The following is a 144,179-nucleotide window of genomic DNA, read 5'->3' as shown; positions in this document are numbered from 1 at the left end:
TGTGTGTGTGTGTGTGTGTGTGTGTGTGTGTGTGTGTGTGTGTGTGTGTGTGTGTGTGTGTGTGTGTGTGTGTGTGAGAGAGAGAGACTCAATGGAGATTCTAGGAACAGAGAAAGAGGATTGTGTGCGTGTGTGTGTGTGTGTGTGTGTGTGTGTGTGTGTGTGTGTGTGTGTGTGTGTGTGTGTGTGTGTGTGTGTGTGTGTGTGTGTGTGTGTGTGTGTGAGAGACTCTCAATGGAGATTCTAGGAACAGAGAAAGAGGATTGTGTGTGTGTGTGTGTGTGTGTGTGTGTGTGTGTGTGTGTGTGTGTGTGTGTGTGTGTGTGTGTGTGTGTGTGTGTGTGTGTGTGTGAGAGACTCTCAATGAAGATTCTAGGAACAGAAGAAGATGAATTGTGTGTGTGTGTGTGTGTGTGTGTGTGTGTGTGTGTGTGTGTGTGTGTGTGTGTGTGTGTGTGTGTGTGCGCGCGCGCGCGCGTGCGCGCACATGATTTCAGCCCTTATCTGCACAAAAGGTACAACCAACCTTCTAATTTCTATGTAGGGCAGAAGTGAGTTCACAGATTCACTTCTTCAGAAATCTCTCTAAATACACCTTCAAGATGGTTTTGAAGATGATTCATAAATCCATGATAACCTCCATGTCATGTTGCGGGTGTGGGCGTCAGTTTCTTTCAAATTAGGAATTTTTCAGCAACAACTGTTCTCCTCTTTGGTTTTGTGCTCAAAGGGAAACGCTTGTTTAAAGGAAGTTTGTTTGGTAGTTTCAGTTCATGATGGGGTTTTGGTAAATCATAATGTCAAGAAGAATGATACACAACCTCAGATTTGTCATCTTTGTTATAAATATATATTAAAACTGTATTTATTTTGTGTTGGAAAAACTAAGACAAAGTCATTACAATACATATTAACGTTGAGTAATAGTTATTACTTCTTTCCTTCATGTTTTGGGGGGTCATTTTCATTTGGTAAGGGGCTATTGAAGTTTGGTTATGTGTGCACCTTCTCATGCTTCCTCCAAACTAATGATGGTAAATTGTTGGATTTGGCAGAAAATGCTATTGCATAGTTGCGTTAATGTTGAAATAGGCGGTGCATGTTTCTGGAATCTGTGAAGCTCAGGAGAACACAACACTTCTGCTTTATACTTCTCATAATGCAGAGACGCAGCCGCATTCTAATCCTTTGCTTTGATAAGAAATCATGTAATTCTTAAAATGTAATGTGCATTAAAAATATACAGTATTAACAACTCTCTTTTCAAAAATGCAATTAGTACATATATTAGTGTTAAAGTTTACTGAGTAAATACATATACTGGACTAAAATGTGTTTGACACCCCTTGCATTAGAGATTAAATTGCAAGACTTGAACATATAGGAGATAGCAATTAAGCAGAACAGATATTTGTTGATTAGGTTGAGAGGATTATTGTGCAAAAAAACCCAAAAAACTGCAGGGACCTCTGGGTGCAGGGAATTCATCAATGTATGAATTTTAAAAAATCACGTGTATTAGTTTTATTCAGTGTCTTCCGTGAAGTGTGTGATTCGAACATAGAGATATAATTGATACCGGAAAAAAAAAAAAAAAAAAAAAGTGTTTTCGACCTTTTGGATGCCAGAACCTTGAGCAATTAACAGAAAGAAATGTTCTGGATGGAGGTCGCCAGGTGGCGCCGTGTGATTTAGTGCTGAGTAAAGACCTATACCCAAAGCTCCACCCACAGAACGTCTGCTAAGCCTTATAAAGGGAGCGTTTCGGAAACGGAGCACAGAATACAGTCAGGCGTGAGCGAGAGTAGACAAAAGAGCTCCCTGGAGTTGGTTCACCTCCTCTGCGGCGGATTATCCAACATTCCCGCATAATCTCTTTTTTTTTTTTAACCACAAGTGCGCAAAATCTGGAATTGATTTCACTTCTTTATCTTTCTTTACTGTTATTTTTTGTTTGTTTGTTTACTCCTGGGAGGTAATTCTTTATTACATTGGACCTGTGGATCTTACCGACCCTCGCATTGATATTTCTTTTTGAAATAGCCAAATTGAGCTGTTGTGGGAGCGCACGGTGATGACCCGTCTCTGACATGCAGCGTCCGTCCAGGTGAGTTTGGACACGGTGAGCGGCGGTGTGCTTGTTGCTTTTATTATCTTAACAATTGGGATACTTCATACGCAAATAAAACGCAGTTTCGCCGCGTCGCGTCTCCCGGCATGTGCGCAGCCACGCCGCAAACCACCGCACTTATAGCTGTGCATTGTTTATTGATATCATCAATAAACAATGCACATATATCATAAGTATCCACTAGTGTTCACTTTTTAATGGCATGATCAATCAGTGTAAGTCACTAAAAAAGATGGATCCGTGCGTAATTTAAATAAAACCTCCGAATTACTCATTATTATTGTGATTCCGAGTTTTAAAGCCTAATTTCCCTGTTGAAATTGTTCGTCTTTTATCCGAGTTTGGATGAATTTCAAAGTGCGCTTTGCAGCGATCCTCGCACTTCGCCGCCGGTGTATTTGACACCGCGGCCAATGTGGCGCTTCAGGTGAGAGCGGATCGTGTATCTCCCGGGAGGAAAAGTTGTGTTTGCTGTAAATCACAACATGTGATTTGTCTTACTGTCGAAGTTGCAGAGGACAACCTGCGTTTTATTTGACTGAATAGACTTTACAGCTTCCCGAATAGAAAAACAACCTAATCTTTGAGTGAATGACACATTTTATTAAACTAAATGCTGAGATATTTTTCATAAACTAATCGCCTTGTTGTGATCGAGGTCACGGAGTTCATTCGTGTTGTTAGATGTCAGTTTAATAGTTGGGGGGGGGGGGGGGGGGGGGGGGGGATTTACGACTCCGAAGTTATTCCACTTGTTATAAACACTTACTGTAATGAGCAATTACCGCGCAGTAAAGGACAATCTCGTCTTCATCGCGGAGACCCTAGAGATGTAAACGTGCACGCTGCCCTGCGGGAGGCGCACGCGCACCACTTGGTTATGAAGGCGAAAGCTACAAATATAGAATACAATCCAAGAGGCACGCATCTTCCAAGTGACAGCTGCTGAACTATTTTAATACTTTTCTTAAAGTGAAACCCTATCGAACTGCTGCGTCTCGTTTTCACGTGACGGGGAATCTGTCCTGCTGTGTCCCACTTAGACACAGAAATCTATAAACTCAGTGCGGGGAAAGTTAAGTCTGCCGGATTTTGTGAAACACTTAACACCGCGACACCTCAACAGAAGCAGTGTTTTGTTTATTTTGGCATCAGCGTTGCGCGTTTCCTTTCTTTCGCTCCTGCTGCTTTTCCGTCCTGGCGCGGCGGCTGCCCGCCTCCCTGTGTGTCGTTTGTCATTTTTGCATGTCTCTTTTCACGACACGGGGAAAGCTGCTGCAGTGGACTGTCATCGCATCCACTTCTCTCGCGGTTGTTGTCCTTGTGCGTAAAAATGCGTAAAAATCAAACACGGTGATGAATACAAGCCACTAAAGTAGCGTGAACTTGAATTTGTCTCCAAGAAGACGCTTCGCACAGACTTTTATGATGTTTTGGCACCGGGTCGAGTAATTACCGCTGGGAATCCGTGCGCTGGGGAAGCTGTACTTTAGTCTGGACAAACAGGAAGCGCAGCGACAAAGTTTGGTTTTGATGATTAAAATGCAAACGTGTTCCGAGTTTGACTTTCCATGCAATCATTTCGGTTAAATAAAGCATACTCATACAATTTTACCGGACTTAAGTTCATGAAATCCAAAATATTTAAATGTGCCAGATAAAAACGAGGTCATTGCAGTGACAATACGCGACTCACCGACTGTTTGTGTGTGACGCAGTTAAACTTACTCCAGTCGCTTCCTACGTGCCGGATTATGTTTTTTCCTATAAATCAAACGCAAATCTGCAGCACTCAGCAATTTCTGTCAAACAATGGAGACGCACCAGGCGGCCAGCTTGGACAGGAAACCCGGGCTGCCGCCTCAACAGGAACACATTGAGCGCACATAAACTCCTCCACTATCGCCACATCTCTGGATATAGGTCACTGGGTGAACCAAACTGAGATGAAATTGCATCTTTTAAATGGCAGTTATTGGCACAGGTTTGATAAAATAAAGTTGATCAATGTGAAACGATGTAAATCCCAAAACTTGTAATGAAAATTAGAAGCCGGGTCTTGACGCAGCGTTGGGTACCGCACGTGCGCCTCAGAGAGATGAAAGCCCGAGCTGACGGTGCCGCTCTGTTCATCCAACAGACGACAGAACCCGTCCGATCATGGCTCGTCCGCAGTGAAGGAGACAGAGGGCAGCGAAAGAGATCCACAACCCGTTGGTGCCGCTGGAGCGTCCGCGCAAACGTCCCGTACAAACAACGGCGGCAAACCCGTCTCCACCGGAGGCGGAGGAGGAGGAGAAGGAGGAGGAGGAGGAGGAGAAGAGCCAGCCTCGCGGCCGTGGTGCAGCAACACCCATGCCATCCTAAACGTGCATCAGAAGAGATCAAAATTGCACTCCTCCCGTCGCGCCTCCAGTGGATATATCTCCGACTACGACTCTCTGCCGAGCTCCCCGCGCTCCCCGACGCTCTTCACGGCTGACAAGGCCACGCAGACCCCGAGTCTCACCGGACAGGTGATGACACACGCCCTGCAGAGCATAGCGCAGGCGGAGGAGCAGGCGCAGGGCGGAGGACCCGGGACGCACCAGCAGCACGGTGAGCACATGCAGCCACTTTGCATACACAACCGGGTGGTTACGCACGGGTGCTTTGCGTGCAGAACAAGCAGGTGGAAAACGTTTCAAATACTTTATCCGGTGATACATTAACAGTACTGATAAAGTGTGCAAACAAATCAATGAAAGACTTACCTTTGCATCAGGAAATAATGACTTTATATGTTCATTTCATGTAGGCTGCTAATCTGAGACTGCATATGTAGTGCAAAGATAAGGATTGATTTCAATACTCCCGTCCAATTTAAGGTACCAGGAACTGATTATCAGCACAGAGTTCATCACAACTTAAACTCATACATATCTTCAGTCACACCAAAATTGGAGACACCAGTTAACTTAAAATTGTGGGAGTCCGACCAGAATACACAGAGAAACAGGGAGAGCTCCAAGATATGCTCACTGTGTGGCAAGAGGCAAGTGGCTAACCACTCCACCACCAGGCACCCCTTCCTAATCATGATGCCAGCAAAAACATCCCCTCTGCTAGTTTCCATCATTGAGGAGTGACGGTTTCAAGTAGTTCTCACACTTAAGTCTCCAGACTGAATGAATGCACACAAACAGAATTAATGCTTTTAAAGTAATGTGGCTGTGTTGTGTGAGAGTTATTGCCCTGACTCAGCCAATACAAGCTACTCTGGATGTTTTCACTATGAAACTGGGCTGCTGCTGCTGCTGCTGCTGCTGCTGCTGCTGCTGCTGCTGCTGCTGCTTCTGCTGTGTGGGCGTGCAGGAAAACATGAAACCAGATAGGAGTCTAACACAATCTCCCTGAAGCTCCCGTTATCAAAGAATGGTGTGTTTGGGCTGGAGGTGTTGTTGAGTGTTAATAATAGTAAAAACTGAACAAAACACACCGCGGATGTTGTTTGGGTTGTTGTTGGTTTTTTTGCCCCCTCTTTTTTTCTCCCTTCACATAGTTCTCACTACTACTGTTTATTCTGAAGTGGCAGCTATTCACCCAGATGAGTAAGATGTTATCATGCTTGTTTTCACATTATTTATGTGACTAACACTTCTGCACATTGCTGCATCAACCACTGGAAGGAAGTCCAGCCAATTCAGCCAAAAATCTGAAACAAACTCTTTTTCTCTGATCTATTTCTGTAGATTTTCTTTCTTTTTTTCTTATCGATTACTCCACTTCCCTGTTGAGTAACTTTTATCATTCCTGTCAAAAGTGTCACGGGATGAATTAAAACATTACATGCGAAAAACCCTGTTAACAACGCAGTATTGATGAAATGGAGTAGAAATGATCACTTTTGGTGAAAAATCGAGACAATCTCACAGCCATCGATCAACTTCTAGAGGTAAAGACAATTGTGTGATGTGTGGTTATAGTTCTGCATCTCGTACTATGTCATTACAGGGCTGAACTCGGGGGTTTGTGGGACTTATTAGATTTGATGGTGTTGGATCGTGTCCTTCAGGTCACAGCTTAAGAAATCCTGCTGAGTCAAGTTAACAGGAAGGAAGGCCTGTGTTGACTTCCTCTTGACTTCTGGCTACACCAATCGGAGCCAAGAATCACTGTTGTGTGTGTGTGTGTGTGTGTGTGTGTGTGTGTGTGTGTGTGTAGTTGCAGGTGGGAAAAAAAGGAGAAGAACCTAATTTTGTGTTTACAATTAAGTTTTGAAGTTTATCCCCCAAAATGGTTGGCAGATAAATCTTGTAAAAGGTTATATTAGTTAACTGAAAGTGCTTTGTGAAGTCATCGTATTTGAAAAACAGGAGTCCCTAATCACAAGCTCACAGCTGAAAAATTGTAGAAAGAAAGAAATCCCTTTATTTATCACGTGTACACAACAGAGCAATGAGATCTGCCCTTTGCATTTAACCCATTCAGCGGTAGGCAGGTGGGACATGCAGAAAACTTCACTTTATATTCTTGGAATCTGCTGCAATTTCAAGGATTTGAACGGACAATCTTCCATTTACTAGATAGTTTCACTATCTCCTTTAATTGATTGCAATAAATCATGCAAATTCAAAAAAGTTATGACATTTTTTTTCCCGCAGAAGCACACATTGTTCCACATTGGGTTTTTAAAAATTTGAAGCAGAAAATGAGTTTTCAGTTTTATTACAAGTGATTGCATGAGTATTTTTTGAGAGGAAGTAGCATTAAAACAGACTTGTTGGCCGTGGCTCTACCCATAAAAGTCATATAAAGGCCCCGATGACCTCAACAATCACACAAAAGAATTGGTTGTGACATCTTGCAGCAACTGAGTCGCTCCATTAATCTGCTTCTTCTTGTGCAAACTGAAAGGCAAACTGACAAATTAAAACACGATGAGTTGAAGTTGTGGTGAAGAAGAAGCCGGGCCGTGGAGAGAAGGCCTCTGTTTCTCGGTTTCAGGACCAGCTGGAGAGATTATATCGCTGGGTTGGTATGGCTGTGGTTGCCCCAGAGAAGTTGGGGCGGGGGGGGGGGGGGCTGTTTGTAGTACACAAGGATGTTTGGGCTTCTCTAATCTCCAAATTGCCACCATAAGTGGATTTAAAGTGAGTTCAGGTGGTTTGAAATGGAGGTTCAGTTTAACACCCCACACATTAACCACTATAAACTGCTTTTACGCCTTTAGTGCCCAGGCCACAAATCAGTTTAAAGCCATGATACAAACTCTGTGACCTGACCTTTGACCCCAGATGAATTCCAAAGACTGGTTTTCACATTTCATGGCACAGCAAATTAAATCTGAGTTCAACATCACCTTTATCTATATCTATATCTATGTCTATATCTATATCTATGTATGTAATGATGTAATGATTTTTAATAACCTGGGCCACACTTTTGACAATTCGAGTTGTTTTTAAATGTGCTATATAAATATACTTTGATTTGAAGTGAAAACGTTCCCAAAACTGCTTTTTATTGCAGCACTTCAAGTGATTTTGGCCTCGATTAACAAGTACACCAACTAACCATGAAATCTTAGAAAAGCATTTATTTATGGACGTTTTATTGAAACAGTATTTTGTGTTTGGGAAACCTCATGAATGCAAATACATGAAGTATATGAGTTTAGTTTGACGTGTCTGCCTCTGGATTTTGACTCATGCCGAGTTGTCATGTTGCAGGTCTGTGACACAAGCGATGTGTGTTGTTTTATTATTATGTTATTACATATTCTCTTGTGTTGTAAGCGATTTGAACTGCAGATTTAAAAAGAATGAACGATTTTACAGTTGAACCTAAATCATTTAAACATGTAACTCCATCACTGACTTGTACTAACATGTTATTGGAACACAAATTCAGCTTCCTCCTTGAAACACGGGGTCTCGGACATAAGTGAACTAAGTTAGCGGCTGACGTTTCAGTGGAGGCTTCGGGTTTGTTACGATCTCGAGCTGCTCCCACCAAACAACCCTCAATCAAGTGACATCTCATGAGACAATGGGTCAGGTTTCACTCAGGCCTCTCAGAGACCACAATGGGTGTTATATAACCATATGTTACACAAATATCCATGACTGATTGAGTAACTTAAGAGTCCAGCCATACGTGGGCGTTTCAAGTAGTCCTTTTTTTTTAGGTTGCATGTTCTCTCAATCCAATGCCTTTTGTTTTTCACCCACTGTTGGTTGGCTACACTCGAGCCCCCTGCAACCCTGTTCTGGATGAAGTGGCTATTTAACTGGGATGAATGTCAGCTGAGAAGCTCGAGAAGATAGCTGCTGTTCTGCCACTTTACACGTTACAGCAAGCGTTAAGTGCTCAGTGCATGCTTGATGATGGAGCCACTAAAGTGTTTTCTGGGGTTTCATCAGCTCTTGTAGCCTGAGTCCGTATTTTTTATTTTTGGGTTTTTCCTGTTTATTTTTAATACAGAACAACAGGAAAGTGTTTCACCTCCAGCAACTGTGACCTAAAATAGTGCTCCAGTGGGCTTCTTAACCTCAGCACTTCTTAAAGAATAAACACTCTTTCTTTCGGCTGCGACGCTGTCGGCTAAAGTTGCCTATCCTGTTGCTCGGTAACAAACTAAACTGTGCCACGAGGTGGAAATCTGGCAGCCAGAACAACAACTAGCATGGTAAATCCCCTCTCAGTGTTTGGCAAGACGGGCTTCAAAGAACATCCACTATCTAATAATACAGTTTTCAGGTGCAGTAACACAGAGCGGTGCATGTTACCACTCTGTGGGTATTTTCAAATCCGACCCTGTCAACTCTCTGCCTTCAACCACAAACAAAGTTGTGTTTTTGTGAGTGAAATAGTCATCGCAGGAAAACATCCGTAAGTCTCGGCACAGTGTAAGCTCTAAATGAAGGGCTCGGCTTTTTATAATAGCAGTGATTAACCTCACTGATTGCCTTGTGTCTCTTTTATTCTGTTCCACTGAACGCAGACAGACAAGATAGGAGTCAAAACAGACCAACACACACGTGCGTGTGTGTGTACGTGTGCGTGTGTGTGTGTGTGTGTCTGTCATTCATTAAGTGCAGCAATGGTGTGTGTGTGTTTGTGTGTCCCAGTCAAAATAGGCCAGCAGGCCTTTTGTATCATGCAGACAGAAACTCTTTGCTCTATCTCACTGATTGAGATGCAGAGGGGAGATAAAGACACACACACACACACACACACACACACACACACACACACACACACACACACACACACACACACACACACACACACACACACACACACACACACACACACACACACATTCAATGTGTCTTCACCTCAAAAATACATTAGTTTTCCTCATGGGTTGATGAGCGAGTGTGTATTCAGGTTGATATCGACCCAGTAGGGTAAAAAAAACAAAACACAAACACTATAACATGTCATACATTGTCCCGAATGTAACAAAAAAAAACTGTCTCAGGTTAGGTTTCAGGATTTGTTATCTGTTGGACAGCATGATGGAGGTTTAAGGAGCTTCATTTTATTGTCCCGTCGCTGATGTTTATCTCCTTCTTCCTCCTGCTGCAGCAGAAACATCTCACTCCCAGTGGCATTACATTTCCCCAACTTCACATTACTTCACATTACTTCACATTACTTTGATGCACTTTTTTTCCCTCTGTTTAATTATGATCAAACCCCGGGGCTGCTTGCACAAAGATAGATTCTGCCTGAGGTTATTATCCAACAAATACACTGTGGACTTGAATCCATGCCGTACAGAGCAGTTTGAATTGATTCATTATGTATATGAGATAAACTCCCAATTCTTTTGAGCCAGGATGTGACTGTTTCCCAACCACAAACGGTGTCAGGTGACAACTCATGCGGCAGGTTCTCATCATTATGTCACCCACTTACACAATGAAAACTGTGTATATGATCATGTAATGTACCACCACCTGTTTTCTTTGAGGTCATTTTCAAAAAGCCACCGCTCTTATGGAAATAACCCATGTGCATGTCCGTGACCCTGCATTCAACTTCCTCTATATCTTAAGTGTCCATTATTTTACATGCAAAATGGAAAAAAAGAGAGAGAGAGAGAAAATCAGAAGAAGCCAACTACCACGTCGCACAAAGCAAATTTAAATGTGACAAAAATCCAGATGTTGTGCGCAGTAGCATCATTGCAGGCCGATTGCTGTATCGATCTCCTCGATATCAGAGGATATGAGAAACATGAGGTCTGGGTTTCATAACGCCGTGCGTGACTCATAAGCGAGGATCCATATTAGGCCAGAGCCTTTCATAGTCATACTATAGTTCAGACTGAAAATTCAACAGATTAACCACGAGAGCACACACTCACAGACACACACTGACATGTACAGTGTTTGCTCTTGCAATCAGCTGGTAGTCAGCAACTTCTGTCACGATTATGTCACACTTTGTTTTTTAAACAGTCATTCCTTAAATATTTCTGCCCTCGAGCAAACGTTCACAATTCAACCATGAGCATGACTTTGTAGTTTTTGCTGTTTTTCTCCACTGTTACTTTGAATAATTGGTGTGCTTTGCATCACTTGTGTGGATTGTTGTTCTCTCATTGTGACTTTTTATAAGAATGAAAAGACCCGTGAATCCGATGGTTTTTTGGGGGGATTTGTCTTCTGGGTTTTTGGTGATCTGTCGATGTGTTTTTAGCCGACAATGCATCCAGTGTTCAGCTCTAATGCACATGAAAGTGTGAGCCGAGTGAATAGAACACAGGTGACGGTTTGCTTTTGTCACATGTATTCATTGTTTGCCTTAACGTCTCAGTTGAATATCTTTTTTTGTGGTCTACAAAGTAGGTTTCAAAAACAGCTGAGGTTAACATGAATGTTCCAGAAATATATGCAGCATTTTATGTGGTTTTACTTCACATTAACAGTCATAAGCTGAATTTCGAGCAGCTCAGATTTCAATGCGTTTAACTTTAAAACCACATCTGCACAGAAAGCGGCACGTCCTGGTTTAATGGATCAGCAATATGATGTGCTACAGATCGTAGGTGTTCATCTGATCATGCTCACCAGGTCGATGTGTTGTTCATTTCCTTTTCGTTGCAGGGCACGCTCCAAACCCTCCTAGCACGCGGCGGGGAAACGGAGCGGCGGACATGCAGGCGCAGCAACTGGGACGAGAGCTTCGGCTTATTGGGGACGACTTCAATCGACTTCTGTTGTTCAGGGTCAGTGACACTCAACAGGCTGTGTGTGGATGAGTTTTCATTGGTTTTACGGGACTGTTATCTCATTTTAAAGTGCATTCACATCTCTTAGTGCAGATTAATATGTATGGATGTTGCTCGTTCACGTCTACTTTTGGTGCTTCAGTCCAATTGCATGTTTCCATGACGACATGGGAAGCATGTTAATATGGCTAGGTATGGTTGAGTCCATGCAAAGTCTCGATCAGGCATGAAGAATCACAGTGTGCGTGCATGTGAGTGAAAGTACAGCTACTAATGTCAGTGCATTTAATCGTCCAGCCTTGTTCGAGGGCTTTTATCCTGACTAACCAGATATCATTACGAGTGACATGGTGGTGGATTTCACTTCAGTCTGAATGAATGAATCATAATGTGTTCATGTCCTTTGGTGGCCCTTGTACAACAATACCAGCTTCACCAGAGAAATCAGTAGTGAGGTGTGATACCACTAACCCCCTTTCTGCTTCTGCACTATGTAAAAAAAAGCCTAATTTGTGAAGTTAACCCAAAATGTATGTGGTGAGTAGAAGGAATTGTAAGTATTAGCTATTAAAACGACAGGAGGTCTCGTGACTGCGTCAGCCGTCGCTTTGCATCGTTACACATCTTGCACCGTCGCATCCATATCAGCATCACAGATCACACATGCAAGAAGAATTACTGCAGTCATGCAAACTATCGACTTTGATGAGAAAACACACATTTACTCATAAATGAAAACTACACTGTAAGACATGAGAATTAAAAAACAAATCATCTTTAGGACCACTCATCCCCATTTTAATCAGAAAAGAAAGTCTAAAGCTGCAGAAAATTAAGATGCCACTTTAACCACTGTTGTTTATGAACACTAAAAAAACATGAAAAAGAAAAAAGGATGGAGCAAAAGATGGTTTTATTTAGCCTGGAGGAGAGAAGGCGGGAGCTCTTTACACTCGGCAAAGCTTTTCTACAGATTCCACCAAGTGAAAAGAAACAAAAACAAAACTTAGTGGTACAAATTAGGATTTTAACTGTGGTGACAAAGTGAATCTGGTTGATCGTATATTTGCTCGGCCTTTTAAGCAACCATTTAACTGCCTGTTACTGGTGGGGGTGGTGATATTTCAATATTTTCTTCACTTCTATCGCTGTTTCGAACCTTTTTGTCCCCCTTGTATGCTCGTCAAATCCTGAATGAAGAGTGAGTCATCCAGCTTTGGTTCCCTCTATGTAAAATTGCCGTCAGACTTTTCACTAAAGAGACGGGCTGTGAAGTTATTTAGCCGCAGTAAGACTTTATTTCCTTTCGGCTTTTTTTTTTTAAATTTTTTTTTTTAATCCTTGGCAACATTTCTGCATGTTGCATCATCCTCGCTTTATTTACTCCTCTATCAAAGAGCTGACTGGAGCTTTGGGAAGGCGGAGAGGAAGAGGGGAGGAAATATGTGCTAGTTTGAATTCGCTTTAATCACAGCAGACAAACGGGCTGGAAAAGACGTGAAGAAAAGGCATGACGGGGGTATTAGGGCCCAGTGAAGAGTGTAAAACGCTCTCTCGCTGTCAGGAACCTGACTATAAGCAGTTCAGTGCATCAGAAATGTGCTCCTCCGTTTTATGCACACAGACAGAAAGGTAAACCAGAGCCCTTTTTGTTTTTAAATTGTCTTTGTTGCAGATGCATCTTTTCCCCACAGGCCTTCAATTGTGTTTGGAATGTTTGAGAAATTCTGTCAGGGTGCATTTGTAAAAACATGCATAATACAACAGCTTTGGAGAAGTTTTGTTTTGGAGACGTTCCACTTTATTTTCCACCTGAAGGCATCACTAAAATTGGCTTTATGTTAAAATTCTAGTTATTTTCTAGAGTAATTGTTTGATTTTTGCAAATATATACAATTTTTTATCAGGTATACTCTGCACCACAACAAAGAAAAGCTTTTAAGCTGAAATTTTAAAGGTTATCATGGAACTATTTTACCAGTTGGGCCCTTTCAAGATGCCATTGGCCTGTACGAGACCTAAAATATGTGTTGTTGACTGGTCTGAAATATCTTTTAGGATATTACTGAAGCAACACTAACATGCTCATGCTACAGCTTTTCTTTCAAATCATGCACAAGACCTTCATCTTTGACGTCGTTGGAGAAAATGCAGTTTTACCAAAGCTTTACACCCGGTGCTGTATAGCTGTGCCACTGTCACAGTATTGTAATTGGAACAATCTACTTCCTCATTGTGGTTATTTCTTGAATAAACATTGGCTGTCACTCACAATTTAGCATCAATCTCGCACTGATCATGTGTCAAGTTTCTCCACAAGGTTTTAGAACACCTTTCTTGGCGTGTGAATGTGTGCACCGCTCAATGAGACGCTTTAAAAATAAGCTGTATAAGTAAAAACTTCTTGAAAATTCTTCCCATTTCAACAATGACAGATATCGTACCATATCATGACTTATGGGGACTGACTTCCCTCTTGCTTTCAGAGATAAGCATTAGAAAAAAAACTGAAGCATTTTTAAGAGTTTAGAAATAGTTGTTTTCGACGTACCAGGGAATTCAATGCCTAACTGGAAGTTGAGCCGCTGCACTCGTGTGCTTTGACCAAACATGTTGCCGGCATGAAGGTTTTACTAAGCTAGATACAGGAGGCTTACTAGATCACAGCATTACTACCCGGTGCACTGACATCAGAGGGAATTTTATTCATTCCTTATGTGAAAAAACAAAAAAACAAAAAAACCCTCTCACGAGGAGGATTTAATACGTGATAAGAGTCATACATGGCGAGGCTCCTACAGGAGTGATTCAGAGGAGATCACAGCGAGACCGGATCAGAAGGAAACGACTTGAGTCTGTGACTCAGTGCCTTGTCACAGACAGAAAGAGAAATAAAACTGGATTTGTGCGTCTCTGTGGCAAACTTTCTGCAAACATGGTTGCAGCATTAGTCAAAAATGTGCTTGTTTTTTTTTTTTATTCCTGCTGAACAATAAGGAGGCAGAGAAAAGAGGAACACAGAGACTTGTTCCCTGTTCTCGAGGCCAGGTGTGTGTGTGTGTGTGTGTGCGTGTGTGTGCGTGCGTGTCGCTGTGAAAGAGTGCACAGCAGCACGTGGCCTCAGAACCGCAGCAACGAGACATTATCAGGGTTTTTTTTTTAGCTCTTAATCGAGAATCTAATCAAATGTGTGTGAGGCACACAGAGGACTAAATACATGAATGAATGAATTTTAATCCCAATATTCTCATACGATGAACATCAGTGCACCTTACAGGGCATTAAAAACACAACTGCTCCCAGCAGAAATATTCTATTTTGTAAACACAGGTGACTAAAATGAGTTATTAACAATTACATTATATGTTGTGATATATTATAGTGAGGGTTGAATGTCACTAAAGTGAACTGGAAATATATATTCTACATTCCATTTATTTAAACAAATTTGAAAACACTTTTTAGAGTAATTTCATTAAAAAAGGGGTAAGAATTAAGAAAAACGACCCGACGTGTCATCTCTTCCATGTTTGTTTCTAATTGCATCATGACCGTGAACTGAACGGTTCAGGATTCTGAATCAGTTCTGCTTGGAAGTGGTGAACCAAACTACATGGGTCACTTCACCACGAAGCACCCAGCTATGACCAGAAGCCCTAAAGCCAGGTCTGACTGTTGTGGCTGTGGACTTGAGCCGTCGTATCGCCTTTCTGTGAAACTCCTGCTCCGGCTGAATCACGCTGAATGATTCATCATCCAACTCTCATCTGGTGAGCTGAAATCCTCAAGAGACTCTGAGTGAAAGGAAATTTCAAGTAGTTTTCAAGAATGCTAAAAGTTCATTAACAAGGCCCACAACGTGGTGGGTGAATCATATCTGGCTCTGTACAGTTTGGAAAGATTGAAATCTTCTGCAGATGTGCAATTTTTTTATCAAGTTTACTACCTTCTGAATCGTGGCTATAGGAACCGTGAGTTTGAATGCAGGAAACCTTTAACTTTGGAAATGTACAACATTTTTTCTCTTTTTTTTTTTTTTTTTAACTTCACGGGAAGCTTCAGACTTTTGCTTTCCTTTTCCTTCTCAGTGACGTCACAGTTTTCATTTACAGTTAGAAACCCCACCTTGGAAATTGATGCACAATTGAGTCATTCGCTGACTATGACAACAGGTAGTTATGTAAATGCACTATAAGATATGAAAAAACAGAGCAACGAGACAATTTCAGAATAGAGGAAACGTGCTTGTCAGAAAGCTGAATTAGCCCAGAATGTGTTTTTATGCACAGTTTAATGTTTAAATATTCATACATTGAAATGACGTATTGTTAGGACATTTGTTTCCTCCCTGGCTGCTGCTTCTAACTTCACTAGATCGCGGACATTTCTTGCTTTAATCTCTCAAAAATTAACATTTGGATGACATTCATGTTCATGAAATTGTTTGTAAAAATGTACCTAAAAGAAAAGCAAAGAGCAAATCATTGCAAGGCAATAAAATAGAGGCTGTTTTAATGAGCCTCATAACAGTTAAACACCAGAGATGCAATTTATTGAGAACTTTTATGAGGCTCTACAATGATTTGGAGGTACACTGTCAGAATATTACCAGAACTGTTAACTTGGCAAATGTCGAGGGAAACACTGTTTCACTGAATTACCTAATGGCTAAGAGTGAAGTTGCATCACTTCAGGCTGTAAATGCCTTAAAATGATTCACATCACCAAAAAAAAATAAATAATAAAAATACGTTGATGTTTCCTCTTGATTCACTTCATTTTATTGCTCAAAGGTTTACCAAAGCACATGTGAAGAATCCTCTTATACACAATTTATTCTTGATCGCTCAAACATGTTGGAGAGTCAGTGTGATATTGAGTAATTATTTGTTTTTCCATCTCTCTCTCTCTCTCTCTCTCTCTCTCTCTCTCTCTCTCTCTCTCTCTCTCTCTCTCTCTCTCTCTCTCTCTCTCTGTTAAACATTCATGATAATGTGTGCTTGTTTGTTATAAAACATCTGTGTGTGCATGTGTGTGTGTGTGTGTGTTGTTTACAAATTCACATTCTCTCACAAACAGCAAGTCTTTATAAAGTTAGACTAAGTTTAGGATTAGTGCTATGATTAGGTAATTAGTTATTTTTTGTGATTGAGGAAATTAATTCATAAAAAGCCAGTGTGTCTGTTCAAGCATGTGTCTTCCTGTTCTCTATACTTGTGGGGACATTGGGAGATTGTTAAGATTCTCATGAGGAAAATCAATGTTTATTTAAAGAAATGAGAGCATGCTTTGAGGTTAAAGTAAGGTAAAGGGTTAGGTTTCTCACTGTTCTACCTGAATTTAACGCTCAGTCTGCAGGAAATAAATGTAACGCAATGCAACGTCCTCAGAAAACCCGAAAACGCAGCCGTGTGTGTGTGTGTGTGTGTGTGTGTGTGTGTGTGTGTGTGTGTGTGTGCGGCAGGACGACCCAGTGTCCGTGACAGCGCAGATTCATTATGTCTCCAACCTGTGGTTAAAGAACTCTCAGGGAGCAGAGCACAGGGTCTAATTATCCCGCCAAACCACACACACACACACACACACACACACACACACACACACACACACACACACACACACACACACACACACACACACACCAGCAGACAACTGCACAAACTGCAGCGCACACGCTGTCATCTTTCAAGCTTTTTGTCCTGAATACAGAAATAACTCAAGAGGAGCGTCGTCGAGCTGCTTGTAGTTTTGTTTGTGTGACTCCGAGTGTCTCTTGTCCTCTTTTGTTTTCACCGCCTAACTCAGACCGAGGTGTCGCTACCTTGTGGCCTTCACATGTTAGCACTGATTTGTTGGGTTGTTGGCGTGTTTAAAGCCATGTTTGTTAGATGTCAGCGTTGGAGACGAGGGCTTTATCTGTCATTTAAGTGTATACAGTAGATCTGCAGAGAACTGTAACAGGAGGAACTTTGATGCTCTTGTTCAAAGTCACCGAGACACCATTCACAGAGTGAGGGAAGTAATTTTAGCATCTGTACAGTTTTGTTTTTCCTTTATGACGGCTGCACAAATGAAACTGCTGTGCACCTTTTAAGCTTTGCTCATAAAACATCACCAAGATTTTCTCGTTTTAGTGTTTCAGGGTAGATTGATCATAGATTTGGTGGTATGCATGAAGACTGTACTTAGAAATTCAACAAATACAGATTGTGCATTAAGGTAATGACTTGACCTCTTGCTCAGACATTTTGTGCATTCACTACTTGAAACAAAAATTAGTTTTATCAGGACAAAAGTCATTCACAAGTATATGAAATTAAACATTTTAAGGTTTCTGTCCCTCCAAAAAGGACTTGAGAATGGGTTTGGGTTGTTGGGCTGGAAGGAGAAGAGAGGGACAGAGAAGTAATACAACAAAGCACGAGTTCCTGTGTGTGTGTGTGTGTGTGTGTGTGTGTGTGTGTGTGTGTGTGTGTGTGTGTGTGTGTGTGTGTGTGTGTGTGTGTGTGTGTGTGTGTGTGTGTGTGTGTGTGTGTGTGTGTGTGTGTGTGTGTAGCCTTGTTTTGAGAGCTATTTTTGAGCAGCAGCATAGTAAGTTGTGGTAACCAAATAAAATCACGAGCTTTTTGGAAGTGACTGACTCAATGTTTCCACTGTGAAAAGAGAGAGGAGAGAGAGAGAGAGAGAGGAGAGAGAGAGAGAGAGAGAGAGAGAGAGAGAGAGAGAGAGAGAGAGAGAGAGAGAGAGAGAGAGAGAGAGAGAGAGAGAGAGAGAGAGAGAGAGAGAGAGAGAGATGAGAGAGAGAGAGAGAGGAGAGAGAGAGAGAGAGAGAGAGAGAGAGAAGAGCAAGTAAGAAAGATGAGAAACTCAAAGTCGCTCCATCCCAACATGATCTCCAGAGCTAAACGTTGAGTCAAAGACGTAACCAGAAAAAATATACAAGATGTAATTCATTTAACCTGTTTTGTATCTTACTTGATACGAGTCTCACATTTGGAGACTGAACAGTGTCCTCTCTGGACTGCAAACACAAGAGTTTTAGTCTGCGTTCACCAGGATTTTGTATTTCTTCTTTTTTCTCAGCACATGCATAGACTTTAGATTTAAAAGATATTCATCCAGATTGAATGGATATATTTGAACTTACTTGTTGATACTTGTTAACCTTTAGTTCTAATATAAATGGTGCACTCATGTGGTGCACTTGATTGGGAAGTTTGAGAAAAAACTGTCAAGTTATCTTTACTTGCACTGAAAAGCGTCGGCAGGCCAACAATCTGGTTTTAATTGTTCGACTTCCTCCAATTGGCTCATTGCCCGTTTAGTATGTTTATCATATCGTGGAAGTTTTTTTTTCTCGTTTGATCGCAGCATACTGTTACTGCTGGGTTCATTCATGTGCAGATCTGGAAACGTACTGCGTTCACGCCTGCCGAGCTGCAGCGACGGCAGCAAAATGATTTGTGGCTGCAGGTTTTCAAATCTTAGAGGTTAGAAACGAGTTACATGAGGCGAGAGCTCAAACGAGGAAGCTGTTAGAGAATTACAAGACGGTTGTCCGGTTGTCTGTGTGTCAGCTGAGCTGAGCATCTGCTTCTGATTGCCGAGGAAATCAAACCTCTCATCCTGACTGTGAAACACGACCAATCATCTAAATAACACGTCAGCTCTCTTGTCCACAAGGTGTTTTTAATCTAAGGTAATTATTTGTATTCCCACATCTCGTCATTTACGGTAACTTTAGACTAAAGCGAGAAACAACATGTTTATTTGAGAGCTGCAGAGGCGGTGGTGGATGTATTTTTTAACCGTTTATGATGAGAAGAGTCAATAGCATGCAGAATGAAGTTTCTAAATGAAGGAATGAATGTAGTATTTTTTGAGTGCTGAAAATCATAAAAACTCAAGAAACATTTCAAACTGCAATCTAATAATAATAGATGTTGTCTTGCAGCGAATGTGCAGAAATATTTCTTCTGATCGGGGCTTTCAGATACAATATGTATGCACCATATATAAGTACCTGTGCGAATTTAAAAAAGAAAAAAAAAACCAACACACATAAAATCTTAATTCCTGCCAGGTACACCACATCGTCCTGACAGTTTTTCATCTATCGTTCGCGACAGTGCAGCGTCTATGAATATTAACAGCTCATGTTGGTGAGAAATCAGGAGCAATGCTTACAACTAGTTTCTTCATGATAAAGAAAGATACCACTATTTTCTGTTATGTTTATTTCAGAATAAGAGACATTTTTCAAGTTGAGTGTAATGTAAATGTACTGAAGACAGATTCATGCTATTAAACTATAGTCAACAACCATAAGTGTAACAGGTATGACAGTGACAGGACGATATACAAAGATAAACCCACCTGACACCTGATAGTGATTTTTAATGTCTTGTGGATCCAAACAGCCATTCACAGTTTGTGATCTTGGATTATTACAACATGAGTTTTGCACTCGATGCATGGAATTCGGCAGCCCAACCTGACTTGGATTATCAAATACATTTATTGTGTGCATTTTGTTTGGGCTGCTTATGAAGCGACTTTGACCAGTGTTAAGAGAAGATTATTTCTCCATGGAATTAATAAAAAAATTGTTATGCATTGACCAGAAGGTATAAAATTGGCTTTATGTTGAGATTGTAGTCATTTTCAATAGTAATTGTTTGGCTTGTGAAAAAAAATCTATCTTTTCATCACATTAACTCTACACCACAACATATAAAAATATAAAAATGTCAATTTAAAGGTTATTATGGCACCATCTTACCAGTCCAGCCCATTCAAAATGTGTTTGAAACCCCTGGGTTAAATTGTCCCCATCCTCACCTCCTTTATTTGAAAACTTCCTCTCATGTTCTGTAAATCCTAATTATGCTATTGTTAAAACAAATTGTTTTAGCAGATGACTACAATATTTCAGGAATTACTTTTAGCGGAATACTCCCCAGTGATGTCTGGACGTCAATAAATCATCGATTCAGACGAGCAATACTGAAACAGTCTTTCAGTGCGATTGCTTTGTCTCGTGGGAATCGTAGATCTGCCAGCGCACTCCCTCCCTCCCTCGCCGTGCAGACCAGAGTACATCTTGACAGGGGAATCATGGGAGGCTGGTGAGGTGAGGAAAGAACACAGCAACTCTGCCAACTTACCAACCACAACTTGTCTCGGTCTCCCAAAGCTGTTTTGAGAAGAGATGAGCGTCTAATGTGCTTTTAGCAGTTTCCCATTAACAATCACGTCTGTGTTTCCACAACAAGAAGCTGGAATAACGTCTCCGAAAGCCAAAAAAGATGCAACCTAAGAAAATAAATCAGTGGGGGGGGGATAAGTGGTGCTCTTTATTGCCGTCGTATTCTTAAATTGAAGAAGAAACTAATGTGTGAGGTCAGGTGCCAAAGTTTGGGGCATGTTTGCTGCCAATCGTCGGCAGGCTTGATATATGGCGATGGCAGACGTTCAGTTTGCAGAGGTGAAGCCAAAGCGCCCCCAAAAAAAACCAAAAAGCCAACATGTAGACAGTTTGCTCCTCGCTTCACTGCCAAATGCAACAGTGCCTGGACGACACTGAGCTCAGCTTGAGCTGCAGAGAAATCATTTACCCTTAATCTGTTACAGCCTCCGTCCACGCTCAGCTGCTTCCTACATGGCTGTCTCCTCAAATGATCATAACGTGATGACTGGCGATGGGGAAAATAAAAATCCAGGTATCACATGTCCTGTGAGGGTCAAGTGGTTCTCCAGATGTGCCTTATGGAGATTTCTGCAGATTATCGTTGAGAAAATTAAAACAAAACAAAACAACGAAGATGCTCACTTTTACTTTAATCATGTATCTTTAATGCACTGAGTTTTACAGATATTGTAGCACCGTTGTATGTATGGAGTTTTTCCTAGAAAACACTGCCAATGATTAATTTCTATTTACCTTTGTGACTTCAAGGCTCAGATGAACTTGATCTTTGAAAACAAAACAAGCGGCTCAGCAAAATTGACACCGAGAAACATTCTATCTTCCTTTTATATTTTAGAATTTATTGCATTAAAGACACAATCGTGTTTTCCATATAATTACTGTATAAATAACGTATTGTTGTTTTAGCTGTTAAGTAATTAATGAATGCATGAATAAAGTAAAAGCCTCGGCACGAGAGAGTCAACAAGGGCACAGCAGTTTGATTTGCCCCTTAACTTCAAGCCCACAGTTCAAACAAATCGAGAAATATATAGATAGATTCGGAGGATTTTACACAGTCTCATGCACAATGTATAATTTAGATTATGACACTCCTGGTGTAGCGTATTATATCATGCAAACCCTTATATGTGATATTTTTTGTTCATTTTGCATTAAAGTTGGGGTCTAAATAAATTTCTTATTTTTGGGGGGTAGATTAAAAAAGACCACAAAAAAACCCCAGTAATGTTCATCGTCCAGATCATTTTTCTCATTCCTGCATGAAGCTGCACCTTCTTGCAATCATTCCAGTCTTGATTAATGTGTGAAGTTGTCTCCAGGTTATTTGGTGGTTTCCTCCACAACAAATGATATCCTGCCGTTGTTCGATTGTTTGAGTCATATCAGGTCAGTCTGAGTGAAACGTCTTCAGTTACTGTTGATTATAACTGTCGATCTGCCGTCTCCACCACGGGCTTCCCACTCTACCACTCTTTATGAATCTGCCATGCGCGCTGAAGTGGTGCCTGTGTTTTGATTAGTATTCTGGCAACGCTGTGGTCGTCTGTTTGACGTGCTCCGGGTAGAAAGCAAAATTAGAAGCAGACTGTGATTCATTTCAGGGTTAACTACTTTTCCCCTCACCTGTTTCCTCCGCTGGCATTTGGGGTTTCTGTGGTTTCTGGCTTGTTATTCGAATAAAAAAAAAACAAAAAAAAAAAAAAACCCACACAGCTTTGATATACCCCTCTCACTCTCATCCGTAAAAGATCCTGTTTTTCACAGAGCGGTCTTGCCCCGGGGCAGAAAGCTGCGCCAGTCGACGTGCGGATGGTATTGTGCAGTCCATCCGGCCAGGCTGTATTTGAAGGGCTTAACGCCAAAACCGAACGTCCGTCTTCCAGCGGAAAAAGAAAATTTATTCCTACTCTTGTAAAAACCTTGTTATTGTGAACGCTTCAGTCTGATCAAGTTTTACTTTTTGGAGGAACAGCAGCTGAGAATGTTTTATTTTTTGTTTCACCTGCAGAGCAACCGTGACCCTTAATGTTTCTCACCAGGGTCAATTTGGTGATTTCAACCATATGTTTATATAAAACACATGCAAAGGCCTCATTAGAGAAACTTTGGCCTGCAACATGAAGCTTGTCATTTCTGGGTTGTGTTTTCTTTGTGGTCAGTCTCTCGCTCTCTCTCTCTCTTGTGCATGCAAACTCATCTGTGTTGACCAAGTGGGTTTCTTTGTGGGTAAAACTGCTGCTGCAGTGATGGGCGAAGGCCAGCACGGAGCTGTCGAGTGAAGAAAAGACAAACACCTGTTTCAGTGTGCAGGCAGCCAAACGAACGGCGGCAGAGTGAAGGATTGAAAAAGAAAAAGATGAGAAAAACTGTTGAGATGAGCTTGATAACTCAATTACCAAACAAATCACACTTATTATTTTTACTTTTAGTTTTGAATGATTCCCTTCCAGACTGGGAAAATATGGTTTTAATGTGATTGTGGAACAGTTGGATCATATTTTTTGTTGGTGTGTGTGGCTGTGATGTATACCTTTTGATTTTAGAATCAGGATTGTGTTCATATCAGCTTGAGATTTCAGAAACCCAAATAGAAAATCAGTACTGTTGACTTACATTAAGTATTCCCTGCATCCATGAATCTTCCACTGGGTTCAGTGGAGCTTATCCTGACTGATTCTAGGAAATTGACAGGTTGCATGTGGAAAGGCTGTCACCTCAGCAGTAGACGAACACCAATTACCTTAAAATCATATCTTTAAATTAACATAAGAACTTAGTTTCCATCCCAGGAAAATAAAGTCCACACAGGGAGAAAGAAACAACTCTACACCCAGGGTGTCAAACATGTCTGGATCCTCTTTCTCAGGGCCAAGATCATTAACCACGGCTCCAATTTGTGGACTGAAACATGCCACTGAGTTGCACTAAAACAAATGGTTTTGTATATAAATCTTGACTTTGGGTCATCTCCGACTGAGTTGTGGTTTGTCTTGCCGTCAATTCCCTTCTCGCCCTCACTTTTCCCTGTGTTGAGACGTCTTTGTGCAAGAGACTGAACTTAATGGTGTCCGAGCGCCATGCACGGTGACATCATGATGGATCATGTAAGCAAATAGAGACACCCTTGAAATTTACTTTAGAACCGTGACGTCAGCATTTCTGAATTGAATCTTTCACTTTATGCAGAATAAAATCTTTCCATTACTCAAGTGCTTTACTACATTTTTTGCACTGTGCACGTTCACATAGGATCGACTATCAGTGTGCACATGCACAGCATTAGTTTGAAATGTTGAGCTTTTTGCATAGCGTCTATATATGCCATTCTTATATGCAGTATAAATCCTTTTCTTTTTTTTCTCTTTTTTTGGTACATTAACGAACAACTCACTCATGTGTTTCACCAACGTTTCCTGTGGTCTAATATGTGATATCATGTTATCCTGAGTAACGAAGGTCAAAATGACACACTGGTGTTAATTATACAGCATCTATATGTATATTAAGAATACATTAAATGAAATTAAAGGTAAAAGGTAGCTGTAAAACTTCAGAAGACCGACCAAAAGTATAAGGAAAGGCCCAACGCATATGTAGAAACATGCATTCAAACGTCCCCTCTCACCTGGAGGCGGGGAGAGTAAAAAGAGAACGCTGACAGGATGCTGAGAGCTATACTTAAGAGCTTCCTGTGGATGTAAACATACAGTATGCGTTTCTCCCTTTGATTTGAGGACATCAAGCATTTCTGGGGTGTTTACACGAACACTTGATGTATGTCACATGTTCACAACCATTTTTGCCGCGGCAAACTAATCGTATGGGCCGGAATGAGGACGTCTCAGAGTTTTTCAATAATGTTATGTTTGCAGCCTGACTTTATTGTTCCCAGGAGTGTAACATCTGATCTTCCTGTGTTTTCCAGAGAGCGGCTGTCGGACGCAGACCGGCGGGGTTTCCTCTGAACCTGCTGCCACACATCCACCAGGAGCCCGTGGCCCTGCTCTGCGTGAGCCTCCTGCTCCTCGTTATTGGGCGGATAATGTACTTGCAGGGCGGCACCAACGGCCCGGACCACTCTCAGGTTTAGACTTTGGGGGGAAAAAAAACCAGCAGACAGCAAATGTAGCAGCATTTCTCTTTGGCGCGTGTGATCAGACGTGTTGGAGAAAAATGTGTTTTTTGGTTGTTGTTTTTTTTTTTTTTTTTTTTTTTTTTATGGGAACCTAATTGTTTTTTTTGGTTTTAAATTTTTTTATGTTATCCTGTTTCCTCCACTTTTTGAATCAATGAAAGAGGCCATGTTTCGTCTTAGAAAGGAACTCTAACTTTCTTGGATTTTTTTTGTGTTTGCACCACTGTTTTTCCTTTTTATGGCTCCTGAGTCTTCGTGATACAACCAAAGAGGCGAAGTTTTGCACTCCTTTTTCTAGTGCAGGGGCTGCTGTATCACCTGAGCACGCCTCTGCAAAATGACGCCTGTGGAAAATCAAATGTGCCTTGTACAGTTGCTCTTTTACCTTCTTCTTTTTTTCTTTTTTTTTAAATCTTCTTTGGGGTTTTTGAATGTACAGAGATTATGAATCGTCCAGGTGAGCAACTCCAGAGACCCAGGGTTGTTAAAGTACGTGGGTCCAGCCTGTAGGATACTTCACTGTCTTTGATGGCGTCACATTGCAATATCACTCGTCTCACGTGAGGAAATCCAGCGTTCAACAGACTCAAGACCCATGTGGAAAACAGCTGGACCAAAGTTTCAATCTTATTCAACAGGTTTATGACAGATTCCTCTACTACTGTACCATTCGATATTTAGTTTTGCATTGGAAATAACTTCCAGCTCGACAACAGGAGCGAATCACGTGCGGAAAGTTTGGATACTAATCAACGAAAGAAATATTGTACAACTAAGTTCTGGAATAATAGTCCAAGCCAATCTGTTAAATCTCATCCATGACAATATTCTGGATTTTTATCCCTTCATAGGTACTTCAGAATAGATGCACTGAGACTGCAGGGCTTTCTTTTTTTTTTTCGAGCGGGCAAAAATATTCTGCCTAATATTTTATGACTAATTAGTGAGCAATTTCTGGAATATCTCACCTGAACTTGAATCGAGAGGACTGACTCTTATAAAGGGCTTATTGATGTGTGTTTGTGGAGTCATTACGTTCTCAATATTTCTAAGTCTCGCCATGAAGGCAACCAAACTTTTCTCTTTTGTCCAAACTCATGAAATATTTTGAATGAGAAACAAAATGTTTTCAAAACGTCAAGCAAATCAAACCTGCTGTATTAACATGAAGCTTCCTGCGGGATTTGTGATTAATTGGTTTTTACCAGTAAATACTCTATGTAAACATGGATACATACATAGTTAGAATTACATTTTTTATTTTTAAAAGCATTAACAGGGTTTGCCTGTGTTCAGCATTAAAACAATTATTTTGCACATTGAAAGCCCAAAAGCTGGAGCTGAGTATTCCACTACTCCTGAATAAGGATAAAACTTGAGTAGTTGTTACTTAGACGCCCAGTTATCCAAGTTACCCCTCATGAACAAAATCCAGAATCATGTCGAACTCGGTAATCGTGTCAATCTTTATTGTCTTGTTGAGTCACTTCGTTTAATCTCCAAACCGTTTGATGGTGAAGTTCAAAGCAGTTTTCTGACCAAACATTACTTCCGCCGTTCGCTGTGCCACCCTCTGGTTTTATCGTCAGCAGTCGGAGTGGATGGGGACGTCGAGTATCGGTTTGTTGACGAGGTCATGTAATCCGTTTATTAGCACAGCGATTCAGACGCAGCCAAGTCTCGTCTTGGTCTGCCAAGTCATCAAGAAACCACGAGGGAGATTTCTGGACCGTGACCAAACCCAGAATAACGCAGTCAAAGATGGTTTTGTTACCGGATGGTTAGCCAACATTAACAAAGCAAACGGTGGTGATTACGGGCTTCAGATTAGGTACTTTTGTTTTGTCATTGGACTCGTCTTATTCGTTAAACATTAGTTCATTTTTGATGCGGGAAACCACCAGAAAGTAAGCTTTAACCTCTTGGTTTTACCATTCCCAAAGCACGTTACTACTTCTTACCAATACATACTAGATCAATTAGTGTCAACAAGTGTCTTCAACAAAGTGTTTCATGCACATATTCTTTATTTCTTTTGGACAAATATTTGGAATTCTGGAAAATCTGTCAGTTGATTGTGTTGCTTTGGAACAACGTTTGTTTAAATCAGCTGTGATAAATGATCAGGTTTCTTGTTTTTTTGGACTTTGCAACCAGTTTGGCTGCAATCAAGATAAGTTTGTCTTGTTATTACATAACTTAGGTTCAATCCCCCAAAACAAAAGGAGTTTCATCACACTTTGCATGCTCCACGTGAAGCTAACCAGACAAGAACAACAAACACAAGTTTGTGGTAACACAATCAATAAGCGTGTGTGTGCTGGTTTGCGTGGATGTTTGCACAGTTGAGTCAACACCACGGCTCCGTGGCATTCATCGCCCCCAGATAAGCGTTCATCCACTCTGTCGTCTGTGTGATCTCGTGTTTTAATTGCGTCGAATCGAGCCGCAAAGTTTCATTTTCATGATGGGATGTTTTAGTGTCAGACTGTCTATTCAGCCTGCTTGACGTTAGTCATTGCAGGTGATGTAAACATGCCATTGAAACCTTGCCATAAAAAAAACATCCACTTTTGAAAACAGTGTCATGGAGATCATGCAAGATGGTTTAAAAGTAGACCAATAGCCCTCGGAAACCCATCACAGTCCGTTTAACCTATACCTTTGTTATTTCCATGAAACTTTGTGTCCTGCTTTTGTAAAGATGACGCTCAAGCACATCAATTATTGTAAATTTTTAGTTTTTAACCACACCGCATCACACTACTTTCAGTTTCTAATCAAGCTTGCTTACACTTCTTTCCAGTTACCTGCAGATGCTCAGAATTCCTAATTTATTATGTGGCCATTTCCTTGGAAATAACCGGTTGTGCCGTTCCAGTTGATCATAGACACAGCCAGTAAATGTTGTTTTTGCACTATGTCTGCATGGGTATAAAATCAAACGACAATGTGTTTCCGCCGCAAGAACAGTGGAGCTTCATAATGCCCAAAACGTTATGCAATAACACAACAATATGTAGTGGAGGGCTTCCAAGCTGCTACCAGTTATTCCAGGAATACAGGCCTGAGTGAGGCAGGACTTTTCTGATGTCTGAGGCAACTCAAGCTTCATTATCCCGGTCCTGATCTGCCGTCGTGAACCTTCAGCGTCTTCCTCGCCGCTTTGCTTTCCCGCCGCCGTGACACTGAGAGCGCTGTGACTGCACGTTGATTCCTCATATTGTGCCATGTGAAACACACAACCTCATCATGAAGTACTGTATTACAGCTGGATGTGCGAGAGGAGAGCACGGCAGAGGAGAAACCGAAAGATGAATTGCCACCGTATGAAAAGTGATATGGAAACAATCTTAGCCTGTCGTTGGGAGGTGTGAGCACAGAAATTGTCCGTGTGACTTTCAGGGGTTTTAAAGACTCTCAACACTGCTAAAGCTGCTTTGTCACATTTGCGCTTTCTATTTATGTTTTTGTTTTTGGGATCAGTACGTGGAATTTACCCCCTTTTGTTTTTTTTGCACACCTGTGTGGAAAAGTGAAATGAAAATTGTTGGCTTTTTTTTTTTTTTTTCCATTTAGATTTGGTATATTTGAGCAACACAAGCAAAGATTTAAAAAAAACTAAATCATTAGTAGAAATAGTAGATGTTTTTCTCTATTGGATGATTTAACTGCAAAAGGCCTTCAGGTGCAGAATATGCACGGTTGTTACACCACATTTGACAAGGACTTTAATCAAAATCATTTCAAGTACCCCCCCCCCCCCCCCCAATTTCTTCTATTTGCACCATTTCTCACACATGCACAGTTATATTATCCTATTTAAAGGTGCATTTCATATACGCTGTGATTCGAGCTCTGTTTGATGTGATTCAGAATTGGACGGTGAATCAATGACTACAGTCTGCCGACTCCCTGAGGCTGTGAAGCAACACCACTCCATAACATTTCCCTCAACCGTGTATCTCAGCTGGTGTGATGTTTTTTTGGGGAGGTTTTTTCGTCTTTGATCTGCACCGAGTGTATCTACTGCTACCGTGGCCAAACGACTTGTATCTTCAATTCATCTAACTCGAACACATTGTTCCAAAAGGCTTGACTCTAATGGGTTTTTTGGACATGAATGGGTTTTCCCTGGCACGCCTCGCGTGCCGTTCAAATTTGTGCAACGTCTTCCTGATTGTAGCCACATTGCACTTTGATTCGCAAGAATTACCTGATGAAAAGTTTCATCCTGAAATACCGCATGTTATCGCACTAAAAAGCCAACAATATTCCATGATGCTTTTCCACACGATTGCTTTAGCAGGAATCGAAAAACGTTCATTGGAATCGTCGTATACAGAAGAAACCACATGAAGTACCGGGGCCCCAAAGACACGCTGGTGTGATTTGCTTTCACTCTAAATGCTGTATAAAAATGCATCTATTGGAGATTTTTTGTTCATAAATCGAAACCCAACTAGCCGGAAAGACTCCGAGTGACCCAGTACAACTGTAGCAACATGTCTTCTGTTTGTTTATATCATTCTTTTTTACACTGAAAATATTGTAATTATGCAGCTTGAATCGCTTCAAGATGATTTGTATTGCTGTAAATAAGCCATTTACAACTTTATACATTAAACTGAATATTGACTGAGTGTGTCATGTGGGGTTTTTTTTCCACAGAAACATTGAATTATTCTATTCTGATTTAGTGTCTCATTTCTCACAGTGAGTTGCATTTCTGTATCATTTCCACTTCTGTGATGCAGAAGCATAGTGACTTTTTTTTCATAGTGAAAATAAATGGAGCAACATACTTGGCTTGCCTCCCAACAAGCTTTTAATTTTTTTTTTTTATTATTTTTTTTTTACATTTATTGTCTTCCAGTTAAACTAAGCTAATTAATTCTATTAGGATGCACATTAGGAAGGCTTAATGTGTCCCAGCAGTTACATGATAATGTAGTCCATGGCTATCAATCACGACTGTTAAGTAATTTCTGTTTATCCTCCGAGAAACTTGAGGTCATTAATCCAGCAGAAAAGCAAGAGGCAGCAGTTTCATTTGACCCTCAATTTAAGCCCTCAAATCACGCAAGATTTACACAGGCTGATGCAAAGGGAAGGAATTGATAAGATTTTTACAGTTCTATTTTTGGTTCTGCTTAATTGTTCAATTCTTTATCGCTTCCCTTATTGAGTCTAATTTGGAAATTAAGCCTGCAGTATTAAAAGGGTCATATTATGCAGCTTTTCAAAATTGTCACATGGGTCTTGTTGGTCCACAAACGTATTTAAGGTTTATTGCTCCAAATGGGGCTTTTCTCTGATTTTCAGCCATTTGAAAATTGGATCACATGAGCTGCATTCAGAATCTGCTGTGTGTGTCTGAGTTGGACTGGCTCCGCCCAAACACTGCCCCCACGTAAATGCATACTGGTAAGTGTACATTTATTGTGTTACCGTGTGTGTGTGTGTGTGTGTGTGTGTGTGTGTGTGTGTGTGTGTGTGTGTGTGTTTCTCTGATATACTGATGATCTTACTGTAACTTTGTGCAAAATTTGATTAAAACAAGCAAAATGATTTTTTTTCCTGCATATTACATACAGTGAATTAAAAAAATAATAATAAAGGTGTTATATCTATTTTGACTAGGTGCAGTTCAGGTGTTGAAACGTTGGAGGTATAAAAGGCAGTTACATCATTTCTCTTGTCTTCTATTGTGCCAGAGCTCATCCGCGGGACGGAAAGTACGGTGCCTTCCACAACTTGGCACAAACACATGCTTGGATAATTATACGTCTTCAACACAGGGACACACATACGCACAACTCATTAACTAACACTCTCAGGTCTCCTTGCCCACACACGTGTGTGTGTGTGTGTGTGTGTGTGTGTGTGTGTGTGTGTGTGTGTGTGTGTGTGTGTGTGTGTGTGTGTGTGTGTAGGCAGAGTGGATTCCTCCACACGCACAGAAACCAAAAAGTGACTGTTTTAACTCTTTGTGGTCAAAACAAAAGAACTTTAAATTTACTGTTATAAAGCAGGTTGACATTTATTAAGGTTAAACTCAAGTTAGGCAAAACATTCTCTGTAGCATCGATCTACTACTAAAGTTTAAGTGATTTTATACTCAGACATTTTAGTTTAGTTAATTTTAGTTTAGTTTATTCATTGTATAAGATCATTTAAAACAACAACATAACAATACACTACCGAACAAAGGTTTTCAAATTTCCGAATGAAAGGGAAAAGAAAGAAGGTTAAAAACTTAAATACTCTCAACTTTTATCTCAACTAATCATTTCCCATTGAAAATTAAAAGCCAACAGCAAGTAACAAACAAACAAACAAACAAACAAAATGACCATAAAGTCAGAGAAGCCTTCCATAGCCACTCTCACTTATATCAGAGTTTCATTTAAAGAGACAAAAAAACATTCACTTTATAGTGTCACTTTAGTGAAAATAACACATTGTAAAAGAAAAGCCAGAGAAAGAGATAAGATTTTCTCATTTGATTGTAAAGTGCATGCGCTGGAGATGCGTAGTAGTTCGTGCTCTCACCTCAAAGCGAGAAAGTGAGTGTGAGCTGTGTGTGTCAGTGTTGACTTTGTGTGTGAGTGGGTGTCTGTTTTTCTGTGTGAGTTAAGGTACGTTTACACTATGTTCATGGCAGCCACTGCAGCCCCGTTTCAGGTCACCGTGAACAAAACGGGATGGACGTGAGACAACGCAGGGGGACGGGATGGGCAAACGTAACAGGTCGTGATTGCCGTGGGCGCCGTGCTAGACTTTTAAACTGTCAAACAACTTGCCACAGCTGGATGAGAAACTTAGTAGCCCGTAGCAAAACGGGATGAACGTCATTGGCAGCACGTAACTGGCCGTAATAGAGCTTGGAGGCGGTCCGTAGTGGGACGGGAGGCTTACAGGAAGTGACGTAGTGGGCATTCTATCGCGGTTGTTTCATGGTTGCTTCGCCTTTTATCATGTCGCGCCGTGCTTCGTCACGGTTCTCACGGCACCGTTTCATCACGTTCAATCGCGGCTTGCCACGGCGCGCACGGTCTGGGAGGAAGCCGACTCCGAGCCCGGAGGGTAGTTTCGTTCGTGTCTGAGCAATCAACGACAGAACACCTTCTACAAGCTCTGCCACCGAAAAAGAAATCCAGAGGTATGTATGCACCCAGCAAAAGTCTCAGGATACAATGATTGCCTTCACTTTTGGTGGCCCTTCCAGGCATAAACCTGCTTCCAAAATGGTCCGGCGTCCACATTTCATCCGTAGAAAGCCTTGACAGAACGTGAAAACGTGCCACGTTTTCCTCAGAATTCCCCCAAAATACCACAACGCACTACGTTTTTGGCAAACGGGGCTGCCGTGGCTGCCGGGAACATAGTGGAAACATACCTTTAGCTTCCTCTGTGGTCTCCTGCTGGTTATCTAGGTGGGATTTCTTCTCCCTGGGGTCAAGGTGCTCTTTATGTGAGACCTAAACCGTCTTCGGGGTCCGAACGTCACCAAATCCACCGTTGAGGGGTCTCACCACCACGTCCCGAAAAATCAATGAAGTTGGCAACAGGAAGAGTTTGTCAGCTCCTTAATATGCACATCTGCTTTGGCACCATGAGGCACTCAGGCTAAACAGGTGCACCTGATGAAATGTGCATCTTCAGTCCCCCAGAGAAAAAACTCGTCCATCCAGAACATAATCCAATCTACCTTTTCCTTGCTTGATAAAATCGGTCTGGTATCTGGTCAAGTGGTCAATCAGAGGCTGCTATACATCCATAAAGTAGATTTTATCCCTCTTTAACTTGGCTTGTAGACTTTCCATTGAACTGACACTGAAACACACTTTCTTCTAGTCAGTAGAAGACATTTGTTTAAGATCTTAGCTCTGCCCTGATCCAAAACTTCACTTTTATGTGGCAGCTTCAACGTAAACGAGACCCGATCATTACAAATTGAAAATTTTTTGAATTCCACTGATCTGTTCAGTTAGGTAAATGCAAACTGCAGATACTCTTGGAAAAATTCAGAGTAGAAGTGGTATTTAAGGCAAAGGTGATCTACTAAGGTCAATTTTACCTATGAATGTGTCCTGAATTGAACTGTTCATTTAATTTTTCTTTTATCAATTAATTTTTTTAATACATAATTTAGAGAAATATACCACTGAAATTATGTCATATTTCTTTTATATTTATTCTATAATGACAATATTTGCTTATGTGTGTTATGGCAAGTATTTTTGCATATTTTTGTCAATTACTCTTTCAGCAAGTGTTTGAATAAAGAATTTGAGTAAGATTTACCGTAGAAACCCTGAAAAGGATTGTATACAAACAGAGGCTCATGTTGTTTGTTTTGTGCCATTGTTTATTCAGTTTTATGAAAAGTATACTGTGTGTATTAGTTGCAGACTACAGAGCAGATCAGCAGCACATTAAACAGAACCATCAGTTAATAAATATTAGTGGAATTTAGTAATCAACAATAAAACTCTGGTTCGGTTCATAAATGATGAGGTCAAATCACTGCTCACATGCATGTCGGAGTAGACAGCGACAGGTGAACCCCTCTCTACTCACTTCTCAGTTGTTTAACTAGGAAGCTGAGCTATTGTGGAGCTTAACTGTTGACAGCGCTGATTCAATGTAATCTGTAAGCAATAGAGACTCCAGTACCAACACGTTTGTGGTGATTCGGCTGTAACTTTGTTTGGTAATGTGGGATCTTACATCACCTAAAACCGAGTATCAGCCGACACAATGGAAACACTGAAGCAAGTTTTACGTCATACAAAGTGCTCGTCTAATGACCTTTACTGTGTGCTGGAGCCGGTAAATACAAAAACTTTGTTTTGTTTAGTATTGTTTGGCAGCAGGTCAGATATAGCACATGTAATGCAAGTTTCAACACAATCGCTTCCTTTCTATTAGAGTTTGTTTGTTTGATAAACAGAACTGGTTTCTTCTAGGTTCCTTTCGGTGTACCTGGGCAGGGCTATTAGCCAGTCATATGCTATCAGCATGATGAGTGGACCAGGCCTGCTCCAGCGTCTGCTTGTGGATATTAAAATTTTCTGCATCGAACATCCAATTTTGCACCAAATGACAGATTTATTTTTTCATTTATCTCTTTAAATAAACCAAACTCGTTCTTCATTGAGTGAACTCCCGATTTCATTACATATTTGCAAATAAACTAAAATATTGTTCGTGTCGGAGAAGATAAGCGTATATAAACCACTGGTTCCCAACATGGTGTCCAGAGGACAGAGTGGGGACACTTGAGGTCACAGGATGGGTCTAAAGTGTAATTCATACTCCATACGCAAAAGACAAATAAAGGCTCTGTGTTGCCAAGAACCACTTCCGCACATGTGATCCAGATGATCGAGTAATAAATGTGCACTTTATTGGAGAGGCATCATTCAACAGCACATACTGCCAAGGGGGAGAGAAAACAATTCTGGTTGCAGCTCACCGCTACGGTCTGCTGGCTACATTTAGCTAAAATTCAAAGCATCACTGTCAGTCTTTGTGCCAAATTGCACAATATGACCGCAAATATGTAATCGGAATATAAACACTACCAATGAGTTTCATGCGGTTTTGGGACCGAACCTTCTACGCCCCTGGCGTTATGGCAGTGAACTACTTTGAGGCACATACAAACCTACGTAGCTTCCCGGATGCTACGTAGAGGCTACGCACTTCCCTACAAGTACTGTAGACGCAGCGCTGTAAATCAGCCTTAAGGCTTTGCGCCTTCTGAATTTGTCAAAATACAACTTGCAAATGACACAAAGACATTTACTACAATCTTGAGCAGTTCCAGGAAACTGCGTAGTGCAGTTATAATTCATATTGTCGGGTTTGTTATGTCGTCAGTTGTATCAGTTACACACGTGTAAATTTCTATCTATCTATCTATCTATCTATCTATCTATCTATCTATCTATCTATCTATCTATCTATCCATCTATCTAAGACAGCCTTTTTGATTATCATGTGGCACAGTAGCTCAGACACTGAGCAACACAACGATAACATGGGAAGTACTTCTATACATGTGTGGCTGTACTTTGTGGTTTTTCAGTCGTGCAATTGTCACTAACATCTGTCTCCTCAGAACTACCACTGTGTAAGACAAGGCAGGAACCAGGCGTGCGCACAGTTTCCTTACTGCTACCTTTCACTTGGAGTTTCACTCTCCCACACATGCACACACACAGTGAGCGAAGCAGCTCGGTCTGTCGTGTGTTTTCTGTGTTCAGGGCCAAGAGGAGACACATTCAGGATGCTGTGGTCAGAGACCCCCAGTCTATTCTCTTCCTCTATTGAGTGCCGCACGTGTGAAACATGAGCCAACGGGAAACAGCGTTCAGATCATTTACTTGATAAGCAGTAGAATATTAAATGATCCTGTGTGAGTACACGAGTATCATCAGCAAACACCACAGGTGTAACCTGCATCTTGATGCTAGTAAGTGATACTAATGCTCCAGTACACACCAGTACACACACTTCGTTACAAGATTTGTAATTTCAAGATTACACAGAGGCCCCAAAAATGATAATGCCCATAGAATAAAGCTGTTTGAAAAAACCTGAATTATGCGGGTGGTAAAGATCAAACTATGTTACTTACATAGGCCATATTTAGAGTGAAGTGTTTGTACTTTGTGACTTCCTGTATCTGTGAATGAATGTTGACTAAGCTAAAGCAGACTTAATGACACACAAATACACAGTAATACAGTTCAACTAACGACATCACAGTTTTAACAGCGGAAGCAAAAGAAAATGGCTTTTTTTAAACTTAATGATACATGTCACATACACTAATGCGTTTAATATCAATATACAATCATGGTTTGTATTTTGCAAGAGATTTATATGAACACACAATGAGAAATGAACATATTAATGGCATGAAAGTTGCTCTCTGGTGAGTATTTTGTATTTCCTGAGGATGAGAAAAGACTAAAATCTAACAAAAGGATTTTCTGTAGCGAAAGCTCAGAATACTGAATAATTTAGCAGGTAAATTAATTTCCACACATGCACTTGATTGCATTCCTTATAACTATATATCTTTGCCATATTTACATAAGCAGAGTTGAGTTTCTTCTGCAAACACAAGCTGCTTTTTGTCTTCAGGCTGTCGCTGCAACTTCGACTCTAACAAGCAGAAATGCTACTTGGTGTGGAGCAGATCTCAGGTGTGCTCGTGGGGATTCCTGCAAACACTGTTTGTGCACAACAGGAGGAACCTCTGATCTTTGTAGTCTCATGTTTCTTTTTCAATATTTTTGAATTTTTTTTTAGGACACAACTTTATGCAAATAGAAAAATCCTACAGTATGCACCACAAGATTATGGCTGGAACACAATGTAACAAATGCAAAAAAAAACCTCCAGTACAACCCGACATGCAGCTCAGCACAACAGCGAACTTCCCTACATTCAAACAATTCCTTGTGTCTCAGGTTGCACAGTCCGGCGTGTGACAAACAGTCATCCTGTCACATCAGATGGTATCTCCAGCTGCATCGTCTGCAGCCCACATGAACCGCGTGGCTCCGGCGGGGATTAAGGACTCCGCCTGAATGCAGACTGCAAAGAAAACACCTGTTTGCAAGTGTTGACAACAGATAAAGCCAGATACACACAAAGGAAGACTTCACGGAGAGTGGATTAAGATGCAAAATGTGTTTGATCCCAGTTTGCACGTAAATTCATGGATGATTGATATTTACTGATATTGATGGTTTTGCTTTTCACTTAAGTTCACTTAGGCATTGCAGTAAATATTATTAATCTACACTGTTTCCACACTTTAGAGCGTATACCTTATTGTACTTCACTGCATTTATATGACACCTACACGTATTAACAGATTTGAGGAGTTAAGATAGATCTAGATACCTCAGATGGACGGTGGTGAGTCACTTAGTTAATTGTTAACTATTGTTTTACAGTCTGAGATAATACAGTCATGCCAGCAGAAGGTTTCCGCTGAAAAAAACTACCGGTATATCTAACACGTTTTTATATGATAGTCATAACTAGTACAGTCTTTTTCAGAATTCTTCTGTTTAGTCTACTTCAAATATGAAAAACGCATTCAAAAGGTTTTTTTCCGCTCATTTATAGAGGCTTTATGTGATCTGAAAAATGTCATAATTTGTATTCATCATCTTTGTTGTCAAGTTTGACGCATCTCAAATAAGTTCAGCAGGATAATTTCCCCTTTAATATCTTTTTGGGGTCAGAGAAAGTTTTCTAAAGAATGAATCTAAAAGTTAAGGTTCATTTTCCAAAACTGTGAGTAAGGAGAATCATTTGAACTACTTCATATTTCCTGTTGGTTAAGGTTTTTTTTTTATTTTTTATTTTTTTTTAAAGTATATATGAAGTAGGAATACATTTAAGTCCTTAGTTTCTCATTCCATAGATACGTTAATGAACATCCAGCCAGATTTAATTGATCAATCAATTGTTGAGTATATAAAATCTGATCTCAAATTAATGGAAGAATCCATGATGTCTTTTTCTTTGAAATGGTGCGTCTGCAAACAATTCTAAAGCTGAAGTGAAAGTGCAGCATTTGAAATATCAGCAAACAGCAAAATGCCGTGACGCATCGTGATGTCGTAACTACTGTCTGAGTAAGCTGATTGACAACAGTGATAAATGTCTGTTGGTTAGGTTAAGGTTAGGTAGGGTTAGATAAGAAGTCAGTCTGTTTGGTAGAGGCTCAAGTAACGTATGCTGAACCATATGTTGCTTGAGCCACATGCATGCCGCTGTTATGGTTGAGTGAATGGGTGAATGCGACTGTAATGTGTTTTAAGACGGCTAAAATTGGTCAAGTGTGCTAGAAAAGTAAACTTACCTTTCATCTCAAAATGACTTCAAATCTCAGTTGTCAGATGACTTCACAATAATCGTATGTGAGTGTTTGGAGGAATATACAGATGAGCGTCACCATCTTAAGTTGCACTCTCGTGCCTTATCCGTGGAGAAAAAAATGTGGCAGCACGGCTAGATAACGGTGTTTGATTTGTTTTTAGGGCAGCTCCTATTTGCATTTTCTACAAAAAAAAAACATTTGATCTTTGACATGTTTCCTTGCACTGCGGCTTACATCATGTGACCCCTCCTCTTTCTTTTTCAAGAATCTTTCTTTTTTTCATGGCTTCTCATTAAAATGTAGAGTGCTTCCTATAATATGTGATGTCCCTTTGATGAGTGCAGCTAAAGTCGTCTCTCCTCAAAAGGATGTGGCTTTTTATTTTTGAAAAATCTCTGTGAGTGTGTCAATGCAATGTACAGTAAACGCGTCTGTTTTTGTCCCGCATCAAAGCTCCTCTGCAGCGTCAGGCGCACCGTTGCAGCCTTTTGGCTCAGCGTTACATCAGCTTCACAGAGAGAGAGAGAGAGAGAGAGAGAAAGATATGCAGCTCTGAAGATGTTCAGGCTAACGTACACCACCAAACTCGCCGAGGCGAATCCAGCCAGCCACTCCGGAGTCAACCCAACACATCCAAGCTGAGGAGGGGACAAACCTCAAGTCAACCAGGGTGAAGGAAGGAAACACAAGCAACTAATACAAGCCACAGCAAAGGAAAACAGCTAAAAGTGCAAGATCACACATACACACACATACCTCGACTTGACATGCACAAGAGGCTGTGCCGCTCTGAGTAATCACAAGTAAAATAGGCCAGGACAAAACAGGTCTGAGTTCACCAAACCACTGAACAGCAAAGACCCCCCCCCCCCCCCCCCCCATACGGCAAGAAAGCCCAAACAGGAGCCAATAAAATAAAAAAAACAAAACAACCAAATCAAACGCAGGCAATTCAGGCTGTATCTGCAAACACACAAAACCTATTTAAAATGAGTCAGCTCGAACCTTCTCAGAGCATGATTTAGACGGTGCACTCTTTTTAAAGAGGCATGTGATTTACAGAAATGTCTTTGACAAAACACAGAATCACATTAAAACTGCGCCCTGAAGCTAAAAAGAGACTAATGCTTCAGCTCCTCTTTGGGAGCCGCCTCAGGCTTTCATTGGTACATCAATTCACAAGGCACATCGCTTCAATGGAAAGAGTAGTTGTTAAAACAAACAACTCTTTAATAACATTTCAATATTTAGTTTGTCTGAATTCAATCCAAATGCCATTTATGAGAGGAAATTATCACATAAATCAGGTCCATCTTAGTTTCCATGTTTTTTTTGGACCCTGCACTGCAGGATTCCACAAGTTAATTGCCATTGTGACAACAACATGTACAATCTATAACAGATGGAGCCTTGCAGCACTACATGCACGAGGTAGGTGTATGAGGGAGCCACGATGGCAAAAGGATGCAGACAAGAGAGAAAGTCTGGCATGTGATGGGAAGAAAAATAGGTGAAAAGAAATCCCCTCAATATCACTTGTTAGAAATATGGGGTACCAAAAAGAGACAAATATTGAACTACTGGTGTTCCACAAAACAATTTCTGGGAACACTTATAACCAAGTCTAAACTAAATCTAAACAGAATAAGAAAAAACTATTACTAATAAATAAAGCACCACTCTGTGGTTAACCTGAGTTTTCTCAAATCTACTGCTGCAACTTCAAGCCTGTAGTCAGTGGATATTTACTTTAACTCATTTACTGTATGTGATTCAGACATTTGCAGCAAATTGGACACAGCAGCGTCCTTCAAATCTTTTTTTTTATTACGTACAAAAGCAACGTATTCTTGGTGTTTTGTGTTTGTAGCAAAGATCATTTCACATCACCCTGAAAAAGTAAGAGGAGAACCTCAATAATGTATTTTTATTTGAAGAAAAAGTGAAAAGAAAAAAGTTAAAACATGAACTAGTGCAGTGCAGAATACACCAACAGTAATCATATACAACAGATTCTTTTGAAGCAATAAGTAGAAGTGAGCTATTTCAAATGATAAATTGTGTCCGACAGGTAAACTTCCTACACTGGTTCCTGTGCTTTACCCAGCTTCCTGTTTACAGCTCCAACATCCCACTGAGTTTTGCTCCCCACTCGAAGGAAACAACGACACCCAGGCGGACAGCAGCACCTGAACCCTGCGAGTCGGTGACTCAGAGGTCTTCGTCATCCCATTTCTGCTTCACTGTCCGTGACATGTGTGGAAGTTACACTTCAGTTTGGGTTGTATGGGCCAACGATTTCTGAAGACTATAGCAACATCCCCACGTCATTGTTATACTGCTTTTATAAAACCTCCAGCTCCAGTCTCCCCATATACCTTATCTATACATTCTATCAATCATCATACATACTTCACTTCAATTTTACGTTTTATTTGACTTGTTTGCATCGTTCTTCTGTTGAACGCTCCTGTTTGCATGTGCTCTCACTCATGGTGTTGTTCTTAGTTTATGACCTGCAATACACACAACCAAAGAGTGCATGCAAACACATAAAGCAAGGGTGTCAAACAAAAGGCCAGAATCCGGTCCACTAAACCAACAAGCAAATGGCCAAAATATCAAAGAAAATATAGATTTATTTTAGAAAGAAATTTTGAATTGAGAGTCGTGACACAGCACAACACTGAGACCTGAGCTGGGATATCCGTGATGCTGCCAGGAAATATAGAAAACTAGCATTACCCACAAAGCCATAATTTCAGGATGAGTTTGTAAAAACAAACATCTGTCAACACTGTTTTTTTTGTTGTTGTTTTTTTACATTTGACTATATTTTGCTCTATAAATGTTTTATTAAAATTGGCTTTATGTTGACTTGTAATAACTTTTTAAAGTAAGTGTTTGGTTTTGTGAAAATATTGACATTTCTATCATGTATACTCTACACCACAACAACAACCTTTTAAAATGTATATATAGAGGATCTTAGTCAATCAAGAAATATTGATGTGGTAAGATTTCAATGAAACTGATTCCTGAAATTGTGTGTAATGTAAAACCAGCCATGAATATCTAGTATCTGTTGTATTTTTACTGTGTTTGCTTTTACTGTAGAGGGTCCTGTTTTGACCTTCCCTCCCTTTGATACTGCTGCCATGTGTTCAAACTCTTTTTCCTCGTGTCCACAGTAAGAGAAAGAAGAAGTATGAATGCATAAACCGTTATGCAGGATTCCCTTTCAAAGAATAAAAAAAAAAAAAAGTAGAAAAAAAACCCCCCAGTTCACTATTTTTTACATTTCTTAAAAAGACACTTTTAATGTTCACTGCGAATGTTGTGCCACTTTTCTCAGGAAACGTGAGGGGCAAGTGTGTCAAATGTCATGAAATGGCAAAAGGAAGCCACCGAAGTCCCTCCTCTCACCCGACATGAAGCAATATCTAAAATATTGATGCCAGTCTGCCGTGGAGAAACAACCTCCACACACAAACAGAGTTCTGCCTCCTCACGGCGTTCTGCCGTGCCGTCGGGGTTAATGACAGGTTTGTAAGACGCGGCGGTATAATCGCCGGCAGTTAGCAGAGCAAACACGTCATTGGGTGACTCACGACTATCTTCTGCTACTCTGCCGTCCCACCCACCCCCAGACAAAAGAAGCCGTCCTTTGTCTTTTCTTAAGAAAAGCTCAATGACTCCTATTAGGCACTTCGCTGTAGCCTGTTTGTCAGATGTTCAGGATGAAGACAGTTTCTGGGATGTTTACTGAGAAAATGAGGGGGAAAAAAAACAAACTTTGCTTAAAACTCATTGAGGAGAGTTTTTAAAAGTAAAAAAAAATGGTGGTGAAAACTGCAGCAACCGGTGAGACGCCCGAGGTCGTGACCTAGAATCTTTTTCCTCAGGATTTAGTGGATTCAGAAACATGCAATAAAAATATTATGTGACGGGTATTTTGAATGCAGGTTGTCCGTGTATTATTCATTAATTTTTTTTTTTATTCTTTAATATTGTTTAATATGTTTTTATATCTATCTATCTATCTATCTATCTATCTATCTATCTATCTATCTATCTATCTATCTATCTATCTATCTATCTATCTATCTATCTATCTATCTATCTATCTATTTGTCTGTCTGTCTGTCTGTCTGTCTGTCTATCTATCTATCTATCTATCTATCTATCTAATTTGGATGACGCATACTATATTAGTAAAACACACAAATTGTAAATATTTTAAACAAAACAAATGCCTGCCAATAGATTGTTATGTAATGTGTTTTTGTTTTTAATTCTCGAAACCAAAACAAGACAGACAGTTTTTACTTTCAGACTTAAAAGCACAATAAAAACACATTCGTTATTAAATAATTGATCAGTAATCAAGCAATGATAAAGGAGGTTTATTGGGTGTATTAAAATGTTAACCGCCGTGCAGATTAGATGTTTGACACTACAAGTAAGGCAGGATAAGATTTTCTGCTCTGTTCCTCATTATGGTCCTTTGTAGCGTTTCGTCAGCCGCTTTGACTCACTGTAAAACCTGTAAAGCAGCACGTTGACAAACACGTCTAATCTCTGTGAAGCTGGCGAAAGACCTTTTAAACCCCACTTAGGGTTGGAAAAAAAAAAAAAAGAAAGAAAGAATCATGCACTGTTGCAGAAACTCCACCACAGGTTTCAGAATCAAAAGGTTTCACATCTTCAAAAACAAAAGGTATCAAAGCTGTAGTCCATCACCTCGGGCAGCTCCGCGGCCTCACGCTCCCGGAGTGTGTATTTCAGGCTGAACTCAGGGGAAAATGATGTGAGCTCCCCCTGACTACAGTGAAAAAGTTGAAAGGCTCGCGCAACATCCCTGATAACATTTACATTTACTGGTTTCTATTTATTCCTGATTTGCTTGTGCTGCTTTGAGGGTCCGTGTTGCATTGTGTTGCATTTTGCTGTTGTTGTCTCTTTTTTTGTTGTTGTTTCGTTTGCATCACATTTTGTTACAGAGTTTTGGACTCTTCGCCTTCAAAAAATGCCCAAAAGTACATACATGTACAGTGAAATGTTAATAGGTGGGAATTAAAGTGCAAAGGTGGCAAATAGCAGTGCACATGTTTATATGAACATAAAGGGGAGGGCACTTAGTAAGTTAGCAGGCCTGCATCAGGAATGTGCAGGAGTCAGCGTCTTTACGGCACAAACAATTAATCACAATATCTAAGTGACACCTCCTTTGAATTTTAATATTTGCCCTTTTCCCCCTGTATACCAGTGAAACAATAAATCCTACTTAATACCTGGAGAGAAACGCTTGTTTTTTATCTTGTGCTCACCTGGATTAGTGAGTCAGATATGAAGCAGGTAGTAAACACAGTGAGTCACGGTAAACAGGATATTTTCCTGCACTATTGATTCTTATTGGTTGAGAGCAAATTGAAGGTCCGGGAAGGAGGAAACTCTGGTGGTTTGATCGATTTACGACGGGCTGTAGATGAAGGTGGACGATGCATTTGTAACTTCGCAGATTATAAAATAATTTGAAGCCAGAAGGCCTTTAACCTTAATATGCATTTACTTTCATAACATTGACGGCATAATTCAATTAATACTGGGTTAAAATGTGGTTCATTGACCTTCTTGCTTCCGTCACCGTATTTGAAAATGATCTTGCAAAGAAAAAAACAGACGTGGTGGTCATACATAAAACATGCATCAGTCTTATTATTCACATTTTTATCAAAAATAATAACATGATTATTGTTCTATGAACCTTAAAACCACACAATCAAGTTGTGCAAGGATCATTTTACAGCAGTTAGTTGTTTTGTATTTCATTGAAAACTTGCGATTAAAACTCAAATAAATAATCTTCATGTGCACCTCAGTCACCATCAGTCACTGCATATACATGTATGCTGTGGTTTTTAAAGAGAATACTCTCTGTCACTATGAGTTTATATCAGATAGGATCCATTTTCACTTTATGTTTGAGTGTAGTTTGTGACCAGGAATCCCCACTAAGTTCACGTGCTAAAATTTCACAGCTTATTCTGTTTGTCAGATGAATTGATCAAATTTGCCTCCATTGGGTTAATCAGTCAAATGCCTCCTATTTGATATGTTTTATTTGATTATTAACCAGCTCATCTCTGATAAAAAAAAAAAAAAGAGTTAAGTCTAATAATATGCAAATTTCAAATCATTAAGATGTTTTCATATCTCATTCATACTGACTCAAAATACATATTGGACAAAAATCAACATCCACTGAAGGTTGTGATATTTCAGGATAATCTCTTACATCAGAATCTTGAATTTATACATGTATTAATTAAATCTGTGTAGTAATCGTGTTTCCATGTGTTTTGGATGCACAATGTGATCCAACCAGGACGGTTTGTATTTCATTGCTCTGTGCAGGAAAAGCGTGTCAACCTATTATTTCTGATGCACAACCCGGCTGTAATTTTCTCAGAAAGACGTTCATCTGATAGAGGAAAGGTGGCTTCACGGGAAAAGTGGTCACACCTCAGCGATTAAAACATGCTGCTTGATACCTTCGCCTGCCCTCTGAGGTACCCTGATTTCCCAGAAATGAAAACCAAGCCAGTTCAAAAGAGGAAGTGGTTTTCATCACGCTGTGAATTGTTGTAACCTCATATGCATCAGAATTTGGTTCATGACTCACGTTTAGCCACTGCAGGGCTTCTTGTGTGAAGAATGGGAGAGGTTTTCTGAGAAGACCCTCTTAAGTACAGTAAACAAAGCAAAAGGCCCGTCACTGCAACACGCTGCCGCTTCTTGTCATTGAAATCACAGTTTGGGAGGTGACACACACACACACACACACACACACACACACACACACACACACACACACACACACACACACACACACGTTTATTTCCTCATAATCATGATCATATCACTCATGTCTCATGACGGCTGGCCGACAGCAAATACACAAGAGTCTGCCTCTTGTCCCACAATAAGCTGAACGGATGATTCATCGTGGACATTTGTAACACACTCTTGTGGCTTTTTAGGAAACAAGGTTATGATTAGATGAAAACACACTTTATTTATGCGCTGTTCACTTTTGAAGTAACACAGCCAAACAAGTTTTCGAAAACTGCTCCGACGCTGTCTCCAGGGAGACAGGGCAAACGCTGCGACTGCTTATCTGCACCACGGCCGTAGTAAATGGTTCTTCTGCACATGCTCAGTAGATTAACAATGACAACAATGGCGGCCTCCAGAGTGTCATGACTCGCAGTAAACAATGTCCGTGTTCTCACATTGTTGATGCTTATAGCATTTTATTCCCTGCAAGCATGTGTGTGTTGTTAACAAAAACAATTAATTGCAACCACTAGTGGCCCAACATGAAAACTACATCGTTTTTAGAGTTTCTGCCATTTCAGTGGAAACGGACATCGTTTTCAAAACCTTGCTGTGCCAGGAAAGGGCTAACGCTACGGAAGAGTTTTAGGGCCACTGAAGAAAAAAAAAATTTGGAGGCAAAAAAAAACAAAAAAAAACCTTCGTGGCCCTAGAAAAAGTCAAAAATCAAAGTCGAGATTTTTTTTTCAGAGGCTAAAAAAAAAAAAAAAACCTTTGTGGCCCCAGAAAAAGTCGAAAATCAAAGTCGAGATTTTTTTTTTCACGGTGGAAAAAAAAGAGTCCATCCATCCACATGCCAGCGCGTGTGACTGCTTCCTCAAAATGCTTATCAGGCGGTTTAATGAAGTGATGAAAAGATGCTTCAGGACAGAATGGAGCTCATAAACACGGTGCAGTTATCATCAGTATCAGGACCAGAAGAGACAGAGCAGCTGCTGCCTTGTTCCGTAGCGGAAGTTCGTCCAGTACGAAGGACAAAGTCACGGATCCCGGGCTGCTTATTTAAATGTTCTTATTAATCAAGGAAATCCTGTGTAAAATCACACGTCCATAAGCAGTAAGCAACCCAATATAGTCAGAATTAAGTGATTTAATGTGAAGTCACATCTACGGGCAAATGATGATGGATGGATAGACGTCTCTCCGTGAAAAAAAAAAATCTCGAGTTTGATTTTCTACTTTTTCTGGGGCCATGAAGGTTTTTGGGTTTTTTTTAGCCTCCGAATTTTTTTTTTTCTTCAGTGGCCCTAAAACTCTTCCGTACTAACGCAAATAAGAAGACAGAGTCACACTGATATGGGTCATTTCAAGAGACCAATTAGTTTAACCTAATTATGGAGGAAATCCAAGCCTGCACAGAGTGAACATGCAAACCTCAAACAAATAGGTCTCGCAATCATGGATAAATTCCAGACAGAGCGGATCTTTTCTTCATCTTCAGTGGCGTGCTTATCTCCCTTTTTTTTAATCCTATCATGGAGCTTTTATCTGTGTTATCCATTGTAACTGGTCGGCTTTCATCTTTTTTTTTTTTATCGTTCTTTTATTGTGTTTGGGGGTGTGAAGAAATGCAGCTGTAAAAATTGCATTTCCCTTTCTTGTATGAACAAAGCATCCTGAATGTTGACTGTTATTATGAGGAAAGAGTGCTGTCCACTACACCACCTTGCAGGGGTGTTATCATGGAAGTTAATACATTTTTGGAGGATTGTGTGTGTATTTATGAAGAGAAACACAAAGAGAGAAAAGGAGGCAGCGGAATCATTCGCGTCATTGCAGGACCCTGTAGATTGTAGGCCTGGCTTATCTCCCAGAAACTCAGCAGAAGCTGTTTGCCAAGTGCGCGAAGGTTGATGCAGTGGAGAGAGCCAACAATGCAGGAATCAGTGGGGGAAAGCAAAGAGCAGTATATCTGAACTTACCTTGACCTTGATGTATCTGTGAATGGGTTATGAGCTTTGAGAGATTTCCTCATGTTTCAGGGTGAAGTTAAATAAACAAAAAACTTTTCTTTTACTCTGTATGAAAAACCTTTAAATAATATGCTCCTGAATCCAGGTAGATTTTGAATGTAAGACACATACTTGTTTGCACTTTCCTCTAGTTGATAACAGCCTAGTTGTTGTTAACCGGGGATGCCAAACTGATTTCAATTCAAGTGCCACATGCAACCCTGTTTGATCTCAACTGAGCCGATCTGGTTAAATGATGAAGTCTTAATCTGTGTGCTCCGTTCTGGTGTCACCACATCAGATCGTCCACCCACGGTCTCCTTTACTACATCCATGAATCTTCAATGTGGTTTTATTCTGCCTGACAGCTTCATCTCCAGCCTCCTTTTACCAACATCTCTCCTCCAACCATCTTAAACTAAATCTCTAGTTTTATCTGTTTCTTGTTTTTATATATATATGTCCAGTAAAATTCTAGGACAATAATCTAAAAATAATAACAAATCCATATTTGCCACTTCATTTTTAGATCAACTAAATAAAACTGCATTCAGGAAATGTCCACATTATTTTTTTTTATTTTTGCAAATCCTATTGTGAGACAGAAAATCCATCAATTGGCATTTTTCAAGAAATGCTGGCAAATAAATTGGACTTGTGTAATTTACTCAAACCAATTTGTGAACATCCCTTACTTTGATTTAAAAACAAAAAGGCAATTAATTACAATTTATTGTCATACAAGGTCAGTGTTGATCATTCCAATATATTACTCTAATGTATATCACGCTATGATATTTCCACAAATTGAAGGTGATCGTTCTCCTTCTCAACATTGACCACCACAGTGAATATCATTTGCCATGTCTTTGTTTATTTATGTTTTTTCTTTCTTTCTCTTTGACAGCTGCTGGAGTTTTGGTAGTCATTGTGCCACTTGGAGATGTCTTGATGTGGTTTATGGAGCCGTAAGACCAACCACATCTGAACCACACGGAAAGCATGTGTCACCGAGGCGATTCAAAGCAAACGACTCACGACGGCGCCCAACCGAGGAGAGTCTCTTTTGCCTGCCCATGTGACTGAAAGCGTCCTTTTCTTTGGGCGTTACACCTCTGGGTCCGTTTTCTCCAAACGAACCACACTTATGATAAAATAAATCTTTTAACTTTCTCGTTGGGCTGAAAAAGATAAATCAGTGCGTTTGTATTTTGTCATCTAGCAGCATGGTGCGTAGTTACCCAAGTGTTGCATCTGTGATTAATAAAAGTTGTTTTGCAAGAAGCTCAGAGACAAGAACAGATCAGATGATCATTCTTGCTCGATAAGCAACCCTGAGACAAACGTTGCTTTCAAAGTATTAAAAAATTCGGAAAATAGCCAAATTGATGGTGATTAACATTTACATGTGATAATCAAAGCCGACTGTTAATCTGAATCACTGGAGGAGAAGCCGAAAGGCAGCTTCAATCAATTTTTTTCAAACATCAAACGGTACATCAAAAAAAGGCAATCAACCTATAAAAGTTAATGATTTATATCACAGAAACTTCTGGTCACTGATGTGAGGAATCCCCCCCCACCCCCCACCCCACCCCACCCACGCAAAATCATTCCTCTGTATCTGTAATACAAGTAAACACACACACACACACACACACACACACACACTTTTCAGGTACTTTCCATATGGACATTCTAGTTTACTGGCAATCACACCATACTGAGAGCCCCACCCTCATTTCCCAGGAAGCCAATCGGAGGCCTGTTGTCACAGTCTGAGGTTAATCTGTGATCTGTTCTTGAAGCACAAGGTTTCTTTCTCTTTTTTTTTCACTCAGACTTGCAGAACTTATCTGAGTTGGACATGACTCTGTGTATTCATCACTTAATTATGCATATCTTCTCATAAAAGAAATGTTGATCTTTACAAGGGATCCTCAGGAGGAGGTTTATCAGATTTACTGCCAAGAATTGTCAGAGTCGTCTTTGTCATCTTGTCCACCATGTGGTTTAATGACTCACGTTTTCTAACTTTACACTTTTGGATCCCATAAATGTTGGAACTCAAGATTTGTTTTGCTTGAAATCTATTCTGATGTTTGCTTCTCACTGTCCATCCATCACATCTTTTATACCCTTTTATTCAGTTCAGGGTTGATGTGGACTGTTGAGTGAAAGCAGGACACACCTTGGAAAGGTCGCCAGTCCATCACAGGGTAAAGAGAGATGCAAACTTTGAGGAATAAAGAAGTGATTGTTGTACAATTCACAAAGTCTGACAGAAACTTCTTCAGTCAGTTCAAGGTGTCCACGATGAGCATCAGTCGCTTAGCTACGACACCGCCAAAGGGTAAACAAGTTTTGAAATATTCTGCAATACTAAGGGTACATTAGAGAATGTTTCCATCCTTTCGTCTTCATGTTGAATTTGAACCATTCAAAAGGGATAATATCATAACCTTTTGCTGTCATTAAAAAAAACAAAAACTGAAGTAGTTTTAACCCTATCCTTACAACACTTTGCAGTTCAGACAGACTTAGATTTTAACAGACTTTATTTGTCATTTAGATTTTCATCAAAATGACATTTTGGGGTAGTGGCTCGGAGCGCAGCAAGAATACTGACAGATACAGTATAAATGGACTCCAGGAAGAGTAGCTGTACTTGTTGCAGGTAATGGCGATAAATATTATAATGAGTTCAGCATTCTTATGGCATGAAGGAATGTCAGAATTTCTGCTTTTTTCAGTCAAAAATGTGATTAATGTTGATTTAAATTGGGGCTACATGTCATATATTACAGAGGTAAGTATAATATAAGTGATCGTGTATTGGAAACAGGTTCATTAGCAAGGTGAAACAAAGAAAATGGTGACTTTTTTGCATTTCATCCTGTAAAAGACATCAGAACAGGCCACATTTTACCATTTTCAATTAACCTCACATGCATGTTTTTGGATGCATGAATGAGTTTTCTCCTGGATAACATGCGGATCCTATAAACTTCCCATCATTAGGTAATAGTTCCTTCTTTTTATATATTTCTTTATGGTTGAGGGTGATAACCTGATGGTTATTTGTGCCATATTTTGGGCTCAGAGGTAAATTCCTCTCCCGTCTGAAAGCACCTGGCAGAGAAGCTTCCTCTGATTCTCATACACACAAAAGGAAAAACCTGCCTGATTTTAAACATGCATAAACCTGCATGTACATCCGCGTGCCTTGAACCTTAAACAGAGCCTCCATTCTTCACCCCCTGAATCTCCCCTATTGCTCATACTGTAAACTGCCGTACAGACCAAGGCGCAGTCTTCTGTCAAACGAGGGAAGCTGCTCTGACAGGCATGCATTTCAAAGCATGACGGGAGACTGATTTGAATTTCTTATTCTGTTGAGAAAAGTTTTATTTTATTCTGTTTCTCATGAAAAGCCGAACCTTTCAGCTACACCTGGTTAGTGTCACTATTGCAACAACAACTGAAAACTGGACACCCTTTCCAACATGAAAAACTAGACTGTCTTTTCTTTCCCACCAAATACAGCTTTCTGGAAAATCACTGTAAAATATTCTTCATTGCCACTCTCAAAGTATGGTAAGAAGAGGAAAATGAATACATGGCACAATACTGTGGCCTTATCAGAGTTTACAGTGTTTACTGCTCTTTTATTGTTGAAAAGAGACAAGCACGCTCATTTCTGCACATTTTTCTATGTAAATGTTTTGTTTTCTCTTGGCAGCTTATTGTTTACGACAAAGAGAGGGTGTGTAGTAATTTATGCCTATGATTACCAACAAAAATAGGATGAAAAAGACTTATTTGTGTGTAGAGCGAGATATTTCCTAACACTGAAAACACCAAAAACCTCTGCCATGTTGAGTGACATCAGGCTTCTGGGAGCTTTACTCAACCTCCCACTTTTCCTGTGGGAAACTCAACATTTGACAGCGACATGTCGGAAAGTGTGTCATTGGATCGTGCTTAAGATATAATGCATTTTTAGTATTTAGTACAGGTCATAATCCATCAAGGTCAATATTATCTACTGATGCAACAACATAATGTAGAACTAATAATAAATCGAGACTAAAATCTCTGTAGATTAGCTGAGTAACATGATAACATGCTTGAATTACATTGAATTGGCTGCACTGCATTGTTGTGATAATTGTAAATCCCTGAGAGACAAATTTGGGATGTGAATGGAAACGCATGAACATTGATAATATTTAGTACTTATCTCAAATCAACACATTTCCATGACAATTAGTATCTCGGCTGCTGGTCAGCACAGCGATAAGGCACAATTTGTCAATTAAAAATCAGGTTTATCATGTAAAAATAAGGTTTCATCAAATATAGAGCTTGATATCAACAAATTCATTGACATTACACAAACTGTTCCCCAATTTTTATGAACAAAAAAATATATAGTAACTGCTGTCTTACATATTTGAGCCACAAAGTGCGCTCTGCAGAATTTGTTTTTGTTTGTTTCATTCGTAATGCAAATGATCCTTTCTGAAACAACATGTATCGGCAGTTTGTTTGTTTTTCTTTTTAAGTTTTTCAAAGGTTTGACCGGAGTTTGAGAGTTTTAACCGATTGTTTGCAAATAAAAACTATAAAATGTGGGTTAACTTAGAAACAACTGGGACTTTCACATGATTTGACATTTAACACCAGCGTAAATTTGATCTTAAACTATTTTTAGCTGTTATTTATTTCAATTTATCAGTTTATAACAGCATAAAGTGTTGTGTTTATGCCTATATATATAACAGCCTGATATCTACAGCTCAGTGTAATCTAACATAAGCTCCCCTCTCCTTATCGATACTAATCAGTCATTCATCTTTCTTCCCTGCCAAACTGGCATATGCCTCCATTTCTTTAGTCAATATCTCCACCAATGTTTAACTGTTGCCTAGTGACTCAAAACTCTTCCAGCCAATCGGCTTGCTGCCTTTATTTAGTCACTGTTACTCATCGGCCTCACCTTCCTATTGACAGCTGATTGGGTGATGACTCATGGCTGGGCTACCTGTCTCAGCCCTGATTGGCTGAGCTATTCTTGTAGGGATATAAAAACACAGCAGAGCTTGAAGTGGTTGTGTTTGGGAGAGAGAGGGAAGCATGAATAGATCCAGTGAAGACTCAAGTTGGTACTTGCAGAGCGATGACTCTAATGTTCACGATTTGCCGTTTTAACAGAGAAGAACCAGAGAGGCACATAATTATAATTCTCTTTAAAAAAAAAAGAAAAAAAAAAGTGAGACAGCTTGTAAAGCAGCTTTGTATGGGTGATTTAGTTTCATTTCATCATAAAATGTTGACGCATGACAAGATATATTTCATGCTCTATTAACACTGGTATATCTTAATTTTACCAAAAATAGTGCACTTTCATCTTACATAGATGGGATTTGCAGTGACGCTGAGAGACTGTTCGCCTTTATATTCTAGTGGAAATCTCAGAATTTTGATGAAAGGTGTCATTAATACACTTAGTCTTTTTGCACAGCAACATGACAGCCCTGGCACTGGCTTTTTCCCTGGTATGTGTGTGTGTGTGTGTGTGTGTGTGTGTGTGTGTGTGTGTGTGTGTGTGTGTGTGTGTGTGTGTGTGTGTGTGTGTTAGCCTGTTACCAATGCATCACTCACAAGGGATTTCCTCATTAATGTAAGAAAGATTTCAATTAATCAGGTTGTAGATGGAAATGAACTTGTATATCAATAATGTAGAGGGTTTCAAATATTAATGGCTTGGGTTATTCTCTCTTAAGAGAGATAATAATAACAACAATAATAATAATAACAATAATAATAATAATAATAATAATAATAATAATAATAATAATAATAATAATAATAATAATAATAACAATAACAATAATAATAATAATAATAATAATAATAATAATAATAATAATAATGATAATAATAATAATTGACTTTTATTCAAAATCTTCACTTTGCATCTGAAACACTTGCTTTGAATGGTATCAGCTCAAATTACTGACTTTTCTTATCGGTCCTATAATTAACAGGTGGTACAGCCCACCTCCACTTTCTTGTTAATGACTTATGTAAAGGTTCAAAGGTTCAAGGTTCAGTTTTCCCAATCTTGTATAATTCCTAACAAAGACGTAATGTTTTATTAGGCCTCAGATTGTAGTGAAAATCAGTCAACGACTCAATCAATCAATTTACTATATTGCCTTTATTCTGACTACGGTCATGTGGACCTGAAGTGTGCCTCAACAATATGATCACACAACAATTACATGTACAACCAATTCAGGTAAAAAATTGTAACTTAAAATGTGTGATTGAAAGAGGAAATTGGAGCCCATACAAAATCTGCACAGTCAGGAATCTCTCTCTATATTAAACCATTAGTAAACCTTGCACAAGCAAATGAGCCTGTTACATCAAGGAATACACTCAGGAAGAATCCGGTTTAAGGGCACATACCTCGAACATACAGCCAATGTCATCAAGAACTATCTTTAGAGTAATGAATGATACGTCCTGAAAGTTATTTTAGTCTATCCAAACTCAAACTGATGGTCCGTCTCCAGGAGGTGTAATCTGTCTGGGGTTACAGGCTCCATTTACGCAGCAACGAGTTGGTGCTGTTGGTTGTTCTTGTAATTGAACCACTCACACATGCACTCAGAAAACAACAAGCTATGAACATTAACAATGGCGAGTACACAGACGATCATAAAGACAGATGAGGAAATTGGATTGTTATTACTGGTGACTGTCAACTGTAAAGCTACCAAGTCCCAGGAGAATATGGACCGGGACTCATGACACTCTGGATGCCGCCATTGTTGTTATTGTCCATCTACTGAACTTGTGCAGAAGAACTAATTACTACGCCGGCAGTGCACATGCAAAGCAGGAGGTGCATTTCAGAAAAGTTGCTTTGTCCCACATCATCAAGGAGACGGAAGAGGTGGGGTTTCAAAACGTTCCACCTTGGGAGCAGTTTTCAGTGACTCTGAGCACCGCTGTCGTGTGAACAGACACCTTAAGCAAACAAACGTTTTCCATTTTCACTTGCAAACATCGTCGTGCAAACGGAGCCACAGTGTGTAACAGATTTGCATCCACCCGTCTTCTTTTCCAATTTATTTATCTGAGGGGCCGGAGCCTTTGGCCACTGGACGAAGACAGTTTATCTCACACACACACACAAAGTCACAGATTCAGTCACCAATCAACTTCAAATGTATGTTTGTTTTTGGTTTTTTTCTAATATGGGATGAAACTGGAATACCCAGAGAAGCTCAACTCTTGCACATGGATGACATATAAACTCCAGATATCCCAAGTCCACATTAGAAATTTGGGCAAGTGCTTACCACTACACCTCTCTGATCTCCTCATATCCACAGCAGATCTGTGATCTGAGATGTTTGGAAGAACTTTCCTGCAGAACTCCTTCACAATCTCTTTGTCAATGTACTGCAAAGGGGGAGAAAGCTGCTCGAAAGACAAAACGTCATCACCAAATACATAGTTTCCTTTTGTTCGTTTGCTTTGTATTGAGGAATAAACCATTAGCACTGTTTTTAAAAGCGCTCTTGCCTTGCAGCACTTTTCTCCACTCCCGCCTCACATTTTGTAATACTCTATATTAAACAGCTATTGATATAATTCAGAGTGGAACTGATGAAAGACCTGAGTTGGGCCGAGTCCAAAATCTTTTCAATCCACTCAGAAAAGGTCCCAAAATTAAACCTGCTGAGCTCAGATGAACTGCTGCTTTATGTTCACGGCAGGAAAAAATGTCTGAGGGATCAAATCTGGAAAATTACACATGTTAAGCTACTGGTACTTCAGGCTGCTCATGAATCACTTGCAAAGTCTTTTAGTGGAGCTCTCCTTTGTATCTGGGAAATGTTAACGCAGGCTTACAGACTGCGATACACCCAGAGTTGGATTTGCTGGGTGGAATGGTAAGAATAGCCCCCTCCCTAATTCTGCTGAATTAAGTTTTTAACCACAGAAGGGAGAGATTAAAGCTACTTCGATAGCAGAGTAGACCAGAAAATGTAAAATTACTGTCTTTAAAATGTGTCTTAATTAATGTCTTGGAGATCTAAACAAAGCAGAGCGGTCACGTCTTATAAAATTAAGAGTGAAACTCTGAATTACTGAAGAGTGAATTGCTTTCACGCCACGCCCTGTTTGCTTTATATCAGGGGTGTCAGTCAAAAAGCCTGTGGGCCAAAACCACCTTCACATTATCATTATTCCCAACACCTCTAAGACATGAATTCCATTTTTTGCCAAGAGGACAATCTGTAACCTTGGCTCAGTCTGATGTTGATTTGCTTGCGACAACACATCATGAGTAGGGTCAAACTAACCTGTCTCACGACTTTATACTGTGACTTTCAGCTGGAAAATTCTCAGTGATGGAATGAACGAGCCTGTGAGCCTGAACTCTGGGCGAGGAAACCCTGCTATTATGGATAGGAATCCTTTCAGGGCAAAAGTGCAGCAAAACTTGCTTGTAAAAAGGAAGGTGAAGCTGCTCAACTTGTAACTGGTGATTTGTCTGCGTTTTCGACACTTAAGGACAAAGTGACCAATCTTATTACAAGTATAGATTTTAACACACATTAGCAGATTTTCACACATTTGAAAACCTAATTACAGGCAAAGAAATTTAGAGACAACGTTTTCAGATTCCGGCAAATCTCACTTCGGACACACAGATTGCGATACAGAAAGACAACTCTCCATTAACACTGACAACTCGTTTGCTACAGTACTGTGCCCATACATGTATACCAAACATTTATACCTGTACATTAATTCTTTCTCTTTTTAATATCCACTACAAGGTTCTTGCATAGTTTCCTTGTGTACAAAGATAAAGACAGCATTAAAGTTGCACGTTGATCTCAGCAGATCCTCCAAATAATCCAAGTCGACATGATCAGTAAGGTAAAGAGAGCAAACATGCGCAAGGAACTGTTCTTCCCCTGTCAGGGATAAGAGACGAGCATTGCAGCACTTCCTGATGATATCATACAGCAGCGTGTCGGATGTGAGTGTGAGTATGTGCAGTTCCACGTGTCAACATGACTGCCTGATGTCCGGTTTGGCAGAAAAATAAAAACAACGCGTTCTCTCGACTTCATAGCAACCTCACCACACTCTGTGTGTCTTTGTGTGTGTGTGTGTGTGTGTGTGTGTGTGTGTGTGTGTGTGTGTGTGCGTGTGTGTTCGTGTGTGTGTATGTGTGTGTGTGTGTGTGTGTGTGTGTGTGTGTGGGTGTGTGTGTCCGCATGCTTCTCTATTTTAACCAAAGTTCAGCCATTAGTTGTCTTAGTGTGAAATGAATTGCAGATCATATCCGTTCTTTCCCCCCAGTGTTGTTCTGACATAATGTAATATTTGAAGGAAAAAAAAAATTCCTCTTTTACAATGGAGTATAAAAATTTATAAATAAATCACACAATTTTTTTCGGAGCCTTTCTTAAATGGGCCATATTGAGTGTTTATGCCCCCTGGATGCATCAGCTCAAGTCAGGTCTGACAAACACATTTTAGCTCAGAGGCCACATACAGCCCAGTTTCATCTTGACTGGGCCGGACCGATAAAAAAGTGTCATAACGACCTTTAAATTCAAAGTTTTCTTTGGTGTTGGCGCAAGGTACGTATATGCGACAAAAATGTCTATATTTGCACAAAACCAAACAATTACTACAGAAAATTGCTAGAATCTAAACATAAAGCCAATTTTAATGAAATTTTCTTGTGCAAAATAGAGTCAAATGTCTTAAAAAAAACTCCTGAAGCGGTTACATTATGCATAAATCCATAAAGCACAAATCCCAGTCACATTAAAAAGATTTCTCTGTCTGCACCCCTCGGTGTTAAACGTGTAGCAGGGAGCAAACATGCAGGAGCAAACATGAAGGTTATTCCTACCATCGTATTCAAACAACACACAATGGTCGACATTATAAATGCAAATATGAACTTGATTTTTTATGTGTATATATGTAAATTAATATCTAATTCATTAATCTTCCAGAATCTGCTTTTAAAAAAAAACATATCTCTAAATGAATCAAGTGCTGATATACAATCAAAATGCAAATAAATTCAAGTAGTTATTTACAATATCCCTAATGATCCCTAATGGATTGGATTTTAAAATATATACCTAATTCAACTGCTAGTTTTAACATTATATCCACTTTTGAATGAAGTGGGAGTTTTATTTTATATTTATTCATCAAATGAGGCCCTCAGCGTAACCTGAGGCCCTACACAGTGCGTGTCCTGTGTATAGGGGTGGCAATCCTTAATAAACAAAGGCTTTTCTATCGTAGACACTGCAAATATAAAACTTCAAAGACATGACAGACACGTCATGGCGTCATGGTCTTGTGAGTGTCTCAGTGGAACAAACTTAAATGGATCAGTGCTTCTGTTACCAAACGGTTACCAACACACTGGAAATAGATTGAACATGACACAGTTCTGTTCAAGACACTTGTAAACTGAGGAGCGATTACAAATAGTCCCCTTTTTAAGCTAAATGCAGAGTTTTGCAAAAAGGAATAAGAACAGTCGGTTGATAGGATGTGATAAAACAACCATTCTGATTATAATGGTGTCATGAAAACACTTATATCTGATTAAATTTCTCTATCCATTTAAAATTATGATCGTACGGCGATCAGGTGGTGTAACCCTGTTCATGATGGGATCTGAGTCAGGCCCCACGCATTTACACAACAACGTCTCAAGTGAAAATGCTTTTTTTTTGCGGAATATCGACTGGGAGTCTCACTACTCTGGCCGCCATTGTTGTTATTGTCCATCTACCCATTCATGTTCAAAATAACTATCTTCTACAGCCAAGTAGAAAGTAGCAGTGTTTCAGAAAAGTTGTGTTTTTCCTGTTTACATGGAGGCAGAATCAGGTTTTTTTGGAAAAGTGCATTTTGTCCCCTTTCAATGGAGACAGAGCATTTTCCAAATGTTCCACATTGGGAGCTGTTTTCAAAAAGTTGTGTTTCCAGTGGGTCTGAGCTCTGTTGTTGGATAAACGGACACCCAAAACACAACAAAAGTATTGCATATTTATTGGAAAACTTTGTCATGTTAGACAGTTAACAGAAGTTATCTGGAGTTTATAAATCCATCTTCAACACTTATAACCCTAACGCTGACCGGGAAAAGCACATCGCATTACATTTTTTAAAATCTGTGTTCAGGCAAACTGGACAACCTGATTGACAAAAAGTCGCCACAGAAACACAGGTAGTGTCAATTAACTGGTGGCCGGGGATGCTCACTGTATCGGTTTCAGCGTCTCTGCCGTTGCCATGTCAACGCCAAATCTTTCTGAAATGATTATGGAAAAAAAGATATGTTTTCACTTGAAATGTCATGTTCACGAGGCCCATGGGGCTTTTTTCTACCCAGAGACAACAGACGATACAACTAGAAGGAGGCAAAGAAGGCGGGATGGCAACACGCAACTTAATTCACTCGTTAAACACATGATTATATCTCCAGCTTGGTAACCCACATTTATGGTTTATGTTTGGTTTACTTCCTTAGAGTATTTACATTTGTATCTGTAAATTAGCATTTTCATTTCAGTGAAAGTCGTTGAAAATCTAAATTTCAGTATTTTTATTATCTAATTTCTTATTTTATCTCGAGTCAAAAGTACAAATACCAAAACCCCAGTTTTTTCCCCATAGTTCTCAAATGATAACACAACAGCCCTGACCTGCTGGTTGTGAGTGTCATCACTGCTTTGGAATGTTAGAAGGACTCATGAGTGCACAAGCACAAGTAGAAAATGCAAACTTCCCCGAGATATCCCACAGAGCCCAGCCTGGTTACAACGTCTTGGGAATTTTGCTGTGAGGCGCTAAAAACATTGATGAAAATCAAGTGAAATATTGTGTTGTTACGGTTTATGCGGTTTATTAATTCATTCTCACAGATCACTTCCTAAAATAGTCCATTGATAAGCAGTATAATCTAGTATTAGTTCTATGAAAATACCATGTCGACAACCAGAAAGTCCTCCACTTGTTTGTTTGCTGTCCAAGTGAAGAGACCTTGATGTGGGCGCAGCTGTTAAGTCTTAAATAGTTTGTTTTACTCAGATTTCTTTCAGATACTTTGATATAAATTGGTAGCATGTGACTCCAAAGAAAACACTTCCTACTAATAACGCAGGATCATTACACTTAATTAGTGAAGATGTCTACAAAACTAAAACAGGCATCACAACAAGATACTAGTGCAAATAAATGATCATTTATTTGAGATTTTGGTTGAAGCAATATTTTAGCAAATTTTTGAGGAGGACGTTCACACACATAAACCCAGTGGATGCTTCTTCTTTATTGGGCGCCACTGAGGTCGTGGGCTGTTGTAAATTTCCCCAGAGTGTAGCTCTACGGTGTCAGAGCGAGGCTGCAGACTCGGGCCTGTCTTATCTGGGCTGTAAACCAGCCGAGCAGCTGTTTTTTTTGAACCACAGTCCATGAATGTGTGAGTGCCTTAATAGGCGCCTGTGTGCCACACGGCCTACGTGTGTATCTCAGCTGCGTGAAGATGAAATGTGATTGTGTATTTGTGCATGTGAATGTGCATGTGCGTGTGCGTGAGGTTGCACTAAGACATGTCCAGGCATATTCCCAGGCGGTGTTGCAGCAGTGGCCCGGGGCAATGATTTGACTGAGCTGCATGTCGTGTGTACGGCAGAATACGTGCAAAACTAATATAATCTTTAACCCTTCAGAGGGAATTCGTATAAACTACTTTATACTTTAAAGTGAGTCCCAAAAAAGACCCCCAGCAAAGCGTCATATTGACCAAAATCACACATATTTCACCATTTACATCTTAAAAAGTCAAAATTTTGTGAATTTCTGTGTATTTCTGCAAACATTAAGCTACACTAGACTGAGTATCAATGTGTTATTATACGATGCATTATTATTTGCACAAAAGTGGATCCTAATTATGACTTAGTAACACAATTAAACGTGTTTGAAAATGTGATTGAGTTTCATTAAGTACAATCCTTTACACATTGGCACAGTTTTAATAATCTGATGAAGTGATTCAATCGTAAAAGAGGCATTACCCGCGCAAAGATATAAAACATACCAGCACCTGTCCCAATGTTTAGCATCGCAATTTAATCATACATTGTGAGATTCGTATCAATGTACTTTGAAGAACATTGAAATGACTGAAAATAAAGTTAGATGATCGAGCGTCTCTGACACAAGGGATCAAATTTATGATGTTTCATTCATTCTGCAGTGCTTCAAACCGTTGACACTGATGTGTTGTTATCACAGACTCCAAAGATATCTTAACAGGCTATTTGTTTTTCATGTTTACGTAACCCAGTCCTCATGATCAAGATTCAAGTTTAGTTTTTATGCTCTGACAAACTGGTCGGCTCAGTTGTGGATCAAAATATAACAGACCGGGGTTTCCTCTTTTAGATTTTAATTCAGGATGAAGACATGAATACATTCTCTGTTCATTTTTCTCTGTAAATATTATTACGCTGGATAAAATACCCATTCAAAGGCCCTCAGGAAAAACACAAAATTTGCAATTAATCATCAAATCACTAATATAAGAGGCAAAGCACATAAAACTGGCTCTGTTGAAATACATCAGCATTCTTGCTTGCTTGAGGTCATGTCCTAATTCCTGCATTTTGGTGAAATCTGGGGCGCGTTTTTACGCTATAAATACATATGATGATGAAAACGTTCCAGGCATTTTTTAAAAGGCTGAATAACTTCTTCAAATATCGAGTGGTCCGACTAACACTTGGCACTACTTTTGATAATTCTCTGCCTAATTCCTTGAATCCTCTGAGAAAAAAAAGGGGGGGAAGTAACATGTCAGAGACAAAACACAAGAGCAGCAGAGAGCTGCAAGGTTAAAGTCCATTTTTATGGGAAGTCTTTCATCCAAACTACAACAGACCAATGAGGAAAAATCCTTCGACAAACCGGGAAAACACATGAAGGGAAGAAAAAAAAAAAAAAAAAAAAGATCCTCTCTGTGCTCGGTGGTTTTTATTGGATCCACCTCCCAATTCGCACTGGCCTCACAGTTCAGAACAGAGAGAACAGGCAAAATATCTTCAAGGGAACTTCAACAACTTTAATTGAAGTCCTGGCGGAGTAGATATCTGTGCAGCCTTTTCAAACAGGAAGTGAAGCGAGTGCTTCAATGTAATGCCGGGGACAATATTATCAGCAAAATTCTTTAAAAGCAGACGTCCAAGTTGATTTTGGTTTAAAAACAAAACAGGGGAATAATGAAATGGACAAAAACACAAGACGTTTGCAAACATTGCCATGCAATACGGTATTAGTGTTCACCTGGCAAGACGCCGTAGAGATAACAAATCCTACTAGGTTATGTAGTAGTGCCTAAAATGCTTTGGTGCCTAGAATGCTTCATAGGGGTAAGCTGTAAGGTATAAACAAAGTAATAAATCTGTCAAATCTGTTGAGCACCTGTGCCAGAGTGATGGCATAGCTGCCTATGTCTGTGCTGTATCCATGGTTATGTTTTGGCATAACTGCTTTTGTTTTGTATTGTATCCATGGCAATATTTTAAAAAATAAATTAAAATGGGACGCTCCGCTAACGGTTCTAATCGTGTCACAAGCAGGGCCAAATAAGCTGAGTGACCCTCATTGGAAGACGACACGATTAAAACTCCCAAACAAGGGTAGGTCAAGATGACCGCTGAGTGGCCCTCAGGGGAATACGACACCATTGAATCACCCAAAAAAGGAAAAAAAAACCCAGGGGAGGGCCTTTACAAAGGGGACTTTTGAAGACACGATTGGTTCTAAATGTGTGAAGGGCGTTCCAAAAAATAAGAGGCAGGATGCAAATGACAATAGAGCCGACCAGAGAAATGAATATAAGGCAGAGTCAAACACTGTATAGTCAGTCTTGGACCAGTTGAAGAGTTTTGCATGTTCTTTGGAATAAAACTGATTTGCATCCAAGTCCAGCTTGTCATCTGCTTTTTGCTTCGAGGACCAGTTATTTACCTGTATTGTTGGAGAATTAGAGACAAATGCTCGTGGGATCACCTATCAGCACACCTGGCCCAGGACAACACACCACGAGAACACCACGCTGAAAAGTCAGCAGCGCTGTCTCACATATGTACGTGCATCCCAATCTGTGAAAACACACATGCTGAATGCTGCTGGGATCATTTTCTCTTAGAAGCGACTGACTTTTGCAAACACCAGTGTGAAGAGAAGAACTGACGATGTCACATTTTTCAGCACATTGTTAAATTTTGTAAGCATTTTAGGAGGTGAGGAGAATTTATGAGCCACAAATGGTGGACACGTTTTCTGTACTTTGCCTTCCGTCCAAGAATATTCCTTTATAAACGCTTACATTCGTGACACTTTTGCCTCTTAAATGAATGTGTAACACTCTGCTACCTTCTAACAAATGGCATAAAGTTCCATTTGACTACTCATCAAGGCAGGAGCAGGGGGAACAATGTTAATTTTTGCAGCACCGATTGTTAAAAGGTAATCCCTGTGCGCTGAGTGGCAGGTTCCCGCTATACGTCTTCCCTCATGCCAGAGATTTAGCCTGAAGCCGAACGCCCTTAAAAGGTGATTCTTTGACTATTATCGAAAGCAAAACTGTTGATCACCTATTACGTGCACTAAAGAGATTTTATTGCATAGGTGACATATTGTCATTTTAATGACACTTGTGGTTTCATCCCACCGTCAAAACATCAACATTAGGATTACTCTGCTCTTAAAACTTATTTGTTATGATTTATTAGAGTAATTGAAAGGGAGTAAGCAGAGTGGGAAATAGTCTGTTTCTCGAATAAATTTTTCCTACTTCTGTAATAAGATTTCCTCTTGGAAGTTAAAAAAGCGTTCTTTGAATGCTGGAATGATTCGAGTGATTTGGGCAATGATGGAGTTTGTGTTTGTTTGTGTGTGTGTGTGTGTGTGTGTGTGTGTGTGTGTGTGTGTGTGTGTACACAAGTACTTCCCACCTGACAAACCATTATCATAGCATTACGTCTGTAATTAACTTTACACTGTGTGTCTAAAAGAAAGGCGGCCCAGTCTCCATGTATGGCTGATTGTTTGGTTTGTACCTGGTCGAGCAGTGCAGAGGGATTAATTTATTGTAACAGTGAGTCAGCAAAGCTAAAAAAAACATTCACGCTCAAACTGAGACTTCCAGGTGCCATCCAGAGTACACGTGAAGCGCATCTCAGTGAGGATCAGTTCACGCACCTTTTACCTTCTGACGTATGTAGCAGGAAGAAAATCAAAACAAACAGTCCAGTGACTCACCTTTATCAGGGAGTGGTGTTAAACTAGACTCACCTGGAGTTTGAACCTGCACCTGACCTCAAGAGGAAAATCAGGAAAACTTTAATGCACTCACTCAAAACAAGTGAATAATGGAGTGTGAATAACTAAATCTGGACAACAAAGTAAACGAAAGCTGAGGGAAACAAGATCGTTCAACTCGAATACAGTAAATTAATAATCTAGATCTCGTCGATCAAGAATTCTTTTTCATAAAAGCTCTCAACCAGGAATGTCAAACTTAAAGTCCAAGGCCTAAAGCCACGTTTACATGACAATGAAGCTCGGAGCCACTGAAGATTTTGAAAAACGGCTCCCAAGGTGGAGCTTTTTAAAAACCAGAGTCCATCTTTCTGAAACGTTGTTACTGCACATGTGCACCTCGGCCGTAGTTAATAGATCTCCTGCACATGCGCGAGTAGATGGACAATAACAACAATGGCGGCCTCCAGAGTGTTTCCCAGATCATATAAATCCAGAGTTTTATTGTTGAGTGTCACTGTAAAAACAACCATTGATAGGAACTAGTAGTTCTGCATGTGCTGGCCAATCAGAACAATGTTTCTTCTGTGGTGTCATGACTCCCAGTCCATGTTCTCCTCTGACGTGGTAGTTTTATTTTGACAGTCACCGTAATAACAATCCAACTTGGTTGTCTGTCCACTCCCATTGTTAATGTATATACCATAGTGTTCTCTGCCCATGTTTGTGTGGTTTCATTACAAAAACTAACAACAGCACCACCTCGTGGCCTGGCATACTAACTAAGTCATTTTCAGAGTTTCTGCTGTTCTGCTTTTTTTTTTTTTTTTTAAACGTTGCTGTGTAACCGTGAAACTTCTCTGAAACAAAAATGCAAAAATGAAGTTTTCACTTGAAATGTTGTCATGTAAACGGGGCCCTGAATCTGAACTGGAAGAAGATCTATTTAAACTGTAAATTTGGAAACACGATCTTCAATTCTTTAAAAAAAAAGTGGCTGCTATTTATTCACTGGGGATCGGCATTGTCTTTGCGGCAGTAACAAAGACAACACTGACAACTGGGCTGAGAGAAATCAGTGCTGTATTCATGAAGAGCTGCAGAGACGATTTACCTTGAGGAGCAACTGACTCCTACTGACATCAGCGTAAAGAGAATGCTAATCTTATACTACTTCATCTGAACACAGTTCCTAGAGTTTTTAAAAATAGAATAAAGGTATCTTTCAGCAGGCACGCCCGTTTCGAGTGAAACCAAGCTCCCACTTTCAGTTTAGAATGTGAACAGTCTTTACTTTCAGATTTAAATCATCCTATATGATTAAACTTATAGTTGGGTCTGGTTCAGAACACCCTGGGATGGATTTTTTGGATCTACTTGTTGCACAAAGTTTGCCGACACTGCATTAGTTGTGGAGGAGAAACGTTGTGATCTGCAGATCCAGCTCTCATCAGTCTTTAAGATACTGATACTGTCTGTTGGCCACTTATCATCATCCGGTTGAGGCAAATGTCCTCCATCTCTACTTCTCATGCAGACTTCTTCTTACTAAAACGGGCATTTCCTCTCTAATCTGCCACCTATGCTCGCTCATGTGCGATTCACGGTTTTTCTCTGGACTTCATTTGGATTTGAAGCCTCTGATCTATACGACATTGTACTTTGAGTGTAACTAAAGCCAGACCTTGCACATCACTGTTGGTGGTATCCCAATAAAAATACAGAATCAAAGGTAACACCTCAGGTCTGGAAGCAATTCCATAATCGTGAAACTGAGGATAAAAGGGATTTTCCCCAGATATTTCTCTAATGATTTGCATCCAGACTCCCTCACACACAACAATCGCAGTTAAAAGGCAGTTGTTAAGGATAGCTGCCTCCCTGCAGAGTTGAGGACAAGATAAATCACTTAGAGGATGTCTGCCGGAGTGAACTGTCTGACATTCAGCTGCTGGTATGTTGTGTGCCCTCATCTAACCCGATCAAAAGAGGCAAAAGTAAAGTCTGTTCAGCTCTTGAATTAGAGAAATTTCTTATTAAAATCATTTCAGATTCCCACATTCTGAATGTTTTCTAATTAAACAAAGCTCAAAATAAGTTTTTTAGTACAAATCTTGACATTTGGGATGGTTAATCAGTGACTCAGTCCCTCAGCTCTAATGGTGTGTAACTGGGAAGGGGAAAATTCCTGACTTCTGAGTCGGGACATACATTTCACTGCAGACAAAGTCGAACCAGAAAGGAAAAAGTGCAAAAATTGGGATTCCCCAAACTTTTATTTGTGTTTGCCCCCCCAAAAAATCATGCAATTGTAAGACCAAAGTGAGACTGATTTATTGATATTTGTGAATTAATCTAGTGAAATGGTAAAATTGTAAAAATGTGTACAGTGAAGCAGCAATTTTCAAAATGCGCATTATCACAAATCTATTCAATAAAACGTGCAGCAAGACAAAATGTGTGTGGAAAATTAAAGAAGACAGATTCCAATTTTTATGTCTGCTTTCAATTAAGAGTGGAGGAAATGAGACTGAATACTGAAATGTCGTCACATGCATTTAGGTCAGTGATTCCCAACCGGGGGGGGGGGGGGGGGGGGTGTTCTTACTTTTGAAAGTTTTTAATCAATGTCTTGAGGATATGGGTGTGTGGAAAGTGAACATCCTGTTTGCAGGATACACAAATGTCAGCTTGCAAAGTGAACAGCAGGAAAGTTAAATGAAATATGGCTTCATTGAAGCAACGGGCAAGATTAGAGCTGAACGCATCTTTTGGGGTGAAAAACTGGTGAATGAAAGTTTGAAACGTCAAGCTGAAGCCGCTCCAGTCCACCAAACACCCCGAGGCAGAGTGTAAACCCAGAGAGTTACGTAACTGTGACGAAGGGTGAAAGGTCGTGTTCATCCAGTCGCATCAACGTGCAGCAATTACCTAAACTGTTGAGCCACTTTGCCTTGAAGGACCTTTGAACAAAGCAAACGATTTCCTTTCGTGTCGGCTCTTTCAGCTGCTGACCTTGTCTCACCTCCGCAGACTCTCCTCAGCCAAATGTGTATACATCCGTCAGTGACCTCATCCAACCTCAGCGCGAGGTCACATACTTTCAGTGTGTTTAACTGTGACAGATTTCCTCTCTTCTGAGCACCGCGCACACCCTCGTCAGGAGTTCCGCCACTTTTTCTTCCAGAGAAGGGGATTCACGTGAAAAGAAATGATCCCATGCAACGGCGGATCAAGCAGCCCGTCGGCCCCGCTGGCTTGAAGTCTGATGCACCTCCGCGGGTCGTGGCGACACATCCTTCCTCAGCCACGCGTTCACATCAAGACGTGAAGTCGAGACGTTAAACCAACAAAAAGCAGCAAAAACAACATTCCAGTGAGAAATGTCGTTGCATCCTGTTAAATGTGTTTTAACACATTTCGCAATCACAAACAGGAGGTGATCAGGGGCATCAATGGAAAGTAGAAATGTATTGATCACGGACATTAAAAATATTTATAGCAACTTTTGCTGTTTAATGGGAATAAATGTGTTGATTTAAAGCATCGGCAGCTAAAATATCACACTAAATAAGGACATACGATAGCCGATTTATTCTGGTCATACCTCAGTGTTTATGTATTCCTGGTGTCACTTTCAGAAACTGCCGCTCTCTCAGGCAGACCAACAAACACAACAGACAACTTCCTTAGTTTGAGATGTTTTATTGGTGTATTGTCATTTCTTACAGGCAGGATTCACTTCTGCTAAAGTCCAAAAGAAGAAGCACGCTGAGCTTTATAGAGGCCCAATTATATCTTCCCTCCCACTTCTCTCTCTCTCTCTCTGTCTCCCTCCCTCTCTCTCACTCTGACTCACTCCGTCCTGCTCGTCTTTCACACGCACTCTCTACTGTTTGCTACTTGTCCCTCTCTTCCAAGTTCACACGCTCTCTTTCAAGTGCCTGACTTCCTTATATCATCTTTTATTTTCTCTCACTTTTGATGTTTGCCTCTGCCTGGCCACGTTTTCCACTTCTCTCCTTTTAAATAATCATGTCGATTGGGACTTTGCATGATAACACACACCTGACATTGTATTCCTGGAGGACAGGGAGGCTTCCTTTCCACACTGCGATCGGTTGATCACTTCCCTCGAAAACTGTCTTTTGACTTCTACTTTTGTGGAGCCTTAATTTTTATTCTGATAAAACTCAGGATTGAATACAGTGAGCTTTTTTTTATGGTTGACACTGTACTTTCTATATTAATCATTTAACTTAAAAAAACAACAACAACCTTTTATAAACAGAACAAACAAGGGAATTTGAGTTCGGTACATTATTTCTTTGATGTGACTTCTTTGCAATAAGAAGTTGGTTATTTACTTTCATTGATGCTACACTCATAAGAAACATGCATTTGTGGGATGAGCAGTAGGTTCGAGTATGTGGGTTAAGCCTCAGAAATGTTCTCAAAATATGTTCTACTAACTCTAATCTCTTGCTTTGATTGGGTTATGTCCGAAGAACCAGAACCTATTGTAAACGATTTATTTACTTAAACAGGAGGCTCATTAGTGATCTCTTTAAAATGGCCAGCCTGCACACACACACACACTGCTGTGGGATAACATATCATCCGGCAATAAGCATTTGATAAGCACATATCTAGCTCTGCCGCTCATCCCACAAATGCTCCTCACAACTGCAGCAACATTTAATAAGGGGAGTAAACATGTTTTCCATTTGTGAAATAGTCCCGTTTCCACAGCAAAAATGCAAGAATGTTCTTACTTTGTGTGATGAGTTTAATAAAAGACGTGAGGCGTAAACTACAGACTTAATATTAAGACGCAACAACTCACAAAAGAAGGTCAGTGGTGACCGTGACAGATCAAATGATCCAAATCAGTCACTTTCTCCAAAATAGTACATTGTAATGTGATAAGAATGCACGATCATTCGTTATCCCAATTTCTTGTGATCTTCTTCATCTCTGCCCTAAATTCCTAATTAACGAAGATGAATTAAATTACATGCAGAATCGATTTGTATGTATTATAAGGCTATTATAAGGCTGCATTATATTAAAGTGTTTCTAATTGTGTTGCTCTATAAAAGCTCCTGTTGTCCCCATGTGTCCAGTTCAGACTGAAAAGATTGCGTCAGAAAAATGATGTGAATCTCAGAAGAAATGGAAGTTCACTGCTCCCAAGGGAGGAATCGGTTTAGGAAAAGTAAATTGCTTATGAGTGATGTGTGCGCTCACCACATTATGAACTTTAAAAACTGAGGCGTAATGTGCGACAACAGCCCCGGGGGTTATGAAACTCACACAGCCCATTATTGACAGCATGATGAGGGTTTCACTGCAGCAGTCTCGCTCAGCCACAAGTTTAGCTATAGGCTGTAAAAACCAAATCACAGACGTTCAAATACACTTAACTTTTTTCTTTTTAAAATGTGATTATGCTCTATCTGGAATTCTGAAAAAAAAAGTCTGGTGTTTTATCCACAATAAACCACATTTCTAGTCACTTTTCAGTCTAAACTGACATAAATAAAGTGGATAATTTTGGTTTCACTTGCTTAAGACGGACAGTAATGACCTTTAATGGGAAGCTGTGTTGTAGCTGCCACATGTTACATGAACGGTACTGCAGTGCCTCCCTGTGCAGTTTGTGATATCCCCGGAAAAACGAGAGCTTTGAAACAATTTCCAAAATTATTTTCTGCACCAAAATTTAAATACTTTTAGAGCAGAAATAACTGCTCAGGAAACAAGTGATGCTGTCATTATGTAGGTACATTCACTTGTTAAAATCTGTAAAATGTGAGGTCTCGCAGCTTTTAATTGTATAATTAAATACCAACGTTCCTTGTAAAATTCAGATTTGTAAAGTAAACTTTAGCTAGAATCGGACATCTAAATAATTGAACAATAGCCATTAAAATACGATAAAAATGTAACAAATCCTTGATATGTGTTCTGCATGTCAGATATAAACTGATTAGATTGACAGTTTTTGGTTTTTCTGACATTATTTTTATTGCTAATATGCAGGTTAAATGAACGATCACACTTTTTCTTTTGTTATTTCTCTGATCTTCGAGGGTTTAAACTCTTTTAACAGTATTTTTTGCTTAGAGCTGTTCAAAAGTTTGCTTAATTTGGCAAACCACAACATTAATTGGGAAATTAACTTTGATCCATAAAAGCTCATTTACATGCAATCTAAACATCCGACCATTATCAGATTTTAGGAGTTATCAGATTATCTAAGTAATTTGAAATTCTAAATAATCTTAAAAGTTAAAAGCCTTAATGTGACTCAATGGTGAGAAATCAGATGAACATATGTACCTCAGTCTCTCTCAATACTCTGGTGCCCTCATGCACGTATTATATATATATATATATATAAAAAAATTGAGTATGAAGATTTTCTCCATCTCCTATGATTCCATCCAAACATATTCGAGTCCACTTTTGAGGGTCGTGGTGGGATGGAGACAATCTGAGTGCATGTTACTTTCCTGTTTTCACAGCTTGATGCACTTTTGGTTTTTGGTTTTGAGTCAGCGGCTTGGACTGAATCACTTTATTAAAGCGATCAACAGCTGATGTTTTAAAGTCCTTCCTACCAACTGCAAGTCATATGCTTCTCACATAGTTTCCATAATGGTGATGAGATGAGTCCGTCCATCATTCACACAGATTTATCTAAAGTGTGTGTCGCTGCCTATTGGGCCAGTCTCCAGTCCATCACAGTCCCACTCACACCTCCTCCTGATTCTCCTCTTCCACCATCCCCACTTTCCTCTTCTTCCACTCGGTTCTCCTCCTTTATTGTTTCCTACTACTGACTCCTCATTTACTCCTAAAAACCTGTCTTTTACGATCATAGTATTCTCTCTAACGTTTCAAACTTCCCCAATCTTCATGAAAAATGCTACAGAAAAAAAAAAAAAAAACTTTTTATATTAATGGGTGAACCACACTGAGCGTATTCAGTTGTGATTATCCCAGGCTGCAGTGGGTAAGTGATGGTTGACTCATGTTTTACTAGCCGTGTTCACCGCCAGCAGCGATTTCAACAGCATGACTTCACTGGGTGTGGGGACTTTTCTACACAACAGCCCACAAACCAAAACAGCCAGAAAGAAACCACAGCACCTGGAAAATTAACAGCACTATCAACCTCCTGCAGGTGTTTTATGGTCAATCTGGAGCGCTGTGACAATATAAAAATCTTACTTACTGCCCCTTCAAACATCTTGAATTTGTTTTTCCTGCCAAACATCTGACCAAATTATTCCCAAAGCAACTCCACACCGCTATTTATTTTTTTTGCCAGGAACCAACAGCTGCAGACCGCAGCATACGGCAAACCCCCTCCTCTTCTGCCTGTGGTCACCAACCTCCACATCTCATGATGACAATGAAGTCACGATCCTCACAGACGCTGCATCGCAGCTGGAAGGGAAGAAGAGGAAACTGCTGTTAGTGGAGGCAGAAAGAGACACAAATACGGATATTTTCAAATGTCACATGAATGCTGTGACAAACGCCAAACGTATTTTGGTTTAATTTTGTTGCAGATAGGTTTGAGTCATTGCTTTGCAAGGTTCACCTGCATTTCTGATTTGAAAGATAAAAGTTACTAAATATTAAAGCACTGTTCCTCTGCATAGGAGGTAGAATGTAAAGTACATTCAGTCTATTTGCAATGCCTCGACCTTTTACATGGCACTTAAATAGCCGGAAGTCAAACACTTCTATATTCAGAGTAACGTTATAATACTTTCTACAACACACACATATTCTGCTACTCAATCCTCCAACTCACACACATTCTAGAACCCACACACATTTTACAGACCCGTCATACATTTAAAACAGACCCATTTTAGTGTTTAACACATTCATTTTCCTATATGCTATAACTAATTATTTCAACAGTGTGATTCTGAGTCAGACGAAACATGTAGGAGTTACCAAATATGATCACTTGTCCAATAAAGGGTTAATATAAATGAATTAAAAGTAGGAAATTATATTAAAAAAAGTGATTAATCACAGTTGTGGTCACTTACACAACTACACAATGTGTCATGTGTCCAAATCCTGAGTGTTTCATCGTTATGCGCACTGGTCCTCAAACTTTACTTTGCCTTTTTGATAACCTTTCTTTATTTTTTCCTTCATTAAATTTCTCATGCAAGAGAAGTCAAGGGAATAATTATCTAGTAAAAAAAAACAAAACTACTCACTAATCTAATAGTAGTTATTGGGACTGAGTGAGCCTAATGAGCAACATGTGACATTATTGTTTTGGCTTTTGAACAGATGCCTGCAGACACTACTCTGGGTTAGAAAAAGTATCTCAAATACATCCAGGTTTTTCTATTAAGGTGCTATAAGTGATTGTGATGCATACAAGTATGTGTTTTAGACACTTAAAAAAAAAGTTTGTGCAGTATCAGCAGTGTGTTTATTGTGTGAGTGCATCTATTCAACATGCATAGCAGTCTGGAGGTTAACAAGCAAATTGCGTTCACCATTCAATTATTGTTGATTACTTATATTAAGTTCTTTAATTACAGCCAAATCACACCTGATTTTAATGCACACTCATTGTACATGGTTATACAAGAATCTCTGGTCCTCCTGCCAAAAGAACTTAGAAAGACTCTAAATTCTTCCTGAGCAATTAGTTAAAGACGTTTAACTATAAAGTGAAAACTGTGCAGACATCCACAGTGGCTTTGCAATAACATGTTACTGTAACAGTTGTTTTGATTAAATATTATGATTATCATTAATAGTAGTAGTAGTAGTAGTAGTATTGACAGTGCAACAAAATAAAGAGATGTTCTACTTAGAAAAAGAGTGTCGTTTTTTTTTTGCAGTTTTCCCAGGATGTTCCCAAAGTTCATGGAAATCTACTTTTTTTTTTTTTTTTTTTAATTATAATGAAATCAAAGTTCAGTGTATGTAATGACTGGCTTTTCAAGCATAAATACAAATCCAGACAAAACACAAGAGTAGATATGTTATTTCTTTTCTACAAACTTGCATTTACAAACACACATAAAACATCTGTGTTAAAGTTCAACGTCACTGCTTTCCTCAAAGTCTTTTCTCAGTCTGGTGCTCATTAAAGCGTTGCTTCTTCTTCTTCCTCCAGATAAAGGCACCACGATGACAGAGTTCTGCATTGTTGGCCAATCATGTGCCGCAGTTTATTTTCAAAGGTTTATTGCGCGTACACTTTCACAGGATTACTTCTTTTAATGCGGGCCCGTCATGCAAACGCCTTCTTTCAGCTTTCATTGAATGTTTGTTCTATAAATGGCAACGTGACAACAGAACAAACTTTAATGTGTGTATTTTCATCATGAAAACAATATTGAAATTCAAATAACCTGCCTCAATTTTCACAATTCAAGAGTCGAGTTCTCTGTAATGACTAATGATTGGGGTCACTTTGATATAGCCACATTTGGCTGCGTCATGCTGGACCCTGTGCGCCCAGTCCAAACAGCTTAAAGCAAAGTAATTTTCAAAGCTTTGCTGGTCGTGAAAAAAAAACAACAAAAAAAAACGAGCGTTTACAGTTTTGGCTTTACAACAGACAATAGGAGTTCCTCCCCTGAGCTTCGTGCGCCATTGGAAAAGATGAAAGTTGGGTCAACATTCACACTGAAGGCTTTTAGCAGATGATATTCTGGAAAAGTTGCAGCAGAGCTGAGACCTGTGACTATAGATGAAACAACATATGTTCTCCATTTGTCCTTTATTAGTACCAGAATGTCCCTCTTTATGCGACAAGTTTATCGTAAACAATGTGAAGCGCTCAATTGATGCTGGATTACTATTTTTGTACTGTATTCCTTAAATTCATTTAGTTTTTTTTTTCATTACGTCAAGATTTGCTGCACCAGAAATAGGAAAATTACAAATCCGGTCTATTGTTCCCGGATGTGCAAAGAAAAACTCTTCAATTAATTTTGAGATGAAAATGGAAACAAATGTTTCAACTCTTTTGTAATTTGTTTTTTATACTTGATCATTTTAGGTTTAGATGCATATTTCAACTTCACAGATTCATCACAACACAAACAGAAGTAGCCACGGATACTGGCCCAAACAAATTGTGGTGATTTATCTTATTGACTTATTAACAGTGCAAAAAAACAGTCTATTAGAGTGTAGGAACAACAACAACAAAAAAAAAGAAAAAGAAAAAAATACTTGTTTGAGGAACATTTCCAGCGGCAATTTGTGTTCCCTGAGATGACAAACATTTTTCTTCAAAGAGTCATGAATGGGGAATGTGTTGGAACTCTAATTTTGCTCCATATTCAGAGTTATGTGGTTCACTTTAAATCATGAGATAAACAAGTTTTTCCTTTAAATAAAATGCATATTTTTACATCAGTCTAGGCATGACATAAACCAACAGATACTCAACTCGGTGACAGGGGGTCCAGGTCAATCGCTGACTGACCTCGAAGAACTAACTACTTTTTAAATGTTTCCTTAAAGACAAAGCACATCAGACACGTCCCTTCATTTGACCAGCTTGTGCTATGCTCAGCTCATAAGGAGCACAATTATTTAAATAAGTGTTACAGCCCTCCAGATGGGAAAGTGGATTAATATGGGGAGAAAACTTTCTTGACTTAGTCGGGTTTGGTGATTTTTTTCTGTGTCTGTGATGTGTGCTTTGGTTTTTTTTGCTTCTGAAATAATAATAATACACAACCTTGGGCAGTAGAGCTCCATCAGATTGGCCAGATAAGTTGACATGTGGATAATATATGGACAATAATTTATTGGAGTTGAGCTTAAGTCAGCAATCTGCAAAATGTACTGTGTTATTGCGAGTGCTGACACAGCAATGGTGATACATTAATGACACATCATCCAGAAACACAACCAGCATTGTCTTGTGACAATGACAAGAGGCCACGGCTCCTGGAGCAAAAGCACAAAGGTTACACAGATTGCATCTGGCAGCTTTTCCTTATAACTGTGTCTTATTACCGAGAAATCCTGTGACAAGTTGGTAAACGTGATTAAACAGTCGTATTGTGTGTATAAGTGGTGGTTAGGCACTGGAATGACAAGTTCGAGCTCAATTCTTTTGCTTTCTTTGCGTTTTGGAATTTCCATGAACACATGAATGATCTAGTGTTTCAAAACAAGAATTCTGATTTTCAGAAACTTTATTGAAAAGTTTTGTTTAGTGCCCTTCTTTCTATCCTATGGCTCATTCATTTAAATTGAAACAGCGGTACCACTAATACCACACTTTTCTTTTCTTTTTTTTTAAGTGCAAGCATTAACCTTTAAGGAAGATTAAAGTTTATTTCTTAGTCCAACTACCACAAAAATCATTGAGGTAATAAACTTTCCAAAGTAGAAAATGCTCTGATTTCCACCTCTAATTTAGTGACAAACCTATTGTTTTTTTTAAGGTATAACAGAATACAAGATTTTTTTTTTTTATTCAGTTTTGTCACCTCCGGCACAAGATTCACAGGCATACAGTCCACAACCATCATCACCATAACAAATCTCTCCAGTTATACATTAACAGGCTCTTCACAGGAGGATGAATGTGTTTCGCCCTCTCAGAGCACCAGAGGTGAACGCCGTGATTAAAGACCTTGTAAGAGGTGTGAGAAGATAAATTGCAGTCTTAAGTTCCATTTGTAACCCGCACATCTCTCACAAAGTGTCCATTACACCCGCTACAGGCCGGACGGCTGGATATTTCTCAGCTTTTGGTGGCGGTGTTGTTAATCACTCAGATGAGAGCCAAGGAGATGAATTAGTCAGTTGCCCTTTTTAAGTGGAGTAGCACTTAGTTTCAGACTGGAGATGTTTCGATTCCACCACCAGCAGCTTCCTGAAATGTGTTTTTCTGTCAACTTCTGTAGGTAGTCTTCAATATTACTGTCAACAACAGTGTTTCTGTTCGACGACTATCAGGATGTGAAAACTTTCAAAAACAACACTCCATCGCAAGTTCAAAGGCCCCAAAGTGCAAACTGCTCACAGCGACATGTCGCTCGGCTTCTCGGCAAAAAGTAAACAAGTGCATAAAACATTTTTTTTTTTAAAAAGGTGGACAAAACAGGGATGCCCATTCATTCCACTGATCTCTTTCTCTCATGACAAAGACATATAACAAGGATGAATAATTCACTGAAGGGGCAGGACCAGATTAACCAGTCTGATGGATGACTCGGTGCTTTGTCTTGCTGTTTGATAAAGTGGATCTGCATTTGGCCGTCTCGGGGCTGCTTTAAACACATTTGCTGAAAAAAAATGACACGATGCTTTCAACTGATTGTGTTTAGATATTCAACAACAGTGTCTCTTTCCTGCTTGGATCTGCGACTGCAGTCGAGTTTAACCTTTATTCAGTCCTCAGACAAGAAAGTATTATATGGGAAAAAGGACATTTAGAAAGTAGTTTTGAAAGTGTTGCTATATATTATGATAAAGTGACAAATGTTTTGGGCATGGACAGAGTGTTTAATGAACTGATGATCAATACAGATCAAAACGTAAAGCCAATACGAATACAAAGACAACATAGAAAATTGCTGAGGGTTTTTTTTTTGTAAATTGTTGACGGTGATAAGCTCTCATATGTAAGTTTGGAAAATATGTGTTGCATAAATGCTCCAAATGACATTTTCAAGAGAAAACGCACAACTTTTGAAATGCTTTGGGGTCTGTTTTCCAGACAACTGGACTCGGAGCCACTGAAAACACAACTTTATTTAAAACAGCTCCCGAGGTGGAACTTTTAGAAAACACTCCGTCTGCGTGGAAACATTTCTGAAACACTGCTTCAGCTCCAATAACAGCGTTTCCTCCAGAGTGTCATGCTTCCCAGTCCATATTCTCTTGGTAGTTTCATAGTTGACGGTCACCTGGAATAACAATACTACTCCATCGTCTGTCCACTAGAATGTCACTGTACTTGCTATCTATAATGTTCATAGCCTATCGTTCTCTGCACACGTATGTGTGTGGTCTCATTACAAAAACAACCAATAGTGCCAACTCGTAGCCCAACATGCTAAACTACATCAGTTTCAGCCATTTCTGTGAAAACCGACACCGTTTTCAAAATGTTGCCGTGTAAACACACAATTCTTCTGAAACAAAAATGCAAAAAACAATGCGCCATAGTGAGAAACAAGATAACTTCACCCCAGTTGATTTTACAAAAGGGGGGGGGGGGATTTTCCTTTGTGGATGTGTAACATTTCTCTCCGCTCTGGTCTGCATAACTTTGTTTTGTTTGATTCAATTATGTCTAAAATCTATTTAGTATGATTAACTTTCCTTTGCCTTCAGGCCAAACAAAATACATCACAACAACGTACAGTTAAAATAACAGCAAACTTGCTTTCCTCAATGCAAACCCAGAGATGAGCCCACAGATATGTGATGATTTTGAGTGCTGAATCCATTTGGTTTACCAAAGTGTCACATTTCAGTTTAAAAACTGCATCTAAGAAGCCAAAAACGCGTTGTGAAGAACAGACAGCAGCTTGATATCACACTAGTACAAAAAATAGGAGCTTCTGGTGTAAGGATGTGAAGTATTTCATTAATTTAACCAGGATTTTTCCTTACACTGATGAATAAAATAATAAAAAGCCCTGCAGAGTGTGACAAGTATTTTAGGAAAATTAACAAATGAATAAAAATACATCAGGGGGAAAGATTTAAACCAATGAGGAAGACATACTTCTTTAACCAGGAGTGTATTATTGAATTTTGCATATACGTATATACAAAATTACATGTTTGAGCTTAATTTTTGGTGATTAATCCTGAAGAATCTCAAAAAACACAGTCATAACTTGGCCACATTAAAAATCTAAATGGCAAAAACTGTATTTATAGATTCCGTAGATATTTACTGCAATGTGCTTTTATTCACGTATTCAAGATTCAATGTACAACATGGAAAACTCATACTGATTACAATTCCACCAACTGGATGTACTGGTGTGATCGTGTTGTTTGTCTGAGACGCACGCCCTCAGCAATAGTGAGCGACGGTACAAATCGCCTCCCGGTTAAAGATCAGGGGTCCTGCCATGGGATTTCTCCACTGAATCCATCTATTCATTACTGGTGAGAGGAGACGGAGCGCTTTGATGGACGAGTGGATGTTTTGTTTTGCTGTCACTGTTGATGAAGTGGAAACCTGCATCAGCGCTAAGCAGGTTTAAAGGTACTTAACAGCAGCCGCCTGTGTTGGCTGCAGATCAAAAGGTGAGAGTGAGGGACGAGTGTGGATGATAAGTCGCCCTTCAGACAGTCTTCTATTTTTTTTTTTATCTACTTTTTTCCCAGAATCTGTGCGTAGTTTGCCGTATTAATTAATCCAATATTAATTAACCTCCTACCGAGGCCCTAAAATTATATGCAGAACTGATCTAGAGATCACTGCATTGCACTGTATTTACTGCATGCACTCAGAATGTCAACACATTTGCTGGTAATGTCTCTTCAACAAACACATCTGAAAATTGTGGTTCGTCTGAGATTGAAAAACTAATTCCTTGATTTTTAAAGCACATTGTTCATCCCATAAGAAACTTTACACCTCATCGGCAGGCTTTTACTTAATGAATGGTTTATTTATTTTGGCTTAAATATGCTGTTGAGGTTTTTAAGTAAATGTATCTTTATTTTCTATTCACCCTTAACGAGTTCTATGTGGTTTCGTAGCATCAGTCGAAAATAAGAGTGCCAAACACAACTTAGTTCAGGGATCACAAACAGCCCAGTTTCCTCTCGAGTGGGCCAGTCCAGTAAAAAAAGTTCCATAATAAACTTTCAATTTAATCTTTAAAGTTGTTATTTGTTGTGGTGCAGAGTATATTTGACGAAAACGTCTATATATTCACAAATATCAAACAATTACTACTGGTACTATGGTACGAAATACAGTGAAATGTCCAAAAAACTTCTCCTGTAGCTGTTCCAATATGACTGTTTTTACAAACTCACCCTGGCAGCATGGCTTTGAGGCTAATGTTTGCTATCTTTTACAGCAGCATCCCTGATATCTCAGATTGTGGCTCCGTGTTGTGTGTAGCCTGTTACTTTTAATACATTTGTTTGAAAAATAAAACAAAACTAAGTTTTCTTTGAAATTTGAACAATATTCTTGGTGGTTTGGCCTCATTGGAGCTTCTCGCCGGCAAGTTTTGGCCCAAGAGCCTCATGTTTGACACCACTAATCTATGCCTTAAAGTAATTTTTTTTAAATCCTCTCCTCTCTATTTTAAATAGTTCGTAAATTTCCCCTTTGAATAAGTTTTTTTTTTTTTCTCCAGTTTGTCTTGTACAAACTGTTTCTTTGTTTTGCCTTTCCATAGTAAAGCAGTGTGAGTTGTACCAACCTGCATGAAAAGTGGCATATAAACAAAGTTTGACTGACTGGTGGAATTATCCTGCATATCTCAGATGAAACACACAAACCACTTGAGGTAAATTACAGAAAATCTGAGAAAATGAGTTACTTCCCGGCCGGATACTTAGGCATTGTACTTCTCTTATTTTGTATTTTTCACAGTTAATCTTGGCTTTAAAGGCCCTCTCTACCTAATCTTTGCCTGCTACTTTCCTCTATTTTGTTCACTTTTTTTCTTTTTTTGCACTTGGTGGAAGGAGCTGCTGACTGGAAAGATGGACGTGCAGATAAAATCCGCGGTGCAGAATGCTAGAGTCGGGACATCTGCGATGCGTTCTTTTCGCGTACACACACGCACACACACAGCTGTCAAAACAAGTCAGGGAATAAAGGCTCTTTTGCTTCTTGTTAGAGGGAAAATTAACCTCCGCTGCTTTTCTGCTCGGTGAGTTTGTGCCTGTATGTTTGCGTTAGTCATGCTGCGGCGGTATATATCCGTTCGGGGGGCAAACACATCAGTTTAGTGGTTAAAAACAGTCAGTCAGGTTTAGGTTATAGTTAGTTAACTGGTTTTAGCTGAAATCAATACAAAGGCCTCCGATGGGAGGATTGTGGATTCAGGGTGGAAATAGTTGTGCAGCAGTTATTGTCGCATACAAACATTGCACGTCTGGATTTCATTTTCACTTTTCAATGAAGGATTAAAAAAAATAAAAAACGTGATCTGGTAGTTGTACTGCAATCTGGCATCTCCAAAACTTTTACCTTTGAAAGCAAATGGTGTCATACAGCAACGTTCAAGTTTTTAAACATAGTTTTGAGTTTAAGCATGAAGCAGGCGCACTGAATGGGGGGAAGAAAAGGTGCAAAACATAACGGTTAAATCATGTGTTTAATTATCAAAGTTACATGCATACAATTAATATTTTGGCAGAAACAGAAGGAATGTGAACGTTCCCATGACTCACTTGGTTACCACGGGCTATCCTGAGCAGCCAGTGAGGATCTGATGTCATGACGTATATTGATCATTATGTCTGATGAATGGATGAACTTCACTTTGGCTAATTATTCTCAACTCCTGCCGCACAGACGCAGCTGAGATGTCACACACTTTGTCTCCTTTGTGCGTTTATGTTTATTTCTGTACATTTCTATGCCTTTCAGCATCTGTTTTAGGTGTTTAGTCTTTTGAACTTGCGTGAAAAATGCAGCGACTGGAAAACGACTGTCTCGGTTCTCGGATAAAACTTGCACGAACACTCGCTCAGACTGTAATTTGGCTTTAAGGCGTACACACAAGAATGTTTACACATAATGAATGTGTTCCTCAAAGGCACACATACACTGGATTAGTAACAGATACGGAGCTGCACCTTTTAATTTCTACATAAGGTAAAACCATTTGTTGGTGGACTTATTACACTTTTGAAATAATAGATTAAGCTCAAAATCAAGTTTCCCAGTTTTTAATCAGAGGGATTGAAACTATAATTTGTCTGCAATATGTCCAGATGAGACAAAGTTGTGCAGTCTATTTGCCTGTTCCTCCTTTTTAATTTCTTTACAGGGGTTGTTGGGCAATTTTTACACCAGATGCCCTTCACGAATAAATTGGGATTCAACCTGCAACTGTGTATAAAAATATAAGAGTAGGTAAGATTGAAAATTACATTCAAAATTCATACATTTAAAAGTGTGTTTTTAATGTTTATCTACACACACATCCATTAATCTACCTACACACGTATCAATTCAGATAATCGTCATGTTTAGTTCTGTAATAGTTTGATTTAAATATTGGGCATGTGATGTATTTTATATTACCTGCTGTAATACCTTGTAAGTATTATCAGATAAAGATGATTATGAGTACAGTATGGGGGTTTATCAAGTGTGTTAAACACCTACCAGATGAGTTTAACTGAGCGGCTTCTCCACTGATGGCTGAACGTGGTGAAACTATGTCTCAAGCCAGCGCCTCAACTCTGAAAAGATAAAGAGAAAATACAGATTTAAGACATTTAGGAATTGATCTCATCAATAAATTTAGTGTATTCTTATTATAAGGATGTTATGATTTTATCCACAACATATTAGTGCATTAATCCATCACAAGAATTAAGCACTGTTATCATGTATGCACCTATATAGTTTTTAAAGTTGTTGTTTTTTTTGCCATTACTTCTATACTTTTATACACTACGAAGCCACAATGACTTCAGATTCAAGGTGCTGCGAGAGTGTCCAGGTTGCTTGCTGGCCAGCGTTTCTATCTCCCTGCCATGAAACCGGCTTCCAAAAATCCAATGGTGACCCCCTTTGATTACGATTTAGTCTCAATTGAAAAAGTTATTAGGCACCTCTAATTCCTGGAGCGCACTTTGATATCAAACTTAATTAGACCCCACACCTAAATCTTCTGCTTGACATTAACATTTTCTACTTTTCAAAGATTGTATGGTTGGCAGAGATATTTCATACAAAACTAAAACTCAACATATTGCCCATCTTTTGTTCTTTGATCTCCCGATTAGCTTTGGGTGCAGTATGAAACACGACGGCCACTTGACCCAGAAAATGTCTTTAAATAGCTCATCGTGTGCATGTGCAACACATGGTGTACTTTCTTATTGAGGAATTTCCCTTTATGTACTGAATGAGCTGCATGCATTTTTCATATGGACCGTTAAGAGCCACGTTCAACATAACAAATCAAGCAACTTTCTACAGAATAATTAAAATAACCTTCTTTATTTTATTATTATACCCATGTGAAAGAACACAACATGTAAGTACACACTGTTTTTGTTTGTTGCATTCCCTCAATAGGTCTTCACAAGTACTAAAATGTATAAAAATTCTGCCCTAAAAATATTTTATCAAAGGTCAATTGTTAACCGAAACGTATTGATTTCCAAGAAGCAGCAAAAAAAACTTCACATACATGTGTGCTGTTTGTGTGTCATAATGACTGGGGAAATTATATCAAACTACATCAGTCGACCTTGTGAACTAACTGGAAGAGGAGCTTTTCCAAGGTAAAGAGGCAATAACAGAAGTTTAAAGCAGAAGTGACATGATTCATAATTTCCACAAATTGACAAGCAGATCTGTTTTCCTGTGTTTTACGTGACAGCTGCCATGAAAGGGATTCGACCTCCACCTTGAGAAGCAAGTTTCTTGCTTAAAGACATTCTATGATGCATGAACAGGACTCGATGGGGGCGATAGTCAGTATCCGTTTGATTTAAACATGCAAACGGAGCTGGTAGGCTTATCAGAATGACTCATTATTAAATCCAGTGACCAAATAATTCCTAGAAAGTCCCTGGAATTGGACAGCCTCCCTTTTCTTTGAATACTGACCGCAGATTGTCTGTGCACCGTGTTTTAGAGAAATCCCCAATCCCTGGAAACAAACAAACCCTTGAAAAAAACTGGGAAAAAAAAAAGAAGATACTGTACAAATGTGACAAATTAGTGTTATTCGACGGTAATTTTTCTGCATCCACAAGTCTCCACTTCACATTTACTCGTCACATGTTTGACAGAAAAGCCGTCCCACACACTGCAGACTGATGCAAAGAGACTTGATGTGTGGGCAGTGTTTTGAGGAAACATAAAGCCTGCTTGTATGTGTGTGTGTGTGTGTGTGTGTGTGGGGTGAAAGAAGATCTAATGTGGGTGGTCAACTTTTAATCTAATCTTTTATCGCTTGATTATTTTTATAAAAGAGGGTTCATTTGAATGCATTACATCTTTATTTATATCCTTTTCCTCCTTTGTCTGGAGCATGCATCCTAATTTCTGCCTCGGGCGTTGGTAGTAAAAATATTCTAACCTTGATGAATCACTGATGCTGCTTTTTAAACGGCTTTTAGGATAACGAGGACAAAAGTTAAAATACTTCTGTGCAGACAATGTTTGATACTTTTTAAAATATACGACTTGGAGCTGTTTTCACCGTCCTCGATTACATGCCGTTTGTTCTCTGTATGCGTGTTTTTTGATCCAGAAAAATAGGCAGTGAAACCAGACTTGAATATCAAATCTTTGCTTTTTTTTCCCCTTCTTCTTCCGTATCGCATGCACCCTCTCACGCTGTTGTGTACAGACAGTCAGGTAATTAATCAACAATTCAGCCCTGAGGTTACAGTCGGCACGGTGCACATCACAGCTGTTTTAATCAGGTCCTCGCATTTCTGCACCCTTCATCTGAAACATGGTTAAAAAAAAAAATCTAATCCTCCTTTTTACCTTAACTCAACCCTGCAGGAACAGAACTACACAAACAAACAATGAGCTCTGAAGCACCTATATTTACAGGTCTTGAAGGACGACTCATGTAGAAACAAGAAACAAGTCATCTATTGTTTATAGATGTGAAGCCACAGGAAACCAGACAAATAATCTCAGAAAGATCCATAAAGGTTTACACACATTGTTTTTAATGTTAGACTTTTACCCATCTGAATAATTCTGTTATTGAGCATTAAATCCCTTCTAATAGGACAAATGGTCACAAATAAGAGCAAAATAACAGTTTGAATATATATCTGACATTAAATTGCTCATTTTAATATTACAACTATGACCTTAGGAATCTAAATGCCAGATACTGAGTAAAAACTTTATTATAACTTCTTTAATCATCCAAACAATCTGAAGCAATGGATCTGAAAAATTACAAAATCCAATTTTTTTAATGCCGACGACAGACAGAATTCATCAGACAGACCAAGTCTTAATATACAAAGAGCGCTACTTTTCCTCCTTGGCCTGCAGCAAGAATCAGAATCCCACTGGATCACTGGCCGAGCTTCTTCCAGTGGTGAAACAGTGATTGTGGCTCTTCATGCTTGGCTGGTGCACTGAAGGACAGGGAGGAGGCCGATTACAGTGCTCACCACGACTCTTCATACCCTCTGGCCTCACATCGTCCAGGAAAACAAGTACACAGTGGTTTCATGTAAGCTGACCTCCTCAGCTTTGTCCTCTGATCCCGTCCAGAGGTGCCGGAATCACAATTATTAACGGTGGTTTGAGTGTTTTCATTATCACACTGAACATTACACAAATGGAGATTTTTCAGTCATCGTATTTAAAAGGATGGCATTTTTTTGCTGGGCTTTATTTCTTTTGTCTAGTGTCTGTCCGTTTGAGACCTTATCAGACCGGGAAATTGCACAGTAAATAATGTATGAGATGTGTGAAATAGTGTGTTGTCTGCTTGTGGTGCTGCTGCTCTTATTTCACAAGTCTTGTGATCAGTCTGCAGAGTTCTTTAAAAAAAATAAAAAAATTGTGGCGACCTTTCACCCACACAATTTTTGTTGGGAACATTATATTACCATCAGCCAGTTAGACCTGTTTTGGCACATAACTCTCAAACGTGTAATCAAGTCTTTATGGTTTGTACCTGAGTCAGACGGAGGTGGTTGGGGTCAATGGTGGGCGTATGAGGCAAGTTTTAGACCAGCTCACATCCAGACTGTTGTGTATTTCACGAGTGCTAGAATGCATGTACTAAAGATGAGGTGGAAAACAAAAATGAGTGATAAAAAGGAGCAAAACTGATGCGTACAATAACAGCATCTGTCTGTCAGCCAGAAGCCACAAAGGTGGGCGTTCGTCCTGGTTTGGCAGAGTAGAACCGCGTCCTACAGCGTGCACGTCTGCCAACTGCAAACCACCCAGCAGAAAGGCAGTCACCACATGACAAATATATCTCATCCACATGAAACAAGGTAAATCAACCTTTTCCACTCGTGTTTGAAAAATATAAACACGCTCACAGACAGAAGGCCTGATGTTATGTGGTCAAAGCTTATGCACCAACATACAACACAAAGTGTCCTACAAGGAGGAGATGGAAGTAAAACTTGCATATTCCTGTCCTCTTTTTTTCATTGATAGAAAGCCTTCCTATTGGATCTCGTTACCGCAAATAAGTGCAAACTATCTATATGACGACTTCAGGCAATGACCAGATAAACACAACCATTCTGTTTAAATGAGCTCATCCCAAACATCTTTTTTAAAGTAAATTGTTTGTGCAACGTGTTACTTTATGATCTAGTCCTTTTCACCCATGCACCCCACGCACAGATTTACATATCAGCTTCGACAATGTTTTCAATTTGAATAACTGATCATTTAGTTAACCGGCTAAAATGATTCACATCTTGTACAGTCCACATAAAACGTATGCAAAAACTGTACGACACATGTAACTTAAAATGAGTAAAAACAAGCCAACGGCAAAATGAATGAAAGTGCAATTTGTCTGCAAAAGTGGCAAGACAGTATAAATGTGTAAAACCTGAGTATTCTCCATCTATTATTCTTTGTTTACAGTTAGCAGTGCTTCAACATGTTTGCAGTGTATTCTAACTTTGCCTCTGTTATGTACAGTTTCACTATTATTACCAAATCTGCATTTATTTTTGGTTTAGCATTATCCCATACGTACCATTATATGTACCCTAATAAAGTAACAAGCATGTCTGTGTTGCGCCCCTCCAGCCACAGCTGAAGGATGATGTATCATCTGAACTGATTTGGAAAAGCAAATATACAAATAAAAATCATTTTCAAGAAAACAATGTCAGAGAACAAAACCTCAGAAGTGATGCAAACTAACTCCAGACTGTGCATTGTTCCAAACAAGACCCGTGCTGAAGACACATCCTTGTCGACGGTAAGCTGAGACTGCGAGCGAGCAGGGCTCTGTAAAAATAGCATGTCGGCTGGTAAACAAAGCGGCTTCAAAAAGGAAGTGAGATTCTTAATATCGCTGCGCGGCTGAAGCGGCGCTGCACAGGGAAAACCCAAAATCAACACTTTTCAGCTGTAAGTGCGCAGCTTACAGTACGGCGTGTTTCCATTAAGCGTCAGGCCTCTGAGCAGGTCACAGTTTAACTGATTCTCAGAACAAAAGCTCAGCGCGGTGACGTCGGCGGGGACACCGTGAGTCGCTGTGACTCAACTACACGAGTGACTGAAGTTCCTGGGAACTGCATTTCTCCACAGCCACTGCAAACAAAGAAACTTGTAGACGAACGCGTGTGTTTACTCTGTGCATGCAGAAGTGCTCAACGTCATTATCTGCTCTGAACTATGGACCTACATAGAAACACACTAACGGGAGAAAGTGAGGAAAAAAACCATTGTGTGATTCAAATAAAATACATTCTGTGTTTTAAGCTGTGCAATTAAAATAAAAGGGAACCATTCGGTAAATATCATTTATGGTTTAAAAAAAACTAATTATGGTGGATTAGTTTGGTTAGTTGTTGAGGTTTGGTTAAGTTGGAGAAGATCCACGTATGACAAGTATAATTCTAAGTCTATAATATTTGACCTTCATGACCGGGACTGATGTATGAAGTCTATAATTAGAAAAACGCAAGTCTTTTTTCTTTCAAGCTCGTTTCTACACACAATCGCATCTCTTGAATGAGGAAACGAACAGTATACTCACACAATTCATCAATTATTAAGAATTCAGAGAAATAATAAATGTTACAGGCATGAAATCAAAGACACGGATAATTAAAATGAAGCTTGATTACATATCTGACAACACCCAAACCAAACCTTTTTTTCAAGATGAATATGTATAAGATATATTCTCAGTTCACAGTAAACATATAATATGCGAGAGTGAGACTTCACAGCTAGTGCTGCATCTGAATGCCCCATGTTAAGAACCGCCACAAGAACACAATAAGGAAGCCTGCGTCTAAATATCTCCACAATCTAGTCAATTCACAGTCAAAACAGTAAACTTGAGAGAAAGGAAAAATCAAAAACCTGTTTAACTTTCTCTCCTACCGCTGTATTTAGTGCTTAAAAGACACAGTCGCCAATTTAAATACCACAAAATATCAATAGTCTCCTAAATATCTCAATATCTCAATATCAAACTGCTGCAGAAATCCTGCATCTTCAGAATCAAAACACTGTGGGAGGATTTCACATGGCACATCTCATTCTCACATTATGCAAAGTTTCGGTGAGTGTCACTGTTTCATGAAACTCAGCTGATACTCTACGTCACGTTAAACACACAAGAGTACAGCCTTGTCTTCGGAAGATGTATCATCAGAAGAAGCCGAACAGACTTTAATCAAACACCTCTCAGGCAGACATCGTTACCCAATGCACTGTCAACATAAATCACATAATACACTATTTACACACACATGTGGAAGGACGCAAACAGCCCACACACATGAGTTAAATCCTCATTGGCTGACATGCTCTTCGAGTGTCACACTGAATTTAGACTTTTGTTCTCTGTACATATTAGCGACCAAAAGAAAAGCTTGTTTTAATATCACTTGAACCACATGTGTTCCTTTATTAGAAACATTTTAATCATTAAATGTCTTGATTGCTGAAACTGCACTCTGCTACGAAGGAACATTTGAAAAGTGATCATTGTCTTGTCAACTCTTTCAAAACGCAGGAGAATTTTTCTGTTTTTTTGTTTAGCAAATTTATTCCTTTATTCAGATTTCCGGGTAAACCTGGATAACAGAGTAACAAAATACAAAGGCAATCTCACTGGGACGATCTATACTTGACTATAAGATCATCTTTACACACCGTGCAGTCACCTAAAAACAAAACTTGAAAAATAACCTGAAACTGCAAGAATGACTGTAATATTACACACGCACAAAAGATAAAAAAAACACATCAAATATCTGAATGCGTGTCAATTTGAATTTCAGTTTCATGAGGCTGAACTCGCCCGCGCCAATTCAGATGATACAGCAGAGCTCAGGAAAGCAAGTAAAACTATCTACAGTTATTAAAAAGCACTAATATAACTGCACAGATCAAAAAAAAAAAAGGAAGCAAGTGATGTTTTTTTTTTTCCATAACCCGTATCTCACAAGTTCTCACTTCAAACTGTGAGAAATTTCACAACAACTATCAGGAAGCCAAACAAAACGAAGCGCCACAGGGTTGAAATCAGGTATACAGTTTTTAATCTTTTTTAAATGCCTTTTTTAAGCTGCTATATGTCAAACAGACATTAGATGTAATGAATGCAACAGCTTATTTAGCTGTCAAATCAAACTTGACATGACATCAAAACAAAACGCCGAGAGATCAATTAGTCACATAGTGTAGCAGAAGTCCAAAATAATACTCAAATACTTTTTTATGTAGTCAATGAGTTCTGCAATCTCTCTTTTATCAAATACAGGAATTATTGCATCTTGTTTCTGGGTCTCACAGTCGTGCCTGATGTATCTCAACCTGTTTGACATCATCAGATTTCAGTGGTTACCCCTCTGTTTTCCGCGAGCTGCAGGAAGGTGACAATATGGAAATCACTCAAAAACTCCTGGAACATGTGACCAGTTCAGAGTCACATGTGACGTTCTCGTGTCAGGTCTCAAAAGTTAAAACTGATCAGGCTGAAAACACATCTGTGTGTGTTAGTTCCTGAAAAGTGGATTCCTGGCAAATGTGAGGCTTGTAGCCCGACGTAAACAGCAGTTTTCAGTGTGTCTTTACAGAAAGAGGTGTCACAATGCCCAGATGGCGGCGATTAACTGGAACAAAACATTAAATCTTGTCATGTGTCTGAAACAGCGATATACAGTCTCTGATTTGAATGTGTAAATGTCAGCGAGGGCAAACGAGGTGCCGCCAGAAGAGGGAACAAGCTCTCTCACACGTACACAAGCATGCAAATAGCACACACACACACACACACACACACACACACACACACACACACACACACACACACACACACACACACACACACACACACACACACACACACACACACACACACACACACACACACACACACAAAGTGTCAAAATGGGCTTTATTCTCCACAAATACACATAATAAAATAATTACTGCAGTAGCGCCACCACATGCTCCACACAATTTAAAAAGGATGTTTAAGTTGATATGATTTAAACTGGTGCAATAACGTCGACGCAAGAGCCGTTTCAATATTTGAATTGTCATATGTGGTAATTAAAATGGGGTTATTGTATGTATGACAATATGTCAAATCATTTAGGTAGTTTAGGGAAATAAGCAGCAACAACAAGAACAAAAAGGGAACAAGAACAATCGGTTGTAAGTAGACATATTGAGCAGAATGTTTGCATCCTTTAAAATTCTATTGTGAGTGTGTTATTATGTATACGGTATTATGTGTGTTTAAAATGTTTCCTTTAAATTCATACCAAGTTAAATCAGCAAGAATACACTCAAATGCACTGTAAGACATGAAAACATGGAGTATACGGAGTATACCTATACTGTATATGTATACAGTTAATGATGATTATCACAATCAACTTTAATACTATTATTATTAGTTCCAACTATAATGGTAAACTCATGTATATTTAAATCAACTTAATACTTAAATTATTGAGAACAAATAACATGACCCTACAGAAGAAAATACACACAACACATAAATATATACAAATTCCACAACTTCAACGGCAAAAAGTCCACAATAACACAAATAATAAATGTAAAATAAATTAAATAAAGTGTGCACAATACGAATTAATACAAATAAACACAAACCCTGTGATCGTACCAATATAGCTGGAAGGATACACACTGACAGAACCTCAAATACAGTCAGAAATAAATGTGCAATTAAATAAAAAATAGTACATGTATACAACTAGATGTACGTATGTTGATATATTGGTGGCAATATTAGTAATTACACATGTTTATATGTGTGAACAGACGCCCAACAGGAACAACTGAAATACTGACACACACACACACACACACACACTCACTCAACTGCCATTGCTATGATTATACGTCTATAGTGTATACACATCAGTGCACACAGTACTGTGTATGTGTAAAAGCCACATAATATAATACATACATATAATGCAACAACCACAAATACAGTGATCTGTAATAACAGGGATACGAGTGAGAGACCTTGATGTATCGTGTTTTCAATAGACAGAAATTAAAAAACAGAACATGCACAAATACGGCCATGTCACCACAGACAGATAATCACATGAATACACACACACACACACACACACACACACACACACACACACACACACACACACACACACACACACACACACACACACACACACACACACACACACACACACTGAGATGATACAGTGTGTTCCTGCTAATGGAGGTGATACTGCTTTATGTACTCTGCACATACATATCCCTGCAGGTGTCTAGACTAAAGCAAATGAAGACTATATGCGCAGACATGTCCAGATACTTCAGTTACATAAAACAATAATATATAATCACACTGGCATAATCTGAAAATTGGGATTAAACATCAGAAACCATACGACACACATATATACAAATACAGGCCATAAACAGCAACAATTCACGATCACCAGGTGCCCGACTGTTAAACAGCACATGTACATCAGCTCATACAGACACCGATCGCTGCTCAATGACTCTGAATACAGACTGATAGATATAAACATGCCTGTTCAAAAAGGACTGACACATTCACGGAACAAGTTCGTGAGTCGATTAGTCAAACAGGAGCTGATTGCGACAAAGAGATGCCACCCACGAGTGTCTGTGAGCACGCATGCACCGCCCGTCTGAACCCGTAAACATGTTTGTATTTACTTATTGTCTCCTTTCAGATCGCAGAGGCGTTTGACATTTATTATCATTAGCCGACCACTGCCTCCCAGCATTTATAAAAACTCTCAGATTCAAAAAGGAAAACCACACCAATTAATTGGTAAGGTCACACACAAATAAAAAAACCAACTAAATATCAGTCAAGATAATAAATAGAAATATAATAATTCATCTGACTTAATACCGGCAAAACGTTAGAGCCAACACACAGTAATTGCAAACCACAACTCGCAAGAAAAACATGAATCTAAATGATCACAACTGAGTCATCGGGAAAAACTCGACGTTATCAGTACTATAAACACAGAGCGTGGCGACAGGCAGTCTAAGTGTCATTATGAAACCTCGGGTGTTGGTATTAAAACCAGACATAAATGATCCACCAGTCACATTTGAGGCAAGCCGTTTGAAAAATACCAAACTGTGTAAATGTGAAGAAAATAGAGAGAGAGATTGAAACTCACTGAGTCAAACTGTATGTACAACTTAAGTTCAGCTTTGAACTAGTTGTCAACAACATGGCATTTTTTCAACCACTTTTTATCTTTTTTTTTTTTTTTTTCAACTGTTGCTGTTACTGAAAAGGTTACTTTTATTTTTTTTTTGTTCTTTCCAGTCGAAACTTGAGTGGGTTGAAGAGAACCGAACATTTCACCAAGCAAATTTCCCCCACTGCCCCGGTAATATTATCACTCCAAAGCATCACAGTTTCACAATGACTTTCTTATTTATAAGAAGAAAACAAGTGTGACGGCAATTAACACAGAATACACTCTCGCAGGTCGTGTTTTGAAACCGATATGCCCGCTTTTGAAAAACAAATTCGACGTGAATAAATGTGCTTCACTTTAAATATGAGCAGGCACGTGTCGATGCTCACATTTCAAATTTAATTCAACGTCTTGAGTGGAAGTACCGATTAATTCACTCATGTTCCAGCTCAAACTAAATTGTAATAACTGAAGGCTGAAGCTAAAAAAAACAACAAGGAACTTTTAATAAGTTACCAACAACTTCAGAAGCTTTAATGTCACCTTTAAAAAAAAAGACCAAAGCCATTCTCATTCTTATTCACAATTCCACTCTAACTTAAAGGTTAATTAATTGAAAAATACAAACCTAAAATAAACAAAAATAGCACTTTGTGCATTGATAATTACCAATTGTTTCTCAGCACCATCAAGCTGGCTCTTGTTTACTATCAAGCATTTGGAGGAACATTCATGGGGCCTGTGACTCTCAAGTACAATTTTCTGGGGTCGAACAAAAGCCGAGGGAGCAAAGTGAATTCAGCACCGAGGTGGACAATTTTTACCCAGACAGCAGAGGCTGGGCTCGTCTCTGTGGGATGTAAACAACCGTCACAGGAGACGATCATCCCAACGACGGATTTACAAAAAACAAAACAAAAAAGCAAAAAAAGAAAAACCATGACATCATTTAACATGACTGTGTCGCCTAAAAATATAAAAAGTGAGCGTCTTCACTCTGCGTCTTTTACTATCAACATTAGTCAGAGTGCAGAGGAGAAGTCGGCTTTCATGCGATCACTGTTTCAAAAAGTGAAAAGGAAGCCGCGAGGAGGAGACGAGAGTGGGTAGAGCAGCTGAAATCTGCCTTTCCTCTTTCTCTGCCGCTGATATTTTCAAGGTGACAAAGAGGAGAGAATGAAATAGATCTGCTAGAAAGACTTTCAATAAATAAAATTTCTTGAAAAATGTGACAATGTAGCACAATTATTGTTCTTGGATTTAGTTTGAAGAGTTGCTTTTAAAATCTTTTATCTAAATTTTACGGTATTTAGGTAAGTAAATAAATAAAAAAATGGGCCGAGATTATAGTCTAAATGTGTAAAACTCCACTCGTATCCTCGAATCTGAATTGTGCTCAGCAGTCGTGGATAAAACGACATTCTGAGAGACGAGTTTCTACCTCGTGGGTTCAGTCTGAATCACGTTTAATGCTTCACAGATCAAAGTAGTTCTCTTTTTGATTCAGTTTCACTGCAGAAAAATGAGTAGTAAAGTTTGCTTTTCTCACTTTTGTTGAGCATTCGGATGATTAGAAAAAAAAGAAAGAAAAGTGAAAGAAACGAATGGAAAATGGTACAAAAGAGATCCCTGAAGAAAATCTTTTAGAGAAGAGTAGAGAGAGAAAAAAAAAAGATACCTTGTTTAAATTGTGGTGAGTCTTGCAACTAACAGAGCATGTGGGAGGCTTTACACACACACACACACACACACACACACACACACACACACACACACACACACAAAAATCCCCGGGAGGACTGTGGCCTAAAAAACAGACGTCTCCATTTTGAAGTAAGATGTGTAAATGACACCACCATCTGTTGAAAGTGTTGCAGTGGTGAAGAGACAACAAACTGACAAGGCCTCACACACACACACACACACACACACACACACACACACACACACACACACACACACACACACACACACACACACACACACACACACACACACACTAATAACTGATTCAATACACACACACACACCATTTCTTTCACATAACCTAATTTTACTCAATAACTCCTGAAAATTAACAGTCAACACGTGGCCGGGCTGTGAATAATACGCTATTAAGGATAAAATCAAGCGGGTTTGAACTTTACTCATCGTGACTAATAACACAACCTGCTCGCCTGCAGCTGGCGTCAAATATACGACACACACACACACACACACACACACACACACACACACACACACACACACACACACACACACACACACACACACACACACACACACACACACACACACACACACACACACACACACACACACACACACACAGAAAGTCGGGCTTGGGGAAACTCTGTGGAGAAAGTGAATGAGTGACGCTCTCCACCACCTTAGAAACGAGGCGCCTCTGAGCAAGGCGGTCAACACCAACGCGTCATAATAGAGATCAATCCATCAATGTGCACCTATTAACCACTTCAGAGCCTGAATATTGAGCGTAAATTAAATATCCCAGCATGAAGATCTTAGAAAATCTATAATGTACAACAAAAACATGCAGCACAGCACAAATACTATTTACTGAACTAAAATTTAACTACAGCTCTTTTCCTGATTACATGCAACATTAAGAAATACCGTTTATTTAGAGAGCAAGAATTGTAAAAAAACAAACAAAAAAAACAACTTTTTAACTGATATTTGCATCTCGACGTTCGACATGTAAAACATCTATAATTACTCCTGTGAACACAGCGTGCTGTGTGCAACATCACGTCTTCCTCTGTGCGTCACTTCAGGTCCGCAGACTGTTTACACTGCAGAGTCTGAAGGCTCCAACATTTAAATCACAATTTTAAACAATTACAAAAAATCCAAATTAAATAGCTGTACCTCAGAAGAAAAAAAAAAAAGGACACAAGCACTAAGCCTTAATTATTGTAGCAACCAATAATGTACAAAATTTGGCCTCCTTTAATGTAATAACTTCACAAAAGTGTAATAATACTGTTGAATCAGTGTTAATAACATTTTGCCAATAATGCAATAACAATATATGATTGAAGTAGCATTAAGAAAAAAAACCTCTCAAAATGTAATAACTGCAGTCAGTAATGTAATGATAGTAATTGTTTGGTGTTGTGACAATATAAACTTTTTCATCACGTATCCTCGACACCACAACAAAGACAAACACTTCAAAGTTTAAATTTAAAGGTCATTGTGGCACTATTTTACCCGGTCTGTCCCACTCAAGATGAAATTAGGCAATATTTGGTCTCTGAACTAAAATGTATTTGACACTCCTGGTCTACATACTGATTCATATGGGTCGGACTTACAGAACATCTTTCCTCTGTGCTCTTTATTAGAGTAAAACCACATTGGTAGCAAAGCTGCTGCACATGCATGCTAGACAAACGTACATATGTCATTCTACGTGAACATAGTGCACAGAAAGTGAATAAAATGTTAGTATGCGTTGTTGCCCGTCTGTCCGAGGCGTACACTTCCTCCACCCCACCTCAATCAAATGAAAAGACTCACAAAAACACTAAAATAAACATATTAAAAAATTACATGAGGAGTTGGTGAGCGTTAAAGGTCTTACTAAGAGTGATTGCACACATGAACAGAAACTGACAGTTATCACTAGAATGGTTTCTAACTCCCACACCCGAACCACCAGAGAGACGAGGGATGACAATCAACCCTCCCTCAGCAGCCAGCGAATGTTAATCCAAATCATTCCAAAGAAACGTGCAGCAGAATGGTTAACTGTTGTCAGATTCAGTGATCACTTCATGTTTGTGTGCAGATAAAACGAGACATCAGTCTGGGATGTAAATAAGACGTGTTTATTTGCTCGCTCCGGTCCTGATGATTCAGAGTCACATAACATCCGCAGGAGATGTGAGCGTCTGTCGAGAATCCCACATCCCCGAGGGGAAGTCAGCGAGGGGAAGTTGAGGTTAGGCTATTAACGATGCTTTACACCACTTTCTTGAAGCCCTCAGAAGATGCTCGTTTTCACTTGACCTCAAGTCCGACAACCACGCGGATCAACGTGTCTACCGGTCACAAATCGATTGTCCCTCTGGGAGCCACGTTCCCCAGCAACAGGCAACAAAGAGAGACAAACAAGGCGAGAGCGACTCCATTCAAACGTGAGCCGACCACGTGACGAGAACAAGAAGTGATCTCCTGTCAGCCGGTGACACAAATGTGAAAAAGACAAAGCGGCGGCCATCCTGACCAACAATTAACCTCCCTGCTGGATCCGGAAGAGGATCCTGTTTTTTAACGCAGTCCGAATGACTCAGGACCGCACAAAAGGTCACGATCAGGTGACGTTCCCGTTCACTAACAGAGCTCATCTCACTTCAGTGCAACGGGATATTGTACAAAGCTGAGCCAACAATCGGTCTCGTGATGCGAGTTCCGTCGTGTTGGTGCTGTAAAAATCTCCATGTTACCCAACTGATTTCACCTTGTAAATTTCCTGCCACATCTCCAGACCCAGCAAACAAAACTCCAACAAGAAAGATGACTTACGTGCCGCATCAGAAGCCAGAAACACTAAACATATCTTTACTATTGCATCTCTATCTACTGACAGTATCCTTCCACCTATTCATGCATCAATCTACATACAGTATATCTATAAAGCATGACATGTATCGCACGCATACTAATCGATAACAATAAATGTTGAAGAAATTCTATATAAATCGACAACAGATCAAACAAATAAGATTCAATTTATAATGATGCGCCATGCTTACACACAGTTTTGGGAGTTTACTCATGTATGGAACATTTTTCCACTGAAATCTACAAATGTGTTGTATCAAATTAAACAATTCAGGAGAGGGAAAAATGTACTTCCTGTCATTAAAACTTGGTTCAATGGTCATTTATTTTTCCATAAGAGCCAGTAACACATATCTCCAAAAAGATCTCTGAATGTTCGTTTTTGTTTTTATAACCAAGCAGCATCTGTCCCTAAAGGAAACTAACCCTCAGTTTCTGCAAAAGCTTCAAAATAATCGGATTTACTATGAGGATACATACCAAACACAGATAAAATCTTATAAAATCATAATGACAAAATTTGGTTCGGCACTGATCAGTGCTCCTGGTGATGTACGTCTCTTCTCAGTAGTAAATAAATTGATCAAAAAACACACTTGCAGGTCAATCCCTTTAAAATAAATACCAACAATCAAGAAATTTCCACATAGAACTTCAGTGGGGGTGAAAAATGTGAGGGCCAGCAGGATGCTTTTCCAGTTCAAATGTATCATCGTCTTTGTGTACACTTGTCTGTTGTTGAATTTGCACCTCAAAAGCCCAGACTGAAGCTGATATCAGTGTCACCCTGCGGCACCTGCAGCCGGTTTATCTCAGAACCCGCAGCCAGTTGGCTCGTGATAAAATCCTTGCTTTCATTTTTAAATGAGGAACCGTAAAGTTAGTCTCCGGTAGTTCGTTATCCTGCCGCCGCTTCCTGATGAGCCAGCACGAAAAGCACAAGGCGTTAGGGTTAGGGTTAGGGCGAACAGAGTAGGACGGCAAGTATTCACAACTGCAAGCTCAGACAAATTTATATTTACTTTCCTGACTTAGTCTAAAATCAGTACCACAATCTTAATGCAAGTCTTTTCATCCTTGTTGAGTACCAGGCGGGAACAAAGCTTTTGTTTCATCCATTATTAACAGACAATCTCGGCCCGTTTGGAGATAAATAAAGATGTTTGACATCTGTACCTATCTGTTACTATCTATTTAGTCTTGTATGCATTTCTGGTGTTTGGATATTTAAAGGTTTGACTTAGCCTGGTGAAACAAGCCTGTTTATGTGAATGTATAGTTATCAGTTTAAGTTAATGAGCCACACTTTCCCAAAATAACTCACATTGTATAGCATGATCAAGTGACATGCTCTGAGACAAACATCACAGTTTGGTCATAATCATTAGTATACTTTATTTTCTTACATCCCCATCATGTGCCTGCGTGTTTATCACCCAGAATAATACAGACACGGTCTGCGTGCATGTCAGTGTGTTGCAGACTGTTTGCTGTACCGATTTGAGATAACTTTGCAGGCCTCCCACAGTAACAGACGAGACGGCCACGAGTGGGAGAAGTCTCACCTACACACAAGAAGTAGTACAGACTCACAGTTGATACGATAATGTTTGCTCTCGTTTTGAATATCCAACATGTTAAATAGAGTATGTCTACATAAATTGAGTGTCCGATGTTTAAAATCCTGCCAGGCCGTTAGGGTTAGGGTTAGGCCAGTGCACAATTCAGGTAACATAGGATTAATTTACGTTTAGGTGAATTTTTTGTCACTGCAATGTAAAAAATGTGTCAGATAATTCTTTCTTTGTTGTTGATGTGCGTTTTGTTTAGCATCCACAAATTTAGATTTGATTAGGTAAACCTTTACCAGTCCCACAAATGAGAAACTGTAGAGGAAAACTGATATAAATATGATCTCTAGAGGCTCTTTCAGGCAATTTCTGGCATAATCTCCGTAAGATTATTTGAGCTTTAATAAGTTGCATTTGAGGTTATTGTAATTTTTGCAAACAGCTATAGTAATTCCTTACAACCACAACTTTTCTGATCTTTTATTCTTCACAATGTGGCTTTAATGCTGCCATCCAATAAAGTCACATTTATTGGAACTTGATTGTACTCATCTCCAAAGAGGAGGCAGATCAAGAATTAATGAATAAGTTTAAAGAAAAAAAAATTACTGATGTTTGCTGTTGTTTAGTTATCACAATCTGGCAAAAATTCACTATTAATAAAGGTTACATATAAGTGGATCCAGATTTCAGATTTTCATAACATAATAAGCAACATAAACAACATAATTTCTGGTACAGAAAACTAAAAATGCAACCTGAATAACTCCAGAAAGAAATGTGAAATGCGATGACAACAAGAGCAAATCTCTCAGGAAACACCACAGAAAGTGAAAACTACTAAAAATGCACACAGGTGTGCTGCAGACTGCCAACCAAAACACACACATGCCCGTATTTTCCCCTGCTTTGCAAAAAAAAAAAAAGATTATTAAATAAATCAATTGCTTAGTATTGCACTTTTGTAAAGGAAGTGTGATGCATTTTCCCGTGTGATAAACCAACACCCCGGTTATTTGGCAACTCAAAACCTGAAAATGTTACGAAACACTGGCAAGTCACCGTTTCACACACGTCAGCCCTCCAGCCGTTACATATTGTGAAGGTGTAACTGTGCAGGCTGTGTTTCAGGTTGAAATGTCACATTTAAGCTCACAACATCATTTACATTTCCAGCTATGCAAGAGCGATAGTTGTCAGACAGAAATGGAAGTTGATACAAAGATCAATAAGATGCATAACAGACTTTATTTACACCTCTTGGCCTTGTGACGCAGAAACCCACTGGATGCTCTGCACGTGGGAGACAATCATCTCACAACTGACTTTTTAATCCGACACGCAGTCATTTGTCTTGGCAGCAGAAAGGCGGCCTCACCTTTTTCGTGACACCAGAGTTAAGAGTCATCTTTTTGCCGAGCATTGGTTTGCGAGCGATGTAAACATCTGACCAGCAGCTGCAGAAAACAAGACTTTTTTTTTTTTTTTTTTTTCTTTTACAGGCTTGAATTGCCGTAAGACCGTGACAAACCTGCCCAAAGCAACTTTGATGCACAATCCTGCACTCTGCAAACAGACATCGCTGCAATGAGCCGTGCGTAAATGTGAAGGTGGATGACGTGAAATGGTGATGGGACGGTTGGATCAGACAGAGACTCCCCACGTGAGCCGATACCCACTAATTGCTTTTGTATGGGCGCTTTCTTAGGCACTAAAGCTTTAATAATTCAGAGACTCAGCAGGCTTTTGTCTGACAGAGTCATTGATTCTGACCACACTGTTGGTGGTCGTTTTCTTTCAACCTTTAAGGGCACAGACATTTCTCCATTTTAACTGGAACCACGTGTCTATTAAAGATAAAGCAGTAACTGTGTAGCGCAGCAGTGTCAAACACATTCGAGTTCAGGGGCCACATAGAGCCCATTTTCATCTTGAGTGGGCCGACCTGGTAAAATACCGGCAAGTTTTCTGAGAAATCTTTCACGATTTGCTTGGTGGTTTCGTGAGCCAGACTGCAGCCTCTCGTTGGCCCGGTTTTGGCCCACAGGACTTATGTTTGACACCCCTGATCAAGTGGCCGCCCCAACCAGGACGCCGAGCCCACGAGACTGAACCAGATGCAACTACTGGAAACAAAAACAAAAAGTATGAAAAGTGTGTGTGGGGGGGGGTTGCAATCCTGCAAGAATCCTAACTGGCAAGCGTCTGACAAGCCAGTCCAGTAAAAATAATAAAGATTATCCTGATTCAACTCTCTGGTCTCTGATGCAGCTTTGATTAGTTTTTTTATTCTGTGCCAGCTGGAAGATCTTTCTGTCATTTAAAGCACTGCCACAATGAATCAAGATTGTATATCCTTGTTTTTTTTTTTTTTTTTACTTTCCCTGCTTTGGTACAGACCTCCTTCGTTTAATCTACATTCTGGTCTATCTTCTGTGAGCCCCTAAAATGACAACCTGAACTGGAGATGCCCGAGGGTGTAGAGTCAGACAGAGATAGAAGTGTTATCTCTGCATACACCAACTGCAGGATGATCCCGATTTCATCGTTTTCCCTATGAGTGTGAACAGGGGGCGGAGGGGTGGGGGGTATGGGTTTCAAACCGAACTGGTATGAGTTTCATCTCATAACCTAAAGTTAAAACATAAAGCATGTTTTAGGTTAATTGATCACTTCAATGTAATACTCTGCAATGGGATCAGCTCCGGGTTTCTGTAACAGTCAATCAGATAAAGTGCAGCTATAAAAGAAAGATGGATCTGAAAGGGAAGATTTTAAGACAGAGAAAAGAAAACATTTCTCATTGAAAAATAGACACAAACTTTACTTAACATTAAGAATGTCTATAATTTTCATGTGATTTGATAATATTAGACCATCCTGTGCACCTCTAATGAGTCAGTATGTTCACACATACATGCGGGTATACAAGGTGAAATACAGACACTGTAATCTTATTTAAACTACTGACGCCAGGTGTTACTACTGACATAAACCTTTAACTACTGAATTGACTAGATTTATTTTCATCTTTTGCATGTCAATTTCTAAGTTCCAGATAAATCAGTGTGTGATTATTTTATTTTTATAGATCATGCATTGAATCTGTGCTGCCCTTTTTCTCTTCTCTGCTGGTTTGGACATTTTAACACCAGGTTAAAACAAAATGCAGTGTCATAAGTGTTAGCAGTAAGATGGCCGGAGTTCAACAGTCCAACAGATGAGTAATCGGGAGGACTAATGCGATCCTTCCTGACATGCCGAGTTCCATTTATGCCTTAGGCCTTTCGGCTCAGAGTTCCTTGTATAAAAGGGAACAAATACATGCACTCCTTCCTCCCTACAGCATTTCCCTTCTGAGTTCGGGATGTGGCTTCTTATAGGTAGGCAGGAAATTAAAATATGCACTGATAGCACTTTACTGATTTTGTATTTTACTAGCCGAATGGCTGTTGGAGCAGACACATTTTAGTTCACTTTATGATTCTATTGAGTCACTGCTACTGATGTTGTGTCAGCCCACTGTATTATCTCTCCCTCCTTATGTTTTTATACGTAATCTATGTATGACCGTCCTTTATGTTTTATACTTCCCTGCAACACTAACGTTCCGACGGCGACACAAAAAAAAAACCAAACTGAAATGCCCCAAAAGATAACTTTAATATCTTGCAGTTATCTAATAATAGTGCATTTTACAAATGTGTGACACACTGGTGAATGTTGTTTGTAGTGGGACGGTTGTACTGAGGAGATGCACTGTAAAGCTGCAAAGCTATTTTTCTTTACTTTCTATGAGAAGCACGCATGGGAAATTATATCAGCAGTGACTGGATAGGAGTAAAATGGTCTAAAACAGCAAAAAATAAATAAATAAATAAATAAATATATATATATTTAGGTCCTTCAATATAAGGCTCCAAACAGGCAGGTACTGTATACATATTAGTAGATCAGGGTTTATTACACCTGGAGAGATTTTGGTTTGATAAAAGGAAATACTGTGAAACTCCAGCTCGTGCTTTCATGAAGACACGGCGTCAGATCAGCTCAGATAAGAGATCAGGTGGCCTGCTTCTGATCAGCCTACCACAGGTTTGTTGATCATTTCCCCGCTCGGCTGCAGCATGACTGATGAACAGGAACAAGAGGGGATTCCATCACAAACAAGCCATTTCTCATATGTGAAGGTGGTTCAGGTGTTTACAGGAATACAAAAGAGATTCCTCGACTCAAAGTGGTTGTGCTCCGTTTCGGGGAGAATCGAGAGTTTAGTTTGACAGATTTTGAAAAACAAAACTGAGAAAACATTTGTGGCTTTCAAGAGTTTTACTTTTCATGGAGGCAAAAGTGTCGCACGCTGACATTTAGTGCTTTCTGTGCAAAAACGTGTGGCGAATGCAACCACGACACTGTGATCTGACGTAGCTCTAAATTTGCGTCTTTCCCAGTCATTTCTCTCTTTTTGCGCGATGTCACACAACAACTCCACCACACTCTACATCAGTGTATCACTCGTTCTGTTGACAATAGCAAACTGATATATTTTTAATAATTCTCTGATTCAGTTTCAGTTCTGGATTCAAATGTCGATATTGGCTGCTTTTCTCAGCTATCTGTTGTTCCAGGTGCATAGAAGGCCCCTATATACAGTGCATTCACACCATAATCTCAGAGGGAAACTGAAACTCTCAATCTAACAGTAAAGGTGGAACAAACAAATTAAACACAAGTACGAATAAAGACAAAAAGAAGGAAGCAAAAAAGAAAAAGAAAAGCGGAATAAATGACATGTATACCATCTATCCAGCCAGGTTGTTCTGGATTAAAACACTAAAATGCTGGAATAAATCTACCTGCTGCATTTTATTAGTCTCTCCCTGAAAATACACCCGCCACAGCCTCCTCTGCGATATATTCAGGTGGGTTTTTTTTGCCAAAAGCTCAAAGAAGACGTCGGTTTCCCACGGCAAAGCCAACAAAGCCCACCTCGGCTCATCATGCTGCCTCTCCTTGCACACTCCTGCACATATCTGCATATTTTTAGACTGCAGCACATGTACAGAAACAGCACGATGTACCTGCTAGTTACAGCTGAGTGCAAGATTCAAAATAGCTGCTCTCTTTAACATAAAAGGTCATGCTCATGTGCTCTAAATGCCAGGCTAAAAAAACCTCAGGAAATGCAAAAAACTGCAGAAAGGAAAGTGACATTTGATATTAGATTGATGGCATGGCAAGAAAAATATCATCACTCTTTTTGCTCTTACTACTGTTGATGGTTTCAGAAATTAGTTAATCAATTTTTTTTTTTAAATGCTTAAATTTAGCCGAGTGTGTTGATGCTTAAACCAGCATAAAAGTCTCTAAAACATAAGCCCTGTGCGCCAAAACCGTCCTGCGAGAGACTTCGATCTGAAAAACCAAACCACCAGGCAAATAGTAGAGATTTCAAGTAAAACTAAAGATTTTTTTTAAACAAATTTGTTAAAATGGTAAATGAACTTCACTTACGTAGCACCTTTGAACTGCGTGAGCAGCCCCAAAGGACTTTACATTGTTCATCACATTCACACACACACACTCACACACCAATGCAAGGCGCTGTCACTCCAATGGGGGCAGTTTGGGGAGCCCAAGGACACTTCAGCATGTGAACAGGTAGAGACGGGAACAGAACCTGCAACCTTCTGCTGTGGGAGACGACCTCTCTACCAACCAAGCCACGCCATAGCAGACACATCATTAAAAACCTGAGCTGAAATATCAATGCTGCTGCCATGAAAGTCAGCTACCTTGTCGCTATCAAACCAGTCTTAAAGCCATGCTGTCAGGGTGTAGAAATACCCATAATGCAACAGCTACGTTTTTTGGACATTTCACTGTATTTGTCACTAGAAAGCCTCATTAAAATCGGATTTAAGTGGAGATTGTAGTCATTTTCTGCATATAATTGTTTGTATGTTGTGGTGCAGAGTACGCATGATGAAAATGTCGAGTGTCACGAAACAAAGGAAAACTTGAAATTTCAAAACGAACTCCTTCGCCTTCGAAGTCCAATGAGTTTTACACCCTGGTTATAAATTAATATAACTTGAAGTCAGTGTGATTGATGCAAATTGGATTTTAGTTGAAAAGAAAAATCCTGTGAAAAAAAAAATTAAAAACTCCAACTGCACTCCTAATCGAATCACTGGCTTTGTTTTCGTCAAATTACAAACTTCGAAAAATACAAGCTCATAAAATCAAAGCTACAATTTCCGTTCGTCTGCAAAGCTTCTCTATGTGCCGCCTGGAATACAGTTCTGGAGGGAATAAAACATTTCAAATTATCGTCTCATGCGTCAGAGAAGAGAGAGAGAGAGAGAGAGAGAGAGAGAGAGAGAGAGAGAGAGAGAGAGAGAGAGAGAGAGAGAGAGAGAGAGAGAGAGAGAGAGAGAGAGAGAGCGAGAGAGAGAGAGAGAGAGAGAGAGAGAGAGAGAGATGGCCTCGCCCCGAAAAAACGGCAGCTGGGCTCATCTCCAAGTCGCTGACTCAGTGACGCTAGCGGGATGGGGAATGGCGTAAATGCTGGTCGACCACAAACAATGAACATGTGCTCAAAGTGCTGCGTTATCCAGCGCGCGCGACCACCACAACCACTCACTGGGTTTTCTGTGAATGTCCGTCATTCAGTGGAGGCAAACAGTTGCCGCTGCCTCATCGGTAGTCTGCTGTGCTGCAGGGGAGTCGGGCAGGTCAATCAGTTCGGGTTGTTGTACACACTTATTTACAAGATCCGAAAAAAACTGAGTGGTGCACATACATTTTTATTCGATCAGGAGCAGAAGAATAAATGTGATTACTCCGCATTGTGAAAAGTGGAAAAAATTTATTAAAAAAATCTGCAAGGATTCCACACAGGAAGTGGTGAAGGAAAATAAATCAATATATCTCACTGAAATTACAGCAGAGAGGTGACAGTGTCTTAATTGAATCTAAGGGATTTGAGGACGGAAACCCCTTAGTATGAAGGAAAAGGCAAAAAGTGTCCTTAAATAATCGAGGCAAATATAATTACTGACTTAAAAATGTAATACTCATCCAAATTTGTGCCGACATTAAGTAAATTAAGTAACGAGAAACGTGATTGTTCAGTTCATACCATGTGGGGTATTATGTATTGAAAGGCGGCCTCTGATTGGTTTGTAATCCTGTGAGTCATACTGACACATTCAAATGCCGGGGCACAGGGGAGGAATTTTAAATACTTATATTATGGAGAATATGCAGAATATCTATGGACCTATGATCGATTGAATGATCTAATTTTTCATTTCCAAAACCCAAAGCATAGATTTCTGGCTAAAACCACGACGGCAAAACAGTCAAAGTGCTTCTCAAGGTGAACAAGGCTCGTACCAAAACACTCCGTCCTGTTTCCAGCGGAAAGCTCTAACAATCTAACCACTCATAAATCCTTCAGAACTGATTAGAATCTGTGATTTAACCTTTATCTGTGTAAACAATATGGACTATTATAAGTACTGCACAATCTCATCTATACCATTGTCAATGCTTCGCTTCCACATCTGTTACTTTAAATAACATATTAGTAAATTCCTTTAAAAAAAAAAAAAAAAAAAGATAAGTTGCAGAGTTTAGATTGATCCCTGCAGCCCACATCAAGGTGACCGACAGCAATCAAGAAAACAGATCATTTAATTAAAAAAGTCTCAGCCCACGTCCAAACATACAAAGCAGGGCATGACAGGCGTCGGTGAACTTAAGGTTCATTAAATTTGAATAATTCCACGTCAATTTGTTGGTTGTTGATCTTTTTTAGTGCGATGCGGTGAAAGTTACCAGCACAAGGCAGAGTTACGACGCCAACGTCCCCACCACAACTGAAGGAGGCGCTACCTTCTGTCACCATCTGCTTTCTTAAACTTTGAGTCGCGCGGCCGCCATCGCAAGGCACACAGACACACAGTGAAACAAACAAATGCTCCCAATCTTAGATTATGGCGATTTAATCCACAGATCTGCCACAGAGGCTCCTGTCCTTCACGAGCTGGATGTTATTTACCGCGATGCTACGTGCTTCACGACTGCTGCTCCAGTCGGCGCTCAACCATTGTTGCCTGTATTTCCTGATAAACTGGCCCTCTCTTCTCTCTTCGTGCACGCAACACAAACACACTGGTTTCAATTCATACACAAAACTCCTCTACATCTACAGCCGCCTCTAAATATTCGCAGGATAAATCTCCGGCTATATCCCAGTGAATTCAGTCTGGTGCCTTTTCCAGTTGCTCCGTATTGGAATACTCTGCAACGGACCTTCAGACTTTCTACATTTACTCCATTTTCACAAACACCATACGACCAATAATGAAGGATCGCTGCGCTTCATCCTGAGCTTTTATCGATTTGTTTCTTAATACAGGTCACTGTTAACAGTTTAAATACTACTTCCTTTATTTGAAGATGGCGTGACACTGTATGATTGTATATTTTTGTTTCTATGTTGTTTTTCTCTGTGTCTCCGTGCTGCCAGGTCGTCATTGTAAATAAGAACAGGTTCTCATCTGACCCACCTGGTAAAATAAAGGTGAAATAACCAAAAAAAACAAAAAACTAACCCAGTTCAACAGGGAAAACCAAAACATCCACAGAGAGAAGATGCCAAGATGTAGAAAGGCTCCAGGAAATGTTCTTCCTGTGGGGTGAGGGTGATAAGCGCGGTGCAGATGTTTGTTAAAACCTATTTAAAAAGAAAAACAGCACCACGAGTGACATCCGCTATCGCATCTGAACTAACACACAATTTAAAAAGTAAGGAAACAGGACATAATGTGATTTAGAAGCCAAATATTAATGCCACAAAGATGTCATTTCGTTTCACCAGGGCAGTGTGCGAGAGATAAGAATAAAGTGGCCAGCCGGTGGGGAGTGTTTACCTGCGTGACGTGTGGGCGTGAGCTGGAAGTGAGACTGGATTACTTAATGATATTAATCTCTCATTTTCCTAGCTGGCCCTGCTTCACGGAGGGATCCCGAGCTGATTTCCCTAAGCTGACACAAACAGCAGGTTTCACCACACATGACTATTTAAAGTTCTTCTATTTTATTTATTTTTTTAAAACAACACTGACAAGCTCCTGACACTAATCGTGCTGGTCCTTATTTAATCAGGCAGACGGTGTTTTTAATACTGTATTGATTCTCATAGAGGCCTTACGCAACCTGCAAGGACACAATACCGTCTTTCAAGGTGACAAACAAATGTTTACTTTTCTTTTCAGAGCTGCCCTGCAATGTCCCTCGAGCTTACGCAACATCGCCTTACGCAACAGAGATCCTCAAAAACCTAAAGCCGGCAGAGATCAAATTTCACGGTCTCTTCAGGATCACTTTGCTTGAATTTTGCTCTAAATAAGCTGAATAGAAATGATCTCATCTTACCACAAATTGAGTTTTGTCATTATACATAATACTAGACTTGCAGGTACTTAAAGATATATTTGACGTTTTGCATTTTCTGACGTGTGTCTGTTGTATCGACGGCCGCAGAGTGAAAGAGACGCTATATTTGTACTGGAATCTTCCGTCACAACCAAAATTCAGTATTTTACCAAGTTTATTTGTCTAGTTTACGACAAAGTGTCTCTCCACATGTGGCATTAACTTATTCCTGGGAGATATTTCCACATATTTACTGTAAAATGTCTATGATTACATGATGATGAAACACATCCTCATCACTCATCAGTATATTTGTGTTTTTATCAAGTTTTAGTGTCGGTATGTGGTCGGGGTGCTTCACCGTCACCATTCTGGTTGCTTTTATGAGCATAATTTCTGTGTTTATCTTAAAAAAAAAAAAAGAAGCCTAATCCATCAAATGTGCTCCAAAATGGATTAGAAAGCTGAATCTTTTATAAGACACAATTTAAAATATGTGTACACTGAGAATTTTTAATTGTCAAACGCTATTTCTGAACATAAGTCAGTATAATGTCAGATTTTGAAACAAAATCACACATATTTCACCACCTCTCATTTAGATGTTCTTGAATTGCTGATACTTTAATGTATATAAAGTCAGTCATACTCAAGAGATTATTTACATACAAAAGAACCCTACTACATACGACTTATTCGACTCACAGGGTGCATGTTCAAAACAGACTCTGCCACTTGCCTCAGCTGTACATGTACAGTGAAAATCCTCAAGCACATTTTATTTGTATATCTTAATAATAATGCAATCGCTCACGTGTACTAACAAGAAAACAGACATTTTCCACCAAAGCAAAGGAGACAAACGCGGTGGTGTTTATGCACATGTTTAAGAAACAACAATAACACACTAATAATCAACAACAGTGTTTTTTTCCTTTGTTGTAGTAACGTTAAATCAACTATTGTTAGTTCAGGAGCAAATAAAGAGACACGGGTTAGAGAAGAAATATCACTTGTTAAACAACATCGGCCAAAAATAGGACATGTTTGTATTTCTACAAATAGTTTAACATAAATATTGAAATTTTAAACCAAGCACAGTATTTAATGTGGCAAACACTGTACAAAGTCTGATTAGACGCTCAATTTAAATCCCATATTTTCACTGTTAAACAACAACTAATGAAAACGTTGATTTATTTATTTTATTAAAATGCCACAATACACACAGGGCGAGAACTGACATGATTTTCATTTCCCATCTGTGCTTTTTATTTATTTCCAGCCGACTCATAATGAACAATAGGCTGCCATTTCCCCGAGGGGAATCCATCTTCACACAGTAAACTCACGACAGTGCAACCGTAGAAATTTGAGGGAAGACAGAACTCTCCATTTTCCCCAAGATAAATTGCTGTTTTGAATTTTGCTGCATTTAATTCTCCACTCCCACTTTGTTTGGACGACAGTTTGAAAGCAGCTCGGAGGCCCACAGCTACAGTGTGACATTAAAACTAAACCCACGTGCGTCTCATAACCTCTGCCGTGTTGCTCTGCAACCTAATTTAGCTTCTCTGATATCCAATTCACGCTGACTTAAAGTGAGACGAAGCAGCGGGGTGAATATTATGCTCCCTACGACCGCAGGTTGACTCAGACGCACACGAAACACAACTCTCAAGCGTAAAGATGTGAAACTTTATAAGTTCAAAGAAAATGAAATTCAGACAGAAGAGGGCAAATTTCTCAGCTGGGTGTTTTGTTGAAGCTGCTTTAAAGAGGTGTTTTTGATTTTCCTGTAGTACGCTTCTGACTGTGCAGAGACACATGACTCAGATATTGAATAATAACTTTTTGGATGAGTCTTTTCTGAATCATTTTAGCAGCAAATTCTAAATAAAAAAAACGGAATGGGGGCAATTAAATCACAATAAAAGCTCTCTGATGCGTTCAACAACTTTCTTTACACACATATGCATACACACCACTAATTATTCAGGTATATTTGCACTTTCTGCATTATATTTGAGGTATAAGTTTAAAGTGATGCATCATCAATTCCAGCTTGTGTGAAAGTGACTTTTCTCCTCCATGTGAGAAGAAGAAAAAAAAAAATGTGAGAAAGGAAAAACAAAACCCTAAATGTCAGACGCCTGTTTCCTCATCACACAGGAAGCTTATCAGGCTGTGACATTTTCATTATCTACGCTTTTTGTTGTTGCTGTTGTTGTTCTTTATAAAAGGTGAGTCAACAAGTGCGGAAACCACGAATTTTACTCGTTTAGGGTTTTTTTTTCTCCACAAACAGATATATATATATATATATATATATATATATATATTACTGCTTTCTAAGGATAAGATGACATATAATCACGGGCTGTTTTCCACCTTTTCTTGATGAAACCGTGAACATTTGCGCGTCGTATTAAAGCGCACAGACGTGCGTTAAAAGGCGCAGACGCGCCACAACTTTAATCCGAGTACAAAACGCCAAAACACGGTCAAACGTAGAAAATTACCACTTGTTTTAACACGTCAAACACAATAAAATAAAACGGGATTTTGCTTCGGGTATTTAAGAGTTTTTGTTTGTCTGGAAGCAGCCGCTGATCCTCGGAAATGCGCAGTTGTAAAGAGACTTTCTGCAGATTTTCAATTCCAACGTCATCGCTCATCTTAACAGGAAATAAACTATTTAATTCACAATATTCCAAAGTAACAGTCATCTGTAGTGTGATTGGTCATCGATCTGGGTGGAAAGATCAATTTTCTCTCTGAAACTTTGTTCGCTTTCCTTTCTCGACACATTTTATGTTGATTTATCAAGAACAGATTATAAATTTATATAATGTAATATTGTGCTATTACAGAAAAATAGATTTAAAATTTTATGATGAGTTTTCCCCAGTGTTGTCGAAATGGGATCATTTAAGTGGAACCACAATTCCTTACCGTATTTTCCTCGTGCGTCCCAATAATAATAATAATAATAATAATGATAATAATAATAATTTTAAAAATCTACTTATTATTTATAAAGATGGGTTGTTTTTTTCTTAATCAGAAACAAATTTGTCTTTTGAAGGTGAAAGATTTTCAAGAAAATGGTCAACTTAATCTTTTAAGCTATGCGCATTTTATTAATGTTATTTTGCTTTATGTATCATGTTATTTTTGATCATCGTGTCCTTAAAACGCTTGACTAAAGGAGTTAAATCGACTGCTTTTCGCATTAAAGCTTCCAGACAACTAAATAAAGTCTGTTGCGACTGATTTCATGGCAAACTTATAATCCTATATTTATTAGTTATTAGTAGCATTAAAATAATATAGATTATGTGACATTTAACAAATAAGGTTACCTGGATAAACTGAAAGTGCATAAACAAACGCGTGGGTCTATAAAAACATGTCTGAATACTTTATAAGTTCGGATCATTTAAATTAACAAAGAGACCTTTGAATTAAAAACTTGTGAAACACTATCTGAAGCATATTACTGGGATTTTATCGCTCTTTACCGGAATAAAAGTGAGAATTTTAACCGAAAACAGCTGATCACACAATCCTCTGATGACATACCTGTCATGTAACACAAAGCTCCATTTTTAAAGTAAATTTTTAATTTCCTGGTCTGGAATAGTAGTTTTTAATGGTGTTGCGTCGAGATACGACGGAAATACGTCGAAGAATTAAGTTTAAAGAAAAACCTGGACGGTATTTTAGGCGATTGTCAAACTGAAGACTGGCACAAAGGAAAAACAAAGTGTGGCGAGCTGAGTGTTTAATTTGGGTGAGGGCTGCCCTCTAGTGGACAGAGAAAGTAACTACAAAAATGTCTCTCATGACCTTATGCGAGCGTCAGTAAAATCAAGAAAGCCCAGCAACGTAAACACTTAATGACGTACGTAATGACTTAACAACTGTAACAACACTGGACCACAGCTTCCTGAAAACCAGAGCTAAAAACCAGGCAGTAAAGTCCAGATTCAATTGAACCAGCGGCGTCAAACATTTGAGTTCAGGGGCCACATTCAATTTCACATCGAGAGGGCTGGAACGGTGCAATAGTGCCATAATGACATTTAAATTTTGAAATTTAAAGTTTCTGCTCCCAAATCCCTGAAGGGAAGGTCATGTATTACACTGACCAGGCGTCGTATCCGATTATAATAGGAGACTACTACAATATTTGAGATACAATTTTCTCCCAGGGTTAAATAAAAATATTCTGATTCTGATTACAAACAATGGTTTTCAGTGTTTTATGAATATACTTTACATATGAAAATGTAAAAATTACAAACATTTACTGACACTAAAGATCTAACAATGTTTTAAAACTTCTTAAAGTAATTTACTAGATATTTACTGGATTTATTAAAAAAAAAATTATGGCTATTTGGTTGTTAAACATGTTCAACAAGTGAGTGCTTCTGCACCTCTTTCAAAGTGGTTATGAGAAGTAGCAACAAATGCCAACTACTGTCAACAGAAACTAAAGAGAAGAAGAAAAGAGCTGAGATGAAAGAATGATGTGGGTGCTGTGACTAAATCAGAAAGCGTGTCATGGCTGATAACGAGTAAGACTGTATTCAGAAGACGCTTTTAAAGTTAAAAGATTGGGGAGCGCTGCTACAGAAAATTGAATGGTCGGTTAATAGTGACACAAGTCTATATGGTTATGAAAGATATGAGCAGGATACAGGAAGTCAGAAAAGGCTTAGGATGACCTCACAACCGGGGTCAGTCCACGCCTCCGTTTGACCCGACGCTACAGTTTACATGAGTGGGATGGAACGCCTGCGCCCCACACAATGAATGAGGAATCGAACACGCAATCTAATGAGCTCAGTCATAAAGATCACATCAGAAAGACAAACATAGTTAGAGAGCACACAAAGGACTATTTTAAATGGACGACAGAGGGAGCACCGAGAGAAAACACACACACACACACACACACACACACACACACACACACACACACACACACGCACACACACACACACGCACACACACACACACACACCGGCTGCGCATGCACAATATTTACATTTCTGATAAGTCCGTACATGATGCATATCAACCTCACAGCCCCCCCCCCTGCCAAAAAAAAACAAAAAAACTTGGTTGACTCATGACTATTTGTAACTGATGAGGCTTTTCAAAAGAACAATCTCACAGTTTCATGTTCACACAAACCAAAACCAGCTTGATTCAAAGCAGTACTAATCATACTCATACACACTCACACAATCATCCAGTTAAAACAAATCGTTTTTGATCTCCGTCAGTCGTAGAATCGTGCCGTCTTATGTTTTTTTTTTTACCAAAAAGCATTCATGAGATTAAAGTCGGACTTTGTTTTTGTGTGTGTGTGTGTGTGTGTGTGTGTGTGTGTGTGTGTGTGTGTGTGTGTGTGTGTGTGTGTGTGTGTGTGTGTGTGTGTGTGTGTGTGTGTGTGTGTGTGTGTGTGTGTGTGTGTGTGTGTGTGTGTGTGTGTGTGTGTGTGTGTGTGTGTGTGTGTGTGAGAGATAAGTCCGTACGAGATAGCACAGGAAATATTTGGATTTAAATTTAAAAAATGTGCTCGGTTTATTTCTAAAAACCAGTAAATGTAAACATTTTAAGATTAGGCTGATCTGCAGTGATTCCACTGAAGATATTGGCGACCACAGTCTAGTTGTGTATCATGAGTAGTTTCGTGAAAACGGGAGTAAAATTAGTGAGGAGTAATATTAGATAACAGGGAAAACAAAACCGATAAGAACACACCACATCATTAATGTATTCGCAGGAGTGCGCAAAGAAGAAATGCTTCTGTATGAAACTATACTATAATTTCAGATTCTGATAAAACAATTTCATAAAACTATCTTCAGATTATTAAACCCTCACCACAAAACTGTGTGTTCTGTCTTCATCAGTTTCAGCCTCTCGCTTTATGATCTCAGTTTATTCACTTGTGGTTCAAGTTAATGTGACAGAAAGAGGTAGATTTATGTCATAAGTTTAGTCAATAGCCTGGTAGGATAGAAATGGACTTAACATCGATATAAAGAATGTAAATAATGACATTTTAATACAATGAAGGAATATATTTGTTATCAATCACTTATTTAATTATGTTGGAGAAAGTTTAAAGATCCATACCAGACTGGGTATATGAGAGTCCTTCTATGTTTAAATCCCAAAATATTTCAACCTTTGGTTTGAAAACTGATTGTTGTCTATACATAGTTGTACCAAAAATCATTTAAATGAGCACTGTGGGTCACTGCGACCGACACTTTTTTCTTATTTGTGTGTCAAACTTCCATTCACTCAACTCATAAATCTCCCCGCAGCTCAGATAAAAGACACTTGAAGGCAGTATTTTCTAAAAAAGAAACGTATGTCGGTGGGAGAGTGCCGAGTGCTACTCTGCCCGGCAACACGGAGCTGAGTCATCTCAGTCGCAGGCCTCCCACGCCTACCCACGCTGCACTGCTCTCCAGCTCTCTCGGTGGTGGAGGTGCACGGCCGCGATACCAAAACTAAGTGCATCACTTCATCCCAGCCCACAGAGGACAAAAAACACATGTTTACGGTAAAAACGGGGAGGGGAGGCTTGACGGTATAGGGGGCTGGCATAAGAGCCTGTGAGAGTAGAAAGAGTGTGTGGGTGGGTGTGTGTGTGGGTGTGTGTGTGGGTGTGTGTGTCTGAAACGTCTGATGATCTATAGACATGAAAGGGTGAAAATTGAAAGAAGTGGCTGAAGCAGTTTTTGCTACTGTACTTAGGCAGGTATTACTTTTCCTACCTACATTTCAACAAACACATTTGTGTTTCTACTATTTAAACCAGCTTGATACTTATTTTTACATCTATGAGGATGATTTGAAGTTTAACCCAGCGGAGTCAAACACACTTTAGTTCAGGGGGCCACTAGTGTCATCTTGAGGGAGACCGGTAAAATAGTGCCATAAAAACCTTTTAAAAAACAGTTATGGTTTATACGCTGAGTGAGCAACTTACATGGGTATAAATTGAGTTTAATCAACCCAGTTCTGTGCATATATGTCCAAAAATACAGGAATTAAAAAATAAAAAACAAACACACAAAAAATTCAGGATGGAAAACTGAGTCCTCCCATTTGGGCTGATGTCAGTTTGCTTATGGCAAACCACAGTTTAGACTGTTGTTTATAGAGTTTATAGCAACCACGGCAAATTAAAACATTATCTTCTGTTACCAATATCAGCTGGATCCAAGACAGCTGCGACTCTTAAAGGTCAGTTTTCAACTCAACAGTAACTGCATCAGTGCTGAATATACTGATTCCTAACATGTTTCCTCTAACTGGTTCACAATAAAAGCCTCAGACTGGCTCCCGATGGAAATGCTTTCATATGTAACCAGGACTTTTCATTTTGTGGAAGTAATAACCGGGTCCATCCACGTCCAAACAAAAGTTTGAGAGCCAGGCCAGATCTGAAATTACACGAGAGCCAAATCATTTTGCTCGGAAATATCTGACGTGAGTTTTTAAGTTTTTTCATCTTCGTACGCAGCCATGAGCCGCATATGACTTCATTTAGATGTGTGCAGCACAATCATACCACCACCATGATTTACAAATATGAGTTGAATGTGTTCGTTCTGTTCATGAGATTGTAGAAGAGAGGGCGCAGGCTATGTCAACTCTGAATTTGGGCTATGATTGTTCTACGGAAAAGACACACGGGGTCAGCGACAGGCTTTACTCAATATATGTTTCAGGAAAGATAAAGTGTCGTCTCAGTGCAGAATCCTTCTGATTAAGTCAAAACCTTAGATTTTTCTGCCAGATAAAGAAATAGAAATTGTTGAAAGGGTCTACATGTGCAGTGATTTTGCCTCCACAAGTGGATAAAGCACTTTATATGTCACTACAGGAGAAAACAGTAAGAACAGGGAACCACTGCTGCTTGTCTGAGAAAACAGAAAACTACATCGCCGTCTATGACTCTCTCACGACAAATCAACAAGTGAGTGTGTAGGGTTGTGCAATACGAGTGTTTCTGATCGCCTCCTCATGTTCACGGTGGTACAACACAGACCCTCCGTGAAGTGCGTCACTGCCGACTGTGAAACGTCATTCCAATGCCCATTCTCGCCCGCAGCAGGTTAATGGAGTCCTGAATTAGCGGCATCACATCCAACATAATGACGGCGGCTCCAGAATCTCCGGGCGACGCGATACCTCGGCTTTCACTTCAACGCTTCGGAGGTGCGGTCAGTGCGTCACGCTGCGATTACATGACTAAGTCTGGAGCGGCGAGCGGCACAGCTGATATTCACTGCAACCTGGACGACAGCCAGAAAAGCTGACAGCAGTTGTGTCCCTTTATCCACGGCCAGGTTTTGTATTACGGCTCCTATTTTTAGGCCACCGCTGCAATCTGATCTGCGTTTGCTATTCAGAGTGACACAGAAAACACCAAAAACTACTAAACAGCTTTTTAAAGACTCATGATGAATAAAATGACCTTAAAAGAAAAACGTAAATAGTCCCTCAATTCACTGAAAATGTGGTAGTTGTAATATATTCCTTGATACTTTCCTTCAGGTTAGATTTTTGTTTTCTACAATCTCACATTATGTTAATTCATTCAGTTCAATTAAAGCTGATCTCTCTCTCTCTCGAGTAGTCCGTCCGTTAACACATAAAAACAAAGTACTACTGCGTTCACCTTAATAACAACCAAGAAAAGTCCAAAATGCTTTGACTCACCAGTTCGTGTCTGTTCATCCTCCTCTTCATCCCAAAGGCTTCAGTGAAAACTAAAAAAGAGACAGGAAGAGAAGGAGAGAGAAGGAATGTTTTAATCACCACGAAGGAAACAACTTATCTTCCCACTCACATCGCTGAATGATCCAAATCCCTCACACACACACACACACACACACACACACACACACACACACACACACACACACACACACACACACACACACACACACACACACACACACACACACACACACACACACACACACACACACACACACACACACACACACACACACACACACACACACACACACACACACACACACACAGAGATCAAGCTAAAAGGTCAAGATCAATCACAAGGCGAGAGGGACGGATAAAAGACGAGTGGTCGAGGCTCAGAGAGAAACAGAAAGACATAAAATGAAAGATTCAGAATAGAAAGAAAGAATGAATAGAATGTTAAAAAGAAAAGCAGATGACATGAGAGAGAGCAGAGCAGAGCGCAGCGAGAGAGAGAGAGCGAGAGAGAGAAAGCGAGAGAGAGAGAATGAAAGAAAAGCATGGCTGAGTCATCGGTAACCACCACTTCCTCCGACGCACTAAGAGCTCCACTAACTTTCTGAGACGCACAAACACAAGGATCTCCTGCTTCAGCCTCCCTCAAATGGCTCAAACTGTGTGTGTGTGTGTGTGTGTGTGTGTGTGTGTGTGTGTGTGTGTGTGTGTGTGTGTGTGTGTGTGTGTGTGTGTGTGTGTGTGTGTGTGTGTGTGTGTGTGTGTGTGTGTGTGTGTGTGTGTGTGTGTGTGTGTGTGTGTGAGAGAGAGAGATGTCATCTCGTTTTGGGGCGGTTTGAGGGTTCAGGCTGGGATACGGACGTGGTTAGACATTCGGGTGTGATGGATAAAGTTAGTCCAGATTCTTCACAATGATGGAAGAAGAAGTCTCCCCGTGTGTGTTTTTTTAAGAAAGACGCTGAGAAGTTGACTCGTGAACTGACCTGACTGAGAATGTCGTGAGAAAAAAAACATGTACTTTCCTCTTTCTCAGAATTCCCACTGGAATGATTTCTGTAACTTCTTTTTTTGCATACTGTGAATTTCTGCTCTACAGCTGCCTTAAAGAGACAGATCAACAGGTTTTGTTTTTTTTGGGGGGGGGTAAATGTTTGAGAAAATATAATAATATTAAAGCTTGAGTTTTGTCATTACTTGAACAGCAGCTCACGTTTATGATTCACTCCAGTCCATTCAAGACCAAATTGTTTGATTGAAGAACAAGATGAAGCAAAAATCTAATGATACACAGGAGAGATTGACATCACAGCCCCACCTATAGAGCTCGATTGGAATGACCAGCTGAAGTAATCCCACCATTACTGTGACTTTTTGTGCTTTTCATAAGTAATCTCAGCCTTGGATGACTTTGTCATCAAGTTTTGAATTCACTTATTTGTCGTGAGCGCAGCGATCGATTGGTCAAGATGTTGATTCAAATCCTATGTATGGTCACACCGAGTCCTTTGAATAAAACGATCTGCCAAATTAAACACTGATATGTTGTATGTTTATATAATTTGTCCCATTCTTAAGAAGAGTGAAAATAATGCCCAAAAATGGTGTTGTATCACATTTGTAAACTTCCTTCCACACATGGGTCACATACCAGGACCGGATGAGGAGATAAAAGCCACTGAGCAGCTCTAAATCTCACTGTGTACACACAAATATTTCAATGTGCTTCATTTTATATGAAAGTTGAGTGATGGAAACTATTTTCACCGACGACTCTCATGAGCAGCATTTGGTGCAGACAGCATAGTTTAACATCTGTTTCAGCTTTGGCCTTTGGAAACCTTCTTCTTTAACTTCAGTATCCTTTGATTTGCTGTTGCTTCTTAAGAAATGCTTTGCCAGAACACGGTTTACACCCAAACACCACAATTTATTGGACATTTGTTGAACAAATGTGTCAAACCTCTGAAAGAGGGAGATTCCAAGCTGTTTTATTAGAAGTATAGTTTTAGCTTCATAAAAAGGGCCACAGTGACATTTAACTCTGCTGAAGTAATGTAACCATGAGAGAGACCATATCAATCCGCGATATCAATACTGTACTTTAACACGCCCGTCGAAAAACTGCACATTTGATCTGGTGTGAAGACATTTTACAGTGATTTAAAGCTCTGTGAAGAACCTTAAGTGAATCCGGAGGTGAAATTACAGGTTTACGTAGCTGCATGGATGCCAATTTTAATTGAATTTATTATTCTTGTGCCCCGACTACATGCCGAATTGTGCTTCCTTCAAGTGGAAATGGTTAACTTTCATCTCATTCTGGGTCTGTTATCTGTGAGCCGAAGAATTCCAAACATCTGTACTCGCAGCCAGTTTGATATTGGGCAATTCCTAAATGCCCCGGAACAAACATGGCGCTGTGAGACAGAGTGAAACCATAATGACTTGTCCAGCCAGCGTGTCATCAGTGCTGCGGTTGCGCCTCATCCTCCAGTCCCCTAGATGTTCATGCTTTCCATTACAGTCCACACCTACAGTATAACTCAGCCGCTCTCGGTCATGAGTGAAGTCCCACGAGGACCCGTTCGGGTCTCCTATCCGGAGGAAATCGCAAGAACTCCGAGCCAACTTTGTAAATACACACATCCTCTCCTCTGCAGTTCCCACACTATTCCCAACACGCTTGTGCAGACTCTCTGAAATGACCAGCTTGAGTATGAAGCTCATGCTGGTTTTAAAGCAGACACACTCACAGTAAGGGAAATGGGGAAGATCAGCGGCTTTAGGTTAGTCTGCTTAATTACACATGCAACATGTGACGCATCTGCAGTACTACTGCTGTAATTCAGACTCAGAAGATGATCTCATACCCTGTACTGCATATTCACTCAAGATCCTCAAAAGAAAACGCTTCATACACCCTCCATGTGTGCCAAAATAAGTCTACACAACTGAATCAACTCTTTATTTTCAATGTAGCTTAATGAAGAAGATGATAAAACTAAAGGCAACGTTGCTCTTGATGAGTAAATTGCAGTACTTGTTGGATTTTTCTGTCCAAATGAGACACATAAACAGATCTGAAGGCTTTAAATTAACGTTCTAAGAATATGCAGCCGTTAAATATGTAAGAAATTCAAATCCATTCTTGTTACGTTTCTTTGAACATCTGCTTGTGTCCAATTACACAGTCCAAACAGGCTGCAGTTAGTAATTTAAGGTTACATGTGTTTTTTCCTACAGTAAAGCAGAAGAAGGGAGAAAACATTCGACCACACCACAAATGGAAAAGCCACACACACACGCCCCCGTTGTATTTTGGCAAATTACATTGTCTGTTTTTGAACTTGTCTAACAACCAGAGAGGATGTAAATGGCTCCTGATCGCCTTATTTTGAAATGGATAGTTACATGCTTGTAAAGTGAAATACTTTTAGGAGGGGCGTGAAAGACGCACACACAAGCACGGTGTTGCTTCAAGCTGTAAGAAACCTTCTGACAGGATGATAACATCACTACAGTACAGCCACAACAATTTGAATTAGGGCAGCATGAGAATATGATAATGTTTTGTATTGCAAAATGATGGCTTTTGAGTTCAGAATTTCAAATAATCTCACTTTTGCTCTACTTGGACTTAATTTCAGTCATTGTCAAACCAAACTGTGTTGTTTTTATTTGTTTGTTTGTTTTGATGGTACTTCCACAGTTCCCACTGGCAGCCTCAAAATTACTCAAAAAGTATTTTTCCTTAATATGCTGTCGCTTTGTGCTTGACTTCTGGTTTGTTGGCATTATGGATGATGGATAATGTTGAAATATGAGCTGTTGTCAACACAGATGGGTTTATTGAGGCTCCATCTGATATCTTGACATGCAGAGGCATGAATGCACAGAGTGTGGAAACACAATTAAAGTGAGTCCAGTCAGTCTTCTGTGATCGAGTATGTACATCATGCAGCTCTTGTCCAATGCAGGACATTTGTCTGCATGTTTGGTAGTGGTACTAATGCTGAAGCAGCATCATTGCCTTTGATTCAGAGGACTGAGTCACTGGTCAACTCCAAGCGTGCATCATCCTGGGGAACACACACATTTTAACGCAGTGGATCACACACAAAGACGTGATTGTGAAATGAAGACGATGACAACAAACTCCACAAGAACACGTTTCACGTTTAGTGAGTTTCCACAGGAAACCATCGTGAAAATTGCATTTACGCTGCAACAAATATAAAGTTCTTGAATATTACAATGTCGGTGCTTCCAAAGAAACACAAGCAATCTTTATATTTCTGAGCCACAAGAATCAGGAGAATCTAAAATTCAACAAAGTTGTTGGGGTTTTTGTTTTGTTTTATGCCAAATAAATCCTTTTATTGGTTCTAATGTTGGGGCTTAAATATATTTCTCAAACCATGACCCCAACTATGCGGTGTGACTTCAGTTCCAGCAACACAGAGACCTATTTTTAGTTGCATTACAGCTGCGTTACTTCACGGATGTGCAGCACCGAAAATGAGAATCGATGAAGCGCTGACTCAGCAGAGCAGCAGGCGTGGGAGGATTGTGGAAGATTAGCTCCACAGATGAGTCGGCGACAACCATCGCACACAATATCAGAATGAATCGCTCCGCATCTATCTTTAGTGTGTGTGTGTGGGAATCAAACCAACACCTGCTCGGATCAGTGCAACATGGCCTGTAAAGCGGCGCGAGATGAGTTTGTAAAAACACACCGCAGGAGGAGGGCAAAGCTTAAAACGCGCGGCATAATGAGAAGCAAAAGCTTGTTTACTTGTCTTGTGTGGCTGACGTTGACATAAAGTGAAGAAAGAACAGCTGATCGAACAGATGACACACTTTCATTTCATTTCCTCGTTCCTTAAGTTGTTCCAGCAGTTTCTTTCTTTGCCGCTCAATTTAAAACATCTGCCTGCCTATTCTGAACCATGGAAGCTCAAAATAAGCCTGGAGTACTCGGAAGAACAAGCCAGCTTTGTTCTTCATATAGAAACAGTCCAGAGAGGAATTTCTCTCCCATAATTGCCGTATATAATTACTTCTCCTACCAAGTTATTACTTACGCTTGTCGTTAGTTTGTTTGCCTCCACTGTGTCTCTGTCCTCTGAGTTTTACTGCGTTGCTATTTTATTTGACCATTTTAACCTTCTTTGGGCTGTTGTTGAAGGTCCGCTGCATTAAAACCGTACTGCAGATAGTGAATTGAAACAGGAATCTCTAAACAGGGATTAGTTACTCACATAACAAGGATATACAAAGATCCACAGCGTCTTCAGTTCAGCTGCTTTTCTCATTTTCAGACAAATGTGCAGCTTCAGATGTTGAGTTTGGTCGAAGTAATGAAACATGCAGTGTGCATCTTTTTTTTTTTATAAAGTTTGTAAGGCTTTAAGACTTTAAGGCCCCGTTTACACGACGACGTTTCAAGTGAAAATGCATCGTTTCTGCAACGTTTTGAAAACGATGCCCGTTTCTAAGAAAACGGCAGAAACGCTGAAAATGATGAAAATTGATTTGCACGGTTGTTTGTTTGTCCATTTGAATGAAACCAAGTTGGATTGCTATTCTAGATGACTGTCAACTACAAAACCACCAGGTCTGAGTCATGACACTCTGAAGGAAAACATTGTTGTTACTGTCCATCTACTCACGCATGTGCAGAAAAAGGATTTAATACAGCCGTGGTGCGCAAAGCAGCAGAACCATTTTCAAAAAGTTCCACTCTGGGAGCCGTTTCCAGAAAGTTGCGTCATCAGTGGCTCCAGGTGCCCTGATATGAGACTGGCTCATACAGACACTGGCTGGTTGGTGGTTTATCATGTTGCTTTGGCTTGTTAATTAAATTATCTCAGGAAGCAATAGACAAAACCCTTTAGATGATGGAGCATCTTCCTCTAAGTGACTGATGAATGAATTAGTCACTAGTCTGGCCCACACACTTCAGCCCCACGTATGTGTCACAGCAGCGGCTTATTGACATCGTGTCAACATTTTGAAGTTCATCACAGACCATGTAGGATCCAAAGTTAATGTAAAGTGCATTAAAAGTGTGGGGGAAAGCAGTCGGCACAGTCCTGCCATAACACCATGATTTGCTAAAGTTATAGATTATATATACTCACATAGAAAAACAAAAACAAAAAACATCCATAATGCTGTGCTTCCACTTGAAGCTTTCCACCTCTCATGTTTTCCTCCTAAAATGACTGAATATGAAGTTTCTGCAGTTGCTGAGTTGACGTAAGCGGAACATTTTGTCTGGTGATGTTTTAACCATGGAAACATTGATGGGCAAGAGCGGTCTGATTTTAATAGAGGGAATAGACCGACGCCCACACTGCGGATGGCTGCTTCATGTCACAGTGCACGTATTCATCGAAAGAATATAATAATGTCGAGAGCACTACTTCGGAATACTCTCAGTCGTCAACTTTGAAAAATACAGAGCAAAACATTAAAAAAAAACAAGCAAAATTAGATATTGGGCTGATTTGTTAATGGTTCCAATCACATAAAACACTGACAATTACAAATAATCTCACTTAAAACAAATCATTAACTGTATGTCGCAGTATTGTTCATCCTAAGGAGAAATTTATGCGATGTAGTGGTGACGTTTTACAATCTATAAACTGACTGATGCGCCAATGATTGGCTTTTCAGGTCCATAAATGACAAACAAACTGGGTCAGACTGGCATAATATCACCAGATTAGCACAACGTGACGGAGGTATTTAAGCACGTAAATGGCAAAGAAATGTTCACTAAATTAAAAGTGCCACTTCCTAAGAAAGTTTATACGGGTATGATCAATTACAACCTCTGCACAGAATCCTTGAATTTCAGTTTGAGGGCATTTTGAATTGTTTTTTTTGGGGTTTTTTTGTCTCAAGTGTAAAAATATCCCTGATTGGCGTTTGGGCTTGAGGGCCTTTCTATGTGATGAGTTAGCATGTTCTCCTTTTGTGTGTTTTTCTTCATCCACAGTCAAGGTAAATTGTTGCGTCTAGATTACTAATAGTTGTAAATGTGTGTGACTTCACTTATAGTCAGCTGGGATTAGCTGCTGCGCCTCACATTAAACCTGTACAGACGATGGTGAGATGGATTTTTTTACCCCCACCGCATACTTTCCACATTTGTTGACATTAGTGGTCATTTTGAGAAGATTTAACAAAGAAGTCCCCTGACGAACGTGTCGATCATACTGTGGTCTCACCATGGCTGACAACTAAATGACCTACACTACAGCGTCTCATCATCTCAGTTTTACATTCTCTAATGATGTTATTTTGTCTGCTTTGCTACAGTTGACTCCCTGCTTCACATCCCACAGCCTCTCAGACCCCCCTGCTCTCTCTCCCCCCCCCCTCCATTTCCTCCTGGGTCCGGACTGGGAGTGCAGACAGTGACTCAAGGGGAGCAGAGGATCTGACTCACAAGCAGTTTCCAGGTGGGACAAAGAGATGTTATTGTGCTCTTGATTAGCCATCGTGGACGTGGACAGACTGGCGGTGGGTTGAAAGAGGCAGAGCCAGGCACTTTCCCCCCAGGAGACAGTGCGATATGTGTCCTTGTGGAGTTTGTGGTCATTGTCTACATTTCACTTGGCAGTGTCACAAGCACATCTTTGTGTGTGGTCCACCGGGTTGAAATGTGTGTTTTCCCAGGACGATGAACTCTTGGGTCGACCACTGACTCAGTCCCCTGAATCAACGGCAGTGATGCCGGATCAGCATTAGTACCACAACCAAACATGACTCAAACTTATCTTAAGAGTGACAAAACACCCGTTCAATCATCTTTAAGAAGTCTGAGAGTTGAGGAGCAAGTTAACTGATTAGTCCCAGAATGCCTTGTAATACCACTCTTCACCATAAGAGGCATAAGGAGCCATCCTTCTGAACACAAATGACAGGGGCAGCATAGGGTGACTTGGACTTCACAATCCATATTTTCACCAAGAGTTCCTGGACGTACTCTTTAACTTCTCTGTGTAGGGGTTTGGGGATGGAGGGATAGGCCTATGCCAGGGGTCTTCAGTCCCAGGCCTCGTGGGCTGGTGTCCTTGCGTTGTTTTTTTAACCCCCTTCATTGCTTTTGCTGGATGCATAATGCAACAGTTTTATCAGTTTTTCGCACATTTCTCTGTATTTTGCACAAGAGGGTTTCTTTACAATCTCAACATAAAGCCAATTTTAGTCGGTTTTAGGTAGGAATTGTTTGGTTTGGTGAAAATATAGACAATAATATAGACAGAACAATAATTTCAATTCTAAATTTAAGGGTTATTATGGCACTATTTTAACAGTCCGGCCTCTCAAGATGAAATTGGGATGTATGTGATGCCGAATAAACTAAAGTTTGACACCCCTGAGTTTAAAACTATAAACTTACATTTTAAACCAAAGAGGCAAAATGTAAGTGAGAACACAGATTCACAGCAGAAGAAAAAAAAAGTTAATATGAAGCAAAAAGCTCTGAAACAAGCCCTAACTGACATGATGAATGTAGATCTAAAATAATTGTACTCTGAATTATGTTGTTGGATGCATTCATCTTCACGAGGTTCACATGCAGGAGAGATGAAAGGTGCTTTAACTTCAGCAGCATGGCTGCAGGAAACCAATCTGTTGGTTCTGTACACAAGCAAAAAGAAAAACATCTGAAAACTGAACAGATTACGACATATATTGTATTGTGAGCTTCAGATTATTTTTTTTTTTACCCTTAAAGTTTCAGTGGCTTAAGAGAAAACAAGAATAAGGAAAAATCTTCACTAAAACTGACAACACGAGTCGACTAAATCTGTGACGCTCGATGATACAAGACTATTTCTGAAGCAATACAAAGTTAATGGAGCCCAGTCAAACCACATCTGTTGCTTTATTGTGAGCATCACTGCCTGTGATGTCTAAAATACTAACAATATAACACTTGATTTTAGTATTTATTATGGGATTTTTCTGTAAAGAAAAAAGGTCAAAGTTGAGAATAATGACTTTAATTGAAGAAGGAAGCTCCTCATCGCACCATGAGACTGCAGGAAGTGAGAGTGCAACACCCACGCTGAATTTCTTTAAGAGTTCTCAAGTCAGAACAGAAGAAAAGGAATAAAGACGTGCAGCTGCCTCTCTGAGCTGGAAAACTTCAACTGGAGACTGATCAATATTCACACACACACACACACACACACACACACACACACACACACACACACACACACACACACACACACACACACACACACACACACACACACACACACACACACACACACTTAGCCTAATGTACTGGTACAGCTGCTTTCACTCAGCTGTGTGAACCAAATACTGGTTGATTCTCACTGCTCTCCTCCTCTTTGTCTTGAAGTATTACCGATCAATACAGCCAGCTGACACCGATCAATATCTCTCCGTCCCCCGGTAGGAGGTTTCAATTGCTCCCTCCCTCTCTGGAAACAACGCAGGTTCAAAGGACCCGCTGGAGGGCACAAATACAGCTGCTGGGAATTATATGGGAAACAGTGCCCTCTTCTGGTTACCGCCAGTAGTTACGAGACACTGTTTTTAAGACGGTGAAGTTAAACTCATTTTAATCCAGTGTACATACAACCAATTTTTAACTGGAAGGATGTCTATCAGTGGAATGATAGGGTAACAACTTAAGCTACACTTCTTTTTTTTGGTCAAGTCAAGATGAGGTTTTTTTTGTGTTAAAGTGCAAAAGTTTAGCTTTAATAGATTTATTTTTTTAAATTTTATTTTATGCCTGGTCGAGTAGAAATTTCAGCATTATGTCGTCTTTAATGACGCCTTCTGGTGCAAAATACAGTCACTCGTAGCAAAGCCGTGTCATCTAGTGGTGGCATTTTGCGGCCTTCACACTTTTCTTAAGACAGTAACTTGCCCTCGCAATGTTTTGATGATGACGATGATGCTGATGATGATGCCTCATAACTGGATAACTTTCACTGCTGCATTGCTGAGCTTTCAGCATGACCTCGTTGTTGTGCTATGTCCTCTACTTTTACTAGAACACCCCCGTATATCCCCACATACATAAATTATCAACAGCAGTTACACGTAATAACGAATTTCAGTCAATATTTCCTTTGGTTATTTTACTTCATAAAGTTCTCCCGGGGGCCAGATCTGAAACGCAAATGGGTTAGGCTGTTTTGAGATACTCAAAATAGAAGTTTGCTGAAAAACTGACAGTGCACCACCTCCTTGTATTGAATTGTTGTGATTGAAGTCAGAATTGTCCGACACTAGTTTGGCAGTGAACACTTGTATTCCCTCAATTTCGTCTGCCAAAGACATGCATGTTCGGTTGTTATGTGTTGTGTTTTTCTCCCTGTGACGACTTGAAAACCAGGGTGATCCTCGTCCATAACGATGCCAGCTGGGACAGACTGCAACATTAATATGAATGGAGAGTCATTTGAAGCACTTTAAGATTCATTTTGGGTGATTTAAATGAGCAAAAACACAAATTATGCCACTCATTATGAATGTATACAGTCCATTCAACGAGGTCACCAGTCCATCACAGGACAAACACAGAGAGACAGTCAAATCTACCCACACTAAACTCATTTAGAGTCACCCTTTTACCTCAAACTCACAGTTCAGGACATTTGGAGGAAACACGAGTAGGCAGAGAAAACCCACAGACACACAGGGGGAAGATTCAAACTCTTCAGTTGAATCAACTTCAAAGTTTCGAATTTACATCAGGTTAAAAGACAATTCAGACCAACAAAGTTCATGTGGTAAAATTAAGTAACCCTCCTGAGATTCAGCAGTTTTCACCCTCAGACAGCAGGTGGAGGCAGAGATGTGTCGTACATGAGGGGCTGAGCGCCTGGACAATCCTGCTGCATCACAAAACCAGGCCACTCGTCTTTATTATCGTTACTTTTTTCTCCAAAATCGTCAGACATCAAAAATCTACAAATTCATAGTTAGAATGGATCAATACGGAAGTAAAGATGAAGGAATCATGAGAACTGACGCACTTAAATTGGGGAACATTTTAGCATTTGCCCTCCAAAGAGAAAGAAAAAAAATTTGTAGCTTCTCAAATTCTGTGTCTTTTAAAGTGAGCTTAAAGAATTGAATCATCTCTCATTCAAAAGGAAAATCTATTTAATCCCTGCTAAAGAATGTAAAAATTTTTTTTTAAATACTTATTCGTAAAGACTACAATAGAAGTGATTTTGTTAAACCAGCAATCTACAGCATCATATTAAACAGGGACACATTTGCAGCAGCGACCTCTGGTGTGCACACTGATGTATTACTACATGCTCTGCATTAAAAGTAATGCCTGTACATTACCACCAGGGGGCAGTAGAACCCTGTGTGTGACTATCTCCTCAAAGTTTTGGCGTCATTTTTGCATCTGTTCATTTTTAAGACATTTTGACAATAATTTTGACTGTTTTATGTCACAGTTTTTTTTTCTGTGAACCTGTCAGCGAAAATGCATCAATCAATGAAAGAATTGCAGGTAATAAATAAACACTTCACAACTTTAAGATACATTTAAAAGGCATCATTGATGGGGTTGTTTTCTTTTTACTGCTGCAAGAATATAGCTGATTAAAATGAACAAAAAAAAAAAATACAGAACTTTCTTGGGTGTAAAAAGTCTTTCAGGCTCCACCACAACCACTTCCTCTGCTGTGAAGAAACTGGCTGCAGGTCTTTACTGGAAACCAGTAGCTCTGACTAAAAACGCCACAGTAGTAGTCAGTATACGGTGTGCTTGTGGCTGCCATTACCTACGCAACACAAAGAGAGAGAGAGACCGTTTAACCCCTCAGTGGCATCTACACTAGATCACATCCTCCCACTTGCACCGCCGAGCTGCTCACTACTGGAGAAGCAGGAACTAAGTGTAAATCAGAGGAGCCGCCCAATTACAGCAGTCCATACTGATGGGTGTGGGTGAACTACCGTCAGTACAGTTCTGACTGGGGCAATTAGTGCAGGAAGAGGGTTGTTTCAATGATTATAAAAGGTCACAGTGGTTCAAAACTGCAACCTGAGAAAGGGAAGACATTCAGTTTCATTCTGGCATTTTTTTGTAAAGCAACAGTGTCAAACATATGGGCCATGGGCCAAATCCAGCAGAGGGTCCAATCCCCCCGGCGGACGAGCTATCAAAGTGTTAGGAATTACAAATAACTGCTCCCTCTGTGGCATTAGTTCACCGTGACAGTGCAACATGCATGCTGCCAAAAGTGAACGTTAACCTGAAGTGAAATACAGTTTCAGAGAGCATTTTGCTTCTTTTTGCAGATTTGCACAGACAAAGAAACATGATTATCACGTGTTATTGTACAGATCTGGTCCATAATCACACTGACCGCAAGAGCTCCTGAAATAACATGAGCAAAAGTAACAAAAATAAGTGGAAATAAACAAGTTAGTTTTTGTTACTTTTGTTTTGTTGGTCTTTATCCTAATAAATAGGGTCCACCTGACCTCTTAATTTTCAATCATCAATGAAAAACACACAGATATATGCCTGAAATAAAATCATTGACATAAGTCTGGTTCTTCTAAATCCAATGATGGGTTGCAACCTGACACGACGGTTATCTTTAGTTAGCTTCCATTGCTGCATCTTCTGCATTTGGCTTTAATAAAAACTATTCAATGTCCCATAGTCTGGTTATTGCCATTACTACACAGGTAGAGCAGGAGTAAACTGACGCTGACCCCAAAAAACAAAAATGAAACAAAAATGACCATACCAGGGTTTTTCTACAGCTGCACCTTCGTCCTTGTCGTCTGTCTGCTGGTTTGTCCCTGACCCTGGTGAGAACTGTGTGCCCTCAACCTACCTGTGTCTTCCTGTTCCTGTCACCTTTGCCCACTACATATCCAACCCGTGTCCAAATACTGCCACCAAGTGTCCAAATAATGCAGCACCAAACAAATAAACTATATAACCTGCCAACATTCAGGCTTTATCAGTATTGTAAAAGAATGTTAACCCTGTCTCAGTGTTGGGAGTGTGCAATAAAACAGTAAACCAACTATAAATGCTGATGGACAATTATCTCATCGACTTCAGTCTATAGTGTATTATTATATCATTAATGCCGTTAATCAGTCGCAATCCACAGTGGACAAGTAAGAAAGAGACACTAATTTGACTGCCAAAATGCAGCCAATGTGCTTTTTTCGGTCATTTTAATACTCTGTGATGTCATCTGGGGCTCGTATGTTCAACACCCTCGACTTGGAACCGGGGCGGATGGGGTCGCAGATCAGATTAGATTGCCCTCATTCAAACTCTGCCTCTGCGCCTAAACCCAGCCCAGATTCAAGTTTTAGCAGCACAAGATTGCTTCCGTTACTATATGTGAAGGAACATAAAATTTGTCTGCACAACCAACCATGCAGAAAACCGTAAATGTCACCAATTAAAATCTTGCAAGTCGTGTGTTCTCTGCAGCCAAATCTCAAACTGAGATGTCAACTTGGTAGAAGTCCAGTCATGATAAAGCCACACAATTCAAATCCATGTTCTGCAAGCTGCTAAGAGAAATTGATAAGATTTGATACGGCAGGAATGTTGCTAAAGAGTTTAACTGCACGCTCATGAAAGGAATAAAAGGTTGCAGCTGGCCACAGCACAGCAGGTATGCACACGCTGCGACCACGCTCTCACGCAGCGTGCACGCACACCCTCACAAGGGCCTCAACTCTTGTGCACGCGAGTCAAAGAGATCCAGACAAACTCCACTTCATGAAATCCTTATAGATTAATAACGCGGCCGTGCGAGTGTTTCTTGCGAAGCTTCATCAACCTAACGCCCAAAAGCCACAAACAAAACTGCTGTCATTAGTTCATGGAAAGCAAACATGCATAAGAAGTGTTTGGTTTTTTTTTGTTGCCTGGGAGTAGCTGCGTGTTAGACTGGAGTAGGAAGCGCTACGGTGGCTGTGGAGAGTGACACATGTGTTTGCGTCAACAGGCAACGCAATGAGGAACAAACTGTCCACCAAGAGTACAACACTGAGAATGGACAAATAGAAAAGTGGAAACTAGAGCAGCGCAATATCAGGTGAACACGCAATAAAATGTTGAATAATCCAACAATTATATGGTTTGCGATAAACGCTTAATTGTATGAATAAGTGTTTGGACATTGGCCTCGTTCATGCGGCAACGTTTCATGTAAAAACGCAAAGGAATTTTTGTGTTTTTGTCTCAGAAAAGTTTTGCATTTACATGGCAAAGTTTTGAACATGATGAAGTATTCATGTTGGGCCACTAGTGGGTGCTGTTGGTGGTTTTTTTGTAACAAAACTGCACACACACGCACGCAGAGAATAAAACTTGATTCTCAACTACCAAGTCCCAGGAGAACGTGGACTGGGAGTCATGTGATCTGAAGGCCGTCATTGTTGTTATTGTCCATCTACTCGCACATGTGCAGAAGAACTATTTACTACAGCCTGCTGCTCATGCACAGCCGCAGCATTTCAGAAAAGTTGCATTTTCAAAAAGTTACACCTTGGAAGTCAAAAAGTAGCGTTTTCAGTGGCTCTGATCACTGTTATCGCGTAAACTGACCCACAAAATGCAATGGAAGTTTTTTTTATTTTCACATGAAAACATTGTCGTGTTTCCAGCGGATCAACATGTCCAGCCTTCGTGTAAAGTCATGGCCAGTTGTCAGTGAAATTATCTTTTATTCTTCACGTCAGAACAACGAAATACAGTTGGGAGGAAATTGTCTGTGCTCTGCACAGAGCAGATTAAAAAAAAGTCTTGCCTGGGTCTTGGTAAAGCTCACAGCTTCAGCAATCTAAAACATACCAACTCCAGGAAAAACATTTTATCGGATTCCAGTCAGGAGAGGAATTACATCCGATTTGGGGGATTCGTTTTCAAATGTGCAAATTTATTCATAAGCAAGAACATTTCCGATCATTGTATTTATTCCACTACTGTCAAAACCAAAGGGTCAATTCATAATTTAATTTCATATTTAAACATTTTCACAACCAATAGGTTATTTTAATGAGGACGTGCCAACTTAACATCCAAGCTTGTTTCACAAATGCAAAACTATAATGCAATTGTTGGATACGAAGAGTTAAAAGTCCACTATATAATGTAATAAAATACAGTTGAAAAGTAACTGATTCCGAGTAGTTTTGGAGAAAACGAAAGGTTTTCAACGACGGAGTTTTCACTCGTAAATTAGTACATTTTAAACAACGTTGCAGGACAAATTGATCCACTTCGTGTTTTCAGCTCTTGAGGAACAAGCACATGAACCCCCCCCCCCCCCCTCCATTCATAAATGATCTACTCAGAAATCCAGATACTGATGCATGCCAGGTTTCCCTGCATCCAGCCTGAGAGCTCACATATGCGAAGTGCTTCCATCTCCCATTCGCAACGCACAAGTCCAGCGTATTCGCTCAGAACCTTTATTATTGTCTCAAAACTCATTCACACTCAGTGGGGCTCCATGTATTGTTTCAGGGACACCGAGAGTTAAAAAGTGTCGGGAAAAGCTACTTGGCATATGTGATTGTAAGGTCTCATAACACCGAAGGTGTTAAAACACACAGAGGAACAAGGTAGCACTTACAAGTGAAGTGAAAGCGAGAGCAGTGCTGCACCTGCAAAGCTTCTGAATGACGCCGGTTTTCACAAGACAAAGTTCAGCTTCTCCACTTCTCCACCGAGACGTGGAGCCAAATCAACCATGTTACATAACTTAGGAGCACACACCGATGTGTGAGGATTGTGGCATCTGAACGATGCGAGGATTCAGGCTTGAATCGGGAGGCCCTGAGAAGCAACGAAAAGTGACTCAAGATGACTCAAGAGAAATCTCACTGCATGTGCAGCCTGATGTAAAAGCTGCCCACTCATTTGTTTCTGCCGGTGCACAAATAGACACAACATTTACTTTCATTTGAATGAGCCACCTCTGTGGTTTGCATCTTTTTTTTTTTCTTTCTTGCTGCAGCATACAGAGCATGAAAGGCCCTTCATGCTCAGGAAAGGGAAGCAACCCAACAGCTAAAGACAGCGCCGTGAGAAGAGGCAACAGCTCCGTTTAAGCTCGTCGATATGCGAGAACTTTATCCGCTACATTGTTCACTTGTATTTCTGATTGACCACATCAAAGTGAATATCTCAAACAGCAACAAAATAACACGTTGTCATTCATCTGGGTAGACGGTATCTCAAAGTACTTTCACCAAGGTTGCGATGTTGAGCAACGCGACTCTTTTGAGATCCTGCGATCAAAAAGTGATTAATGGAAGGCGCCTCATTAAAATGATCGTGGCACAAATACGAGTTAAGTTCAGCTCTGAATGAAGTACCACAATAAACACTGCAAACGTAAAAGGGAGGTATGTGCTGTAAAAGTTAGGTACATGCTACTTGTGTGCATTAGGTGGCAGTAGTGAGTACTTCTGTTTTCTTTTTTCAGTAAATGTTAGTTTCGGGTTTTCCGTTGAGTAATAAAATGAAGCTCCAGTCTTTCTTTGTTCATTTATCCATTTGTGTTGGACTGAAGACAGATTGGACGTTACAAACTGGACAGGTTGAGGGTTATCACACCTTTAACGGCACATGCTTTCCGTTTTGAATAGAAAACGTGTTTCTGCTGCGTCTGAAGGCCAAAAACTTCCGATTTAGTCCAGGCGTTAGGTCAATCAACAGTTTGGGTCTCAAAACTTTTTGTCTCGTCTAGAATTTTGTTTTATGTAACATGAAACTAGATCACACCGAGGAAAAGCGCGTCAAAATTCACGTGGATTCTTTGGACTCAGTTTCTGTTTCACGAAGAAAACAAAACGTTAAAGTGAGCTGCTTGTGCAACATTACTTTTGGGTAAATTACTATTCTCTGGTGTAGCTGTCGATTTACTTTCCATTGCAGCTGATTGAGATCTAATCAGTTTCCTCTTCCTGTATTTATGTTGTTTGGTTTTTCTTTTAGCTCTCTGATGCAACTGATAAAAACGTAGTTTGGTACCCGACTCTGAACTGAACACAAAACCTTTGTCTCTCGCCTTCCTCTTGATTTTATTTTTCACCAATCGAGAGGCCGAGGACACTCTGCAACCTGCGATCACTCAGTTCCTCCGTTGACTTAATTTCCACGCTGGACGGCCTATTACATTACATTTAGTTATAGCGTAACGATGGAATTAATATAGCCATTTCAAATCTTATGCTAGAAGTGATGCATCATGGGAGTGTTCAGTCAGTTTAGAGGCACAGGCCAAAGTAATCAGATTAGAGTATTTTTGTTAAACTTAAAAAATATCCCTCCTTACCATAAATACATATATTTCTACACAATAATGGACTTGTTGTTGGGGTTTTTTAATACGGAAAGGGCTTTTAGTGGCATAATTTACCTTATAGTTTGTTAAATAATGAAACTAAATATTAAATCCTTTAAGCATAGCTTCATTTCCTGTTTTCCCATCTTCTCCTTTAGAAGGAATCATTGGCGATACATGACCACAAGGGCCAAAAAGTGCAGTACTGCTGGATGATAGTAAAAAGCCAGATCTCACGATTGATGAGCCTATGAGTGTATCATGCACATGTAAAGACGACTTCTGAAGGTTTAACTCGAAACTAACTATGAATTAATATAATCAGTCGATAGACTCACTAAATAGGTTTTAATGTGAATAATATTTAAGTGTATATGCTGTTTTAGTGTAACACTGCCCCCTTGTGGCCATTCACAAGAAGAGGTCAAAAGGTCAAATTGGTTTAGCTTTAAGACGAATTTAACTTTGTAATGATGGGGTTTAACATGAATTTAAACCTCTTCGACATTTGATTTAAAACGTGCAGTGAATTTTCTATGCCGTGAGGCACCATATGAATAAAATTATATTATAAATGGTGAAAGATACCAGAGGAACTCTGTGCTGCAAACGTCACTAAAGCATCAAAACCGGGAAATGCGTGAGCGGCTCACTTCACAATGCAAATACACAAACGAGCGAACCTGTTTGAACTCAAGCCGTGTCAATAAAATATGCTAACAAAAGTCCCACATGTTGTCCTTCGCGCACAGACTCGCATCTTGTGATCGCACTTCCTCCCTCCACCAAGCGCACTCGACACTCGGCTCGTATCCGGGTCGACAGCTCGATACTTTAAACTTCAGCAGCCACATGAATGAAGAAAGCGGAGTCAGGGAAACCCCACGCCACAAAACACACACACACACACACACACACACACAACACACACACACAAAGACACACATTACAATATAGCACACACTCACAAACATCTAATTCTCACATAGAAAATTCAAAAAGCTTGAAAAAAAAAAAAGAGGTAAAGACATACAAGCAGGTGAAAGATAGTAAAGGAAGTCAAGTGATAGTGTTGCATGTTTCATTAAAAAAAATGTTTGGTCTTCACGAGCGAAACTCAAAGTTGTGTTATTGCTGATAAAAAAGGGGAACTATTCTCAAGCTCATCGCATGCATTATTGCAAAATGTCAAAATAATAAAACAGCATGGCAGTAAAGTGTCCCCTTAATGTAGAAAATAACATTAATTAATTAGAAATCTAACTATCAGATTAGCATAAATAATATCAAAACAAATAAAAAAAAACTTCTCTGGGTCCTATAGTCAAACTTTCACTGATCATTGAACATACATGAAGCTCTTGTAAGGAGATCATGCAAACTCAATGACCTTTGGCTCCATCGGTGAAATAAATTTGCGTTAGTTGGCATCATCTACAAAAATTGGACTGTTTAAAAGTTGACTTTCTGTTACGGATGCTTGGAATGTGGCGGCCTGTAACATCTAATAACCAAAACAATGTTATATCTGCCAATATTGCAATAAATTTTGCCTTTTCCAATGTAATAAAGCCCATAATGCAAAAACTTACCAATACTGCAATAGGATACTTCATCCACTATATAACAACTTTCTGCTAAAGATGCAATAAGTTAGTAGATGATTGATGTAGCATTAAAAAAGCTTCTTTTTTTTTTTTAATAGTGTATTAATTACAGCCATTTGTTCGGAATTATTTTTTTTTTTTACAGTTTTTGTGCAGTTTGCTCATGAAAAGTTGATATAGTGGATGGGAGAGTCAGCATTATTCCTACTGTGCAATATCCCGTCACGACTCAAAACAATAATTATTTTACTTGTTTATTACATTATTGGCTTTATTACATGCAAAATAGCAATAATACTTACGCTATTGGTTTTTACATGAGCTTTAAAGAAAAGAATAAGTCGCACATTCGAGTTACTTGAAGTTTACAGTTGGTACATTTACATGCACCAGTGAATATGACGGAATAGGAAACTTCAGTTTCACCACTAGGTGGAGCTGGAACAAATTCCTTAACAAATCAAGGCTAATCAAAGAAGATGTGCAGATGATTAAAAACAATAAGTTAATCCCGAATATGGACAAAGTTCTGAAAAGTTCCATTTTAGTCGCGTGTGACATTTCTAGTTGAGTTTAAGTCGAATTAATTTAAATAAACTTTTCTGTTCTTTCATATAAACAAAGCGCAGACTTGGATGTGAATCTGTTGGCCTTCCCTCGTCAGCTGTGGATCTTTGGTTATACAAACGGCTTCGGCTTCATTCGTCCTGCGGCTCTCGTGCACATGCTCACTGTCAACTCATCAAACACACAAATCTGTGTTTGTTATCTGCTTATCGAGGTAGCGCACACCACACAATGGTCGCCATAGCGGCCTTCAGTCATACATGAAGAGGAAGAGGTACATCGAGTGCACAGGATCAGTTCCTTCCTTCTATAATGGCCAAACTCACACGCAGGGTGCAGTTTGCTGGAGTGGATGGAGGGTTGGTTTACTCTCCCTCTGGTTTACACACCCCCATTCTGAATATTTGCCCTGCAGGGATGGAGATAAAATTACCACCCATGTGTAGCGATTGAATCTACTTCAACAGTTTGAATAAACATAGAGTAAAATCTCTCATGGGACTCCAACCTCACTCAGAAGATGAATGAATGAATGATGTCTTACTTTTATTGTATAGAACTTTACGAAAAAAAAGTGTGAAAGAAGATGTGAAGCTTTGCGTTTTGAAAAAGTCCATCTTATTTTATTTATCCATTTAATTCCAGAACAAAGCATCATCCATTACCCCTGGTGTGTGTGTGTGTGTGTGTGTGTGTGTGTGTGTGTGTGTGTGTGTGTGTGTGTGTGTGTGTGTGTGTGTGTTTCTATCAGTTTGGTGGGCCTGTCCTCTGGGGGTTTCACACTGAGACAGCCTCGCCTCTTGCACTTGAACGCAGCATCACCCAAGGGACGTCCGTGAACGCAACACTTTGCTCACTTCAAGTGTTTAAATGACGCCCACAGCTTTGAGATGTTGACTTTTTCCAGGAGGTGACGCTCGCCAACAAAACTTCACACGCTGAAAAGCTCATATGCAGAGAGGAGAGCTCAGTGGCAAGTTGTTGTTTTTTTTCCTTTCTTTCCTTGCAGATCAAATGGTAATACTGAGAGTTTAAACCAGAACAGACCGTTTTACGCCTGGCACGTACAGTTAAAAAAAAAAAAAACAGGACAAAACCAAGTCAGAAAAAAAACTGTCAGGTCAAGTCATTCAATAACTTAAAAAAAAAATAGAAAAGGAAGAGGAAGGTTGGGTTACTATCTCTGACACATCATACTTCCTTTTACCTTGGTACAAAATCGTTCCATTACGCGCCAGTGCGCGCTGCGCGGCCCATTTTAAAACTTAAAATATCTCTGTCATATGTCCAATTCTGTGCAAAAACGACTAACTCAACGCAAAAATAACTTTACTCAATGCAGAGTTCTCTACGGAGACAGAAGTTGCTTCCACGTTTGGGGTTGAAAGGAGAACAGCTGTGAAGTGGGGAACTTTTGCGCGTTTTAATTCATAAAGCGAAATGAAGACTTACCTCCACATCGCTGGCGATCAGGCGCAAAACTTCTTTCTCTTTTTAAACTCAGCCAACACATGCACGGTGCTCACATTTTGCACAAATTCAGCCTGATTCATTTTACCCAACTTTTGTTTAGAGGAGTAATATAAAATAAAATAAATACTCTGCGGTGCGTGTGCGCGCCTTGTCTTCCCTTTCTCTCTCTCTCTCTTTTTCTCTCTCTTTCTCCCGCTTGTCACTAACTTTCTTAATTGCAGCAGCTTCGCACTCTGCAGCTCCACCATTCACACTGAGTCGGTTCCCAGGCTCGCACCGTGATACTTTTCGTGCCTTTGTGGACACACCCACCTGCAGTGGCTCGGTCCCCTCCCAACCGCAGCGGGCCAAACCACGCCATGAATGAACTCATCAGTTGAACTAGATCACATGGAGACATACTGTACTTCAAACACAATGTGTGAAGGTACAAAACACGCCCTCCACTGACCTCTATCGTGAACAATGTGTGCACATTAACACTTCCTGCAGGATGCACTCAACTAAAGAATATAATATTGGTTCCACTTCCGATCATATTCAGCAATTCCTCTGTATTTCTATGAAAAATTCAAGTTTAAAATGATAAAAAAAAATCATGTAATGATATATAGTGCATTGAATAATCTTGAAAAGCGGTGAGATAGACATTTTGAACACAACAATTGTGCTCAATAGTGAGCAAGAAATGGAAACACATGTAAATTTAATGGCTTCCAACACATTTTATTACATATCAGTGGAACATCATTGACACTTTTACATATATTTTCACTATCTTGGCGCCTCCAGATGGACGTTCTCATTTTCCAAGTTCAAGTGCCATATGAAGGGTTAAAGACTTTGCAGCTGTAATATTTCTCAGGGAAATATTTGCATGGATGCTGTCCAAAAGTATCTGCTCATCCTGAGTGCATAACCAAACATGCCAATACATCAGATTAAGAGCTTATTTTCACACGGTAAATATGTTGCACTGTCATGCTCACTGCAGTAACCAGCAACAGAGAAGGCTTTTTGCATCTTTCATGGCCACAGCAGCTTCTCTGTTTGCAAGGTCACAATGTGCAAACCCAGATGAAGTCCCAAGACTCATTTCCATATTCTTTAAATAAGGGAAAGCACAAATGAATAGGGGGGGAATATTAATAACAGTGACTCCTGTTAATGCATTACTGTTTATCGTCACCGCATTTGGGTGGCTGAAATATTGTCAGTCCAGTTGAGCGGATGTAGTGTTTTCATCACTACCATTTTTGATGTGTTCAACTAGATCAACTGGAGCCAAACTTTGTGAGTTTTTCTTGCCTTTTCCAAGCAAAACAGAAGTAACTCGACTGCCGTATTTACTCCAGGTGACTCTACAGGTCTATCTGGGATTATATTCCACTGGTAATGTAATGAGATCTGCTCCTGAAGGCCTAAAAATAAAATAATGATGTGGTTAATCTAAAATGCCTCAAAGTGTGAATGTGTGTGTCGCTGTCTGTGTTAGACCTAAAAAATCTAAGATTAGATGGATGGATATTTAGATGTCCTCAACACAGGATACACTCAGTGAGGGAATAGAAACGGTCATATTCAGGATAAAGCAAAACACACAATTTTTTAAGGGAAGAATTAAAAATGGTGCTTCACCCAGTGAAACAAGCAGAGTGACTGCAGCACATATTGAACTCTGTCATGCGTGAAACTTCAGGGAAATTCTGCCTATTTCCATGAACACACAAATACAGACGGAAGTAAAAGTAGAAGTTGAGGCTGACTTCCTGCACCTTGTTTCATTTAAGCGCTCGACGTCTTGCTTAAAAGTAGACGCGCTCTATAAATAGGTGGGAAAGGGAGTCCTCTCGACTGTTCAGCATATTTGGAAGGGGTAACTTCTGTCAGTATTTGCTCTCACTCTGTAAGAAGAACACGACGACTTCCTCATATGGACTCACTTCTTCATTTCACAAAATCAACCCAAGTGAACTTTGCCCACTTTCAACGCGAAGGTTTGAAAGAAATTCCCTGTTCCGATGAAGACAATTCCTCCTGAAGTCCCTCCTCAATTCTTGCTAAACTGATAAGCAAAGTGGACGTTGAGACGAGAGGGAAGTACAAACGCGGTGTCATGTCAGAAGCGCCTCCCACGACAGACAGCCGTGTCACGTTCACGTGGAAAGCAGCAAATTTGTGCTAAAACTGAACCTCCTGTGATGGTTTTGTTGATACCGTGGTGTGACGGTTGGCGCTCTCGTCAAACAGCAGGATCCCCGGAGTTTGTTCCTCCAGAGTGAGCGAGTTTTCACAGTTTCACTGTGCCCGCGGTTCAAAGACATGCATTTAAGAAGATGCTCTAAATATTCTGAATGTAAGTCGTTGATAAATGAAACGAAACAGCAGCAATCCTGCTGAATCCAATCAAACCAGCATGTAGAAAGCTCTTATAAAGGGAGAATAATAGTTATTTATTGCCGATAATACATCTCAGATACTGTGGATACAATCTAATGTCGATGCAAATTAAAACCGGTGCTTCTTTTCAGTGTTTCAGAGTTTTCACTTGAGACTTTGTGTGTATCCGTGGCCTGAGGTGGCGGCTGAAGGCTGTGTCAGAGTCAGGGCGCTTTCAAAAGGTTCCACCTTGAAAGCCATTTTCAAAAAGTTGCACCTTGTGAATCCGACCCCCAAAAATGCAACGACAGTTGTATGTTTTCACTTGAAAACATCAAGTAAACAAAAAGCCACAAGGAAGCAGCAGACGTCCTCAGTAATTGACCTCAAGGAAGCGACAGTAGAGTGAAGCAGAGTCAAACGGTTGTTCCGCTCCACATTGGAACCGGGTTTCACGCTGAAGGTCAAGGCCGATCCAGATGTGCCTCCAGCAGGGACACTCCAGCAAAAAGAACGTAAATGTAATTTTTTTTTCTCTCTACATCTTTTCATGGTTTACTTCTCCCTGCAAATAGACCCACTTGTAGCGGCCGTGTCGACTCGCTGTTTGTGGACATTTTGCACCGTGATTACAGGATTGGTTAAACTCAAGATTTCTCTCCTTGGTGGTCCACGGCTCCGTTGTGGTTTCATGAGGAAGATCACAGTCCTTCAAAGTGTCCTTTGTGGAAGTGTTTACATCGGGCTTAAAACAAAATGCACCGGAATACTGTGCGCTACTCTGTGTACAGTCAAAGATGTGAGAAAAGAACTGAGAGTTTTGAGGGCGTGTTCAGCGTGACACATTTAGATTGGCTTATTGTGGAAACAAACACAAGAGCAGTTTTCTTTTCTCGAGGCTGCACTCATCTTTTCCCACAGGCTCCACGTGCAGTCACAAAGACTGAATTCATCCCTTTTCCCAACACCGGCTTCAGCAGTCCAGGACAAACACAATTTTCTCATTATTACACAATCTCTGGCTTTAAACTCTAATACAGACTTCCAGATTAAATTTATTATCCTGTTAAATACACAAGGGAAGGGCATTTTCCCTCCCAGGCCGAGCAGTGTACTAAAATCAGATGTATAATATAATAAAATAACCTAATAAAACATAAAACCTATAAAAAAACTATTTAAGAAGGGAAAACACCATTAAAACCAGTTGACCAACAATGTGTTAAGTCCATAAAAAAAAACAACCTACAAAGCAGACAAAGTCAGTAAAAATGAATCCATTGGAAAAGTTTATTTGAGAGTCACTCTATCATACTGCGTTGGATCACATTTTCTTTTGGATCCGTCTTCATTCATCGAGGTGAAGCAAACATCCCGTAGACATTTTGACTCGACAGCATCACATCTGCTGCAGGTTCGTCGTCTTCACATTCCCTGTTTCCTTGAAAAAAAGTCGTCTACTGGGCTAAGATCTTGTTGCTGTGAAGTAGATATCATTATGATAAACTTTATTGTCACGTTTAATGATAAATGAGTCCAAGCTCAGTTCGGTTATCTGCGAGGAGAAGCTCCACTCCCATTAATTTCTGATGAAACATGCAGTAGGTCTTCCACTGGCACTCGCCAGAGGTTGTAAAGCCAGCCGTCTCAGATATACTGAGGATGTAAAGTTGTTAAAAAGAACACAAGTCAGGAACAGTTCCTGTTGCTTTAATGACGCTCAAAGTCCAAACCATTAAACCAGCAGTCACTTGAATGACGTATATTTCCTTTCATCATATGTATTTACATAAGAGATGAAAAAATAATCAAGGCCTCACTATCCTTTATGTTGAGCCATATATCCCCCCCGATTGTATTTATTCATGTCTAAATGTTTATGGACAGGCTTCATATTTGAGTAATACAGAAACATCCCAGATTCAGGTCTGTTTGGGCGGATTGCATCTTATTACGTTCTTAACAGGAGAGAGAAATATGGCCACCGTGTCCAAAGTGAGAAGCATTCACATAAATTACCCACTCAAGATAGGTGGTGTTGAAAAAAACAAAAAAAAAACAATACAGGCTTTGATCCAGGTCCTGTAATTATGTGTAAACTTTCAAAACAAAGAGCACTAAAACCTGTACACATAATTTGTGTACAGCAGCTGGTAAAATGCCAACAAATGTGTTTTTTCTTGCTTTGTCGTCACTTTTATTTGTGCATCCTTGAATGGCAAATATAAGTTTTGAAGTAATTCTGGTAAGTTAAGCGTTTTGATTTTACTTCTCAAAGGCAAACGGAGATGCGGATACATTGCGACGTGATTTGATCCGAGCTGACTACGGGCTCAGAAAAATAGTGCTTTGGACTCTGACTCGGGGTCTTCACATCTGATTCCCTTCTGTGAGAGAGAGAGCCATCGTTTCTCAACACGTTAGCCACGTCTTCACATTGAAACATGTTTTGTTTTTGTGTTTTAACTGCTGGTATTAGTTATTCTTTTAGAGAAACCACAACGAAATGAAGAGCAGTGGAAGTCGACTTCACTTTAGTTTTGCTTTCAACCTTCAGTTATAAACAAAGTGTGTACTGCTTTGAAAGAAGAACCTATGAGGAAAGACATGACCCCATATTTTCTTGTTTCTCCTGAGAAGCATGTTTAAACCCCCCCCCCCCCATAAAAAACCTGAAGTCGTAACCATCAACACGAGGCATGAGTGAACTTGAAAATGTGTCTTGCTGCTTCTTCTCCCCTTTAAAAACCAGGATACAAGGAGCTCTCACAAGCTCCAGAGAGAAGCTGAGTCACTTAATCAGCGAAGTGAAAATCACCAGACTTTGATCATCTGATAAAGACACCCACAGGCCGTCACGCTCAGCTTACTGATTAACGTCACGTGACGTGTCCCAGGAATGTTTGTGAAGGCGTGTTAACGGAAACAGCAGGACACAGGATGAAACGAAATGCTGCACCAGCCGGTATGAAACCAGAGGTTAAAAAAAGAAAAGAGAAGCGGCAGTAAAAATGAGATTAACATCGGTTGTAAGGCTCCCAGGTCCAAAGTAGGAAGAAAAATTCTCAACGTATTTATGATGTCACTGGCATTCATAAAATTGGTCCATGTGAACCGACGGCGTCGGATTATAGAGCATCTTCCTCCCACCGAAGTGACGTAGCTTCAACTGAGCTGATCATTAGACTTGACAAGGCGGGTCACCTGAGGTGTCACAGCAACACGACAAAACAAAAGGGACAGGCCTGAACGACCATTACATCAAGTCAAGCAATTTAAAGAGCGCAAGTTAATTGAAAGGTAATAACTGTTATCAAGGGCAGGACTCTGTTTGGATGGGAGCATTGACTCCTCCACAATTACTTTAATTGAGCCAAATCCTACAAGTCTGAACACACCCAGCATATATACTTTGAATCATTCAACCATCTATGATGATATTGTGTCTCTTCGGGAACCATTTAACCAGGCAAACAAACCTGGGAGATGATTTAGAAACCAGGCAATCTGTCAGAAAAGACCTACAAATGGCTTTGTGTTGCCAAATAAAGCTCCAAGGCCATAAAAGACAGGAGGCCGGAAGTTTCCTTTGATCCATAAAATGCATGTGATTCATGCCTCGTGGCTATTTCAGGGTCTTTGTTTTCTTCGTCTAAACAATCACGATACTCTTTGTAAAAAAAAAAAGAAAAAAAAGGAACTTTTTGAGAATTCCTGAAGGAGGAAGTGAAAATGCAGTAAATGTGGGTGGACCGGCTCATGTCCTGCTCAACAGATGGTTTGATCTTAGACTCCGTCCACCCAGAAGGATTAGCCGCGGCGTGAGAAAGAGCGCACTTGGAAGGACTGGAAAGGACACTCTGCTCATAGTTCCATTATCATAAAACACATTTTATGACAGACCACTAAGGGCTAAACTTTTAAAGGGGCATTTATTGCCATTTGTTGGCACGTTTACACCGGCAGTGGAGGCAAAACGAGAACTTCATCTCTTTGGAGTCTCACAGGATAAAATATTGGAATGCGTCTTGAGTTGGTGCTGCAGCTCTGCATGGAGGGCGGGAGCCGATTGTTTGTTTGTTTGGGTGTTTTCCATTTGCTTTGGAATGTCTTTGGAACGTCAATAATCTGAGAGTCAGGGCTGAACACACGTTTCTTATCCTCCCACATGCCGACTGCATGAGATGAGAGTTTCCACACTGAGCTCGGACACAAACGCACACAGTCGGACGAAAAGTTCATTCACTTCGGAAACAAGAAAACTGGGAGCAAATCCAAAAACAATCATCATCAGTAAAAACAAACACATGAAAGAGATAATGTTCATCGTTGCAGGTCTGATACGATTCTCGAGCTCTCTGGAAAAGTGGGAAGTTCCTCATTCGGCAGCGCTCACACAAAACATTCTATATTGCATTCGGTGGCTTGAGGTGGAGATTTGTGTCTCAGTGTGAAACTTTTCTGAAGCTAAAAAAGTAATTACTTTGAATTACCTGGAGCCTTAATTGTTTTTCTGTGTTCGATGGACCCTTTCTGGTTTTAACCTGCCACCACCCAACGATACAAAGAATTAAATGTTGGAAGGACGTGTCGTCTTAACTTTACTGAATTTGCTGAAAGCCTTTGGCTTCGAGTCTTTTCACATGTCCCAGCTGTTTATATATTTTTTCTACTTCGTAGATTCTCCGGAGTTTGGGCGTATCTCAAGGATTTCCCAAGGTCAAATAAGGAAAAAAGAAAAAAAAAAGAAAAAGATGAATGAGTTTATTAAAAACCTCGGCTCATGGCTCATGAACTCGACTCCTGTTGGACAGTTGAGGCTCAAGAAACGGTTAATCACATTTCAACCACCGGGATTTCCAGAGTACAACAGTTTCGAGCGTTCTCGCTGCCTTCGTGCACAGTTAGGAAAGTCCCACACTCCGGGACTTCAGAGCAGTTCATTAAATACTAAATTCACACGCAGCCGTGAGAAAATCCAACGGTTTTGGAAAACTGAACAAAATGAGCCCGAGAGGAGGGGATAACCGCTCGTCTCCTCAGCGGCTGTGTGCTGCAGATGTTCCCACCAGCTGTGCGCTGGTGGGAACATCTGCCGAGTGCGTTGCTTTGACTTCTGAAGGCTTGGATTACTTCTAACAAGTGCATTTGTTGTCATTGATGTGCTGAAACTTTGATTTAAAATACATCCACTGTAAAATCGGCACTACTGCTCCTACATCTAATTAATTTCAGTAAAAGCCGTCACACCACCCAGTTTGGTAAATGATCCCTTCGGATCGTTTCCAGGTGAGTGAAGATTTGGGCTGAAGGAACTAACCAGTGAGTTTTGAATAGATTTCAAGGAATGCATGAGATTCACTGGAGACAAGTGAAATGTATGCAGAGTTCTGATAAATACCTCAAAATTTTATGTGTATGTTCAATGAGAGCAGCTCAGTTGGTAGAGTGGGTCGTCACTCAAATGAATCATTAAAGGTTCGATGGTGGTTCTAATGCAATTCAATGCTGTCGACCCATCAACATTGCGCTTAAAAGCAATTCGTACTACGTTGGTGGTACAAAATGAAAAGTTTGAGAACCAGAGAAAATATCAAGCTCTCCAAGTATCACCACAATGGATGGATGGCTATGGACATATTATTTATATACTTACTTTTAATATGAATTTCATGTGTCGCACTTCTTCATTGTTCCAATTACCTTTTACAGCTCATTACTTAAGTAAACTTGAGTTGTGACCTCTTTGTTTCGAGCTGTTGGTTCCTCACAGCCAATATGTATCCACCAGGATCGCTGCTCGTTTGCATGTGCTACATTTGTGCGTTTCAGTTTTCTCTTCATGCGTCAGCATCCTCAAACAATCCAAAGGCATAAATGGGTTAAG

General features: G+C 39.7%; 1 protein-coding gene and 1 long non-coding RNA gene across 2 annotated transcripts; one reads left to right on the top strand and one right to left on the bottom strand.

The window, feature by feature from the left end:
* The first annotated feature begins 1,777 nt into the window (after window positions 1–1,777).
* LOC308121090 (uncharacterized protein) lies at window positions 1,778–12,227 on the top strand. The gene is made up of 3 exons (XM_080482158.1): window positions 1,778–2,107; window positions 4,272–4,729; window positions 11,233–12,227. Exons 1-3 carry the CDS (start codon window positions 2,091–2,093, stop codon window positions 11,385–11,387), a joined length of 630 nt encoding a protein of 209 aa, XP_080338284.1. The 5' UTR covers window positions 1,778–2,090; the 3' UTR covers window positions 11,388–12,227.
* Window positions 12,228–66,579: 54,352 nt separating this feature from the next.
* Window positions 66,580–136,173, bottom strand: LOC308120605. The gene is made up of 4 exons (XR_013936026.1): window positions 135,893–136,173; window positions 114,877–114,926; window positions 80,244–80,320; window positions 66,580–70,345 (listed from the first exon to the last, which is right to left on the bottom strand). It is a non-coding gene; the product is annotated as an uncharacterized lncRNA (long non-coding RNA).
* Window positions 136,174–144,179: the final 8,006 nt, after the last annotated feature.

The sequence above is a fragment of the Lipophrys pholis genome, assembly GCF_963383615.2.
Source record: "Lipophrys pholis genome assembly, chromosome: 15".
Classification (NCBI taxonomy): Eukaryota; Metazoa; Chordata; class Actinopteri; order Blenniiformes; family Blenniidae; genus Lipophrys; species Lipophrys pholis.
The sequence above is the reverse complement of the archived record's forward strand: the minus strand, read 5'-3'. Positions and strand labels throughout refer to the sequence as shown.

What these genes read in the sequence shown, in the direction of transcription:
- LOC308121090 (XM_080482158.1), top strand. An exon ending in CGGGACGCACCAGCAGCACG is followed by an intron (nt 4,730 to 11,232) that starts GTGAGCACATGC and finishes TTTTCGTTGCAG; the next exon opens with GGCACGCTCCAAACCCTCCT.